At 31.6% G+C, this 144,179-nt stretch overlaps 1 protein-coding gene across 4 annotated transcripts; it reads left to right on the top strand.

Moving 5' to 3' along the window:
• The first annotated feature begins 80,045 nt into the window (after nt 1–80,045).
• LOC129960859 (uncharacterized) lies at nt 80,046–134,545 on the top strand. Of its 4 annotated transcripts, XM_056074564.1 has the most exons (9): nt 90,977–91,374; nt 93,607–93,944; nt 95,217–95,326; nt 95,420–95,454; nt 99,217–99,334; nt 102,457–102,530; nt 119,973–120,120; nt 124,719–124,809; nt 133,005–134,545. In XM_056074564.1, exons 4-9 carry the CDS (start codon nt 95,436–95,438, stop codon nt 133,191–133,193), a joined length of 639 nt encoding a protein of 212 aa, XP_055930539.1. In that variant the 5' UTR covers nt 90,977–91,374; nt 93,607–93,944; nt 95,217–95,326; nt 95,420–95,435; the 3' UTR covers nt 133,194–134,545. The 4 variants fall into 4 exon arrangements, with proteins under 4 accessions (XP_055930537.1, XP_055930539.1, XP_055930538.1 ...); XM_056074562.1 differs by lacking the exons at nt 90,977–91,374; nt 93,607–93,944 and adding an exon at nt 80,046–80,185; XM_056074563.1 differs by lacking the exon at nt 93,607–93,944.
• The last annotated feature ends 9,634 nt before the right edge of the window (nt 134,546–144,179 follow it).

Genomic DNA, 144,179 nt, shown 5'->3' with positions numbered 1-144,179 from the left:
GGGCCACAATTGTTACACGATTGTATTTAACAGTCACCTTCTACAAGGGTGGTGCAGTTTCATATGTCCAATCTATCTGCAATGACATTGCTGATTGTCATGAAGACTTTGTGTGAGGTGTAAATGAATAAGACGACGAGGTAAAACATATACATATTATCTAGATAAGAGCACGAATTTAAATATTTTCGCATATGATATCATCTTTTATGAAGGATTATAGCAGATTCCAGTCTGAAAGCGAAAAGAGGGAGTTATTGGTTTTTCTTTGAATAAGGAGGGGGATGAAAGGGCGAAGCTTGTTACATATTTGTGTTAAAAGAGCAAACCTGTAATAAGGTTTGTCTTTTTTCTACCTTCAAACACTTAACAGGTAATTGTAGATCTCGGTAGCAAATGAAGCAGATTAATTGCCTTGGATATATTGGACCCATAGAGAAACGCTCAAGTAAACGAGCCTCATTGCAGGTTTGTATTTGTTTCGCTATTGACTTCTATTTGACTAAAATTAAAATAATCAAACCGAAAGCTAAAGAAAATTTTTTATTGAACGTCAAGTTCCTAGTTAGCTTAGTAAAATGAACGAAGGTGACAGAATGCGTATGATTTTTCCACAGCTGTCATTTATCATATATTGTTTTATTTTCATAGGTTGCAGAATTCTGTAGCCGCTGAAGAGGAAACTTGACAGATTATTGATGGAAAGCAAGATATTTTTTGCACGTTATATTCAATAGGGGGCGGAAGAGAGGGCTGCACTTGTTACACGGTTGTGTTTAACAGTAACTTTGTACAAGTTCAGCCCTTGTTTTCTGTGTCCAATCTAACTGCAATGTCATTGCTGATTGAGTTTTGACGGTGGCGATCAAGTGTCATGAAGACTTTGTGCAAGATGTAAATGATTAAGACAACAAGGTAAAACGTATACATATTATGTAGATAAGAGAATGAATTAAGATATTTTCTGATATGATATCATCTTTTATGCAGGATTATGACATATTCCATTCTGAAAGCGAAAAGAGGGAGTTATTGATTTTTCTTTGAATAAGGAGGGGGATGAAAGGGCGAAGCTTGTTACATAGTTGTGTTAGAAGAGCCAACCTGTAATAAGTTTTGTCTTTTTTCTGCCTTCAAACACTCAACCGGTGATTGTAGATCTCGGAAGGAAATGAAGGAGACCAAATGCCTTGGATATATTCGACCCATAGAGAAACGCTCAAGTAAACGAGCCTCATTGCAGGTTTGTATTTGTTCGCTATTGATTTCTATTTCACTAAAATCAAAATAATCAAACCGAAAGCTAAAGAAATTTTTTTATTGAACGTCAAGTTCCTAGTTAGCTTAGTAAAATTAACGAAGGTGACAGAATGCGTATGATTTTTCCACAGCTGTCATTTATCATATATTGTTTTATTTTCATAGGTTGCAGAATTCTGTAGCCGCTGAAGAGGAAACTTGACAGATTATTGATGGAAATCAAGATATTTTTTGCACGTTATATTCAATAGGGGGCGGAAGAGAGGGCTGCACTTGTTACACGGTTGTGTTTAACAGTTACTTTGTACTAGTTCAGCCCTTGTTTTCTGTGTCCAATCTAACTGCAATGACATTGCTGATTGAGTTTTGACGGTGGCGATCAAGTGTCATTAAGACTTTGTGCAAGATGTAAATGATTAAGACAACAAGGTAAAACGTATACATATTATGTAGATAAGAGAATAAATTAATATATTTTCTGATATGATATCATCTTTTTTGCAGGATTATGACAGATTCCATTCTGAAAGCGAAAAGAGGGAGTTATTGAGTTTTCTTTGAATAAGGAGGGGGATGAAAGGGCGAAGCTTGTTACATAGTTGTGTTAGAAGAGCCAACCTGTAATAAGTTTTGTCTTTTTTCTGCCTTCAAACACTCAACCGGTGATTGTAGATCTCGGAAGGAAATGAAGGAGAAGAATTGCCTTGGATATATTCGACCCATAGAGAAAAGCTCAAGTAAACGAGCCTCATTGCAGGTTTGTATTTGTTCTCTATAGATTTCTATTTCACTAAAATCAAAATAATCAAACCGAAAGCTACAGAAAATTTTTTTATTGAACGTCAAGTTCCTAGTTAGCTTAGTAAAATTAACGAAGGTGACAGAATGCGTATGATTTTTCCACAGCTGTCATTTATCATATATTGTTTTATTTTCATAGGTTGCAGAATTCTGTAGCCGCTGAAGAGGAAACTTGACAGATTATTGATGGAAATCAAGATATTTTTTGCACGTTATATTCAATAGGGAGCGGAAGAGAGGGCTGCACTTGTTACACGGTTGTGTTTAACAGTATTTTTGTATTAGTTCAGCCCTGGTTTTCTGTGTCCAATCTAACTGCAATGACATTGCTGATTGAGTTTTGACGGTGGCGATCAAGTGTCATGAAGAATTTGTGCAAAATGTAAATGATTAAGACAACAAGGTAAAACATATTCATATTATGTAGATAAGAGAATGAATTAATATATTTTCTGATATGATATCATCTTTTATGCAGGATTATGACAGATTTCATTCTGAAAGCGAAAAGAGGGAGTTATTGATTTTTCTTTGAATAAGGAGGGGGATGAAAGGGCGAAGCTTGTTACATAGTTGTGTTAGAAGAGCCAACCTGTAATAAGTTTTGTCTTTTTTCTGCCTTCAAACACTCAACCGGTGATTGTAGATCTCGGAAGGAAATGAAGGAGACCAAATGCCTTGGATATATTCGACCCATAGAGAAACGCTCAAGTAAACGAGCCTCATTGCAGGTTTGTATTTGTTCGCTATTGATTTCTATTTCACTAAAATCAAAATAATCAAACCGAAAGCTAAAGAAATTTTTTTATTGAACGTCAAGTTCCTACTTAGCTTAATAAAATTAACGAAGGTGACAGAATGCGTATGATTTTTCCACAGCTGTCATTTATCATATATTGTTTTATTTTCATAGGTTGCAGAATTCTGTAGCCGCTGAAGAGGAAACTTGACAGATTATTGATGGAAATCAAGATATTTTTTGCACGTTATATTCAATAGTGAGCGGAAGAGAGGGCTGCACTTGTTACACGGTTGTGTTTAACAGTAACTTTGTATTAGTTCAGCCCTTGTTTTCTGTGTCCAATCTAACTGCAATGACATTGCTGATTGAGTTTTGACGGTGGCGATCAAGTGTCATGAAGACTTTGTGCAAGATGTAAATGATTAAGACAACAAGGTAAAACGTATACATATTATGTAGATAAGAGAATGAATTAATATATTTTCTGATATGATATCATCTTTTATGCAGGATTATGACAGATTCCATTCTGAAAGCGAAAAGAGGGAGTTATTGATTTTTCTTTGAATAAGGAGGGGGATGAAAGGGCGAAGCTTGTTACATAGTTGTATTAGAAGAGCCAACCTGTAATAAGTTTTGTCTTTTTTCTGCCTTCAAACACTCAACCGGTGATTGTAGATCTCGGAAGGAAATGAAGGAGACCAATTGCCTTGGATATATTCGACCCATAGAGAAACGCTCAAGTAAACGAGCCTCATTGCAGGTTTGTATTTGTTCGCTATTGATTTCTATTTCACTAAAATCAAAATAATCAAACCGAAAGCAAAAGAAATTTTTTTATTGAACGTCAAGTTCCTAGTTAGCTTAGTAAAATTAACGAAGGTGACAGAATGCGTATGATTTTTCCACAGCTGTCATTTATCATATATTGTTTTATTTTCATAGGTTGCAGAATTCTGTAGCCGCTGAAGAGGAAACTTGACAGATTATTGAGGGAAAGCAAGATATTTTTTGCACGTTCTATTCAATAGGGGGCGGAAGAGAGGGCTGCACTTGTTACACGGTTGTGTTTAATAGTAACTTTGTACAAGTCCAACCCTGGTTTTCTGTGTCCAATCTATCTGCAGTGACATTGCTGATTGAGTTTTGACGGTGGCGATCAAGTGTCATTAAGACTTTGTGCAAGATGTAAATGATTAAGACAACAAGGTAAAACGTATACATATTATGTAGATAAGAGAATGAATTAATATATTTTCTGATATGATATCATCTTTTAAGCAGGATTATGACAGATTCCATTCTGAAAGCGAAAAGAGGGAGTTATTGATTTTTCTTTGAATAAGGAGGGGGATGAAAGGGCGAAGCTTGTTACATAGTTGTGTTAGAAGAGCCAACCTGTAATAAGTTTTGTCTTTTTTCTGCCTTCAAACACTCAACCGGTGATTGTAGATCTCGGAAGGAAATGAAGGAGACCAATTGCCTTGGATATATTCGACCCATAGAGAAACGCTCAAGTAAACGAGCCTCATTGCAGGTTTGTATTTGTTCGCTATTGATTTCTATTTCACTAAAATTAAAATAATCAAACCGAAAGCTAAAGAAATTTTTTTATTGAACGTCAAGTTCCTAGTTAGCTTAGTAAAATTAACGAAGGTGACAGAATGCGTATGATTTTTCCACAGCTGTCATTTATCATATATTGTTTTATTTTCATAGGTTGCAGAATTCTGTAGCCGCTGAAGAGGAAACTTGACAGATTATTGATGGAAATCAAGATATTTTTTGCACGTTATATTCAATAGGGAGCGGAAGAGAGGGCTGCACTTGTTACACGGTTGTGTTTAACAGTATTTTTGTATTAGTTCAGCCCTTGTTTTCTGTGTCCAATCTAACTGCAATGACATTGCTGATTGAGTTTTGACGGTGGCGATCAAGTGTCATGAAGAATTTGTGCAAAATGTAAATGATTAAGACAACAAGGTAAAACATATTCATATTATGTAGATAAGAGAATGAATTAATATATTTTCTGATATGATATCATCTTTTATGCAGGATTATGACAGATTTCATTCTGAAAGCGAAAAGAGGGAGTTATTGATTTTTCTTTGAATAAGGAGGGGGATGAAAGGGCGAAGCTTGTTACATAGTTGTGTTAGAAGAGCCAACCTGTAATAAGTTTTGTCTTTTTTCTGCCTTCAAACACTCAACCGGTGATTGTAGATCTCGGAAGGAAATGAAGGAGACCAAATGCCTTGGATATATTCGACCCATAGAGAAACGCTCAAGTAAACGAGCCTCATTGCAGGTTTGTATTTGTTCGCTATTGATTTCTATTTCACTAAAATCAAAATAATCAAACCGAAAGCTAAAGAAATTTTTTTATTGAACGTCAAGTTCCTAGTTAGCTTAGTAAAATTAACGAAGGTGACAGAATGCGTATGATTTTTTCACAGCTGTCATTTATCATATATTGTTTTATTTTCATAGGTTGCAGAATTCTGTAGCCGCTGAAGAGGAAACTTGACAGATTATTGATGGAAATCAAGATATTTTTTGCACGTTATATTCAATAGGGAGCGGAAGAGAGGGCTGCACTTGTTACACGGTTGTGTTTAACAGTATTTTTGTATTAGTTCAGCCCTTGTTTTCTGTGTCCAATCTAACTGCAATGACATTGCTGATTGAGTTTTGACCATGGCGATCAAGTGTCATGAAGAATTTGTGCAAAATGTAAATGATTAAGACAACAAGGTAAAACATATTCATATTATGTAGATAAGAGAATGAATTAATATATTTTCTGATATGATATCATCTTTTATGCAGGATTATGACAGATTTCATTCTGAAAGCGAAAAGAGGGAGTTATTGATTTTTCTTTGAATAAGGAGGGGGATGAAAGGGCGAAGCTTGTTACATAGTTGTGTTAGAAGAGCCAACCTGTAATAAGTTTTGTCTTTTTTCTGCCTTCAAACACTCAACCGGTGATTGTAGATCTCGGAAGGAAATGAAGGAGACGAAATGCCTTGGATATATTCGACCCATAGAGAAACGCTCAAGTAAACGAGCCTCATTGCAGGTTTGTATTTGTTCGCTATTGATTTCTATTTCACTAAAATCAAAATAATCAAACCGAAAGCTAAAGAAATTTTTTTATTGAACGTCAAGTTCCTACTTAGCTTAATAAAATTAACGAAGGTGACAGAATGCGTATGATTTTTCCACAGCTGTCATTTATCATATATTGTTTTATTTTCATAGGTTGCAGAATTCTGTAGCCGCTGAAGAGGAAACTTGACAGATTATTGATAGAAATCAAGATATTTTTTGCACGTTATATTCAATAGGGAGCGGAAGAGAGGGCTGCACTTGTTACACGGTTGTGTTTAACAGTAACTTTGTATTAGTTCAGCCCTTGTTTTCTGTGTCCAATCTAACTGCAATGACATTGCTGATTGAGTTTTGACCATGGCGATCAAGTGTCATGAAGAATTTGTGCAAAATGTAAATGATTAAGACAACAAGGTAAAACATATTCATATTATGTAGATAAGAGAATGAATTAATATATTTTCTGATATGATATCATCTTTTATGCAGGATTATGACAGATTTCATTCTGAAAGCGAAAAGAGGGAGTTATTGATTTTTCTTTGAATAAGGAGGGGGATGAAAGGGCGAAGCTTGTTACATAGTTGTGTTAGAAGAGCCAACCTGTAATAAGTTTTGTCTTTTTTCTGCCTTCAAACACTCAACCGGTGATTGTAGATCTCGGAAGGAAATGAAGGAGACCAAATGCCTTGGATATATTCGACCCATAGAGAAACGCTGAAGTAAACGAGCCTCATTGCAGGTTTGTATTTGTGCGCTATTGATTTCTATTTCACTAAAATCAAAATAATCAAACGTAAAGCTAAAGAAATTTTTTTATTGAACGTCAAGTTCCTAGTTAGCTTAGTAAAATTAACGAAGATGACAGAATGCGTATGATTTTTTCACAGCTGTCATTTATCATATATTGTTTTATTTTCATAGGTTGCAGAATTCTGTAGCCGCTGAAGAGGAAACTTGACAGATTATTGATGGAAATCAAGATATTTTTTGCACGTTATATTCAATTAGGAGCGGAAGAGAGGGCTGCACTTGTTACACGGTTGTGTTTAACAGTATTTTTGTATTAGTTCAGCCCTGTTTTTCTGTGTCCAATCTAACTGCAATGACATTGCTGATTGAGTTTTGACGGTGGCGATCCAGTGTCATGAAGACTTTGTGAAAGATGTAAATGATTAAGACAACAAGGTAAAACATATACATATTATGTAGATAAGAGAATGAATTAATATATTTTCTGATATGATATCATCTTTTATGCAGGATTATGACAGATTCCATTCTGAAAGCGAAAAGAGGGAGTTATTGATTTTTCTTTGAATAAGGAGGGGGATGAAAGGGCGAAGCTTGTTACATAGTTGTGTTAGAAGAGCCAACCTGTAATAAGTTTTGTCTTTTTTCTGCCTTCAAACACTCAACCGGTGATTGTAGATCTCGGAAGGAAATGAAGGAGACCAATTGCCTTGGATATATTCGACCCATAGAGAAACGCTCAAGTAAACGAGCCTCATTGCAGGTTTGTATTTGTTCGCTATTGATTTCTATTTCACTAAAATCAAAATAATCAAACCGAAAGCAAAAGAAATTTTTTTATTCAACGTCAAGTTCCTAGTTAGCTTAGTAAAATTAACGAAGGTGACAGAATGCGTATGATTTTTCCACAGCTGTCATTTATCATATATTGTTTTATTTTCATAGGTTGCAGAATTCTGTAGCCGCTGAAGAGGAAACTTGACAGATTATTGAGGGAAAGCAAAATATTTTTTGCACATTCTATTCAATAGGGGGCGGAAGAGAGGGCTGCACTTGTTACACGGTTGTGTTTAACAGTATTTTTGTATTAGTTCAGCCCTTGTTTTCTGTGTCCAATCTAACTGCAATGACATTGCTGATTGAGTTTTGACGGTGGCGAGCAAGTGTCATGAAGACTTTGTGCAAGATGTAAATGATTAAGACAACAAGGTAAAACGTATACATATTATGTAGATAAGAGAATGAATTAATATATTTTCTGATATGATATCATCTTTTATGCAGGATTATGACAGATTCCATTCTGAAAGCGAAAAGAGGGAGTTATTGATTTTTCTTTGAATAAGGAGGGGGATGAAAGGGTGAAGCTTGTTACATAGTTGTGTTAGAAGAGCCAACCTGTAATAAGTTTTGTCTTTTTTCTGCCTTCAAACACTCAACCGGTGATTGTAGATCTCGGAAGGAAATGAAGGAGATCAATTGCCTTTTATATATTCGACCCATAGAGAAACGCGGAAGTAAACGAGCCTCATTGCAGGTTTGTATTTGTTCTCTATAGATTTCTATTTCACTAAAATCAAAATAATCAAACCGAAAGCTACAGAAAATTTTTTATTGAACGTCAAGTTCCTAGTTAGCTTAGTAAAATTAACGAAGGTGACAGAATGCTTATGATTTTTCCACAGCTGTCATTTATCATATATTGTTTTATTTTCATAGGTTGCAGAAATCTGTAGCCGCAGAAGAGGAAACGTGACAGATTATTGATGGAAAGCAAGATATTTGTTGCACGTTCTATTCAATAGGGGGCGGAAGAGAGGGCTGCACTTGTTACACGGTTGTGTTTAACAGTAACTTTGTACAAGTCCAACCCTGGTTTTCTGTGTCCAATCTATCTGCAGTGACATTGCTGATTGAGTTTTGACGGTGGCGATCAAGTGTCATGAAGACTTTGTGCAAAATGTAAATGATTAAGACAACAAGGTAAAACATATTCATATTATGTAGATAAGAGAATGAATTAATATATTTTCTGATATGATAGCATCTTTTATGCAGGATTATGACAGATTTCATTCTGAAAGCGAAAAGAGGGAGTTATTGATTTTTCTTTGAATAAGGAGGGGGATGAAAGGGCGAAGCTTGTTACATAGTTGTGTTAGAAGAGCCAACCTGTAATAAGTTTTGTCTTTTTTCTGCCTTCAAACACTCAACCGGTGATTGTAGATCTCGGAAGGAAATGAAGGAGACCAAATGCCTTGGATATATTCGACCCATAGAGAAACGCTGAAGTAAACGAGCCTCATTGCAGGTTTGTATTTGTGCGCTATTGATTTCTATTTCACTAAAATCAAAATAATCAAACGTAAAGCTAAAGAAATTTTTTTATTGAACGTCAAGTTCCTAGTTAGCTTAGTAAAATTAACGAAGATGACAGAATGCGTATGATTTTTTCACAGCTGTCATTTATCATATATTGTTTTATTTTCATAGGTTGCAGAATTCTGTAGCCGCTGAAGAGGAAACTTGACAGATTATTGATGGAAATCAAGATATTTTTTGCACGTTATATTCAATTAGGAGCGGAAGAGAGGGCTGCACTTGTTACACGGTTGTGTTTAACAGTATTTTTGTATTAGTTCAGCCCTGTTTTTCTGTGTCCAATCTAACTGCAATGACATTGCTGATTGAGTTTTGACGGTGGCGATCAAGTGTCATGAAGACTTTGTGCAAGATGTAAATGATTAAGACAACAAGGTAAAACATATACATATTATGTAGATAAGAGAATGAATTAATATATTTTCTGATATGATATCATCTTTTATGCAGGATTATGACAGATTCCATTCTGAAAGCGAAAAGAGGGAGTTATTGATTTTTCTTTGAATAAGGAGGGGGATGAAAGGGCGAAGCTTGTTACATAGTTGTGTTAGAAGAGCCAACCTGTAATAAGTTTTGTCTTTTTTCTGCCTTCAAACACTCAACCGGTGATTGTAGATCTCGGAAGGAAATGAAGGAGACCAATTGCCTTGGACATATTCGACCCATAGAGAAACGCTCAAGTAAACGAGCCTCATTGCAGGTTTGTATTTGTTCGCTATTGATTTCTATTTCACTAAAATCAAAATAATCAAACCGAAAGCAAAAGAAATTTTTTTATTGAACGTCAAGTTCCTAGTTAGCTTAGTAAAATTAACGAAGGTGACAGAATGCGTATGATTTTTCCACAGCTGTCATTTATCATATATTGTTTTATTTTCATAGGTTGCAGAATTCTGTAGCCGCTGAAGAGGAAACTTGACAGATTATTGAGGGAAAGCAAAATATTTTTTGCACGTTCTATTCAATAGGGGTCGGAAGAGAGGGCTGCACTTGTTACACGGTTGTGTTTAATAGTAACTTTGTACAAGTCCAACCCTGGTTTTCTGTGTCCAATCTATCTGCAGTGACATTGCTGATTGAGTTTTGACGGTGGCGATCAAGTGTCATTAAGACTTTGTGAAAGATGTAAATGATTAAGACAACAAGGTAAAACGTATACATATTATGTAGATAAGAGAATGAATTAATATATTTTCTGATATGATATCATCTTTTAAGCAGGATTATGACAGATTTCATTCTGAAAGCGAAAAGAGGGAGTTATTGATTTTTCTTTGAATAAGGAGGGGGATGAAAGGGCGAAGCTTGTTACATAGTTGTGTTAGAAGAGCCAACCTGTAATAAGTTTTGTCTTTTTTCTGCCTTCAAACACTCAACCGGTGATTGTAGATCTCGGAAGGAAATGAAGGAGACCAATTGCCTTGGATATATTCGACCCATAGAGAAACGCTCAAGTAAACGAGCCTCATTGCAGATTGTATTTGTTCTCTATAGATTTCTATTTCACTAAAATCAAAATAATCAAACCGAAAGCTAAAGAAATTTTTTTATTGAACGTCAAGTTCCTAGTTAGCTTAGTAAAATTAACGAAGGTGACAGAATGCGTATGATTTTTCACAGCTGTCATTTATCATATATTGTTTTATTTTCATAGGTTGCAGAATTCTGTAGCCGCTGAAGAGGAAACTTGACAGATTATTGATGGAAATCAAGATATTTTTTGCACGTTCTATTCAATAGGGGGCGGAAGAGAGGGCTGCACTTGTTACACGGTTGTGTTTAACAGTAACTTTGTTCAAGTCCAACCCTGGTTTTCTGTGTCCAATCTATCTGCAGTGACATTGCTGATTGAGTTTTGACGGTGGCGATCAAGTGTCATGAAGACTTTGTGCAAAATGTAAATGATTAAGACAACAAGGTAAAACTTATTCATATTATGTAGATAAGAGAATGAATTAATATATTTTCTGATATGATATCATCTTTTATGCAGGATTATGACAGATTCCATTCTGAAAGCGAAAAGAGGGAGTTATTGATTTTTCTTTGAATAAGGAGGAGGATGAAAGGGCGAAGCTTGTTACATAGTTGTGTTAGAAGAGCCAACCTGTAATAAGTTTTGTCTTTTTTCTGCCTTCAAACACTCAACCGGTGATTGTAGATCTCGGAAGGAAATGAAGGAGACCAATTGCCTTGGATATATTCGACCCATAGAGAAACGCTCAAGTAAACGAGATTCATTGCAGGTTTGTATTTGTTCTCTATAGATTTCTATTTCACTAAAATCAAAATAATCAAACCGAAAGCTAAAGAAATTTTTTTATTGAACGTCAAGTTCCTAAGTAGCTTAGTAAAATTAACGAAGGTGACAGAATGCTTATGATTTTTCCACAGCTGTCATTTATCATATATTGTTTTATTTTCATAGGTTGCAGAATTCTGTAGCCGCTGAAGAGGAAACTTGACAGATTATTGATGGAAATCAAGATATTTTTTGCACGTTATATTCAATAGGGAGCGGAAGAGAGGGCTGCACTTGTTACACGGTTGTGTTTAACAGTATTTTTGTATTAGTTCAGCCCTTGTTTTCTGTGTCCAATCTAACTGCAATGACATTGCTGATTGAGTTTTGACGGTGGCGAGCAAGTGTCATGAAGACTTTGTGCAAAATGTAAATGATTAAGACAACAAGGTAAAACGTATACATATTATGTAGATAAGAGAATGAATTAATATATTTTCTGATATGATATCATCTTTTATGCAGGATTATGACAGATTCCATTCTGAAAGCGAAAAGAGGGAGTTATTGATTTTTCTTTGAATAAGGAGGGGGATGAAAGGGCGAAGCTTGTTACATAGTTGTGTTAGAAGAGCCAACCTGTAATAAGTTTTGTCTTTTTTCTGCCTTCAAACACTCAACCGGTGATTGTAGATCTCGGAAGGAAATGAAGGAGATCAATTGTCTTGGATATATTCGACCCATAGAGAAACGCTGAAGTAAACGAGCCTCATTGCAGGTTTGTATTTGTTCTCTATAGATTTCTATTTCACTAAAATCAAAATAATCAAATTGAAAGCTACAGAAAATTTTTTATTGAACGTCAAGTTCCTAGTTAGCTTAGTAAAATTAACGAAGGTGACAGAATGCTTATGATTTTTCCACAGCTGTCATTTATCATATATTGTTTTATTTTCATAGGTTGCAGAAATCTGTAGCCGCAGAAGAGGAAACGTGACAGATTATTGATGGAAAGCAAGATATTTGTTGCACGTTCTATTCAATAGGGGGCGGAAGAGAGGGCTGCACTTGTTACACGGTTGTGTTTAACAGTAACTTTGTACAAGTCCAACCCTGGTTTTCTGTGTCCAATCTATCTGCAGTGACATTGCTGATTGAGTTTTGACGGTGGCGATCAAGTGTCATGAAGACTTTGTGCAAAATGTAAATGATTAAGACAAAAAGGTAAAACATATTCATATTATGTAGATAAGAGAATGAATTAATATATTTTCTGATATGATATCATCTTTTATGCAGGATTATGACAGATTTCATTCTGAAAGCGAAAAGAGGGAGTTATTGATTTTTCTTTGAATAAGGAGGGGGATGAAAGGGCGAAGCTTGTTACATAGTTGTGTTAGAAGAGCCAACCTGTAATAAGTATTGTCTTTTTTCTGCCTTCAAACACTCAACCGGTGATTGTAGATCTCGGAAGGAAATGAAGGAGACCAAATGCCTTGGACATATTCGACCCATAGAGAAACGCTCAAGTAAACGAGCCTCATTGCAGGTTTGTATTTGTTCGCTATTGATTTCTATTTCAATAAAATCAAAATAATCAAACCGAAAGCTAAAGAAATTTTTTTATTGAACGTCAAGTTCCTACTTAGCTTAGTAAAATTAACGAAGGTGACAGAATGCGTATGATTTTTCCACAGCTGTCATTTATCATATATTGTTTTATTTTCATAGGTTGCAGAATTCTGTAGCCGCTGAAGAGGAAACTTGACAGATTATTGATGGAAATCAAGATATTTTTTGCACGTTATATTCAATAGGGAGCGGAAGAGAGGGCTGCACTTGTTACACGGTTGTGTTTAACAGTATTTTTGTATTAGTTCAGCCCTTGTTTTCTGTGTCCAATCTAACTGCAATGACATTGCTGATTGAGTTTTGACGGTGGCGAGCAAGTGTCATGAAGACTTTGTGCAAGATGTAAATGATTAAGACAACAAGGTAAAACGTATACATATTATGTAGATAAGAGAATGAATTAATATATTTTCTGATATGATATCATCTTTTATGCAGGATTATGACAGATTCCATTCTGAAAGCGAAAAGAGGGAGTTATTGATTTTTCTTTGAATAAGGAGGGGGATGAAAGGGCGAAGCTTGTTACATAGTTGTGTTAGAAGAGCCAACCTGTAATAAGTTTTGTCTTTTTTCTGCCTTCAAACACTCAACCGGTGATTGTAGATCTCGGAAGGAAATGAAGGAGATCAATTGCCTTGGATATATTCGACCCATAGAGAAACGCTGAAGTAAACGAGCCTCATTGCAGGTTTGTATTTGTTCTCTATAGATTTCTATTTCACTAAAATCAAAATAATCAAACCGAAAGCTACAGAAAATTTTTTATTGAACGTCAAGTTCCTAGTTAGCTTAGTAAAATTAACGAAGGTGACAGAATGCTTATGATTTTTCCACAGCTGTCATTTATCATATATTGTTTTATTTTCATAGATTGCGGAATTCTGTAGCCGCTGAAGAGGGAACTTGACAGATTATTGATGGAAAGCAAGATATTTTTTGCACGTTCTATTCAATAGGGGGCGGAAGAGAGGGCTGCACTTGTTACACGGTTGTGTTTAACAGTAAGTTTGTACAAGTCCAACCCTGGTTTTCTGTGTCCAATCTATCTGTAGTGACATTGCTGATTGAGTTTTGACGGTGGCGATCAAGTGTCATTAAGACTTTGTGCAAGATGTAAATGATTAAGACAACAAGGTAAAACGTATGCATATTATGTAGATAAGAGAATGAATTAAGATATTTTCTGATATGATATCATCTTTTATGCAGGATTATGACAGATTTCATTCTGAAAGCGAAAAGAGGGAGTTATTGATTTTTCTTTGAATAAGGAGGGGGATGAAAGGGCGAAGCTTGTTACATAGTTGTGTTAGAAGAGCCAACCTGTAATAAGTATTGTCTTTTTTCTGCCTTCAAACACTCAACCGGTGATTGTAGATCTCGGAAGGAAATGAAGGAGACCAAATGCCTTGGACATATTCGACCCATAGAGAAACGCTCAAGTAAACGAGCCTCATTGCAGGTTTGTATTTGTTCGCTATTGATTTCTATTTCAATAAAATCAAAATAATCAAACCGAAAGCTAAAGAAATTTTTTTATTGAACGTCAAGTTCCTACTTAGCTTAGTAAAATTAACGAAGGTGACAGAATGCGTATGATTTTTCCACAGCTGTCATTTATCATATATTGTTTTATTTTCATAGGTTGCAGAATTCTGTAGCCGCTGAAGAGGAAACTTGACAGATTATTGATGGAAATCAAGATATTTTTTGCACGTTATATTCAATAGGGAGCGGAAGAGAGGGCTGCACTTGTTACACGATTGTGTTTAACAGTATTTTTGTATTAGTTCAGCCCTTGTTTTCTGTGTCCAATCTAACTGCAATGACATTGCTGATTGAGTTTTGACGGTGGCGAGCAAGTGTCATGAAGACTTTGTGCAAGATGTAAATGATTAAGACAACAAGGTAAAACGTATACATATTATGTAGATAAGAGAATGAATTAATATATTTTCTGATATGATATCATCTTTTATGCAGGATTATGACAGATTCCATTCTGAAAGCGAAAAGAGGGAGTTATTGATTTTTCTTTGAATAAGGAGGGGGATTAAAGGGCGAAGCTTGTTACATAGTTGTGTTAGAAGAGCCAACCTGTAATAAGTTTTGTCTTTTTTCTGCCTTCAAACACTCAACCGGTGATTGTAGATCTCGGAAGGAAATGAAGGAGATCAATTGCCTTGGATATATTCGACCCATAGAGAAACGCTGAAGTAAACGAGCCTCATTGCAGGTTTGTATTTGTTCTCTATAGATTTCTATTTCACTAAAATCAAAATAATCAAACCGAAAGCTACAGAAAATTTTTTATTGAACGTCAAGTTCCTAGTTAGCTTAGTAAAATTAACGAAGGTGACAGAATGCTTATGATTTTTCCACAGCTGTCATTTATCATATATTGTTTTATTTTCATAGGTTGCGGAATTCTGTAGCCGCTGAAGAGGGAACTTGACAGATTATTGATGGAAAGCAAGATATTTTTTGCACGTTCTATTCAATAGGGGGCGGAAGAGAGGGCTGCACTTGTTACACGGTTGTGTTTAACAGTAACTTTGTACAAGTCCAACCCTGGTTTTCTGTGTCCAATCTATCTGTAGTGACATTGCTGATTGAGTTTTGACGGTGGCGATCAAGTGTCATTAAGACTTTGTGCAAGATGTAAATGATTAAGACAACAAGGTAAAACGTATGCATATTATGTAGATAAGAGAATGAATTAAGATATTTTCTGATATGATATCATCTTTTATGCAGGATTATGACAGATTTCATTCTGAAAGCGAAAAGAGGGAGTTATTGATTTTTCTTTGAATAAGGAGGGGGATGAAAGGGCGAAGCTTGTTACATAGTTGTGTTAGAAGAGCCAACCTGTAATAAGTATTGTCTTTTTTCTGCCTTCAAACACTCAACCGGTGATTGTAGATCTCGGAAGGAAATGAAGGAGACCAAATGCCTTGGACATATTCGACCCATAGAGAAACGCTCAAGTAAACGAGCCTCATTGCAGGTTTGTATTTGTTCGCTATTGATTTCTATTTCAATATAATCAAAATAATCAAACCGAAAGCTAAAGAAATTTTTTTATTGAACGTCAAGTTCCTACTTAGCTTAGTAAAATTAACGAAGGTGACAGAATGCGTATGATTTTTCCACAGCTGTCATTTATCATATATTGTTTTATTTTCATAGGTTGCAGAATTCTGTAGCCGCTGAAGAGGAAACTTGACAGATTATTGATGGAAATCAAGATATTTTTTGCACGTTATATTCAATAGGGAGCGGAAGAGAGGGCTGCACTTGTTACACGGTTGTGTTTAACAGTATTTTTGTATTAGTTCAGCCGTTGTTTTCTGTGTCCAATCTAAGTGCAATGACATTGCTGATTGAGTTTTGACGGTGGCGAGCAAGTGTCATGAAGACTTTGTGCAAGATGTAAATGATTAAGACAACAAGGTAAAACGTATACATATTATGTAGATAAGAGAATGAATTAATATATTTTCTGATATGATATCATCTTTTATGCAGGATAATGACAGATTCCATTCTGAAAGCGAAAAGAGGGAGTTATTGATTTTTCTTTGAATAAGGAGGGGGATGAAAGGGCGAAGCTTGTTACATAGTTGTGTTAGAAGAGCCAACCTGTAATACGTTTTGTCTTTTTTCTGCCTTCAAACACTCAACCGGTGATTGTAGATCTCGGAAGGAAATGAAGGAGATCAATTGCCTTGGATATATTCGACCCATAGAGAAACGCTGAAGTAAACGAGCCTCATTGCAGGTTTGTATTTGTTCTCTATAGATTTCTATTTCACTAAAATCAAAATAATCAAACCGAAAGCTACAGAAAATTTTTTATTGAACGTCAAGTTCCTAGTTAGCTTAGTAAAATTAACGAAGGTGACAGAATGCTTATGATTTTTCCACAGCTGTCATTTATCATATATTGTTTTATTTTCATAGGTTGCAGAATTCTGTAGCCGCAGAAGAGGAAACGTGACAGATTATTGATGGAAAGCAAGATATTTGTTGCACGTTCTATTCAATAGGGGGCGGAAGAGAGGGCTGCACTTGTTACACGGTTGTGTTTAACAGTAACTTTGTACAAGTCGAACCCTGGTTTTCTGTGTCCAATCTAACTGCAATGACATTGCTGATTGAGTTTTGACGGTGGCGATCAAGTGTCATGAAGACTTTGTGCAAGATGTAAATGATTAAGACAACAAGGTAAAACGTATACATATTATGTAGATAAGAGAATGAATTAAGATATTTTCTGATATGATATCATCTTTTATGCAGGATTATGACAGATTTCATTCTGAAAGCGAAAAGAGGGAGTTATTGATTTTTCTTTGAATAAGGAGGGGGATGAAAGGGCGAAGCTTGTTACATAGTTGTGTTAGAAGAGCCAACCTGTAATAAGTTTTGTCTTTTTTCTGCCTTCAAACACTCAACCGGTGATTGTAGATCTCGGAAGGAAATGAAGGAGACCAAATGCCTTGGATATATTCGACCCATAGAGAAACGCTCAAGTAAACGAGCCTCATTGCAGGTTTGTATTTGTTCGCTATTGATTTCTATTTCACTAAAATCAAAATAATCAAACCGAAAGCTAAAGAAATTTTTTTATTGAACGTCAAGTTCCTAGTTAGCTTAGTAAAATTAACGAAGGTGACAGAATGCGTATGATTTTTCCACAGCTGTCATTTATCATATATCTTTTTATTTTCATAGGTTGCAGAATTCTGTAGCCGCTGAAGAGGAAACTTGACAGATTATTGAGGGAAAGCAAGATATTTTTTGCACGTTATATTCAATAGGGGGCGGAAGAGAGGGCTGCACTTGTTACACGGTTGTGTTTAACAGTAACTTTGTACAAGTCCAACCCTGGTTTTCTGTGTCCAATCTATCTGCAGTGACATTGCTGATTGAGTTTTGCCGGTGGCGATCAAGTGTCATGATGACTTTGTGCAAGATGTAAATGATTAAGACAACAAGGTAAAACGTATACATATTATGTAGATAAGAGAATGAATTAAGATATTTTCTGATATGATATCATCTTTTATGCAGGATTATGATAGATTCCATTCTGAAAGCGAAAAGAGGGAGTTATTGATTTTTCTTTGAATAAGGAGGGGGATGAAAGGGCGAAGCTTGTTACATAGTTGTGTTAGAAGAGCCAACCTGTAATAAGTTTTGTCTTTTTTCTGCCTTCAAACACTCAACCGGTGATTGTAGATCTCGGAAGGAAATGAAGGAGACCAAATGCCTCGGATATATTCGACCCATAGAGAAACGCTCAAGTAAACGAGCCTCATTGCAGGTTTGTATTTGTTCGCTATTGATTTCTATTTCACTAAAATCAAAATAATCAAACCGAAAGCTAAAGAAATTTTTTTATTGAACGTCAAGTTCCTAGTTAGCTTAGTAAAAGTAACGAAGGTGACAGAATGCGTATGATTTTTCCACAGCTGTCATTTATCATATATTGTTTTATTTTCATAGGTTGCAGAATTCTGTAGCCGCTGAAGAGGAAACTTGACAGATTATTGAGGGAAAGCAAGATATTTTTTGCACGTTATATTCAATAGGGGGCGGAAGAGAGGGCTGCACTTGTTACACGGTTGTGTTTAACAGTAACTTTGTACAAGTCCAACCCTGGTTTTCTGTGTCCAATCTATCTGCAGTGACATTGCTGATTGAGTTTTGACGGTGGCGATCAAGTGTCATGATGACTTTGTGCAAGATGTAAATGATTAAGACAACAAGGTAAAACGTATACATATTATGTAGATAAGAGAATGAATTAAGATATTTTCTGATATGATATCATCTTTTATGCAGGATTATGATAGATTCCATTCTGAAAGCGAAAAGAGGGAGTTATTGATTTTTCTTTGAATAAGGAGGGGGATGAAAGGGCGAAGCTTGTTACATAGTTGTGTTAGAAGAGCCAACCTGTAATAAGTTTTGTCTTTTTTCTGCCTTCAAACACTCAACAGGTGATTGTAGATCTCGGTAGCAATTAAAGGAGAGCAATTGCCTTGGATATATTCGACCGATAGGAATACGTTCTAGTAAACAAGCCTGATTGCAGTTTTCTATTTATTTCGATATTGACTTCTATTTGACTAAAATCAAAATAATCAAGCCAACAGCTACAGAAAATTTTTTATTGAACGTCAAGTTCCTAGTTAGCTTAGTAAAATTAACGAAGGTGACAGAATGCGTATGATTTATCCACAGCTGTCATTTATCATATATTGTTTTATTTTCATAGGTTGCAGAATTCTGTAGCCGCTGAAGAGGAAACTTGACAGATTATTGATGGAAATCAAGATATTTTTTGCACGTTATATTCAATAGGGAGCGGAAGAGAGGGCTGCACTTGTTACACGGTTGTGTTTAATAGTAACTTTGTACAAGTCCAACCCTGGTTTTCTGTGTCCAATCTATCTGCAGTGACATTGCTGATTGAGTTTTGACGGTGGCGATCAAGTGTCATTAAGACTTTGTGCAAGATGTAAATGATTAAGACAACAAGGTAAAACGTATACATATTGTGTAGATAAGAGAATGAATTAAGATATTTTCTGATATGATATCATCTTTTATGCAGGATTATGACAGATTCCATTCTGAAAGCGAAAAGAGGGAGTTATTGATTTTTCTTTGAATAAGGAGGGGGATGAAAGGGCGAAGCTTGTTACATAGTGGTGTTAGAAGAGCCAACCTGTAATAAGTTTTGTCTTTTTTCTGCCTTCAAACACTCAACCGGTGATTGTAGATCTCGGAAGGAAATGAAGGAGAACAATTGCCTTGGATATATTCGACCCATAGAGAAACGCTCAAGTAAACGAGCCTCATTGCAGGTTTGTATTTGTTCGCTATTGATTTCTAATTCACTAAAATCAAAATAATCAAACCGAAAGCTAAAGAAATTTTTTTATTGAACGTCAAGTTCCTAGTTAGCTTAGTAAAATTAACGAAGGTGACAGAATGCGTATGATTTTTCCACAGCTGTCATTTATCATATATTGTTTTATTTTCATAGGTTGCAGAATTCTGTAGCCGCTGAAGAGGAAACTTGACAGATTATTGAGGGAAAGCAAGATATTTTTTGCACGTTATATTCAATAGGGGGCGGAAGAGAGGGCTGCACTTGTTACACGGTTGTGTTTAACAGTAACTTTGTACAAGTCCAACCCTGGTTTTCTGTGTCCAATCTATCTGCAGTGACATTGCTGATTGAGTTTTGACGGTGGCGATCAAGTGTCATTAAGACTTTGTGCAAGATGTAAATGATTAAGACAACAAGGTAAAACGTATACATATTGTGTAGATAAGAGAATGAATTAAGATATTTTCTGATATGATATCATCTTTTATGCAGGATTATGACAGATTCCATTCTGAAAGCGAAAAGAGGAAGTTATTGATTTTTCTTTGAATAAGGAGGGGGCTGAAAGTGCGAAGCTTGTTACATAGTGGTGTTAGAAGAGCCAACCTGTAATAAGTTTTGTCTTTTTTCTGCCTTCAAACACTCAACCGGTGATTGTAGATCTCGGAAGGAAATGAAGGAGAACAATTGCCTTGGATATATTCGACCCATAGAGAAACGCTCAAGTAAACGAGCCTCATTGCAGGTTTGTATTTGTTCGCTATTGATTTCTAATTCAATAAAATCAAAATAATCAAACCGAAAGCTAAAGAAATTTTTTTATTGAACGTCAAGTTCCTAGTTAGCTTAGTAAAATTAACGAAGGTGACAGAATGCGTATGATTTTTCCACAGCTGTCATTTATCATATATTGTTTTATTTTCATTGGTTGCAGAATTCTGTAGCCGCTGAAGAGGAAACTTGACAGATTATTGAGGGAAAGCAAGATATTTTTTGCACGTTCTATTCAATAGGGGTCGGAAGAGAGGGCTGCACTTGTTACACGGTTGTGTTTAACAGTAACTTTGTACAAGTCGAACCCTGGTTTTCTGTGTCCAATCTATCTGTAGTGACATTGCTGATTGAGTTTTGACGGTGGCGATCAAGTGTCATTAAGACTTTGTGCAAGATGTAAATGATTAAGACAACAAGGTAAAACGTATACATATTATGTAGATAAGAGAATGAATTAAGATATTTTCTGATATGATATCATCTTTTATGCAGGATTATGACAGATTTCATTCTGAAAGCGAAAAGAGGGAGTTATTGATTTTTCTTTGAATAAGGAGGGGGATGAAAGGGCGAAGCTTGTTACATAGTTGTGTTAGAAGAGCCAACCTGTAATAAGTTTTGTCTTTTTTCTGCCTTCAAACACTCAACCGGTGATTGTAGATCTCGGAAGGAAATGAAGGAGACCAAATGCCTTCGATATATTCGACCCATAGAGAAACGCTCAAGTAAACGAGCCTCATTGCAGGTTTGTATTTGTTCGCTATTGATTTCTATTTCACTAAAATTAAAATAATCAAACCGAAAGCTAAAGAAATTTTTTTATTGAACGTCAAGTTCCTAGTTAGCTTAGTAAAATTAACGAAGGTGACAGAATGCGTATGATTTTTCCACAGCTGTCATTTATCATATATTGTTTTATTTTCATAGGTTGCAGAATTCTGTAGCCGCTGAAGAGGAAACTTGACAGATTATTGAGGGAAAGCAAGATATTTTTTGCACGTTATATTCAATAGGGGGCAGAAGAGAGGGGTGAACTTGTTACACGGTTGTGTTTAACAGTAACTTTGTATTAGTTCAGCCCTTGTTTTCTGTGTCCAATCTAACTGCAATGACATTGCTGATTGAGTTTTGACGGTGGCGATCAAGTGTCATGAAGACTTTGTGCAAGATGTAAATGATTAAGACAACAAGGTAAAACGTATACATATTATGTAGATAAGAGAATGAATTAAGATATTTTCTGATATGATATCATCTTTTATGCAGGATTATGACAGATTCGAGTCTGAAAGCGAAAAGAGGGAGTTATTGATTTTTCTTTGAATAAGGAAGCGGATGAAAGGGCGAAGCTTGTTACATAGTTGTGTTAGAAGAGCCAACCTGTAATAAGTTTTGTCTTTTTTCTGCCTTCAAACACTCAACAGGTGATTGTAGATCTCGGTAGCAAATAAAGGAGAGCAATTGCCTTGGATATATTCGACCTATAGGAATACGTTCTAGTAAACAAGCCTCATTGCAGGTTTCTATTTATTTCGATATTGATTTCTATTTGACTAAAAACAAAATAATCAAACCAACAGCTACAGAAAAATTTTTATTGAACGTCAAGTTCCTTGTTAGATTATTGAGTTTTGAAAGTGGAGATCAAGTATCATGAAGGCTTTCTGCAAATGAATAAGTCGACAAGGTAAAACGTATGCATATTATATAGATAAGAGCATGAATTAAGATATTTTCTCATATGATATCATCTTTTATGCAGGACTATAGCAGATTCGAGTCTGAAAGCGAAAAGAGGGAGTTATTGATTTTTCTTTGAATAAGGAAGCGGATGAAAGGGCGAAGCTTGTTACATAGTTGTGTTAGAAGAGCCAACCTGTAATAAGTTTTGTCTTTTTTCTGCCTTCAAACACTCAACAGGTGATTGTAGATCTCGGTAGCAAATAAAGGAGAGCAATTGCCTTGGATATATTCGACCTATAGGAATACGTTCTAGTAAACAAGCCTCATTGCAGTTTCTATTTATTTCGATATTGATTTCTATTTGACTAAAAACAAAATAATCAAACCAACAGCTACAGAAAATTTTTTATTGAACGTCAAGTTCGTTTTTAGCTTAGTAAAATAAAGAAGGTGACAGAATGCGTATGATTTTTTCACAGCTGTCATTTATCATATATTGTTTTATTTTCATAGGTTGTAGAATTCTGTAGTCGCTGAAGAGGAAACTTGATAGATCATTGATGAAAAGAAAGATATTTTTCGCACATTATTTTCAATAGGGGGGCGGAAGAGAGGGCCGCACTTGATACACGGTTTTGTTTAATAGTAACTTTGTATCTGTGTGGGTCTTTCTTCTGTGTCCAATCTATCTGCAATGACATTGCTAATTGAGTTCCGACGGTGGAAATCAAGTATCATGAAGACTTTCTGCAACGTGTAAATGAATAAGACGACAAGGTAAAACGTATTCATATTATCTAGGTAAGAGCATGAATTAAAATATTTTCTGATATGATGTCATCGTTTATGCATGATTATAGCAGATTCCAGTCTGAAAGCGGAAAGAGGGAGTTATTGATTTTTCTTTGAATAAGGAGGGGGATGAAAGGGCGAAGCTTGTTACATAGTTGTGTTAAAAGAGCCAACCTGTAATAAGTTTTGTCTTTTTTTCTGCCTTCAAACACTCAACAGATGACTGTAGATCTCGGTAGCAAATGAAGGAGAAGAATTGTCTTATATATATTCCAACCAAAGGATATGCTGGAGTAAAAGAGCCTCATTGCCGTTTTGTATTTTATTCGCTATTGACATCTATTTGACTTAAATTAGAATAATCAACCACCAGCTACAGAAAAATTTTCATTGAACGACAAATTTCTAGTTAGCTAAGTAAAATAACGAAGTGGCAGGATGCCTATGATTTTCTCTGAGCTGTCATTTTGATATATTGTTTTATTTTCTTAGATTGTGGAATTCTTTAATCGCTGAAGAGGAAACTTGAAAGATTTTTGATGGATAGCAAGGTATTTTTTGCACGTTACATTCAATAGGGGGCGGAAGAGAGCGCCACACTTCTTACACGGTTGTGTTTAACAGTAACTCTGTACTAGTGCGGCTCCTGTTTTCTGTGTCCAATCTATCTGCAATGACATTGCTGATTGAGTTTTGAAAGTGGAGATCAAGTATCATGAAGGCTTTCTGCAAATGAATAAGACGACAAGGTAAAACGTATGCATATTATATAGATAAGAGCATGAATTAAGATATTTTCTCATATGATATCATCTTTTATGCAGGACTATAGCAGATTCGAGTCTGAAAGCGAAAAGAGGGAGTTATTGATTTTTCTTTGAATAAGGAAGCGGATGAAAGGGCGAAGGTTGTTACATAGTTGTGTTAGAAGAGCCAACCTGTAATAAGTTTTGTCTTTTTTCTGCCTTCAAACACTCAACAGGTGATTGTAGATCTCGGTAGCAAATAAAGGAGAGCAATTGCCTTGGATATATTCGACCTATAGGAATACGTTCTAGTAAACAAGCCTCATTGCAGTTTCTATTTATTTCGATATTGATTTCTATTTGACTAAAAACAAAATAATCAAACCAACAGCTACAGAAAATTTTTTATTGAACGTCAAGTTCGTTTTTAGCTTAGTAAAATAAAGAAGGTGACAGAATGCGTATGATTTTTTCACAGCTGTCATTTATCATATATTGTTTTATTTTCATAGGTTGTAGAATTCTGTAGTCGCTGAAGAGGAAACTTGATAGATCATTGATGAAAAGAAAGATATTTTTCGCACATTATTTTCAATAGGGGGGCGGAAGAGAGGGCCGCACTTGATACACGGTTTTGTTTAATAGTAACTTTGTATCTGTGTGGGTCTTTCTTCTGTGTCCAATCTATCTGCAATGACATTGCTAATTGAGTTCCGACGGTGGAAATCAAGTATCATGAAGACTTTCTGCAACGTGTAAATGAATAAGACGACAAGGTAAAACGTATTCATATTATCTAGGTAAGAGCATGAATTAAAATATTTTCTGATATGATGTCATCGTTTATGCATGATTATAGCAGATTCCAGTCTGAAAGCGGAAAGAGGGAGTTATTGATTTTTCTTTGAATAAGGAGGGGGATGAAAGGGCGAAGCTTGTTACATAGTTGTGTTAAAAGAGCCAACCTGTAATAAGTTTTGTCTTTTTTTCTGCCTTCAAACACTCAACAGATGACTGTAGATCTCGGTAGCAAATGAAGGAGAAGAATTGTCTTATATATATTCCAACCAAAGGATATGCTGGAGTAAAAGAGCCTCATTGCCGTTTTGTATTTTATTCGCTATTGACATCTATTTGACTTAAATTAGAATAATCAACCACCAGCTACAGAAAAATTTTCATTGAACGACAAATTTCTAGTTAGCTAAGTAAAATAACGAAGTGGCAGGATGCCTATGATTTTCTCTGAGCTGTCATTTTGATATATTGTTTTATTTTCTTAGATTGTGGAATTCTTTAATCGCTGAAGAGGAAACTTGAAAGATTTTTGATGGATAGCAAGGTATTTTTTGCACGTTACATTCAATAGGGGGCGGAAGAGAGCGCCACACTTCTTACACGGTTGTGTTTAACAGTAACTCTGTACTAGTGCGGCTCCTGTTTTCTGTGTCCAATCTATCTGCAATGACATTGCTGATTGAGTTTTGAAAGTGGAGATCAAGTATCATGAAGGCTTTCTGCAAATGAATAAGACGACAAGGTAAAACGTATGCATATTATATAGATAAGAGCATGAATTAAGATATTTTCTCATATGATATCATCTTTTATGCAGGACTATAGCAGATTCGAGTCTGAAAGCGAAAAGAGGGAGTTATTGATTTTTCTTTGAATAAGGAAGCGGATGAAAGGGCGAAGGTTGTTACATAGTTGTGTTAGAAGAGCCAACCTGTAATAAGTTTTGTCTTTTTTCTGCCTTCAAACACTCAACAGGTGATTGTAGATCTCGGTAGCAAATAAAGGAGAGCAATTGCCTTGGATATATTCGACCTATAGGAATACGTTCTAGTAAACAAGCCTCATTGCAGGTTTCTATTTATTTCGATATTGATTTCTATTTGACTAAAAACAAAATAATCAAACCAACAGCTACAGAAAATTTTTTATTGAACGTCAAGTTCCTTGTTAGATTAGTAAAATAAAGAAGGTGACAGAATGCGTATGATTTTTTCACAGCTGTCATTTATCATATATTGTTTTATTTTCATAGGTTGTAGAATTCTGTAGTCGCTGAAGAGGAAACTTGATAGATCATTGATGAAAAGAAAGATATTTTTCGCACATTATTTTCAATAGGGGGGCTTAAGAGAGGGCCACACTTGATGCACGGTTTTGTTTAATAGTAACTTTGTATCTGTGTGGGTCTTTTTTCTGTGTCCAATCTATCTGCAATGACATTGCTAATTGAGTTCCGACGGTGGAGATCAAGTATCATGAAGACTTTCTGCAACGTGTAAATGAATAAGAGGACAAGGTAAAACGTATTCATATTATCTAGGTAAGAGCATGAATTAAGATATTTTCTGATATGATGTCATCGTTTATGCATGATTATAGCAGATTCCAGTCTGAAAGCGGAAAGAGGGAGTTATTGATTTTTCTTTTAATAAGGAGGGGGATGAAAGGGCGAATCTTGTTACATAGTTGTGTTAAAAGAGCCAACCTGTAATACGTTTTGTCTTTTTTTTCTGCCTTCAAACACTCAACAGGTGACTGTAGATCTCGGTAGCAAATGAAGGAGAAGAATTGTCTTATATATATTCCAACCAAAGGATATGCTGGAGTAAAAGAGCCTCATTGCCGTTTTGTATTTTATTCACTATTGACATCTATTTGACTTAAATTAGAATAATCAACCAACAGCTACAGAAAAATTTTCATTGAACGACAAATTTCTAGTTAGCTAAGTAAAATTACGAAGTGACAGGATGCCTATGATTTTCTCTCAGCTGTCATTTATGATATATTGTTTTATTTTCTTAGGTTGTGGAATTCTTTAATCGCTGAAGAGGAAACTTGAAAGATTATTGATGGATAGCAAGGTATTTTTTGCACGTTACATTCAATAGGGGGCGGAAGAGAGGGCCACACTTGTTACACGGTTGTGTTTAACAGTAACTCTGTACTAGTGCGGCTCCTGTTTTCTGTGTCCAATCTATCTGCAATGACATTGCTGATTGAGTTTTGAAAGTGGAGATCAAGTATCATGAAGGCTTTCTGCAAATGAATAAGACGACAATGTAAAACGTATGCATATTATATAGATAAGAGCATGAATTAAGATATTTTCTCATATGATATCATCTTTTATGTAGGACTATAGCAGATTCGAGTCTGAAAGCGAAAAGAGGGAGTTATTGATTTTTCTTTGAATAAGGAGGCGGATGAAAGGGCGAAGCTTGTTACATAGTTGTGTTAGAAGAGCCAACCTGTAATAAGTTTTGTCTTTTTTCTGCCTTCAAACACTCAACAGGTGCTTGTAGATCTCGGTAGCAAATAAAGGAGAGCAATTGCCTTGGATATATTCGACCGATAGGAATACGTTCTAGTAAACACGCCTCATTGCAGGTTTCTATTTATTTTGATATTGATTTCTATTTGACTAAAAACAAAATAATCAAACCAACAGCTACAGAAAATTTTTTATTGAACGTCAAGTTCGTTTTTAGCTTAGTAAAATAAAGAAGGTGACAGAATGCGTATGATTTTTTCACAGCTGTCATTTATCATATATTGTTTTATTTTCATAGGTTGTAGAATTCTGTAGTCGCTGAAGAGGAAACTTGATAGATCATTGATGAAAAGAAAGATATTTTTCGCACATTATTTTCAATAGGGGGGCGGAAGAGAGGGCCACACTTGATACACGGTTTTGTTTAATAGTAACTTTGTATCTGTGTGGGTCTTTCTTCTGTGTCCAATCTATCTGCAATGACATTGCTAATTGAGTTCCGACGGTGGAAATCAAGTATCATGAAGACTTTCTGCAACGTGTAAATGAATAAGACGACAAGGTAAAACGTATTCATATTATCTAGGTAAGAACATGAATTAAAATATTTTCTGATATGATGTCATCGTTTATGCATGATTATAGCAGATTCCAATCTGAAAGCGGAAAGAGGGAGTTATTGATTTTTCTTTGAATAAGGAGGGGGATGAAAGGGCGAAGCTTGTTACATAGTTGTGTTAAAAGAGCCAACCTGTAATAAGTTTTGTCTTTTTTTCTGCCTTCAAACACTCAACAGATGACTGTAGATCTCGGTAGCAAATGAAGGAGAAGAATTGTCTTATATATATTCCAACCAAAGGATATGCTGGAGTAAAAGAGCCTCATTGCCGTTTTGTATTTTATTCGCTATTGACATCTATTTGACTTAAATTAGAATAATCAACCACCAGCTACAGAAAAATTTTCATTGAACGACAAATTTCTAGTTAGCTAAGTAAAATAACGAAGTGACAGGATGTCTATGATATTCTCTCAGCTGTCATTTATGATATATTGTTTTATTTTCTTAGGTTGTGGAATTCTTTAATCGCTGAAGAGGAAACTTGAAAGATTATTGATGGATAGCAAGGTATTTTTTGCACGTTACACTCAATAGGGGGCGGAAGAGAGGGCCACACTTGTTACACGGTTGTGTTTAACAGTAACTCTGTACAAGTGCGGCTCCTGTTTTCTGTGTCCAATCTATCTGCAATGACATTGCTGATTGAGTTTGAAAGTGGAGATCAAGTATCATGAAGGCTTTCTGCAAATGAATAACACGACAAGGTAAAACGTATTCATATTATATAGATAAAAGCATGAATTAATATATTTTCTCATGTGATATCATCTTTTATGCAGGATTATAGCAGATTCCAGTCTAAAAGCGAAAAGAGGGAGTTATTGATTTTTCTTTGAATAAGGAAGGGGGATGAAAGGGCGAAGCTTGTTACATAGTTGTTTTAGAAGAGCCAACCTGTAATAAGTTTTGTCTTTTTTCTGCCTTCAAACACTCAATAAGTGACTGTAGATCTCGGTAGCAAATGAAGGAGAAGAATTACCTTATATATCTGTGGTAAATTAACTTCACGAGAGGGCGCTCTGCGTTCTTCCGGTGATAGCCAGCAGTCGGAGGGCAGAGTTCAGAGTTCACTAGACGAGGGGAGAGAACGGACGTCCGCCGAGAAGGGTGCGACCGGAAACCGAGAAGACGTGATACTCTGAAAAAGGGCCGAAACTGGAATTCTTGCGTTGAAGAATCCCTATGAAAATGCCAGTGCACCACGCGTAGGTGGGAAAGATCCTTTGAACGACATCAACTGTCCATCTTCATGTAATATAAATTCCTTCTTCATCATTGAATTCCATTTGTAAAAACCATCCGAATCATCATTTGTTAATCAAGAAATAAAAGATTAAGCTAATTCAAGTGGACTGATGCATTAAAACCCATCACACCCACAACCATGGGGGCTCGAAGCCGGTGAACAGCAAATTTTAAAAGGTACTGTGCTACTTCTGTTTTATATTTAGTCTTTCATATTTCTTCAAAATGAGTATCTTGAATAATTTAAAGAAGTGTGATTTAAAAATACTTGCCGAAGAACTCGGTGAAACTGTGTCAGAAAATGCTAAAATTTTGGAACTTAAGAAATTAATTGAGAATTCTGATGTTTTTAAAATGGATCAAGAATTTGTCCGTGGCGTCATCAAATCGATCGTTGAGGATCGTACGGCTAAGGCAGTTACTGAACAATCCAAGTTAGAGATTGAAAGAATGAAATTGGCCCGACTCGAGAAGGAGATTGAGCTAGAAAAATTGAAAAAACAATCATTGCCTAGTGAGCGATCAAACGTGCCTTTTAGTGTTGAAAATTTAATAAGAAGTATTAAAACACTAACAATTTCTGTTCCTGATAAACCCGAGGCAATGCATTTGTTTTTTACTTCCTTAGAAAAGGCATTTATTATTAAAGAAGTTCCTAAAGACTTCCAAGCTGAGATATTAATTAATTTGCTAGGGGTTAAAGCTAATAATGTTTTAACGTATGCAACTGAGCAGGATTTGTCGGATTATGAGAAATTAAAAGAGTTATTTTTAGCTGAATTTCAGCCGACACCTCGAGAATGTCTTAGTAATTTTAAAAATGCTCAACGTTTACCAAGCGAATCGCACGTACAATTCGCATCGCGATTAACTGCAACATTTGATTACTATTGTCAGGTAAGAGAAGTGAAAAGAGATTTTAAAAAATTATGTGATTTAATTGTTGCAGATAAGTTGTAAGAAACTTTAAATTTCCGAACTAAAGAATACATAGGTATTCGCGAAGGAAAAACATGGTTTCCGCCAACTCAGTTAGGTCGCGAATGTGATTTATTTTTTTCATCTCGGGGTAAATCGTTATCTGAAGTCAGTAATTCTAATGTACATAGTAATGAAACGAAAGTATCAGGGTTTCAGAAACAGGCAATGAAAAGTGAATCATTCCGTCGAAACAAAAATCAAAATGTTAAAGTGGAAAGGGTTTGTTATGTATGCGGGGGAAAGGGAGAAAGCTTTCATTTCGCTCGTAATTGTCCAAAACGATTAGACAAATCTACAAATGAAAGTGAAACAGGAAATAAATTGGTTATATCGAGAATTGGAACTAAGTCAAAAAATATGCTAGAATATATTGATATTTTTGTGGATGGGAAAAAAATAAAATTTCTAAAAGATTCAGGAAGTGAACTTATAATTGTGAACAAATCATTTTTTCCTGTCAAAAAAACAACGGGAAATATACAAGTTGAAACTTGTTTCGGAAATGAAATTTCTGCTCAAACTGCAACCTTTTCATTTGCTTTTAATGAGGAATGTAAACCCGTTGAGATTGAGGCAGTTATAAGTGATCAATTAGTAATGGAGGGAATTTTCTCGCCAAAATGTCTGAGTCTTATTCAGAATAATGAATTGGTAAGCACCGAAAATAAACAGGTAGATGCATTGAGCAGGAATGCAGTGTGCATGGTCACCCGTTCCCAAAGCCAAATTATATCTAAGATCGCAACTGCACAAGAAGCTGACGAACGTATGCAATTGCTGAAAACTCTGGTCGAGAAAGAACTCAAAGATGATTACCATATAAAAGAAGATGTCTTGTACATACAGGTGGATGGACGTGAACTCATCGCTGTACCGGAAACGATGGAACTAGAGGTCATTCGCGGGACAGGTGTGAAGATGCGAAACAAAACGGACCTAAGAATCAAAGAAATCCTAGATCAAGAATTCTTGCACTCCATGATTCAAGAAAAAGAAACAATTCGTGAGGAGGCCAAAGCAAATATCTTCAAAATTCAAGAAGAGAACCGACGGCAATATAACAAACATCGTAGAATTGCCCCACTCTATAAAATAAACGACTTGGCAGCAATTAAAAGAACACAGTTAGGAGGAGGTCTGAAGCTAAGACCTAAGTTTCTTGGACCTTACAAAGTAGTCAAGATAAAGCCACATGATCGTTACGACGTAGCAAAAGTAGGATCTCATGAAGGGCCTGAGGCAACTTCCACTTCAGCTGATCACATGAAGCCCTGGACTGTTGCAATTGCAAATTGAGATCAATACATTTCTTTTTTTCATCATCACCCGTTTTTTTTATTTTTTATTTCTATCCTTTGTCTTCAATGTCCTCTCTGTTTTTTTTTCTCCTTCATTTGTGTGTTTCAGAGTTCGGAGGACCTCACATGTCGATGGCCGAGCGATGTGGTAAATTAACTTCACGAGAGGGCGCTCTGCGTTCTTCCGGTGATAGCCAGCAGTCGGAGGGCAGAGTTCAGAGTTCACTAGACGAGGGGAGAGAACGGACGTCCGCCGAGAAGGGTGCGACCGGAAACCGAGAAGACGCGATACTCTGAAAAAGGGCCGAAACTGGAATTCTTGCGTTGAAGAATCCCTCTGAAAATGCCAGTGCTCCACGCGTAGGTGGGAAAGATCCTTTGAACGACATCAACTGTCCATCTTCATGTAATATAAATTCCTTCTTCATCATTGAATTCCATTTGTAAAAACCATCCGAATCATCATTTGTTAATCAAGAAATAAAAGATTAAGCTAATTCAAGTGGACTGATGCATTAAAACCCATCACACCCACATATCTTCCACCCAACGGATATGCTGGAGTAAAAGAGCCTCATTGCCGTTTTGTATATTATTCGCTATTGACATCTATTTGACTTAAATTAGAATAATCAACCAACAGCTACAGAAAAATTTTCATTGAACGACAAATTTCTAGTTAGCTAAGTAAAATAACGAAGGTGATAGAATGCCTATGATTTTCTCTCAGCTGTCATTTATGATATATTGTTTTATTTTCTTAGGTTGTGGAATTCTTTAATCGCTGAAGAGGAAACGTGAAAGATTATTGATGGATAGCAAGGTATTTTTTGCACGTTACGCTCCTGTTTCCTGTGTCCAATCTATCTACGATGACATTGCTGATTGAGTTTTGAAAGTGGAGATCTAGTATCATGAAGGCTTTCTGCAAATGAATAAGACGACAAGGTAAAACGTATGCATATTATCTAGATAAGAGCATGAATTAATATAATTTCCGATATGATATCATCTGTTATGCAGGATTATAGCAGATTCGAGTCTGAAAGCGAAAAGAGGGAGTTATTGATTTTTCTCTTTGAATAAGGAGGGGGATGAAAGGGCGACGCTTGTTACATAGTTGTGTTAAAAGAGCCAACCTGTAATAATTTTTTTTTTTTTTCTGCCTTCAAACACTCAACCGGTGACTGTAGATCTCGGTAGCAAATGAAGGAGAAGAATTGCCTTATATATCTTCCACCCAAAGGATATGCTGGAGTTAAAGAGCCTCATTGCCGTTTTGTATTTTATTCGCTATTGACATCTATTTGACTTAAATTAGAATAATCAACCAACAGCTACAGAAAAATTTTCATTGAACGACAAATTTCTAGTTAGCTAAGTAAAATAACGAAGGTGATAGAATGCCTATGATTTTCTCTCAGCTGTCATTTATGATATATTGTTTTATTTTCTTAGGTTGTGGAATTCTTTAATCGCTGAAGAGGAAACGTGAAAGATTATTGATGGATAGCAAGGTATTTTTTGCACGTTACGCTCCTGTTTTCTGTGTCCAATCTATCTACGATGACATTGCTGATTGAGTTTTGAAAGTGGAGATCTAGTATCATGAAGGCTTTCTGCAAATGAATAAGACGACAAGGTAAAACATATGCATATTATCTAGATAAGAGCATGAATTAATATAATTTCCGATATGATATCATCTGTTATGCAGGATTATAGCAGATTCGAGTCTGAAAGCGAAAAGACGGAGTTATTGACTTTTCTTTGAATAAGGAGGGTGATGAAAGGGCGAAGCTTGTTACATAGTTGTGTTAGAAGAGCCAACCTGTAATAAGTTTTGTCTTTTTTCTGCCTTCAAACACTCAACAGGTGATTGTAGATCTCGGTAGCAATTAAAGGAGAGCAATTGCCTTGGATATATTCGACCGATAGGAATACGTTGTAGTATACAAGCCTCATTGCAGGTTTCTATTTGTTTCGATATTAACGTATATTTGAATAAAATCAAAATAATCAAACAAACAGCTACAGAAAATTTTTTATTGAACGTCAAGTTCCTAGTTAGCTTAGTAAAATAAAGAAGGTGACAGAATGCGAATGATTTTTCAACAGCTGTCATTTATCATATATTGTTTTATTTTCATAGGTTGTAGAATTCTATAGTCGCTGAAGAGGAAACTTGATAGATTATTGATGAAAAGAAAGATATTTTTCACACGTTATTTTCAATAGGGGGCGGAAGAGAGGGCCACAATTGTTACACGGTTTTGTTTAATAGTAACTTTGTATCAGTGTGGGTCTGTTTTCTGTGTCCAATCTATCTGCAATGACATTGCTAATTGAGTTCCGACGGTGGAGATCAAGTATCACGACGACTTTCGGCAACGTGTAAATGAATAAGACGACTAGGTAAAACGTATTCATATTATCTAGGTAAGAGCATGAATTAAGATATTTTCTGATATGATGTCATCGTTTATGCATGATTATAGCAGATTCCAGTCTGGAAGCGAAAAGAGGGAGTTATTGATTTTTCTTTGAATAAGGAGGGGGAGGAAAGGGCGAAGCTTGTTACATAGTTGTGTTAAAAGAGCCAACCTGTAATAAGTTTTGTCTTTTTTTCTGCCTTCAAACACTCAACAGGTGACTGTAGATCTCGGTAGCAAATGAAGGAGAAGAATTGCCTTATATATCTTCCACCCAAAGGATATGCTGGATTAAAAGAGCCTCATTGCCGTTTTGTATTTTATTCGCTATTGACATCTATTTGACTTAAATTAGAATAATCAACCAACAGCTACAGAAAAATTTTCATTGAAGGACAAATTTCTAGTTAGCTAAGTAAAAAAACGAAAGTGACAGAATGCCTATGATTTTCTCTCAGCTGTCATTTATGATATATTGTTTTATTTTCTTAGGTTGTGGAATTCTTTAATAGCTGAAGAGGAAACGTGAAAGATTATTCATGTATATCAAGGTATTTTTTGCACGTTACATTCAATAGGTTGCGGAAGAGAGGGCCGCAGTTGTTACACGGTTGTGTTTAACAGTAACTAAGTACTAGTGCGGCTCCTGTTTTCTGTGTCCAATCTATCAGCAATGGCATTCCTGATTCAGTTTTGACAGTGGAGATCAAGTATCATGAACGCTTTCTGCAAATGAATAAAACGACAAGGTAAAACGTATACATATTATCTAGATAAGAGCATGAATTAATATAATTTCCTATATGATATCATCTGTTATGCAGGATTATAGCAGATTCGAGTCTGAAAGCGAAAAGAGGGAGATATTGATTTTTCTTTGAATAAGGAGGGTGATGAAAGGGCGAAGCTTGTTACATAGTTGTGTTAGAAGAGCCAACCTGAAAAGAGTTTTGTCTTTTTTCTGCCTTCAAACACTCAACAGGTGATTGTAGATCTCGGTAGCAATTAAAGGAGAGCAATTGCCTTGGATATATTCGACCGATAGGGATACGTTCTAGTAAACAAGCCTCATTGCAGGTTTCTATTTGTTCCGATATTGACTTCTATTTGACTAAAATCAAAATAATCAAACCAACAGCTACAGAAAATTTTTTATTGAACATCAAGTTCCTAGTTAGCTTAGTAAAATAAAGAAGGTGACAGAATGCGTAAGACTTTCTCTCAGCTGTCATTTATCATATATTGTTTTATTTTCATAGGTTGTGGAATTCTGTAGTCGCTGAAGAGGAAACTTGATAGATTATTGATGAAAAGAAAGATATTTTTCGCACATTATTTTCAATAGGGGTCGGAAGAGAGGGCCACACTTGTTACACGGTTTGGTTTAATAGTAACTTTGTATCAGTGTGGGTCTATTTTCTGTGTCCAATCTATCTGCAATGACATTACTAATTGGGTTCCGACGGTGGAGATCAAGTATCATGAAGATTTTCTGCAACGTGTAAATTAATTAGACGACAAGGTAAAACGTATACATTTTTCCTAGAAGAGCATGAACTAATATAATTTCTGTAAGGATATCATCTGTTTTGCAGCATTATAGCAGATTCCAGTCTGAAAACGAAAAGAGGGAGTTATTGATTTTTCTTTGAATAAGTAGGGGGATGAAAAGGCGAAGCTTGTTACATAGTTGTGTTAGAAGAGCCAATATGTCATAAGTTTTGTCTTTTTTCTGCCTTCAAACACTCAACTGGGAATTGTAGATCTCGGTAGCAAATGAAGGAGACCAATTGCCTTGTATATCTTCGACCCATAGGGATACGCTTAAGTAAACAAGCTTCATTGCAGGTTTGTTTTTGTTTCGCTATTGACTTCTATTTGACAAAAATCAAAATAATCAATCCAACAGCTACAGAAAATTTTTTATTGATCGTTAAGTTCCTAGTTAGCTTAGTAAAATAATGAAGGTTTCAGAATGCGTATGATTTTTTAAACAGCTGTCATTTCTCATATATTGCTTTAATTTCATAGGTTGTAGAATTCTGTAGTCGCTGAGGAGGAAACTTGACAGATCATTGATGGAAAGCAAGATATTTATTGCACGTTATTTTAAATAGAGGGCGGAAGAGAGGGCCACACTTGTTACACGGTTGTGTTTAACAGTAACTAAGTACTCGTGCGGCTCCTTTTTTCTGTGTCCAATCTATCTGCAATGACATTGCTGATTGAGTTTTGAAAGTGGAGATCATAGTTGTGTTAAAAGAGCAAACCTGTAATAAATTTTCTCTTTTTTCTGCCTTCAAACACTTAACTGGTGACTGTAGATCTCGGTAGCAAATGAAGGAGACCAATTGCGTTGGATATCATCCACCCAAAGGGATACGCTGGAGTAAACGAGCCTCATTTCAGATTTGTATTTTATTTGCTATTGACTTCTATTTCACTTAAATCAGAGTAATCAACCAACAGCTACAGAAAATTTTTTATTGAACGTCAATTTCCTAGTTTGCTAAGTAAAATAACGAAGGTGACAGAATGCCTATGACTTTCTCTCAGCTGCCATTTATCATATAATGTTTTATTTTCATAGGTTGTAGAATTCTGTAGTCGCTGAAGAGGAAACTTGACATATTTTTGATTGAAAGCAAGGTATTTTTCGCCCCTTATTTTCAATAGGGTACGGAAGAGAGGGCCACACTTTTACTCGGTTGTATTTAAGAGACACTTAGTCACAAGTAACGCCTTGTTTTCTGTGTCCAATCTATCTGCAATGACATTGCTGATTGAGTTTTGACGGTGGCGATCAAGTGTCAGGAAGACTTTCTGCAACGTGTAAATGATTAAGACGACAAGGTAAAACGTATACATATTATCTAGATAACAGCATGAATTAAGATATTTTCTGATATGATATTATCTTTTATGCATGATTATAGCAGATTCCTGTCTGAAAGCGAAAAGAAGAGGTTATTGATTTTTTTTTGAATAGGGAGGGGGATGGAAGGGCAAAGCTTGTTACATTGTTACATTAAAAGAACTAACATGTAATAAGGTTTTTCTTTTTTCTGCTTTCACACTTTAAAAAGGGGAGAGTAGATTAAGGAGCAAATCGAGGAAACCAATTGTCTTTGATATCTTCTTGCCGTAAGGATTCGGTCGAGTAAACAAGCCTGGTTGCAGTTTTTATATAATTCGTTATTAGCGTTGTATTTGACTATTATCAGAATAATAAAACCAAAAGCTACAGAAAATTCTTTATTGAACGTTAAATTCCTAGATAGTATAGTAAAAGAAAGCATGTGACAGAATACCTATGTTATTCCCTCAGCTTTGATTTATCATATATCGTTTTATTTTCTTCGGTTGCAAAATTTTTAATCACTGAAGGGAAAATGAGAGAGATTATTGATATAAAGCAAGATTTTCCACGCATTCACGTTTCACTGGGGGATTGTTAAATACAACTAGTTACACTGTTGTATTTAACAATCATCCTGTACACGTGTGACTCTCTTTTCTGAGTCGAATCTTTCTACAATGAAATTGCTGAGTGAGCTCTGACGGTGGAGATCAAGTTTCATGAACGCCATTCTATAAAGTGTAAATGGATAAGACGAGAAGGTAAAACTTACTGATTTTCTAGATAAGAGCATGAATTAAGATATTTTTTTGATATGATATCATCTTTTATGTAGGATCGAAGCAGACTTTAGTCTGAAAGCGGAAACTGATATTTTTTTATTATTATTATTTAAAGATAGCAATGCCGTCTTTCTTCTATGTACCAGTTTGCAAATAGAATTATCCTCCTAGTATAGAAAATATAAGAGTACTTAAATTCCCTAATAATTCAGATATGAAGGGAGAATGACTCCGAAAAATACCTAGAAAAATTTTTTCGCCTGCTGTGAGATCGATTGTTTATATCTTTCAATTCAAAAATAATAATGCAATTAAAGAATATACCAGTACACTGCCTGATAGTAGTGCGGAAGTAAAACAACGTAAAAGATTCTAATTGAAGCCCAAATTCATTTCTTGTATTTTTCTAAACTTGCCTCTATATCTCTCCGCTTTTCAAGCAAATTCATTATCTTCAAGAAATGATCCTGAAGTGCGGCATGACATTCAGTGTCAGAGATTTGTTAAAAAAAAAAAAACAGAATTTTTAAACTCTGGTGTTACGCCTTGTTTTCATGATTTATATAAACGCACAGATATAATCAAAAGTTTTTTGAATGCACTTATTGAATATTAAAGAATTAGTCACTACACATTAAAATCCAATTCTCTTTCTTTCGAAATTAGTTTCACATTTGATTCTAAAATTAATATAAATATTTTCTTCAATAATAAAAAATTTGACTATAACAGTATGACTCGGCTATTATCCATAAATGAAGACAAACATTTAAAAGTAACTCTGTATTCTCAAATTGAAAATTTATTTGCATATCTCGAAAATAAGTAAAATATGAATGAAAATGCTGTCCTTGGAAATATTTTGCTTGATATAAAATTACTCCTAACTGATTCAAAAGAAAATGAAGATCCTCTTAATTTTGATATTAAGTTTTGTTTACGAGCAATTGAAATTATTCTCTGCCTCACCACCTTTAAGATATTCTCCTTTTATGCTTTCGTGGGCATTTTCAATTTTCATAAAATCTTCGGTAGTTTATAATGAATTACGTTCCAGTCACAGCTTTGTCTTGCCTAGCGAAAGGTACCTTCGAAAAATATCTTCTGTATAATCTTTAAAGGCAAGTAAAGTTGGTACAAAATACAAATTTTTTTTATCAGAAAACTGTTTGAAGCTGAGTGTACTTGAAAGGACAGTAAACCTGCTTCTAGATGAAATAATAATCAGACCACACATTAGCTACCATTCAAACTCACTAACTGGATTGAGTGTGAATAAAAAGTTTAGAACAAGATTCAGTTGTACAAACATTTATGATTTCATCTGTTAATTCTAAAAACAAAGATGTTGTTCTTTATTTCCAGTGAAAAATGTGAATGCTGATCAATTTTTAGATTTGGCAAAAAGTTATTTTATTTATACAAGAATGTGGATAAAAAATAATATCAATTATTTCAGATAATAACAGAATAAACAGAAATATGTTCACTAGTCTATGTGGAGAAGAATTAAAATCTTGGATATCAAATTCATATCTTGAGAATGAAATTTTTTTTATTTGATTTGATTTTGTGCATATTATCAAGTGCATTCGAAATAACTGGCTAAACCATCAAATAACAAATAATACCTTTCAGTTTCCCTCATTTATAATTTTGGTAAAATTATGCATGTATCTTTTGGGCATCTAAGAGAAATATACAGAAAAGAGTCAAAATCCGTTATAAAATATGCTCAAAAATTAACCTTTAATCCTTAATCTTATATCAAAGTAACATTGAGAGGCAAAATGTCAGTTTATTTTTTAAAATATTTGATTTAATAAATTCAAAAACTTTAAAGAGATTGAATGACTCTGCTTACAATGGAACGACTGAGAACGGAAGTAATCAACAAATGGTGGAGCATAAGAAAAGTGAAAAGCCCTCGAAAAGGTTATGAGAAATTAGAAGAAAATAGTAAACCTTTCGAAAAAATTTCTGACGATAGTTTTTGGAAGAAATGCATTAAAATGGATAAATGGAAAACAATTTCTATTTCAGATCAAAAAAAGTTACTAGGAAAATTGACGGCGGTTTGTTCATTTGAACATACCACCAAAACAATCAGAGATATAATTATTTATCAGCGGCAAATTTCTCCTAATAGCTACGTCTTAACTGGCAAATACCAAACCGATCCTCTTGAAGGCAGATTTGGTTAATACAGGCAGCTAGCTGTGTTGTGGTAACTTTAGTGTTTCTGTTGAATAAATTTTACAGGCAGAAAAAAAAATAAGAATTAATACCATGTTAAAACTACATTAAAAATTTTTTTTCTTTTTTTTTAATTTTCTCTTTTCATTTGAAAGAATTTTTTTGTGATTTTTCAGAAAAAGAAACACCTTTCCGAATTTCGGAATTCGAAATAAATGTTGTAGATTTCTATAATTTTACTGAAGAAGAAGAAGACTTGATTCCTTTGTATATTTATCTTACGATATGCGGTTTACAAGTTAAAACCTTATTTGCAATGTTCCGACTGTATAAAATTATTATCAGAGGAAAAAGAATTGAGTTTTGAAATGACAAACTCTGTTGCTAAAGAATATCTACTTGACATTGATAAAGGAAAGTTGACATATCAAGTCGAAGACATCGTTAAAATTTTTGTAGCAAGCTTCAAAATTTTTAAATTTATTTTGACTGACAACGAAAATCTTCACCACTCAGAAAATATATGATCAGCATTAAAAAAATAATATTAAGTGAAATTCCAGATTTAAATATTGAAGCGTGACCTCCGAGAGACAAGGCCTGCTGGCTTTACTACTCGCTCCTGCATGAGTCATCACTGCTAGGCGATCGAGAAGCCGGTTAACAATCGTCTTAAGTATTTTTAATCATGACAGTGAATTTTATTTTTAAAGTTACAATGCAGATTAATATCACTATGAATATCTATAAACAAAGAAATTTACATTACTTTATTTGAACTTTTATTTTAATTAAATCATTTATTTTTTGATAAATAAACTTTACCTTTTCTTTCTTTTAAAAAAAAGATGCTATATAAATGCTCAGTTCCAGCTTGCCGTGGAAATTATGATGAAGAAAATAAAGTCGCTGTTTTTGGATATCCCACTGATGAGGCTTTAAGAGAGAAATGGCTGCATGCAATTCCAAGAAAAAATGTTACCATTACAAAGAATTCTAAGGTTGGCAAAAATTAACATTGATAATTAATACGTTTTAATATTTTGAAATAATTTCAATTATTTTTAGGTATAAAATATTATAAATTAATTATTAAAAATTACCTGTTATATTATTTATTAAAATTAATTAATTATTAAATTATTAAAAATTATTAATAAATGTAATGTGTAATTATTAAAAAATTGATGAATTGGAAAGGGAAAAAGTACCTGTTATAATATAAGTATAGAAGGGGAAAAAATTTGTTTTGAAAGAATAAAGTGAAAATTATTTTTAAAAATTTAATTGAATGTAACTGTGAAATTAAATGTATTTATATTGTTTAAGATTAATAAAATTATAACCTGTGCAGCTTAAGACTATTACAATTTAAATTGTCATTGTTATTTTGTTAGAAATCATATTTGAAGTGATATTTCTATTTTGTATATGCGTTCTAAATAATTGTATTTTTTATATAGTACATAAAAATAATTATTGTTTATTAATCACATTTTAGTAGTATTTCTATTTTGTATATATGTATTCTAAATAATTGTATTTTTTCGTATAGTACATAAAAATAATTGTTTATTAATCACATTTTAATAGTATTTCTATTTTGTATATGTACGAGTTCTGAATAATTGTATTTTTTTCTTGCTATTTATGTTGAAATAAATAAATGTTTACTAATATATTTCTATTTTGTATATATGTATTCTAAATAATTGTATTTTTATATAGTACATAAAAATAATTGTTTATTAATCACATTTTAATAGTAATTCTATTTTGTATATGTACGAGTTCTGAATAATTGTATTTTTTTTTCTTGCTATTATGCTGAAATAAATAAATGTTTATTAAAATGTGTCTTCATCTGGTTCATATTTTATAATTTCTTAATTCATTCATATTTATTAACTTAAATATGTTATTTCTTTATACAAGTACAGCTCATAGATTTGCTATATTTTTTTAAACAAACATTTCTAGTAAAAAATTTTAAATCCAATATTTAAAAAGCATACACAAAATGAATAATCTCATTATGTTACTAATCAAATTTTTTGTTTACAGCAATTTTTATTTTCTACATGTAAATCTTTTACTATTAATTAGCTTCCTTTTTTAAAAAATAAAATTCCTGAGAACTAAAAAGCTTCCATTTCAAAGAAAATTTAATGTAAACATCTATTTTACACAAACAGATAATAAATAATTCGTAAATTAGCAATTATTATTCATCTATTTAATAATTCGGTGAATGTGTTTTTAATAACGAAAGTTGTCAAGAAATTGTGATATTCAATATCGGAAATTATCAAACCGCGATTGTAATTATTTAAATGTCAATTTTTTAAATACAAAGTAATATTTTTTAATTAGTATCTATGCAATCATTTGATAATTTAGAGAATTGGCGAGGAAGCATAACGCTATACATCGCAAGTTACGCGTTATGTTAATCTCAGTAATTCTCGGAGCGTCCGCCTAGCCGTGATGACTCATTACAACAGCCAGTAGGCCTTATCTCTCGGAGGTCACGATTGAAGGCACACGCTGTGCATGTCAACGAACAAAAGAAAAGCACAGTCAAAGATTTATATCTGTTTTTATTAATATGTTTTTAAATAATTATTCCAAACTCAAAAACAAAAATGCAAAATTAAGTATAGACAAAAAAAAAAAAAAAAAAACTGGATATCATCAGTGCATCTTAATTGTATTCATGGAAAAAGGTATTAATAGTAATAATAGAAGAATGGAAATAATTAATAATAATATAATTAAATTACTGAAGGATAAAAAAAAATTTTTGATAGGCGAAATCTGGATTTTAAAAAATTAGATGGCTGATCTGGCTCTGGCAATTTCATGTTAAAGATCAATAACTTTTACAAATTTTTTACTTTCAAATAGTGTTAAAAATTACCCATTAAAATATTTTAAATAAAGAAAAAATACTATCTTGAATCGTTTAATAATTATTTTCTGAAATTAGTTTTTTTATGCCAGATACAAGCGCTTCAAATCAATATCCAAATATATATATATATATATATAAGCATTTAAAATTTTGGAAGCAGGTGACAGGTTCGACAAGCATTGAAGAGACTTGGCATTTTTAAATTCGATTTAATCCCTCCCCGGAAAGCATAATTTATTTACAAGAAGGCGCGGACAAGGCACGTCCATCACAGCGCAGTACAAAAGCAGAAGTTGGAAAGAAGCGAGAAATAAATTATCCCTCGTCTTATATAACATGAGATATTGATAGGGAAAATATTTTTTTACAGTGCTAATATATTATTAAGATTCTGATAGGAATTTCTGACTCATTTCAATCACAAATAAGGGAAACACAGGGATGTTTTAGAAAGAATGTGCTTATTGGACTTTTTCTAGCCCTTCACGCCGATTCAGCTATTTTATAAAGCTTCTCTTGAATTAATTAAGTATAGAAAGTGGAATTGGATCAGAAAATAAGAGAATGAAATTTCTATGGCTAAATTAAAATTTTAAAATAGCATTACTCATATATATATATATATATATATATATATATATATTTCAAATCTTTTATGTGTTTATTCTGTTTTATGTATAATTAAATTTAATATCTCTATATAAAATTATCAACAACTAAGAAAGGATAACGATGCTGTCAATTACTCCTAAATTTCTTTAAGGAATAGAAGAAAAAAACTGACTGAAAAAGGGTGTAAACAATACGCTTAGGTGAAAAACAGCCATCGGTTAGTCATCTCTTCTTTTCTGCTGTTCAAGGCCCATAGAAGATAAAGCACTCTTCTCGAAGACCCCGGTCTGATATTGTCATATAGCAAGGAAACTCCAGATGCCAGAAGACCAAATCGCGTGTTTTGTATTTCGACGTTTAGTCAGCATAACGCAGTAAGCGGTTACATTTATTGCTGTCCCTTGCTTCGTAAACTCCACTAACAAGATTCCATGTCTATCTGAAAACATGGTTGCCATAACCTTACGTATTGAGATTGTTTGTTTGGCTTTGACTCGGACTGGTGATGTCGTATTACGGCATTCCATTGACTGACATTTAGACTGGGGTCATGTGAGAAACCCATGTCTCTTTCACTGTGACAATGTTCTTTAAAAATTGATCACTTTTTTAATATCTGTAAAAAAATCAAGATCACAGGTCATTCTTTTTATTTGGTGTTCCTTAGTAAGTATCCTAGGAAACCAAAGTGCACGCACTTTGCGGAACTTCAAATTTCCAGAGAAAATTTTGTGCAAAATTGTTTTAATAAGATTCGGAAATTCCGATGTTAAAGTTGAAACTGTAATTCGCCGTCTTCACGAATCTCTTCGTCCACGGCATTGATCAAATCTTCTGTGATCACTGATGGTCGGCCTGATCGCGGTTCATCATAAACATTTTCCCGTTCCTCTTTGAAAGCTGTTACCCATTTATGCAGTTTGCTTTCACTCATCTCATTAGGGCCATACATCTCATTTATCTGTCGATGAATTTCCGCTACTGAAACGCTCTTTGCTATCAAAAATTAAATCACTGACCGTATTTCACAGCCCGCAAACTTACCAATCGTTTTAAACATTTTGAAACGGCACTGTAAACAGCACAGTGCAACAATACCAATTAAATGGCATCGTTTGACTTGCAAGGCATGCCTGGAGTTGCTGCTCGTGCGCGTTTCAATGTTCACGCGACATCCGATTAGCTACAGAAATTCAGACCTTACTTCCTGATTAATCCTCATAATAGAATATTTTATGCACATCGGCTGAGTAAGTAAAAAAAATAAAAATATATATACTATTTGCAGTACACTTTAAATGTAAATATATAGTGACAATAAAAGTTTTATTTCCTTTTGTAGGATCTTTTCTACCCATAAAGCTCTTGAATTCTCAAATCATAATTAATCAGGTTTAGAACAAAAAAAAAAAAAAAAAAAAAAAAAACTTTATAAGATAAGAAATTTTGGCGAACATGAACACTGAGAAAAAATATATCTGATTAAATTAACAATAAATGAATAAATTTACACAAAAAGTGCTTGAGATAAAAATATTGTCGAATCAATGCATAAAAAGAAATTAAGTAATATCAGGAACAATAAAATTCGATTACGAAAACGCTGAAATCCGCATTTCTACGGAAATGCAATGCCAAATACAAACTGAAAATAATGCTGAAAGAAAATTAGCCACTAATCATTTAATCAGATTAACTTCCAACGAATCATTAAAATAGAATTGAAACAAAAGGTAATTTACTAACAGAAAAAAAAAATTGCATTACTAAATACAAAAAAAAAAAAAAAAAAATGCTGATAAATGAATGAAATAAATAATAGATACATAATAAAAACTAATAACATAATAAAAACTAATAACATAATAAAAACTAATTATTATTTATACTCGCTTAAAACAAGAATTCGCAATACGAAAAAAAAAAAAAAAAAAAAAACCTTGACAGACATCACTTTAAAACTCTATAAAGAAATTACAATCTTTCATTTAAGATGATAAGTGTCTTAAACTTATGTTTAATCAAATTAACATTTCTCTGTGTATGTAAGCCTCACAGTGCTATAAGCCAATAGTTATGATACAGAGGATGCATGTGGATAATTTTTACGTGGTAGAATTATCGGAATGATAGAAACGATTCATATTCAGATGGAAGTATCGGAGGAACTTGGAAGCGGCGAAAATGCCATCTTTGGAAACGATTCTAAAATGATAGAAATGTCAGTAGACGTTACAGCACAGTCACCCCCGAGTTACAACGCCGAATGAAGACGGGTATTTAGCAGTAACTGCCAAAAGAAGCAGACGGAGCACAGCATCAGACCTCATCTTGTCAGCTGTCTTCAGCCACGAATACGAGTTCAAGGCAAACCGTGTGTAGACGTTTGGGACATATTGGTCTATATGCTCTCGGGTCTGTCGAAGGAAGGGGAAAAAAGCAGAAAGCAGCAGACTGAGGGAAGGTTAATCTGGAAGGCTGACAAGATCATTAGGGTTCCTCGAGATCATGAAGCCTGTCACATCTGAAGAAGATGGGCTTCTGAGGGGCAAGAATGATTTGGTTTGTTGCCAAATCACAATCCAAAAAACCAAGAACCATGAAAATTTATATAAAAACCAATTTATATGTAACCATATGGACACAAAATCTTGCCGAATGTGTTAATTGTTGTTTGAACAGCTGGCAAGTTTGGATTGTTTGCTAGTTTTAATCGGTGGAAAGGCTGGGGCAATGATTTTTTTTGTTGTTGTTAAGTAGTTTGAAAAAAATGAGTTTAATTTAAGAAAGTTTCAATTGAAATTGAATTTAAAATGAAGATTCATTAATATGTTATTGCAAAATTTAGCTCCAACAAAGAGTCTTTGCAAAGGAACTCACTTAACTGTAAACAAATTACAACGCAACATTATAGAGTAAAAAGAAAAAAAAAATGGTCCCGCAAATAGTAAAATATATTTTATACCACCCATATTTATCATGCAAAAGGTGGTAGAACCGTAATAACATATTAGGGGATCATCAGCATTGATATAAAACAATGAATTCCTGAATCGGTACAATGGCTATGCGGGAATTCTGTCGATGATTTTCCGCCTAGAAATAGAGAATTTTTCGATTTCTTTGGAAAATATAAGAGTGGTAAAGCGTAGTTGATCACTAATCTAAACTTTCGTGAACTTGAAGTTAAAATTTTTAAAATAGATCCAGTGTTTGTTGCTGGCGAATTTGTCAATTGTTTCCCCATAGGCAATGCACAGAGAGGCTGTGCTTCTTTTATTTCTTTCAAAAATGGATAGGCGAGGGAACAGGCGACGATTGATGACATATCTAGAAGACATGAATTTACTAAATTGTACTAGTGGTTGTGTGGGGGACTGGATCATCGGTTTTGATAATTATTTTAACTACAGATAGCTTAAGTTTTTCTAAGTTTGAATTTACTAACTTTCATCATATCGATGGGTACTGCTAGTGTACAATATAGTATAAATTAATATTTCAGTTTCGATCATATTTCTGTTCCGTTTATTTGGAATACTATAGAATTTTTACAACCAGGATCTATTTAAGGTGTAACGTTTTGTCAAGGGGGATTTTCTAAATTTCAACTGTATTTTAGGATATTAAATAGAATTTAGGTGTTTCTTTTTGTAGTATTATAACTTCAGAATATTTTGAAAATATCAAATTCGATGCACTTATTTCTCTAGCTTTTAAAGTTCATTTAAAGTAATTATTAAGTTTATTCAATTAAAAACGTAATCAAAGAATTAATCAATTACTAAGCAAAATCATTTCATTTGTTTTGAGTCTTTTTATTGAGTATTTTAATTCATAATAAAATAAGAATTATTTTCGAAGATTCATTACATCTTAAAATATTCTGTAAAACGAGACTTCAATTTTTTAATTGCTTATAACTTACCAACAATTAATTCAGAATTACAAAATATTACATGCGTTTGGGTTATTTTAATCTGAAGAATTCTGATATGTATTCAAAATCGGATGCTGATATTTAAAAAAAATGAGTTTGAGTAAATCTAAATATGGAGATAACCTTTTACATGAAGAAGCATTTCACACACTTATATAGAACATCTTTCTATAGTGACAGTCATTTACAATTTTAGTGTGCAGTATTTAGTTTCGAAATAAAGAGCAGAGTCCGGATATTTATTCTGTTATTATTATTATTATTATGAACTGTACGAAACAAAATTCTAAAGTTTAACTGAAATGCTGAATGGGGAGTTTTCTTAATGCGGATTCTAGCATTTTAATTAAAGTATCGCTTGAATTAAGAAAGAGAAGCCGTCATATTTTGCTTTCTCTGATAGAAATATAATCTTATAGATCTTAATACTTGTTGCATTAGATAGAAAAATAACAAATGGACAATCATTAAAATAGTCCATATTTGTTTAAATAAACAAAATTTCAGTTATAAAGACATTTTTTTTAAATTTTTATTGCAAAATATTTGTAAATTATACTGTAAGGTTAGATTCACTAGAAACATTACTCGCATCGAAGGAAATAAACTAAATTTGAATGATGTTTTTCATTTTTTCATTATGATTCATCATTATATGTTCAACAGGTAAAAGAATTTTTCAATACTGATTCATTAAATTTCTATACTTGTAATTGAAAGCACCATTCACAGACAGTTCCATTTTATTATTTAACAACTCTCTAAAAATGCAATTAAATAATAAGTGATGTTATTGAAAAGTATTTATTTAAACAACAGGGGTGTTTTTTTTTTTTTTTTTTTTTTTTTTGTAATACACAAGATTTTTTTTACCTAATACACCTGTTTACCTGCCACTTTCTTAGAAGATAAATTTAGTGATAACATCCTGTAGGTGCAAAATATTTTTTTTTTATCTACAAGATGCTGTGGTTTTCTCATTGCCATCTCTCAACTTCAATTAATTTTTTAATGTTTCTTGCCATAAAAAGAAATGTTTTGGAACTTTTTTTTTTCATTCATTCAAATTATAGTGCTATTTATTAAGTAATAAAAAATTGTCTGATCTAATAAAGTTTTTGATCATTTAAAAAGAAAAATTTAATAAATATATAACTTCTAAAATTACATGGATAGTAACTAAAAGTAACATTAGCGAGATTATGCTTACATTAAGTTTCAAAAGATACATTCTAAAATTCACATTCATTCTAAATCCAATCGAAATACATTTCGCTTTCATTTTGCAATCCTAAATAAGTCCTGTAAAAGCCTTCACAGCTATACAGGGTGGTTATAATTACATTTCCCCTATAAACAACATCATACAACACAAATGGGTGAACAGATTGCGACGAAATTTAGTATATAGACTATACACGAGATACGCTCACGGAATTTCGATAAAAAATTTGCAGTTCCAAAATGTTCACCAGAAGAAGCCTTTCCCGGAAAAACATTAATTTTAACACAATAAACGACCAAAATGGAATACAGAAACAATATCAACATTTATTGACTAGTTTCTGATCACCTTGTCATCGAAAAAATAACAGTATGCTGTTTGTGAGGGAAAAAAACAAACAAAAAAAAACAGTTCGTCTGCGGAAACAAGAACAGATTAGGCCGAAAACGCACAAGAGGAGCTGTTGTTAATCGTGTCCAGGACGATGTAGGGAAAGACGCTCCATGCGATTACCCTCATTCACCTGCAAAATTTCAAGTCAATGGACAGTGTGCTCAACAGTAGATCGTAACTATCAGTTGTGATGCTTCGCACATGAAGCGTTATGAAGTTCTTTAAGTCATTCAACGTCGCAACAAGATATCATCATGATTACAGCCGGAAACATCGACATAAAACATGACAATGAAGGCACACGTTTCTTATACTAACCTGTTTTGCATAAAGCTTCCTCTTCACAGGCATGCAAATCTCGACATTTTTTTCTTAGAACTAACAACTTTTACGGGTTTTACATTTTATTACCCATAATTCTTGTTCTGGATTGTTAATATTGTTTCTGTATTCCTTTTTGGTCGTTTACTGTGTTAAATTTAATGTTTTTCTGGAAAAAGCGCCCTCTGGTGAATATTTTGGAACTAAAAATTTTTTTCGAAATCACGCTAGCGCATCTCGTGTATAGTCTATATACCATATTTTGTTGTAATCCGTTCACCCGTTTGCGTTGTAGGATGCTGTTTATAGGGGAAGTTTAATTATAACTACCATGTACAACAATTCATAATTTGAATAAAATATACTGTTCAAAAATACTAACGATAATAATAATAATAAATGATGCAATTGTGCTTATTTTCTTATTATGTTAGTCTCAAAAATAAATGATTGAAACTATAATTCTTTTTGTTTGTTTGTTTGTTTTAACATGCATGAAAAATATTTCGTCAATCTAATATTCCCATGGCAGGAAAAATAATTCTTAATGGATTTACTTTCGGAGTTCTCCGTGACGGAGCATGTACAGAAGCGAGTCTGTTTCTTCATCTATACTTATAATAAAGCTCAATGTGTGTGTGTGTGTGTGTGTGTTGGCGCTCTACAGGCCAGGTCATTTGACATACAGCTATCAAATTTGGTACATGTATACCTTAGAGGTCGGGAATGTGCACCTGGGGTCCCTTTTTTTGAAATTTTAATTATTAATTAAAAACTAACTTTCCCGCCAAAAAAATCTTCCATTTCCCCCACCGCCAAATGAGTAAGGCTTCAGTTTTTTTTCTCCCAACAGTAATGAGGCTAGGGTTAATATTTTTAGACGGATTATTTCAAACGATTCTGTTTATTTTCTTAATGTTTTATGCATTTAAAATTAAACATTGTTAATTAATCCATGTTTCAGATTCATTCTGAAGTACTTTTGAATTAAAATAACACAGAATAAAGGAAATTAAAAATGTATAATCTGCATAGCGTTACCCCAACTGGCGTAGAAAAATTCACGCATTTGCGTTACCTAACTGGCGAAGAAAATTCACGCATGCGCATTCTGATTGTTGCCATGACAACCGTTATCAACGGACGATTTAAATTATTTTTAGGTTAGTTGCATGCTTTTGTAAGTAAATTGTATTTATGTTAGTTATATATTTTTTGTATATGCTTATAGTTTTAAGTACATCGTTTTTAAGTAGATTTTTTTAACCTGTTTTCAATTATTTAAATTATTTTTAGGTTAGTTGCATGCTTTTGTAATTAAATTGTATTTATGTTAGTTATATATTTTTTTGTATATGCTTATAGTTTTAAGTACATCGTTTTTTAAGTAGTTTTTTAAACCTGTTTTCGACCGATTATTTTAAACGATTCATTTTATTTTCTTAAAGTTTGATGCATTTAAAATGAAACATTGTTAATGAATCGATCTGTTCATGATGAATCTGAGAAAATTTTGTTGACAAATTCTTGAGATATTACATAACTTAAGAAAGATATTTTTTAGTGCCCATAAAGTTTAAACGCTCAGTGACTCTATTATCAGTAATCATATTATTAAAAAAAATGCTTTGTTTCAGTAAAAAATATTATTATATTAATTGCAGTTTAGTCATTTCCATTTTAATTTTAAGCATAAATTCTACCGGAACTAACAGAAAATTAGAGAGATACATATTATGTTATGGCTGAAGGACTTTATATTATTATGAGTGAATTACATGACTATCAAAATTTGAATCTTTAAAATATTTGATGAAGAAGCTATTAAAGTAGGAATTACATAAAATATTTAATTATTAAAATTTTAACGAGCATTAAGATTGGCGAACCGGCTGGTCGCCAAAGGCGGCTAGTGTATAATAAAATAAAAGTTGGAATTGTATAAAATTATTTCGCTACTTCTAAGTATTATAAATAAAAATACGGGGAAAGGCAGCGACCAGCATTAATACTTGACATATATTTATTAAGAAATGACATATAAGTTAATACGGGGACAAAACATTACTTAACATAAAAACATATAAAAAGGTAAATGAATGCGAGTGGCGCGTCTTGCCGTCTCAGAGTCAAACTTTCGTCTGCCCATTTAGGCGCGAAACAATCATGTGATTATCATGACGCAATCAGAGACGCAAAATGGCCCCATACAGAATATGAGAATTATTAGATTGGCAGTTCCCACAATAATTATAAATTTTATCTTTTTTTTTCTTTTTGGTAATTTTTCAGATGTAAAATTATGATCTGATGATAATTGATCAATTTGATAATGGTGTATGATGCTTTGGGTTTTCATTGTTCTTTAAGGATTAGTAGGACTATTTATTTCCAGTATCACATAGCTCTGTCCTGATTAATTTGACTATCAGATGACGCTGAATAAAGATTTTTCATAGCACTAGTGTAATATTTAATTACATATAAATAATAAAACAAGACAAGCTAATGTTGAAAAAAATAATAAATTTGAATAATTAATAAAACAAATATTTATAAATAATTCCTAATAATTAAATATGTATGCAATATCCATAAAATATTTATGTAATTCAGATTACACAAACTCGAATTATGTAAAGGAATAAAAAAAAAAATGGATTCTGCTGAGAGCACGATTTTATTTCTACTTTATTTTTAGGTCATTCGAAAATGATTAAAAGTAAAATAGAAATCAATATTTCTAAACTAAAGGTTCAAAATTAATGAAAAAATACAAATCAAATTGTTCTCATAAGATATAGGATACAACAATATAACTATATCAATTGTACCCTTCACAGCGGCATCGGAACCGTAGTAAGGTAACTAAAACTTACCATTACGAGAGATAATCAAGTGTGGGCAGAAATATTACGCGCGTGGTATAGGACCTACACTATAGATAATTGCCACGTGAGCCTGAATTGATCTTTTTGCCTGTTTTAAAAATTAATGCTGAATACATTTTTACATATTTTAAATAATAGGTATTATTACGATACTTATAATTTTTAATTAGATCTTTACAAATTGTTTAAATCACATCTTTGAAAATTTCAAATGCTGGATTTTCCATTTGTTATATTTGAAGGAAGCAGTCATCAGCCGAGGCTCGGAACGGATTAATTAAAAACATTATTTAATGGCATTAAACATTATTTATTAATTTACACGTACATTGCTTCATTAAAATGATTATTATATGAAATTATTAATAATAATTTTTTTATTCTGGTATCTAGATATTAATCTTGCTTGTTTAATATAAATGCCATGCCACTTTAAAGAGCTGATTTATGAATAGAAATGTATCATTTTACTTGAAAAACATTCATGCAGATATTTTAATACTGTATGTTCCAGGAAAAGATATTTCCAAAAAACAGTATATACAAATGTTTGAACTTATAAAGATCAATCGCAGAACTACACATTGACTGTCGAAGGATAATTTAAAAAAAATTTGAACCCAGATCGCATTCTGAGAACGGCAACTGAGCTAATACCATACTCTCTAGTCTACAGCCCTCTCCACCCGTGGTTGCGGTGATCTCGTACAGATTCTAATTTTCAGGCCAAATGATTGAGGGTTCAAACCTTCATTCGAAAAAAGATCTGCCAAGTACATGGGCTTGATGAACATTACTTTCGTCTAGATCAAGTATCCTTCTTTTAGCATGTTGAAGTTTTAACTCAGGTTTAGTCGTTCGAACAGAATTCAAAGTTACTATGCTTGCCCCAAAACAGTCCTCATATTTCTTCACATGGAGCGTTACTGTAGCTAGAATATACTTCCAATTACATACCCCAGAGATCCTTTCAAACAAAATAAAATTAATTTGAACCATTTTACATGCGGCAAATCTTTGTTGAAATCGATATTCATATTATCATCTTTCAACAAGTTCTTAAATTGCCACTTTCCAGTAATAATCTTTAGCTTGAAAATGGGTTATTAATTTTAGGTCAAATGAAGTATTCGATATAAAATATGGAAAGCGTGTCCATTACATCGTTTGCTCTCCTCGAAAGAGAAACAAATCTTCACAATAACACCTGTTTTCTTTGAGTTATTCTTATTACAATATTAGAAAATTTTCTGGAAAGTTAAAGGCGACAGCTTTCATTATACTTCCGACGGACTATGAACTGGGCAGCACTCCAAATTAGTGAAATATGGTGTTTGTAAAATTAGCTAAAATATTAAAAGAAAAGTGTAATTAAATTAGATATTTTCCAATATTATGTTGCTCATGTAGGACATCGGTTTCAGCCACTAAAATCAACATGTAGTCCCTCCATCCATCTTATTATCAGAAAGTAATTGCTGAAGCATTTCTACACTAACACTACAAGTCTTTTTGTTGATATTATTCAGTTGAAAAATATCTGAAATAAATTCTTGTGATTAAAATAAATGCAATAGTGTTATTGGATAAAATTTCTGAAAGATTAACTCGATATTTTGAGGTATTAATTTGATATTTAAATTCTGAAGATGAAATCCATTTTGAAGTGATCTGAGAATAGTAATTTTGAATATTTAATGCGAATCTTCTCAATGAATTCAGTTTTAACGGTATCTTTATGGAATTAAATTGAACAACTTTTTTTTTAAATTTCTGTTCTGATCTAAATCAGTTTTTGAAACTGAGAATTGTTGAAATGGCTGAAGATAATTTTCTATCAGTTATAACTAATAATGAGCGACTATTGGATGGACATAAAATAGTTCATTTATTTAAAGTTAATCGCCTCGATGTTACAGAAAAATCGTTTAATCCACTAGAATACGATACACAATGCCCAATCATACCATCTTCATGGCTACTTGAAATGGATTGCGAACGAATGGAGGTGGATGGTGATTCTTTTATCTTTTCAATTAAGTTAAAAAGAAAGGATTCTTCGAATCATCGTGTGAAAGCATCTTTTTCTGTGCTATTTTGTGATGCCAATGGCGGGGCTCTTCTACATCCAATATCTTCTACTAAAGGTAGAATGATATGCGAGGATGAATTGCAAAGTTCCTTGGATAATATTCTGCCGTCAGCACTTGTTGAAGTAGCTTGTGTTGAAGTTACCATAATAATTCAGAATTGTCATGCAGGAAGCGATTGGCAACTCTGTGCACCATATCTTAATATTGATAAAAATAGAATAAATTTATCAAAGCTATAATAATTTTCTTTTTAATTGGCAAGTATCCTTTGAAGTTTTCGGAAGAATGTTGTTTAATTCGTCTATCTTTATTCATAATTCCTGTCACCAGTTCTGGACTTGCTTGAGAAATGATTTCTTCACTCAATAAAAATTAAAATAAAATGCTCTATCATGCAAGTTTAAATTTGCTCTTTGTATTCTGGAATATTTTATCGCTACTCTTGGATAAACTTTTATGTATTAAATTGGGATCAGTATTCTAATTTTTATTTCCATTTGTATTTATTAACAAGAGTATTGCCTAATAAAGTTTCTTGAAATGAAATTATAATCTTATTTGTTTTTGTTTTTATTGGTGTTTATACATGTTCAGTTTGAGTTTTGGGAGTAACTAAAATTTTCACATGCATAATTAGATTTACAGTAATGTTTGTAACCCGGAAACGCTATAAAGTAATCTAAAAACATTTTTATGAGTCGATGATATGATAGAATTCCGTAGCAGTAATAGATCTTCATTGTAATGGAAATGCAATCAAAACAAATATATTGAGTAAACTAGGTCCAAAACATGAGAATCATTGAAGTGTATGTATAAATCGATACCCGAGTTTAGAATCTCCAGTGACGAACTAGAAACAAGGCATCGCTTTCATTGCAATCCTACAATTTGAATTTCATTTTAAAAGTTTGCATAATAATTTAGGGCGTTTCATTGTGAGCAGGAATAAGAACAGCAAATAAAGCAAGAAGTGGAGATGTAGAGGTTTTTCTCCTAAGATAGAATTTTAAATATCTCTTCAGTTATCAAATTCTATACGCTATTAACATCTAATCTCCGTTGTTAAATTCGTTATTTTAATGGCCATTTGAATTACCACTAAATTCAACGATTTTTAAAAGTCATTAAGCCATTTTAGAAACTTTGATCAAACAGTATTAATAATGGAATTAAACAAATAATGAACAATCCGATTTCATGACATGGTTTTAACAATCAAATTATGAACATTTATTATGTTGAGATTGTAATGAGTCAACACTTAACATTTTTTTCCGGCGTTGTTTCGATATTTTTTTGATGAAACGGCAGCCTAAATGTTCTCATTTTTCTTCTCGTAACATATTGAAATTTTTCAATTTGTCAATTATTAACTAATTAAAATGATTTGACCTAAAAAACTAAATGAATTTCTTAGCTTTCAAACTGGAAATTAAACTGTAATCTGTGCTTCGATTAAATGATGCACAAACTATTATTTATTCTTTGTTTGATATCTTACTCTAGAGTTCCATTTATAATTCTTAGACAAATATAATTAGGAATTCTCTTCCCATCAATAATAGTTAAAATATTTGAAATTTCAGAAAAATTCAGATTGAAACTTGCGCCAACTTTAACAAATGTTGATATTACAGATAAAAAGTAAGTCCGGAACTCCAATTTTAATGATTTTGTAAATCAGTCCAATAGTCCACGTCTTGTCAAAAGCTTTTGCCACATCTAGGAAAATCGCACCTTTGTCCATTCCCTCAGACCATCCATGTCTAATTATTTCTGTCATACGTAGAAGTTGTGCAGTTGTGGAATGTTTATTTTTGAATCCAAATTGATATGGGATTAGTTGATCTACTAGTGGTTTGAATCTATTTAATATTATTTTTTCTGCTATTTTGTTTATTGATGAGAGGAGGTTAATTGGTCGGTAGTTTGTAGGATTAAGTGGGTATTTGCCTGGTTTATGGATAGGGATGATGACGGCTCTCTTCCAGCAGTATAGGAAATATTGATGTTTCAGTATTGCATTGATCAATTTAGCGATTCTAAATAGTATTTTTTGAGAGATTTTTAAGCATTTCGTTTGTGATTCCGTCTTCACCCGGTCTTTTCTTTTTCTTGGTGCCTTTGATGGCGTCAGCTACTTCTTCTGGGTTGCATGAGTCTATTGATGATGTTGGCTTATTTTTTAGGAACTGTCGAACAGTTTTTCTTACAATTTTGTCATTAGTTTTGTCAGAGATATTGTGAATTGTAAATTAGTCATGTAGGTTTATGGCTATTTTTTCTGCTTTCTCTGCATCACTGTATGCTATGGTGTTGATTCCCCATAGGGGAAGCATTTTGAATTTGTTATTAGTGTAGCATCTGGTCATCTGCTAAATTGATTGACCTTCGGTGGATGCATTTTCGATTTTATGTGTCCAAATTTCATCTGAATAGATCTCTCCCATTTTCGAAGTATTTAGTTTTTTCTTGTCTTAGAGGTTTCTTGAGTTCTTCCAGGTTCTTCTAAGTCTATTTTTGAGGGTGGTTTGATTTCTTATTTCAAGAGGGATTTGGATATTATTTATTTTTGTTTTACTGTTTTTTGAAAAGATGTTATTATGTCTTCTGCCAATTCTTTGGTTTCTATTTCAATCTCTATAGCTAAATTTATTTCCCGGGAGTGTCTACTATTGTCAATAAGATTATCTCTAAATTTTTGCCAGTTAGGGAGCAGTCTATAAATTTCTTGTTTGTCTATTTGATTGATATTAATTTGCAGCATTATTGGGACATTATCACTTTATAAATCAGTGGGGGATTCTATTTTTGTAGTGAAGTTCATATTTCGAGTTACGGCTGAGTATATTGTGGTTTCACTGAGAGTTCTGGCAGACTGGTGTATCTGGTTGGTCTATCAGGTGCTATTATTTTCCTTTTTTAATTTTCTGGTGAAAGAGAGTAGATTCATCCTTTGTGGATTGGCTCTTTCACAGTTCCAGTGACGATGTTAGGCATTCAGATTACCTATTATTATTGTGGTGTAATTAGTCTGAACCAGAGCTTCAATGTCAAGAGTGAATGCAGAGTTGCAGACAGGTGGGATATAAGTCGATATAATATTAAAAGAGTCTTGCGTTCCCGGGACTTTGATTTTTACTATTGTGGCTTCGATGTGTCTGAGGGTAGGTGTGGGATAGTGGGTGTAAAAGGAAAAACGAATTACCATTTCATTTAGTAAATTATATATAAAGATATTTTAATTACTTTTTGTGGTTATATGATTAATGTATAAAATGCATCATATTATGAAAGTTAAGATGAATAAGTTTTAATGTTTCACACCCATACAAATGTATTTTATACACCGACTCAATATCTTGTGTCTTCACATATTTTAAGCAATCATACTTACCTTGATTGCTTCATGTTTACCTCCAACTAAAACAGACCGGAGTATTCTGAGGATTAAGAACTAGCAGGAAGTTGCGGGGGATAGAAAGCGCTGGAAAGTACGCGTGGTTGAGGCAGCCAAGGTTTGCAAGGGAATATTGGCTCATGAAGAAGAAGATACTTACCTTGATGAAATTCGATATTCTCATCTTAATTTTGAACCTGTTTCATCCATGCATTCAAAAATATTCTGGCTTGAATATTGTTGAAAGATTATTTCTTTTTATATTGTAACTTTTTATGAAATATTGCAAAAGAAATTCAAAATTATAGATTAGCCTTTTTTTCCCCCGTCATCGGCGATTGTAGTACATATGAAAATATAATTTTTCATTTAAAATTTCCGGTGGTATGGCGGCCCTGCATAACCTTTAACGAAGTGAATCTCCTATCAGCAGATTATGACAGTAAAGTTAATATTATAGATAAAAATTCTTTATTCCGCTCATTAAAAAAAGGAAGGAAAAAAACACCCCTATAACTTAGAAAAGGATGGAATGGTTAAATACTCACAATAGGACTGCCAAATAAATCACTATACTCCACAAGTATTGAAAAATTTGCTCTACATTTTATTGTTTTTAATTTAAATGTATATGAAAGTTTGGAACTTGTTAGTTTAAATAATAATATTGTAAATATTGGTTTCCTGTATGCAAATCCATTTTTTCCGCAAGTTAGTAGGATATGAGATTGCGTAAAATGCAAAGTGAGAAAAACGGGTTTACATGCAGAAATAATACTAAAAAACCATCTTATATTAATACAGTTATTTTTAACATCAGTAATAAATCATATATAGGTGAGAAATTGACAATAAAATAATTTTTTTCATTTCCATGGTTAATAGTAACTCTAGTTTAATTCAACCATAATTAGAAAACACAGAAAAAAAAATTTAAAAGATAGTTTTTAGATTTATTAATGATTTTACTATCAATATAATTCGGAAATCCTTGTTAATTCTTTTAATCAGATGCTTATTTATACTCAGAATTAATTTTACACCTTTTAAATCGAAATGTGTGAGGTTCCTAGAAAAATGAATTGCATCAAAATTTGGTTTAAATATATAAACAAACTCTAAATCACGATTAATTTATAAGAAACAAAACTATATGACATAAGGCAGTTGTAAATTTCGTGTTAAAACTGAAATGTTCTAGAAAGCAAATACAGATACATAAATTTTAGTCTTGCTAACAAGTTTGAAAATCAAATTCAAAATCATTTTATTTGAAAATGTGATTTTCAAGCCCTAAATCTCTTCATAATAAAACCATTCGTGATAAACCAATATGTCGTCTTCCTGTTCACTCGCAGCATTCCAAATCTTTCATAATCAAAATAGGTAATTAATTGCGTTGGGATTTTTTTAAATATCTTTTTTTTAATTAATGGAAAGAATACAGAAAGACTGATAAAATAATCAAAATGAAAAAAAATAATGAATAAACAATAATACTTTCAGAACAGTATTTTGTTTACTTCAAGATAAAAAATTTGGCGGCTTACTAGTAAAAAAAGAAAAAACTATTGAAAAGGGCGGGGATTTGATAATGTGTCTATCAATATGACTTCATATCTGAACATAATATTTGTCTTATTCTTTTGAAATATTAAGAGAATTTAACCAAAGGTCGAGAGATAATTCCAAACTCGAAATTCAAATATCACTATTTTCATTTATATTAGAGTAAGTTCTGGAATTAAAACCACAAATAAATGTAATTCAAAAATTTTAATTACATTCGTTCTTTTTAAAAGCAAATAATTCTTCTGATAAAGGAAAAAATTCACATTTTGCAGTAGTTTGATACGGAGTTACATTTCGGTATTAGTGCGGCATTTTCAAGATTTTTCTAGCTCTTAGAATTCGCTAAAAGAATCCATTCTTACATTCGATAACATCAGCTTCAACTACGTGAATAAGTAGAAACTGCTTTTATTCATTTAAAATAAGCCAACGAAATATCAATACTTTACTATTTTTTTTTATAAAATAAGTTAACGAAATATCAATACTTTACTATTTTTTTTATAAAATAAGCTAACGAAATATCAATACTTTACTGTTTTTTATTAGCTTTCCTCTGTAATTATAAGGGTAATCAAATTTAAATATTCTATTTTATTTTTAATCTTTTTGAATTGATATTTGTAGAGTTTTGCATGACAATAGAAGCATATTGATCACATTTGAAAGCAAAAATTAATATATTGTTCCTTTCATACATCTTTATGAAATGCCTAAAATATTTTTTAAATCTTGTTTGATGATATTGCGTGTATCAGTCTTTAAAAGTGCTCAATATATAAGGAAAGAATATATTTATTTTCTGTTTCCAAATGTTTTAACTGAATAAGTTCCCTTTTTTAAACCTAAATTAATAAAAATAAAAATGATGTATTTGTCAAGAATAATTTTTCAATTTTTATTCCGTTTTAAATCGAAATTTGAATGCTTGGGTACTGTAATGCCCACCCTATTTAGGAAATAAATAGAGAGAAAAAAGAGATCACTGTCACTTGCTCCTTTCTACAGCATAATTAATTTCACAGAGTTTATATGTAAAAGTATTCTGAATTTCAAAATAATTCAAGTGTTCATTCAGGCACATACCAGATGCCTTGGACTTAAAGGAAATGCCAATTGCGCAAAATATAATGCTCATTTTCTTTTATTATACTGTCAATTTTATATATGATTTCCTTAGGGCGATTGCTATCAATTAGCGAATACAGTTCCACTTTTCGCATTTTCATGTCGCAGGCTATTCCATTATTAATCAGCCAAACGGTCATTTCTTTCTTTGTTCTGTATTTGGTAGGTGTCAGATTTGAAACTTTTCTGTGATATGGCCATGCACACGACATTTTTTTTGGTTGTTAATTTGGAATGAGTTTTTCCAACAACCGTTTCTCAAAATTTTCATAATTCATTTGGCCATGATAATCTCCCTTTTAATTGACGCTTTGTAAATTAATTGAGTACCAGGAATAAATCCCTTGGAAGAGCCAGCAAGCACAACAATCAATCGATTTTTTTTAATTAACATTTATTTTGGCCCCTGAAATTGCATCATTCTGCCAGAATTTTCTGAATGTTGCTTTTGACCAATGTTTCATCAATAAAAACTATCTGTCATTGACTTTTTCTGTACTGCCTCATTTTTCGCAAGTAGTCATACCTCCAAAACAAAATATCAGGTCTTTCGATGAGAAATTTTCTTTTATTCTCCAATTTCTTCCAGCGAAAGTTCATGGCTTGAAAAACTTTTCTCAGGGATTCCTTTTTCCAATAAAAATTTAACTTCTCTCTCAATACGGGAAGTAATTTTCTTAAAGAAAACACTTTCTTTTGTTGGGCGTAAAAATCTTTAATTGTTTGCCGAATTTGTCAAAGTCGTCAGTTTCACAATTTCGGTGAATAGGCCTTTTACGGTGCTTTCCAGGTGTTCTCAAAACTTCCGTTTCGTCCAGTGTCGAAACTTCATTTTTAATTTCCCTAATAAAAAATTCCGACACTCCAGTCGCTTGAGAAGCTCTTTTCATAGTTTATGAAAAAGGAACTTTCAAAGATTTTGCTGCAGCTTCTTCGGAGCAAAACTCCGCACAATTTTACGCGCTTGCTATTTTAAGACGAGCTATTGCATAGATTAAGTATAAATACCCCTAAAGCTTACAGATTGATTTTGCAGGATTTTCAGGTTAATCAGATATATTAAGTTTTCATTTTAGTTGTGATGGTCATGCACTCGAATGTAATCAAATTAAGATCATATATATAAAAAGGAGGGCAGGGTCAAAATTTGTATTGTTTAAGGGCCCCTACATAATGTAATGCGTTCCTGCAAATATGTAATATTATTTTGAAAGATAAAGTTATTTTCTATTTTATTTTGAGAAACCTAGCTCGAATTGGCTCCCAGGTTATGAAAAGGATCGTCCTTTGTATGTTCTCCGACACTTCAATAGGGAAAATAGAAATTTTTGAAAACTGGGAAATAAAAGTGCGTCACTTTTCTCCTGAATGCAGTTAATTGATTCTTGAACTCTCTGCCTTCTGGTATTAACATTCAAGGCATTTACTTTCTGGCTCCATTCTTGTTACACCACTGCCTATATGAAGATGACGGAACCCCAACGGATGACAAGCGCATTTAATCCAGTTCCTATTCAAACTTTTAATATGATAAAATAAAAATTAAAATTAAAGAAGTGAAATCTGACCAGGAAATAAAGAAATTTCAGCTTCTTTCATGTCTAAAAGGCGAAGGTTTGATGATGAAAAGGCAGTTTCTTTTGACGGACAAGCGCCTCACCATTGTAGTACTCACAGGCAGCCGATTTTTCAATTATCCTTAAAATATATGGTTGTTTGGAAGTACCTGGGATTGGCTGGGAAGCACCTGGGATTTCATTTTCCGTTCGATTGAAATAAATGGGTTGGTAGCAAACAATATATGTTGAGAATAATTTCTAAATTATAACAACTATATTGATAGTAAGTATTGGGAGGAAATACATTTCATTCCACTAGAATTATCATTAAGGAGAAAAAAAACTATAAGGAGAGAGAGGCATATTTTAGTGATTCAATTATAAGTACACTTTAATTTTATATTTCTCATCCTTATAAGTGCTTGGCCATTATTAATTTAAAATTTAATACTAGTAGGATCAGAGAGTCTTTAACCCCCCCCCCAAAAAAAAAATTAATAAGAATATGTTACATTTTACGGTATACAAAGCATCTAGATTATTATCAGGCAATTGTCTTAATGGTTGTTTTTGATTTTATCTAATATCATTCATAAAAGCTAGATTTCAGAAATTTTCATAAAGATTCGGAATTCCAGTTACATCCAAAAAATCAATTCTGGTGTAGCAATGGATTCAATTCAAGATATCGAGGCAGCATGATTTAAATTAATAGCTAATGCTATGAAATTTTAGAATGTGGATATAAATTTAAAGCAAGATAACGCATTTGATATAGTAGATTGCGTAGGACGTTGCAGAGCTAAAGTTATTGCATTAAATTTCCAAGTAAGACGTAAGTGTTTTAAACCCTTTTTTTAAGCCACAATTAAAATAATAAGGAATAAAAAAACTAGAAATTAGAAAATAATAATTATAAAAAACGCTTTTATTAGAATAATAAAAAAAGAAAAATAGTTTTTTTGATTTAAAATCTGGAAATCAATAAACACTACAGTACAGAAAATAAAGACAGAAGGAAATAAAGCCATAATAAATTTCATAAGAAACAAGAAATCCCAAACATTCAATATAAAAAAATTAAAATAAATCTTTAATGGGATGACAATTGTAATTTATTTGAAATTTTCTAATCTGAGCCTCAAGCTTTTACAAATTTTATTTTATCGTCCAGATTTTTGGTTCGAATTTTTTTTCTTCGTTTTGAAACACTTATAAAAACATTTCTTATTTAGGCTTTTTATATATATATTTATTATTCTGAAGCTCTATCTCAAAAACTGTAATTAAATCTAAATAATATTAATATATAAAGTGTTTCGTACTAATATGATTTACACATTACAAATGACTTTACAATAAGTATTATATGAATATTTCAAAAAAGTGTTTAAAAATCAAATTTTATAAAATCCCTTTGGAAGTTTTTAATAAAACTGAGCAAAAATTTTAAGTATTTTTTTTTTTTTTTTGCATTCTAATTTTAATTTCTGAACCGCACATTATATGATTAAGAAATGCATTCCTCTATTTACTTCAACTTTACCATTTTAAATAACAATCAAGTGAAGCACAAATGTTATATTTCAATTAAAAAATCGTGAAATACATAAATATGTCAAGTTTTCTGTGGATTCTCATTTAAACCAAAACGACGAAACATTCTTGAAACAAGTGGTTTTAACTAAATAGATACTAGAGAAAATAATCAGGAATTAATCAAATAGGGTTAAAAAACAGTTTGTTTTAAAATTTTGATATATTATAAAAACATAATACTACGATGAATTTTTCAAAGAGGCATATTTCGTTCTTAAAAAAATAAATAAATAAAAAATTAATATTTCCGCATTGAAAACAGGCAGTCGACTCACCATGGTCGAATGGTCATAGCACTGGTCTCTTAATTAAGAGATCATAAGTTCGAATCACGCTAGAAACAATGCGATTCACAATCTGTATAAGCATTTAATTCCTTGATTTTATGTTTTCCTTTATTTCATATTCCAAAAGATTCTGGACATTTCTTTAGTTTACGAGACAAGTGTTCTGGAACTTTCTCTGCTAGTATAAAAGCAGAAGATCTGTCAGTCACTGAGTTCAAAGTTGAGTTAATAAATTGGTTTAGCTCTACTTCTTGTGTGTGTCATTGAGTTCCACACAAAAGAACCTACGTGACATTCTTTGGTGGAGGCGCCGGGTACGATTTCAGTCAGCGTGGAAACGGATTTACGAAGAAGCGATCGCCTTAAAGGCCTTGAACCAGAATTTGGACATTATAATCCACCAGCCAGAAAAAAAAGGAAAATGCCTGTGGAACAGGAAACTAAACCGGTCATCCTGACACCAAGACAGTAACAATACAAGAATCCTTCTGTATTTAAAAGAGACGTGGGACAGGACCCAAAAAAATGGCTTTAAGAATATGACAGAGTGTCAAAATTCAACAGATGGAATGACATGACTTATCTCGCAAATGTGTTCTTCTTCCTGGGTGGCACAGCGAAACAATGGTTCGAAAATAATGAAGATAAATTGACTTCTTGGGATGTTTTCAAATCAATGTTAAAAGAGGCAGTAGTCGATCCCGAATTCCTAGACAAAAGCATTGAAGCTGTTGTTCGAGAGGAGGAAAATGCTTTGGCTCCTTTGTCACAGACAACACCAGAGTGGACAAAGGTCAAACCAAGACGCCAACCTTATAATAAACCACCCAGAAAGTCAAGGAAAATGCTTGTGGAACTGGAAAATAAACCGGTTATCCTGACACCAGCACAGCCACAATACAAGAATCCATCTGTATTTAAAGGAGACGTGGGACAAAACCCAAGCAAATGGCTGAAGGAATATGACAGAGTATCAAAATTCAACAGATGGGATGACATGACTTGTCTCGCAAATGTGTTCTTTTTGCTGGACGGCACAGCGAAGCAATGGTTCGAAAATAATGAATATATATTGACTTGCTGGGTTGTTTTCAAATCAAAATTAAAAGAGGCATTTGGGGAACACAGTATTATGTAAAGAAGGCAGAAGATGAGCTAAAGTATAGAGCTCAAAAATCTGGCGAAAGCACGCAGTCATACATCCAAAGCGTGTTGGGATTATGCCATCAAGTCAAACCAGATATGTCAGAAGAGAAAGTGTCTCATTTGATGAAAGGAGTCGCCGAAGATGTTTACCAGGCACTACTGACGAAAGAGATAACCACTACAGAGGACTTTATTAAATGGTGTAGAAAAATCAAAGAGATGCAGCAAAAGAGGATCCGGGGTAGGAAATTTGAAAGGCTCCCAAATGTCGTACCAATGGCTGCAATTGACCAACAACTGGATCTGGTATCACTAGTACGTCAAATAGTGCGAGAAGAGGTCCAGCGCCTCATATCTCCGGTAGTAGATGCCGAAAAAGACCAAGGCATTGAAGCCATTGTTTGAGAAGAGGTGGAAAATGCTTTGGCTCCTTTGTCACAGACAACACCAGAATGGACAAAGGTCAAACCAAGACGCCAACCTTCCTATGCTGACACTGCCAGACGACTTACGCCCATAGCATAGCAACCACAGAGGAAGACAGATGTCTGGCGCACTCCTGATAGAAGACCCGTCTGTTTCCATTGTGACTGCCTTAGCCAAGTAGTTCGATACTGCCAAGATCGCAAAGCTATTTTTGAGGCATATCGGGCTAATAGGAGAGATTTCGGCCGTCCGCCGTCAAATGAGGGACGCTACGCCACCGAATACAGCCGACCAGCAGTCCGAAGTTTGTCGTCCTGCCCATCACGAGGACGATCGTCGACACGCCGGTATAGATTTCCGTCGCCACATAGAAGATGCAGTCAATCTCCTAGCCTTAGTAATGAGAAAAACTAAGCTGTGCGACCTTCCTTGGGGTGAGGCCGCTAGTGACAAAAATCCTCCGATTGCCGTAAAGATATCCGGAAACAATATTGAAGTAATCGTCGACAATGAGCCAGTACATACCCTTCTGGACTCTGGAGCCTCATTTTCTGTAATCTCGGGGAAGTATCGTCACCTACTGAATAAAGTTATGTTTCCAACAACTAACAATGTTCTTTTAAAAGTCTCCGATGGAAATTACGTGAAACCAGTGGGAAAATGTACGCTTCGTCTCAAAATAAAGGGCCGACCTCAAGCTTTTTAATTTATTGTTTTGTCGTAATGCAGTCACAATATCATCCTTGGTTGGGACGTTTTGGGCGCTTCTCAAGCTGTTATAGATTGTGACCGTTCGGAGCTTTTGTTTCAGGACGTCTTTCGAGAATTCCAGACTCCAGCTGTTTATTCATGTTGGAAGATTATACGGTACCTGCTCGTTCTATCAGAAAGATCACCGTCTTTGGCCGTAAGAACCTTCGAGCTATCGACGTAATACTAGAAGGAAATAGGATGCTCCTCTTGAACAAGGAAGTTGCTATTCCGTCTACTATAGTAACGCTCCTTAATGGTAAAGCCGAACTATGGGTTGCCAGCGGACAAGTGGAACCTCAGATCATCCCTAAAGGCATGTGCATCGGATATGCCGAACGCTTACGCAAAGACTGCGTAAATACCATAGATGAAGGATCGCCTTATTCCACGACCACTTCAAAGGCAAATTTGGGTGTCGTTGACTATACCATGATGATAACTCCGGATTTGAGGATCGACCAAAAAGAAAGAATATTTCATCTACTCCAGAGGTTTTCAGAAATTTTCGATCAAGAAAGGACGTTCAAGAACGGAGGTCAACTCATTGTTAAACACCGAATAAACACAAGCTACCACTTACCTATCAATCAGAGAGCTTACAGAGTGTCCCCATCTGAACGCCGCATTATCAGTGAGGGGGTAACTAAAATGTTAGAGATATCATTCAACCATCAGAAAGTCCATGGTCATCTCCAGTCGTCTTGGTCAGGAAAAAAGATGGCAGCTGGCATTTTTGTGTTGATTATCGCCGACTCAACAAAATTACCAAGAACGACTTGTATCCATTGCCGCGTATTGACGACGCCTTGGATTGCCTGAAGGGGACAAAATATTTTTCGTCTATGGATCTCTACTCCGGTTACTGGCAAATAGAAGTTGATGAAACCGACCTTGAGGAAACAGCTTTTATAAGGAAAACAGCCTGAGGGATTATACGAGTTTAAAGTAATGCTATTTGGCTTATGCAACGCTCCTGCAACTTTTGAAAGGATGATAGATAATCTTCTGCGACATTTAAAATGGAGTATGTGCCTTTACTATTTAGATGACATTGTGGTGTTCTCAGAAACATTAGATGAATATCTTCAGAGGTTGAATACCATCCTTCAGTGTATGCAGAACGCAGTTCTTACCCTCAATTCAAAAAAATGTCAGTTTGGAGCACAAGAGATAAAGATCTTGGAACACCTAGTATCCAGTGATGGTGTACGACCGGACCCAGAAAAAGTAAAGGCCATGAGTGACTTTCCCATGCCTAGGAATATCCATGACATCAGAAGCTTTCTGGGACTTTTCTCTTATTATCGCCGATTTATAAAGGACTTTTGCCATAAAGCCGAACCTCTACTACAGTTGCTACTGAAGGGGGAACAAAATTCTGTTGGGGACCTGAACAAGTGGAAGTTTTTAATAACTTAAAGAAAGATCTTACCTCCGATCCTGTCTTAGGCCTTTATGACGAAAATGCACCAACGGAACATCACACCGACGCTAGTGGATACGGAATCGGAGCAGTATTAGTCCAAATTCAAGATGGGAAGGAAAAAGTAATAGTTTATGCCTCGCGTACTCTGACGAAGGCTGAGAGAAACTATTCCATAACTGAAAGAGAGTGCCTTGCGGCTGTATGGGCTATAACTAAGTTTCGGCCATATCTCTTTGGAAAAGCTTTCAATATCGTCACTGACCATCATTTTCTGTGTTGGCTGACAGGACTGAAGGATCCCTCTGGAAGACTCGCTAGATGGGCGCTTCGACTCCAAGAATACGACGTATCAGTGGTGTACAAAAGTGGAAGAAAACACAAAGATGCTGATAGTCTGTCCAGAAACCCATTAAAAGTCGATGCTTCATGGTATGGGGACTCCATACGTGCCATTTTATTCACTAATCTTTCAGAAGAACAGAGGAAAGATCCGAAATTGTAGAAAGATCCGAATTGTAAAAATAATAAGATACCAACAAAGTACCGAAGCAAGCAGGCTGGGAAACTTTGAATTAGTCGAAGGAGTCCTCTACAAGAAGAATTTTGATCCGTCCGGAAGGAAATTTCTACCAGTGATCCCGAAGCATTTACGGCTCAGTATTCTAAAATGTCTCCATGACGACCCTACTGCCGGACATCTAGGATTCACCAGGACGTATGATAGAATAAGAAAGCGATTTCATTGGCCAGGCTTGTACAGAAATGTTCGATGATATGGGATGCACTGCCAAGAATGTCAAAGGAGAAAATCTATTCCTCAGAAGCCACCAGGTCGTCTCGTGGCTATTCCACCAGCTGCCGCTCCTTTCCATCGCATCGGAATCGACCTTCTAGGACGATTTACAAAATCTGACGACGGCAACCAATGGATTGTAGTATGCACCGATTATTTGACACGGTACGCAGTCACCAGAGTTTTGTCAACGGTGGAAGCTAGGCAAATCGCCAAATTCTTACTAGAGGACATAATCCTGAAGCATGAAGCTCCACGAGTTATCATTACAGACCGTGGACAAGTTTTCCAGTCCAAGCTGGTGTCCGATATTAATCGACTGTGCAATATCATTCATCGAATGACTACAGCCTATCATCCGCAAACAAATGGCCTCACAGAGCGATTCAACAAAACGCTAGCAGATATGCTTTTTATGTATGTTGATGTCGAACAGAAGAACTGGGACCAGATATTGCCGTTCGTCACATTCGCCTACAACACTGCCGAGGACGACACGGCAGGTTTTACGCCCTTCTACCTACTACATGGGTAAGAAGCTAAAACGCCGTTGGATGCGATGTTTCTCCTCTGCCCCAACGAGTTCAGCCAAGAAGACGATTACGTTAGTCATCTGATCAATAAAGCAGAAGAATCGAGGCAATTAGCTCGTGCATGAACTTTCGAGGCTCAGCAGAAAGATCGCCGGCGTTATGATTCCGAACATCGGATGGTGGCATACGAACCAGGGGATTTGGTGTGGATTTTTATACCAGTTCGTAAAATAGGGCTTTCCGAGAAGCTCCTCAAGAGGTACTGCAGCCCTTATCAAGTTTTGAGGCGGTTGTCCGACGTCACCTACGAAGTAGCCGAATTCGATCCTAATTCTAGAAGGCGGAAACCGAAGGAATTTGTCCACGTTTTACGCATGAAGCTGTACCATGACCCAGACGAACAAGACGACCAGCCTTCTTATGAAAGTATGGAGGTTCCGGAAAGAGACATTTCTCAAGAGATTACTCCCCGTAAAGACGTAACGACTTATACTGGCCCTGCGACTCGATCAAGAACTAGAGCCACAAAATTAAATTACATAACATCGAGACGCTGTTCTTCTAAGGAGGGAGCAATGCCTGTATTGAAAAGCGACAGTCGACTATCCATGGCCGAATGGTCATAGCACTGGTCTCTTAATTAAGAAATTGTAGGTTCAAATCCCGCTAGAGACAATGCGATTAACAGTCTGTGTAAATATTTAATTCTTTGATTTTATGTTTTCCTTTATTTCATGTTCTTGAAGATTCTGGACATTTCTTTAGTTTACGAGACAAGTGTTCTTGACTTTTCTTACTGTCTCCAGAAAAGTATTCTGAAACTTTCCCTGCTAGTATAAAAGCAGAAGATCTGTCAGTCACTGTATTCTGAGTTGCGTTAATAAATTGGTTTAGCTCTACTTCTTGTGTGTGTCATTGAGTTCCACGCTAAAGAACCTACGTGACAGTGTGTACAAATTATTTAATCTATCAAAAAATACCTCTTCATAAAAAAAATGAAAGAATTATATGTATTACATTTTTAACCATAGATATCATGTAAAAATCTATGTGCTGAAATAAATATTTTGATAATACAGATAAAATGTATAAATGTAAAATTATGGTTACAAAAGCCTTAGTAATGAAGCTAATATATATTATAAATATATATAATAATATTTAACAGTTTTTTAAGAAGTATTTTAAGGCTGATTTTAAATTCATTGCTTGAAAGAATCTCAGAAAATGTCAAAATGCTGATTGAAATATGCATTAAAACTGTAACCTAATAAGTTTGACCATAATGTGTAAAACAATATTTCTTTTATTTTTTTTTTTATTTTTTATTTTAATACAGTTTATTTAGGCTTGTAAAAAAGGACATGTTACCAATGAAAGATTTTGAAGTATTAAAGACTCTAAAAATTCAGGACTATTAAATTTATTTTTCTGGCTTTTCATAAAATTAACCAATTTCACTAAAGTCACATTTTTCAGTTTTTACTTTCTATACATTCCAAAGGGTACAGAGTCTTTTTTTTGTCCATTTGAAGTTATGAGGTTGCTTTGTTGTTACTTTTTATAAAATCGATTTAACGGAAGAAAAATCTCCTGTAAGAATAGAAGAAAGTTTAAGATCTACTTTGAATTTTAAAATTTATTTACTTAAATAAATCTCTCAAATTTTAAATGTATATATTTATAGAAAAATATTACTGATTTAAGAAAATTAACTAAAAGATTTAGAACCAGTTTAGTTTCTAAGGCCTCAATGCTCCAAAAACTGGTTTCAGCTAGATAGCATTTCTAATTTTTTCCAAAATAACCTCATTCCAAAATGCATAGGGTACTTTAGTACTAAAACGTTTATACATAAATTAAATGTAAGAATTGCATGCAAAGAAGAAGCAGCGAATTTCAAATAATTTAACGTTTTGAGAAAAAAGGTAAATAACTAAGCATAACTAAATAAGCGTAGAGGGAAAAAAACTATGAATATTAATTAATTATATTTTTATATTAATCATGTGAAAAATCACTTCCATCTATCTTAAACTTAATGGTAGTATCGACTTTTAAATTTTATTCGCATCTATTTACTAATATTTATGCAGTATCGCCTGGTCTTTCACCATTTTTTATTATGTGTTTAGCAATGAAATTGCACTTTGGTGTTTAACGAAATAAAATAAAAAATAAAAAATTATATTATCAGCATGCAAATTACGTTGTTACGCTCAAATGTTTAGTGCTAGAAATAATGTAACAATAGCGAAATAGTGGACATAAAAATATGTTGTTGTTTTTTTCACTCTGACTGAAATAAACATAATACTTTTTAGTTGAATATTTGCCACGAACTTCAAAGGAAGCAGCAGATATCTAGTCATTACAACAACATTTTGTCAACAGACACAAGACAACAACATTTTGTCAACAGGTGTAATGTGGGAGAGAAAACTTGCGAATCTTTATGGAATTAATCGATTCCAACGAATCGTCCTAATTTCTTCCCCACCCCCATCTCCATCTTAGTGGATAACAGATCGATACCGACCGGCACGTGCCAGCGAAGCGGGGGGGGGGGGTGTTGGGTGGGAGAACATGTGACTTCTTTTAGATGAGACGGAAGAGTAATGGCCGTTGCGTCTTCTCCATTCAACTGCCATATTGTTTGCCGACAAATCTTTTGGTGAGGAGGGGAAATTGAGTTTTTGAATGAAAGCAATTTGATGATACGGCAAAGATCCAAGAAATAAAAACAGGTAATGTTTAGTGAATTTAGGTAGAATAATGATTTTTTTTTGTGACAAACAAAGTTTAAAGCTTTTGATACAGCCGGAGTAAGATGCTATAACAATAATAAAACTTGAGCAATTTCTTGTTATATGCCTATATTCTGCTATCGTCGTATTTTAATTTGTAAAAACATTTTAATGTGTTCACTTGAATTTGGAAGCTAATTACCATAGTTATATTTGTAATTTTTCAACTAAAAAATAACACTAATGCAGTTTTTTTTTTCCATTATCATAAAATCTATCTCTCTGGTTGGTTTAGGTAAACATTAAAAAAAATTGAGACTTTTAGCTTATTCTTTAAAATTTCTAAACTTTCTTCAGTTGTTTTATTTATTTATTTAATTATTTTGGTGCTTAGACAATGACAAAAAAGTAGGCATTGCTGAGCACACTGAGACTTCTAATTTCGAAGTAATTCCGATGTTCCAACTTGTTATTTGTCGCTCCCTTTTCACCCTGTTTGATCTAATAGCATCTACATTTTTTTTCAGCTTTATAGCACCATATAAAATTATCCATAAAACCATGTCCTGTCTCAACTAATTGAGGGGCGAGGGTGGACATGAAATAAGAAAAATAGGTAATTCCCTATTTTGCCTATTTCATCCACCCCTAATTAATTTTCATTCGAAATTATGACATATTATTTTGCAATATTTTCTGATTATTTTAATTTTATACTTCCCTTTCATTTACAAGGTCAATGCACTTCTACTAAATCAGGTATCAAATAAAGTCTAAAATATCATTCTAGTATTCTTAATTAATTATATTTAATAAATGTTACGTTATGTTGTTGAAAAATTTTGAAAATAATATATTGCTTTATATTTCAAACAAGGCCCGTTTCTATAATTAAATCGTTTTAAAACTTAAAATAATCTGCTTATTAAATGGCTCAAATTTCTTTTAAAAAATTCAAAAAATGATTTGCTTTGTTCTTAAATATTATTATTAGTTTTAATTTTCCCGTATATTCCCCGAGCAAGGGAAAAAAAGTATAAACTTTAATAGTAACTAAAAAAAATAAAAATTATGAAGCTCATGGCAATATTAGAAAAGACAGGATATGAAATGCATATGAAAATACAATCATTAAATAAATAAGCAGCAGAGTTGTAACAACAAAAAATAAAGAAATAATTTTATTTATCCTAAACAAAGTATTTGGAAGAAAAAAAAAAAGGTAACAGAAAATTCAATAAAAATTGAAGTTTTATGAGATAAAATCTGTACAGTAATAATCTATTAGCAATGCACTTTCCTACAAAAAAAAAAAAAAAGAAAGAAAGAAAGAAAGTATAAGACACGAATTCATCAATATTAATTTTCTGAAGTTATAATTCAAGTTGATCAACGATATCTGGGCCATTATTTAATTAAATAGAAAGCTAGCAGTTTTTAGCCATTGTTTATAGTTTCTAAGTTTGAAAACAGATTTTAAAAGGATGAAATGGTGAAAATATATGAAAAAAGAGATCCATGTTTTGTTACCATGACGCGTGTTTACCCGAGGTCAAAATCTAAGTATGCATGCGTTTCTCTATCCAAAATAGAAATTTTATATAAGAATAAAGAAACGGCCAAACACGTGCCATCTATGATTGGTTGACTGGGATTCGAGGGCGTGCGCACTATAAAATTTTGTGTTTATGACGTAGAAGAAATACCCGATTTTATTGATTAGCTATTCTCAGAAACGAGCTAGGTACTAATAAAATTGTTGGATGTCAGGATGCAGAGGCCCACTCAAAGAATAGATAAAATTTTCAAAAGATACATGTATTGAAATGGAAAGATGCTAACGCAATTTTTGAGATTATATATGAACTGAAAATCTAATTATATAAATAAAAGTAATGCTTACAAATAGTTTTCATGATTTAGAAATCCATATATTTTTCAGAAACTTTAGTCACAAATACTATTAAGTATAAGAAAGGTTTTATTTAAGGTTTCGTAACAATAAATTGAAATGGCTGGTTTTTTATTAATTAAAGACTATATTTCCATAAATTGATTTGATTAATTTATCTTCCATGATATATTCCAGATGAATGAAAATGTTGTAGATATTTTAAATAATTTTCATTTAATCGTCTCAAAGATACTACTCGCAGTGCTCAGTTTAATTTTGTATTATTCTTTTAATATCATAAAAAAACTGATGGAAAAAAAATTGTGTGTTACTGTCTATAATTTTTCTTCAAGTCGACAAGATGTAAAAAAATGTTTTTTTTTTTTTTTTTTTTTTTTGCAAATAATATTCGTATTTTAATTAATACAATAAGAGGATTTTGTGTAATATAATTATAATTTTATTTGAAATCGTTATTCTGCACAATAAATTTTTTCAGATAAAAATATTATATATATAATATTTTCAAAAAGAAATTTATTTATTTGTCATCTTGCATTCCAACCGGTTTTTATTAATAAATATATTTTTTATTTGCTTGCATAACTCATTCGCACCATGTACTCATTCAGCAGCAATTAATCTGATGTAATGACTATAGCTTTGATAATGTTACAAATACTTAAAATTTTGCTTACAAATATTGAAAAATTAGAGAGTTGTGAAATTCTTAGGATAATTGTTGCTTGGTTAATTTTGTATTAACAAACTTGGTTTGCCGGAATCATTTGTTGTGGCGAATTGCAATTTAATCTCTTATACTTATTACTCTTAATGAAGTATGATGCTTTGCAAGTGAAACAAGAGTGTTTCGATTTGCATTGAGAGATTTTATGAAAAGTGAAACAATTTCAACACAAGTGTTTTTCTCGTACTGTTTCGTATCGTTTTTGAGGGGAGAATTGCAAATTTGATTACATTTATGCAATGGATGATATGCATTTCTACACAGTATACAAAACTCCGAATTATCAAATGATTTAACTTTGCCTTGCGCTTTATTTGTCTGTTCCCGAGCATCCGAATATTTAGATTTGTAAGGAATATTCTGTCCAATGGCATTTCAGATTTGACATCTTCTTTCTAAGAATTCCATGAAGTCATCAATCAATTTCGCGGTCTAATTTTTGAAGAATTATATTTATTAAAATAACATTTGAAAATTCAGTGAGTTCAAATTTTAAAACTTTTAATGCTCTCAAATTTTTAAGAACACGATCTATTAAATTGCATAAATCCTTCGCGGATTCGTGAACAATCTTTTCTTGATTTATGATGTTTTTTATACGAGTATCTACAATTATATGTTTATTTTCAAATCTTTCTTCTAAAGCTTTAAGAAGGGATTCCTAGGTATCTTCAGAAGTTTCTATTAATTTTGCTTCGTTTCTTAAACATGAACGTAAATAGTAGCACTTTTGGTTTTCATCTAAATTGGAATTATCATTTATTAAATTTAGAAATTTTTGCTTAAAGAAATTCCATTCTTCTATTTTGACATTAAACAACCGATGAGGTATTTCCAGTAGCTTAACTGAAATCGTTATATCTATGAAATCTTTAGCAATTGTATCATTCGTAGAAGAGTTAGAAACAGAAATATTTAATTTGAGTTCATGCAATTTAGATTTGAGGCTTGCCTCTGTTTTGAAAATTTCATCTTCGAGTTCAGATAAACTGGATTCCACTTGATCAAAGTCATTATCCGACACAGTCCTTTAAAATTCGTTTCCGAGTTCTTCAAACCTTGTACTTGTTCTTGACAGAATATTAAGTTGAGTAATCACTGTCGCTTCAGCTAAATTTTCTCTTTTTTCTATGAATGTACGAAGTTTTGTCGATTGTCCTCTGATGCTACCTGTTTTTCTGTTTAAGACAACTAAATCACTTGCCATATCTTACTAATTTGGATGGATATCAAATCGAAATCTAGTATGTTCCAGCTTCGACGGACCAAAAAATGTGAAGAGGCCGTAGATGAATGATGTGAAATGAGAAATGAACTACAAATGATAATGAGAAATGAACTAATAATTTCTGTGTAGTTAATGAAAATAAAGTAAGGAATTGCGGTGTACCTAAAATTATGAAACAATGCTTCTATAAAATGCGGTTTATTTAACTATAAGAAGGGGCATGGAGTCACCCCGCTACCAAAGGTAAGCATCGCGTTTGGAGTTCAAATCCAATTCTGGCGGGTCATGACCCGCGCAGTTACAAAGAGGAGCAACCCTAGAATGGGAGCCCGCCAACTTAGCGCGTTGGTAGCAAAGTACTGAACAAGAAGTTTCAGATTTTTTTGCTGGCCGTGACGATTTCTTTTTATTAGTACGGTCTTCAAGAAATTTATTTAATGGGGATAAAATGTGAGCAGCCTTGGAAAGAAATCTTCGATTAAAATTTACCATACCTAAAAATATATGAAGTTGAGTAAGCGTAGTAAGTCTTGGAAATTCTTGAATTGCACTGGCTCGATCAGGGGAGAAATACCCTCTTTGAAAACTTTAAAACCTAAGAAATCTGAGGTAGGAACTCCAAATGCACACTTTGATGATTTTATAATCAGTCTATAATTATCTGATCTTGAAAAAAGAGCTCGAAGATGTTGAATATGCTCTTTGTCAGATTTGGAAGATATTAATATATCATCAATGAAAGCATAAATACCACGTAATCTTCTAGTTACGCCATCAATAAATCTATGGTAGGTATTAGATGCATTGCACAAACCAAATTTCATCCGTGTGCTCTTGACGAGTCCAAAAGAAGTACAAATAGCAGTTTTATAGGCATCTTCAGGAACAATCGGAATTTGATGAAAGGCTTTGACTAAATCAACATGTGAAGAAATTTTCGTTCCATGAAGTTCGCTATCAAAATCTAAAACACGAGAAATGGGAAATTTGTCCTTCTTGGCCTGAGCATTAAGGGCTCTAAAATTGCCAACTGGACACCAGTCGTCAGTTACTTTCTTGGGAACCATATGCAAAGGTGAAGGATAATTACTGTTGGATGGTCGTATATGACCTAAATCCAACATATGCTGGAATTCCATCTTAACAATTTTAAGACGATCGGGTGCTAATTAATGTGGTTCTCATAAACAAGAGAACCAAAAGTTTCAATGTGATGCATAAAAGAGTGTTTCACAATTTGGTCTGCACAAGGAGCTTTAACAATATTAGGAAATTTATTCAGTAATTTTGAAAAATTATCAACACAAATATAGATTTTACAGAATAAATATCAACATTTTTAACAATACCATGAGCATTTAAATTAGCGCAAATGTCATTCGAACGACAATTTCTAAGATTATGTTGTAAGTTAAAATGATATAGAAAATCTGCACCAATAATTGCTGTTTTAATATTACATACATAAAAAGGATAAACAAATTTTTTTCTCAAACCCAAATCTATAGATAACAATTTTTGTTTATAAACATTAATAGTTGTACCATTAGCTGCAAAGAAATTTTGGATGGGAACAGACAATTTATCATGTTTGAAAGCAGAAATTAAACTGCAATCACTTCCAGTATCAACTAGAAAATTTACATTTGTTTTGCGATCTAGAACAAAAAGGCGATGCGAACTAGAAGGAGAGGAATATGTCGCTGCTACTCCTTGCCGTTTAAGTTTTCCTAGAAAGTGCAAAGCGTATTACACTTTGATACTTTAGAACCAAATTTTCGATGGTACCAACATAAGTTTTCTTTGACTCTTCTCTGCCGAAAAAGAGGCTGACGATTTCTAGAATGACTTCTCGAACGACGGAGCAGTTCAACTTCTTTTCGAAGCAATTTTATTTCCATTAACAGTTCAGAATTAGACGTAATACAATCAGGCCTCAAACAAGAATCAGAAACTGCAGAAAACTGAGCTGGTGAGATATCAAAAATTTTATCTGCAATTTCTGCAGTTTTCTGTGCTGTTAATGGTGTAATAGATGCCAAAATAGATTGCACGTTGGACAGTAACTGCTGTAAAATCAGTTCTAGAAGAAGCGAATCGGCAATGCTATGGTTTTCAGCGCGACATTACATCACTATTAATAGCTTCGAAGGCTTACGATCATTGAGCTGTTCACCCGCAAGTATTCGGCGAATTTCCTGAGATCTACTCTCCCCACATCTGGAAATTATTTCAGCTTTCAGTTAAGCATATGGGTCATCCTTGTTAGGCGAACTAATTATATCTCGAACAGTCATGGCAATTTCCGGCGGCAGCTTAGCTACGCAATAATTGAATTTAGTTCGGGATACCGTAATTGGCTTTGGAACTGCCAATTCAGGAGTAGATTCCACCATAGTGAACCAAAGCGATGGATCGGATGGGATGAAATGACCCATTTTACCGCAGACACTTTCTCCATGACGAAAATATCCAAAAAGCTACACGAATCCAAAATCCAAAACGAAACTGGAATGCGAATTCTATAAAGAATAGCTACTGATGTTCTACTGTCGTTTTCCGTGAAAAAATAAAATTTTCAGAAAAGTATCCAAATAGTTCCAAAGATCGCCATTTATAGCTGTTTAGAGATTATTTTTGTATAAATATTGAACAGCCGTTAGAAAAATAAATCTTTTATTAACGCGCAACCATCATCACATTCGCTCGTTCATTGAAGCGAGCTCTTTCACAATCCTTGCTCTTTTCATGACTACATATGCTTTAAAAGAAATAACTAAATATTGTCAAGACGAATTCGGAATGAAGTACATTCTCCCAGGAAAATTTCAGACCGACAATTTAGAGGCACGATTTGGTTTATATAGACAAATGGCAGGAACACAATATCATGTTTCACTCCGACAGGTATTTGAAAGTGAAAACAAACTAAGAATGCATAGTATTTTAAATATTTGTTTAAAATCAAACAGACATGGAAATCTCGAACTTTTTCAGGAAGCAGTTGGCGAAAACTGGGAAGAATTTGAAAAATCTATTTCTGAAAAATTACCTGTACTTAGCATTTTGCTTACAGAAGAAGATTTTAAAAAATCAGAAGATGTTTTACCAGTGTTAGTTTATTTAGGAGGTTACTGTGTACACACAGTCCTTAAAAAGTTGAAATGCAGAATTTGCAAAATTTTTTTAATAAATGAAAAAGAACTGGAATGTTCAACTTCTTTAATTCAGAATTTAAGTCGAGGAAAACTTTTATACCCCAAAAAATGCATTGTAAATGTAATTTTATATTCTTACATTAATGATAAAATATATAGTTAAATAAGAAAGCTCTTCTAATGTTTCAAAGATTTATTGGATATTTTTTAAGTGTCAATAGAATAGAATACTGTTTCGTGAAATATTGTTTTTATTGCTTTCTTGGAGTTGACGCCACGGCAAATATTTATAAAACCATTTTTGTATGGAATTGTTTTGAAATTAATCAACAATTTTTTTTTTCATTCAGTTTTTACTAAATAAATAGTTTTAAATCTAGGGGAGATACACCTACTGGGAAACCTGCCCTGCACATAATGCAAAAAAGGTAATGCATACCAAGCACCGTACCTCCAGGGTGATGTGGAAAGCGGCTGCATTTTAATTATTAATGAATTCTGCAATATATGTGTGTTGAATTGCATGATATGGAAGTATATGAAATGATATTAATAAATGAAAAGTAATTTCTCCTGACTCTCTAGCGCGCAGAGACTTAACGTTAAGGGAATGAAGTGTATCGTCTCGTTGTGACGTCACGGAAGACCGCAGAGGCCTTGTCTATCGGGGGTTGTGGCTCTTTCGTATGATTACATCACGGGGAGGAATACCATGGCCCCCGGCAGAGTATAAATACAGAGTAGTAAGAGCCCTTTTTGATTAATTGATTGATTGACATGAAATACAGATGTCGCTACGATCACTACAAGGATAAATAGGAATATTTTCTCTCAACAGTTCTCGGTCTATAATAAAACTCGTTAAAGTTAATAAAAAAAATTGGAGATTTAAAAACTCAAATCATTTTTTAATTGAATAAATTGCTTTTTATTTAAAAAAGTTGCAAACCATTAAAAAATAAATAAATAAAAACTAAACTGATGTATTTGTCAAGAACAATTTTTCAGTTTCAAAAATTTGAATGTTTGGACACTGTAATATTCATTCTAAAGTAATGTAAATATACAAAGTCAGAAATAAATCATTGTCAGAATATCACTTTATATTATCAAATAAATAAATAAATAAATAAATTAGAATAAAAAATAAAGATAAATGATAGCAAATATATATGTAATGATATTTTAAACTCTTAGTTTAATCCAAATTAATTTCCAAAGCTTTATCTTAATTTAGCCCATAGTAATTTCATTCTCTTATTTCCTGATCCAATTTCTCTACTTAATTAATTCAAGAGAAGCTTTGTAAAAATGCTTACGTTTGCACTTTCACCCACTCGGCGTGAGCGAGACGAGATAGAAGAATGTCCAGTAAGCACATTCTTTTTTAAAGATCCCTGTTTTTCCCTTACTTGTGACTGACATGCGTCGGAAATCCCTATCAGAATCTTAATAATATATTAGCACTGTAAATATATATATATATATATATTCCCTATCAATATCTCATGTTATATAAGATGAGGGATAAGGTAAATGATACAATAACCGACCATTAATTGGGTATTTTCGTTGTTCCTACTGCAACTGAAATAAATTTATTATCTCTTTTAATTCAAAACAGCGTTTGAAGGCGAAAAATCTGTCTCAGATCGACGTAATGCGCAGAAAAACTTCTGCGCATCGAGTTTGTGCAGAAAGAGAGAGACGATTTGTGCAATACCCTCCTTTGTGTTGTATGTTTTATGCTAGTGGCATCTGACGGAAAGGAAGGAATTTTGTTCTCTTTGCCGGTTAAGTGTAGCGTCGGCGAGTGTGAGAATATTGCTATTTGTGATATCAATGGTATGTGATTATTGATTTGACTCCCGATAGTTTCATTGTTCAATATTTAGCTGTAATTTTGAGTTAAAAGTTGTAATTTTAATGAAAGGAAGCAGTTTTTGAGTAATAATATGATCTTATGTTAGTAAAACTGAAAAAAGCGTTATAGATTTTTCATTAATCTGTTCGAAATTATGTTTGTTATAAACTCGCCGAATGTTAAGTAAAGAAGGAAAATATGAAGTATGAAAATTTTTTTATTTCATATTGTGTTTGAATTATGAATTTGAATGTTTGAATTAAGAAAATTAGGCCCTACAGGAGAATCTTCATACATTTTTCATAAACTACTGGATTTAACTATCGGGCCATTTAATTTGTAATGAGTGGTAATGTTTCTGCTGTTTGCTTAAATAATTTCAACTAAATAAAAAAATTTGTTGAGTTTGTTTTTAAAACGATTAATAACTACGAGATTATAAGTAATAGAAACTAAAGATATAATTGTGTATAATTAATTTTGTTTGAATGTTTAGGTTATGCCTTAAACATAATCTAAATCTGATCAGATATTGCGAGAGTCCAACTCGGAGTTAAAATTCGCTGATGAATTGTACAATCTGTTTATTTCTATGTCATCTTAACTTGATCATTGTACACATTCTTGTACTTTGTTTTTATTTCTTGCGTTATTCATGTTTTGATTTTGTGAACCGGCACAAATAAGAACCCGTTAAGGAGCATACTCCGGATACCGATCCTTCATCCTTCCTTTGTTTTTATGTGTGGTATGCCTTCCTTCAATAAACCTAGTTTTTGTTTCTTTCACTTTGTGTCTTCTTCATACAGTTGAAGTCTCCCGCTTTTATGATAGACAAATGGCTTAGCTAATCTTTTAGTTGTCAATCTCTTTCTCTCTCTTCCTCGTGTAACCAAATGAGTGTTAAAAATTCTTTCAGTTGCAACAGGTGCACTTCAAGAGCACAAAGCGCCATCAGTTATAATGCTAGTGTTATGCATGAAAATCGCGGAACTAAAGAGGCCGTTTCTTTAAATGACATATTTCAGTAAAAGTAGCATTTTATTCTGATATAATTTTTTGGGAAGTAATTAGCAGTAACATTATAATATAAATATATTTTTTGGCTGTAGAATTATAAAAATTTTTTAACAAATTTCTTACTACATTTTGAACACAATTCTATTTTAAAAGCTTGTATCTGTGATCATTATCACATTGAACTTGGAAAATATTAATGGATTAATTTTGATGAACATCTGTTTTAATTTTCAGATTGAATGTCAGAAATATTGTGTAATCTAAATAAATATTCTGCTTTAGAAGATTTTAGAATTGCATCATGCTGTTGGGATATAATATTCTTTATTAGTAGATTATAGATAATTCTTCATAATTTTTGTAAACAGCCATACTATTGTGTGTTGAAATTTACTGTGCAAATACTTATAATGTTAAAAAAAAAGTATTGTATTTAAAATTATATGTCTAAAACATTTAAACATTTTCTTTATTGCAAAATGATAAATGTTTTTCTCTTGTTAAATTAAAAGTGAATTAGAGAGTTGAAAGTAATAAAAAAAACATGTTTTCTCCCATCTTCATAAAATAGGGCAATATTTATACAGTTTCCTTTTGAAATGATTAAAATCATTTCTGTTAATAACAAACACACAAGACGCTGTTCAGTTAGGCATTAAAATTTTATTATAATTGTGAAGATGAATTAACCTTTGAGATGGTACTGAATTTTATGCATGTTTTTTTTTTTTTTTTTTCCTTTACAACATTTAATTCATTATTTCTAATAATGTGGATACTTCCAAAATAGAGGGGGATCACCAAAAGGCTATCACCAAGTAATAAGTTTAGTTAGCCACTTGTTTCATCTGTGGGCGTGTTGTGACTTGTTGATCTCTTAGATTTTAAATGTTTCTTATGTATCTGCTTCAGCAAATAGTTGTTTGTTGTTATTATATGTAATGCTTTTGTGCTTTTGCTTTAATATAAAGTTCCATTTAGTAATATTAAAAATATTAATAAAATTGAGTAATAAAAGTTAAGTAATATAAAAACCTTGAATTAAAAAAAATCATTTACTTTTAATTTTCATTTACTTAACAGTTCAAAGTAATGAGAAAATTAGTAATTTAATTTACTCCTATAGTAATAATTTCTTATTTTAAAAATATTTGTTGCAAATCATTTTTTTTATAAACAAGGTAACAGTTCTGTTTAAAAAATGTTTACTTTCACACAGGTTTTACAATGTTCTTTGTTCTATGATGTTTGCTTTGTTTTATAATGTTCTAAAGCATAATTGAAGGTTTTAATATTTTTAAATGTCTGCAAAATCTATTACATTTTTTTTTTTTACTTAATGTAGTTAGAAATTTTTGTAATATAAATATATAATAGTGTTTCTCACTATATTGCTAATGTTTAGAATGCATATTGGAAAATTTAATTTTTCCTGGAAATTTCGATTATTTATTACACATGTCGTATTTTTGAAAAATGTTTTTTTTTATATATATATAATTGGTCACTGAAATATAATAAGCATATATATATATCCCTAAATTTTCTAAAATGTTAATTTTTAAATTTAAAATTGTAATGTAAAAAAGTAAAATTAGATATGATTTATTTAGAATTTGATATGCAGTATTAATTATCATTTATGTTAATTCATGTTTATAAGTTGGCATAATCAATAATTTATTTATAACTTATTGCTGAAAAGTAGTAGTTGCAATAATATTGTGCTGAGAAATAATTCTTCTGTCTTTGAAAGATTTTTAATTTTTCCTGAAAATCTCTTTATGAAATTCTTGACATAAGTGTCTTCAATATTAATGATTAGTATTATTGATGTGGATAATTGATATCACAAAAATAAGGAATGGGTAAAGAAAATATTCGATTCGGCCCGGTATAACTTATGAATGAAATTATGTTTACTCATTCCATTCATCCTGGACTGCTTCTTTTGAGAAAAATGTTACCAAAGCATGGCTCATTATTGCTAACACAGTTTTTAACATCTGCTGGTTGAAATCTCCTGATACTATGGGATATAATTCAATAGGGAAAGGATTTTATGGGGCAATTAGAGTACTGCTGAAAAGCTTACTTGGGGGAGTGAAATCTTGATTCATTATCTGTATTATAGTTGTATTGGCCTGTAAGCAAAGAGATTAAATATCATCTTAACATTTCTTTCTTTAATCATATCTAAGATTATACATGTGGGAATATAAGAAATTTCGTAATGAATTTAAATTTGAGAAAAACATTTAATTTAAATATCTATAAACAGATATCATATAGTTTTCCCAAAATCCATTGTAATGTGAAAACTCGTTAGAAATCCAGACAACTTTTTGATGATTACAGTATCTTCTCTTTGTATACAAGAAAGTAAAAAGTACCTTTAAATTACAATTAATATGAAATTACAAAATGGACATAGCCACAAATAGGCAAACTTTTTATGTTTTATTGGAGAAATATGATATACTAATTTAGTGCAATAGTAGGTCCTAATGATACAAATGCAACTGAAATAGCCTTTTTGAATGCATTTTACAAAGCTTTTTTACAGTGCAATGAAAATCTTATTTTCTTGATGCAGAATATAAAGATTGCTATATCAAAAAAAAAATTATTTTATATTTAAAAATAATTTTTCACTATTACATTTTGAAGAGACATTTTAATTTCCATTTTAAATGTTATTATTCTAATATTATTATTCTATTGTTGCCATACATTCCACATAATATTATAAATACAAAGCTTATGAATGATTTGTAGTGGTTACACTACTTTCCTTTCAAGTAACATACTGTTCATTTCAATATTAAAAGCTTTTCACTTTCCGGGCAATTTTTCTCGCTAAGGGGTGAGATGTAGAAAAATGAGAGAAATTCTGGTGTTCTTCATTCTTTGATTTTGATTTTCTTCATCCTTTATTCTTGATATTTTTTCGTTCTGTTTTATTCCATGTGTATGCAAGTGTTATGTCATTTCTGTTCATACTATTTTATTATAACTTGAAATTGCATATTGATTGTGTATACGGCTGGTTCAAATGACAAACTCTCAGAGCTGGAATAAAAAATATTTTATAGTAAATCATTAAATGTGACTGAGACTATCTACCATTATTAATATCAAAATGTTATAAAAAAATTCAGTAACAAATAAAAAAGAGAATTATCAAATTTTAAGAACACATAATTCACCAATTTAATATTTAGACATCTCATAGTAAATAAAATTGTTCTAAAGTGTATTTTATTGTGAATTAGTATCTTTTTCTGACAATATTGCGAGTAACCTGCAATTTTTACGCCTTCTAATTCTATTTATAATCCGAGTTCACTTTATTGTTAAATGTAAACATCTCTTACTTTCATGTTTCTTCTCTCCAATATTTTGACTAATAAACACATCCTGGTACATGTGCAAAAGCACGGAGGGTTTTAGAATCCTAAAATGAACTGTAGTTGCGATACAAGGAAGAAAAATTTTAGTTTTATTAACTAATATTTGAGATAACCACCTTTAAGATATGAGTAAATTTGAGTTTATTTTTGAAATAGTAAAAATATAAAATAAAAAAAACTTTTATATTTTTTGCTTAAATTTTAAAATTGCAGTGAAAGTGTTAGCATTATCTTCTGATGCTGGTTGTTTTTTGAACTAATATAATTTATAGTTGATTATGGGTTTTTTTTCCATAACTTACAAAGTTATTTGAAAAGAAATTAATTTTTTAATGCATTTTTATCAAAGATATCTCCATTTCACTGATTATATAATTGTTCAACATTTGTAATATTGTTCTTGTATAAATATTCATTCTAATCAATACCTCATAAATCAGAACTTCCAGTTCTTGCATCAATTTTTTTTAAATGTTGACATTTTGAATGCGCAATGATGCTTGATTTTACCTCTAAACAAGGCTAGGAACATTTTTAGAATTTTCCTTATCATATTGGAATATTTTGATCAATGTATAAAAAGTTATTTTTCTGTGTTAGTTTTTTTTTTTTTTTTTTTTCAAAGATTGCTTCTACAATCAATTGATTAGCTTTCATTAGTTAATCCTGTGTTTGCTATTTAAAAACAATATTAATTAAAATAAAAATATGAATTGTATTTTCTTAAAACACTTTTAATACAGAATGACATATTGATTTTTTTTTAAGTGTGTCACCTAATATTTGTTTGATTTGATGGAAACATAAGATTTTTTGCCCCTTCCCCCTTCTAAAATGTTTTGGTTATGCTATAATTTTACATCAGCATTTTTAAAACTGATGCATGCATCCAATATGGCAGTTTTTTAATTTTAAATGTTAAAAAGGTCACAAATTAGTTTTTTTTTTTTGTAATGTCAATTTGCATTAATTTTATATATATATATATAATATATAACTTGTTTTAAAATTAAAGGCATTAAATACTGAAGTATTAAGAATTTGTAATACTGAATTATTGAATTTTTTTTAAAAAATTACTTTTGAAATTTTAAAAAGATCAATAAACAATTATTTGCTATAAACTAGCAGACATCCTGTGCTTAAAAAAATAATGGGTCTGTTTATGTGCAAAAGTTTTAATTTTATTTTAATTCTTTAGGCTTCTGTGCTTAAAAATGCTTCATTTTTACAAAAATTTCTCGTTTCCACAACCTAATAATATAAAAAGATAAACATTTTTGTTAAGTTTCATTTTTTGGGAATTTTGGAAATACTGTTACATTAATAAATTCCTACAGGACTTATGCTTTTAGTGGTATTGTTAAAACATAACGCTAAGGTCATTAATAACATTATTGGTAGCATTAATTTCTGGCAAATGCACTAGTGTTCTTCCATGGAAGTTATGACTACATAGCATTAAATATAAGTTTTAACTCTCATATTTAACTTGCATTCTTGAATCAAGTTTCGCAGATATTATAGGCATTTTTAAATTAAGTAGGAATGTAAAGTATGAAAGAGTAATTACTTTTCATAGAATTCAGTTAAGTACTGAACAGTTTGACAATCTTTTGTATGACTTATTTTTAATTAAATTTTTCAATACTTAGATTAACTGATTTGGAGAAACCAACATTTGATTCTTTTTGAGTATATGCAATCTCTATGGGACATATTAAGACATTTTTGTGACCTTTAATTGAAAAATCATGTCTGCCTAAAAGGCTGTTGTGTATTTCATCTAATTTCTGAAAATTCATGCTGCTTCTGCACTTCTGTAGAGGTTAGGAAAATTTTCACATATTATAAAGACTAATCCTTAAAAATAGAGATTTTCGAAGTCTCTATTTTTAAGGATTAGTCTTTAATAGTTGATTACTATTCATGCATTATATATTTTATTTTCATTGTGAACATTTGAAATTAACAGGACCATTACATTGGTGAATATAGTTGTTTTGCTTATATTAGAAAATGTTTAATATTCTATTAAAAGTAAATATATATATTGTTAATTTTGTCCTATACTTATAGCTGTTTTTCTGACATCTATATATTTTCCAGCTAAATTATAGATTGATATTATTATAGAAGTTTCTCTGCCAGCGTTTTATTAGAAATTTTAAATTCAATAGAAATATAATTTATTGAAATTTAGATTTTTTATCATAGCTAATTATTTAAGTGTAATTTTTTTTGCCTTAAAAATTAACACATTTCAATGAATCTTTTGTCTTCCATATTTTTTCTTGTGTCATCTTGCATATTCTTTTTATTAAAATAAATGGAATTTTCTGTGCTGATTATCTTCTTTTCCAATATATTCCTTCCATATTTTGGTTGATTTTTGTTTGCATGAAGATTAATAAAAATGAAATTAGCTATTTTTTTGGAAACTTTCTCAAAATCATATCCTTTATTTTGCTAAGCATTTAGATATTTCTTTGATTGCATTTCTGAATTCTTCTTTCCCTCAGGGGCACATATTCTTTTGATGTGATGGGCTTCACGACCCCAAGGTACCCCGGTGTCTGCCCTAATTTCAATTTACCTTTACCTCAGTCTTCTGCTTTTCGACTTTTGTTTTTTCTTCCTTTGAGGTTAGACGAAGGATGAGAACCCTTTGCTGCTCTGTTTGCTTCCTGCTTCTCATGGACAGCGAATACTCCCTCATGGTGGCCGTGTCTGGCGACCTGTAAGACGGATTGTACATTTCGGTCCCCTGTCTGTTAATGGACCAGTATCACTGCTAATAGGCTGGTCTGCTCAAGGGATTAAAAGAAGGGATTTCTTCTTGGGTTTGGTGTTAAGGGTGGTCGCTGTCTGAAGGGAATGACTCCTAGCATATAGGTTTTGACTAGCATTATGGCAAGTACTGAAGCTATCAATTTTTAGAGCCAGTAACTACCGTCCGTTGTTGAGCTCCATGGTGGGTGTTGCCGTCGGCCCCCAAATATTCACAATATTGTATGCGTCTTTTTACTAATCAACAAATATATATATATATATTTTTATTACTAGTTCGAAAGTAAAAAAAGGAAACGAGTTGAAATTTTAGATCAACTTTAATACATAAGACATTTATAGCAATAATTGGAAAAGTAAAATCAGTTATAAAAATAATAATCTACTGATTAGGATAATGATTTCTAAACAAGCTGGAAATTTAATAAAACTAGAGATATTAGAAAATATCCAAGTTAAAGCCGGTCCACATCATACACTCAACCATTCAAAAAATGTATCTGAAAGCCAATTCTAGAGATCTTGAAGATCTCCTGGACTGTTAATCAAAATATTATAGCAGTGAAAATATTCTTAATTAAACGAAATGTGCAAATGTTTCCAACTAAACATTTAATCTTACTTTCGCAGGGTTGTCACGCTACCGGAAAAACACAGGAAATTTAAAAATCGACAGAAAAAAAACCCCGCGAAAATGCAGTGAAGTTTGAAAATTTTCATAGAAACTGGGAAAATATAGGACATTTTAAATTTCTTTTTTTTTCCATCTAAAAAATGCTGATATCTATAAAGATTGCAAGAATAAAAGATCATAGTTATAACTTCCGAAAATAAAACAATACCACTCGCGATTGTGTAATGCGAAAATTCGCCTCTTCTCTACTCTCGTCCCTTTTTCTATGTTTAGATAGATCAGTTCAGTTTCGATTTGCGAGATGGTTGTTCTTTTGTCATTAGATTCCCGAACTGTAGCTAATGTTCTGGCTTCAAGGAATGCTTAAAAAAAAATGCTTTCTTGCATTAACGAGGAAGTAAAAAGGCATTTTTATTTTTTCATATACAAAATTTTGAGGAAATATTGCAATAGTAAAAAATAATAATAATAATAAATAAAGCGAATTCGAGTTTTTGATGAATCTCCACGTTTCAAACCTCCTTGAAATCGAAAAAAACATTTTTGGAAAATATCCGTCTGTGACAAAGACAACACAAAAAGAATTTGAGCTAGAAGGATAAAATTTTGTATACAATCTTCACCTCAAATCTGCAGATTTCTGTCAAATTTTTAGCAATATCCGTTTAAAGGAAGTTTGTTTGTTTGGCCGGCTGTTCGAATATAAGTTATCATGATAACTACAAAACGAAGAGTGCTAGTTAGATAAAATTCGGTACACAGATTTAATATCTATCAGATTTTGAGCCTAATCCAACAAGGAATTCACTGTACGTCGTTCTGTACTTTCAGAAACATGTAAACATGGTAACTCAAAAATGCAGTAACTTAAATGTATCAATTTGTGTATATAATTTTGTGACTACGAAGAGTGCTAGTTTTGAGTCACATTTTTGTTTTTATCAATTGAGAAGAATGCGTCTGAAACCCAAATTTGCTTTTCGGATACTTTCAGTCGCTATACTGCCAGAGATTAATCGCCAAAACACTTGCCAAGGATCACACATTAGTATCAGTAAAAATGTTTAAATCACGCCTAAGGTTAATATTTCGTAACTATTATACGCGAATGCCACGCAAGGCATTTTCTGGCATTATGTGAGAAAGTTTTGGGGAGACACTCCCGCTTATTTATTTTCGTTTTATTTCTAACTAAAGAGCTTTTTTTTTTTTTTTTTGACTTTATGAATTTGTTTCCATTATTTATGAACAATAGGGATTGTTAAAACTCTCATTTATTCGTAGAAAATATATAGCATTTCTTCTGTAAATTTTTGTTTATAAATTAAAAAGCTAGTTTTCATGAAATTGTAGGAACGTTAAATGTTCATAGAAAGTTTCTTTACTAAACTTTAGAAGTAAGAGGCGATGTGACAATTTCTTTTTAGTTTGATCATTTGTGAACACTGCTATTATTTACTATTACAAAATGATCTAAAAAACTCATTTAGAACATGGCATTGTTCTATAATCAATTTCTTGGCAATTTTGCCAGTCGTTATGATAGAAATAGGAATGCTTTAGTTCTTAGGTTTATAAGTTTGCAAATAAAATTAATGAATAAAATGAGTTAGTGCAGGAAAAAATTAAATTTTTCCATCCGAGCCATGTTGAATCTTATTTGTTATTGCTTACATAAAAACCAAATAAAAAATTTTGGGTCATGCTGTGCTTCTACATCACTATCGATAATTTCAGAAATTTTAAAGATTTTTATTTGTGATCACATAAAAAGTTGACTTATTTTTTTGGGATTGGAAGTTTTTTCATTTTTATGATCATTTCCATGTTTTTGTCAAATCTAAAATTTTACAATAGAAGACATTGTGCAAATACAGAAATAAATATTAAAATTTAAAGAATAAACATTTAAAATTAATCAAAAAATTTCAATAAAAACTATGCATTATTATAAAACAAAAAAAATCCTATGCTTAGAAAATACACAGTTTACATATGCACATTTATACAAAAGTGCTCAATTTTTTTGGATAAAGTGCTAAAAGTACTTAATTTTTGCAGCAGTTTCTCACTAAGCACTCTGTTGGAGGTTAAAGAATCCATGTACTGGCTAGGTATTTCTAAATTATTTTTATCAAAACCAATTACATTTATAAATCTTGAACCCGATAATTTTTTTTTTAAATATTAGAACGACATATTAAAGCAAAATGATTTTTACATTTACAAATATTATGCCGGCGTCCTGGCATAGGGGTAGCGCGTCTTCCCCGTGACCTGGGCGTCCTGGGTTCGAGTCCCGGTTCGGGCATGGTTGTTCTTCATCTGTTCTATCTGTGAGATGAGTGAATGTGCCCTCCTGTAAAAAGGGGTTGTCCAAGCGAATGTGATGTGTGAGTAGCTAAGACGTACTCTTGGCCCTAGTTGGCGCTACTAAAACAAGAGACGCTCCCTTGGCTTAAAATCACTGACTTCGTCAGCGAGCTTGTCTATGGCAAGTGCCATTATAAACAACAACAACAAATATTATTTTATTAAAGGCCAGACGTTAAATCATTCTATGATACCTTTCATATTTTTTTTAACGTTTTAAAACAATACCATTTGAAGAATTTATAAATGCACTGTTAGAAGAGTTAGAATCATTGTTCCTCACCTGATATACTACATCCACATCAGCTTTTTAGCACTGGTAGTCTCATTAATAGCTTTCAGTTGATCTTTACTTACTTCCGCTGAGGGAATAAATTCTGTTTCTTTTTTTTAATGTTGGGAGGTGGGATTAAGTGATTGCTCACTATTGCTGTAAAAGCGATTATATCATCTGCCATAAAATCGGTTAATTTCAACTTAAGATATAATCATCTTGAGCATAATATAATAAAAATAACATTATTCTCTCTATTCATTCCTTCTTCCTCCACTGCTTCTGCTTCACATAAATTTACTTTTCTACTTATATTCAATAAGAACATGTAGTTAAACCTGATTGGTCATGTCATAGTCAGTTCTTATTGACCATAGCATCACAGCTATGAAATTTACATAATACAAGGTGCGTCTAAAAAGTACGGGGAGTTGGAATATGAAACAAATCATGGGAACAAAATATCTTTATTCTCCTTCAAAGTAACATCCATTGACCACAATACACTTTGACATAGTTGATAAAGCTGTTAGAATGAGTCAACGAAGGCCTTTTTCAGAATAGAGTGAAGCTTAGATGTCCCACGTTGTTGGATGTCTGCAAAACGTGTGCCTTCAGGATCCCCTTGAGGCGAGGAAACAAAGAAGTCCGCAGGCGCCAGATCAGGTGAGTATGGTGGATGTGCGAGGACAGTTACACGGCGTTTGACCAAGAAATTGAGTACACGGATCGCGTACTGAACTTCTTGAGCGAGTCATGCAACAGACTGCACTTACCAGTTCTGTAGAACTGTGAGCTAACACATTGAATGCGTAGCAGTAACCTTTTCCCCACTTTTTAAGAAGATTTCATGTTAAACCATTGTTCCATTTCAATTTGATGCGAGTTTTCGCCCACATGTCTTTCGATTGCCCGTAGTAAAGTAATTTGCGTCAATTTCTGGTACTCCTTGATACAAGGCGTCTGTTCATAGGTCCCTCCTATAAATATTCATATGTTTAGAAAATAAATTCATTTGTTAAGAAATAGTAATGCTTTATAGCTTCCTCTTTTATTTTCTGTCCTATTATACAGATGTGACACATTTTTGCAGAAACTGATTCCAGCGTTTTCGACATTGAATTTTAACACTTGAAATTTAATTTATGTAGTAATTCTATTGTATTTTTAATATCTCGAGCATTTTTGTATAATTTTTTTCAAATTATTGTTCAATTAATGGTACTTATTTTTACTTCATATTGCTTGTTTGGCACAATTCATTTTATGAAGTTACACTTTTTTTATTCCAAGCTGTGTATGCCTCTATATATTTCCAGGTTAAATGGTGTCTTTTTTTTTTAAGAGACTACAGATTTGTGTATTTGTTTGCAATAATATTGTTTTTATTAACATACAAAAAAAAATCTACTAATCTATGCGTATTAAGAAACATTTCATTACATAAAGCAGAAAAGGAAGAAATGCCTTATTTTAACCCTTTAAAGGGCCATTTTTTCTAGTCATATTATGTTAAAATATTTTTAGACTTGAAATTAGAATAATAAAAGAGATTCATTTAGCTTATTAGATAAATTTAATTTGATTTATTAATTAATTTGGTTAATTAATAATTAAGTAACAAATCAAGACACATCATTTTGATTGAGATAAAGAACTGAAGCATCTAAATTTCTGTCTTTCTAAAATAATTTGTCAGAACTTATGCCAACCTACAACATTTCATACAAAGATTGATAAATAAATCAATGGTGGGAAGCATACTTCCCACGGCCCTAAAAAGGGTTAATAAAGATATGCGATTAAACTTGTGTGTATAAGTTAAGCCAATGTTTAAAAAAAATTTAATTTTACTTATGCCGTATCAAAAATAATTCATTTTTAGCATTGCTTTTGATCATCTGTAAACTGACTGAAATACCTAATGCATATATTATTTAGCGACTGTAAATGTTATATATTTTCAGAAGCAAGCCAAATTATAGATTTGTATATTTATGATAACAAGTATTATATTTTTATAATATTGGTGACTTATTATACCTTTGTTATCATTCAATCATACATCATTAATTAATATTAATTTTATTCACTACGCCAGTCATTCCATTTTCCCTGATTATATAATTTTGGTGAAAGTTCAGTATTGTAATCTTCCAAATTTTGTTAACAATAGTTAATTCAAAAATTGTTTATTGTCACCTTTTTCCTTTTTAATATACCATTAACATTCTTGTTTGTACAAGCTATCAAAAAGTTTTCAAAACTTATATTTTAATAACTTAAAAGAAATTGCTCATCCTTAAAAATAATAAGACTTTGATTAAAAAATTCCATTATTTGCTTTTGCGTTTTCAATATTTACCCATTCGTTCAAATGGGTTATAAGATTTGCATTATGAGAGATCGTATTTCTTCCATACTTTTGTTATATAAAAATATACAAGTAAAAAAAAAGCATTACTTTATCATTTTATTAGAGATGTCAACTAGATTTCAGCTTCTTTACATAATGGAAACTATATCCAAAAGGACAGAATTCTGCCCATAACAAGGGAACAAACATAGAAAATAATAATTATAATGTAGTGTGATAGTGATTCCTATTTATTAAGTCAGAATTTTCAGATAGGTCAACAATAAATTTAGAATACTGTTAGTCAAAACTATTTTTAAAAATTCAAATCGTCTTTACAAGATTGCACTAGAAAAATCGGGAAATCACAGAGAATTTTAAATTTCTTGGTTTTTTTCCGTCTAAAAAAATGTTTTTCCTGTCTTTAAACATTGCAAGAGTAAAAGATCATCACTATAGATAAAAAAACTAAACATCATTCACTATTGTTTAAGCACAGAAGCTGATTCTTTTTCTTCTTGCTCTCTTTTTCCTCTGCACAGATCAGTCAAATTTCCAAGATTGATCAATAATGCCTATATTGGAATAGTGACGACAGATACTTGACTGCTAGTAGGGCTAATGAAACTGAAAAAAGGAACTTTTTAGCCGAGTGTTTTATGTTTGTGAAGAATACTGCGCAAAAAATATTTAAATGCATCTCAAATTTTGCTATTTTAATAGTTTTCACTTGTTTAAATCTGCTTTTATGGAAAAAAACAATACAGTGTTATATAAAAAGCAAGTAGTTTGCTTTCAACTTCTTTATTCAAAGCCACAAATTTCCACTGTTCAGAAAGTGCAAAGATACAATTTGGAATTTTCCTGAAAGAACTAAAAAGTGAATATGAAGAACTGTTTGATTCATTTTATGAAGAATTTAGTCTATTCTAATGTTTTAAGATCCAAAGAATTTCTGGGCATTGTAAAAATAATTTTTGTATTGTCATGTATCGATGCAGCTGTGGAAAGTAATTTAGTATCATCAAGGATGTATTTATTGAAACTTTGGAAGAACATTCTTTAATTGTTCATAGAACTGTGTATGGTGGCATAAACTTTTATTCAGGTGTCTTAATTGTACCGATCTCACGAGATTTTTACAGTATGCGAAATCAGCACATATTTTAAAGCTTTAGAAAAGCAAAGTTCAGGGGGAAAAAAAAAAGTCCAGCAAACTCAAAGTACTTTTGCAAATTGAATTGTTGGAAAAAAAAAAAACATGGTAAATCTGCAGAAGTTAATGAATTTTATGCTCAAATATGTTGGGAGGGGGATGCTTTTTAACATTTTTTGTTAGTGATCATTAAATAAGGAGGAAATTAAGGAGTATTGTTATTCTGTTATAACTAGCACATGCTGTTCAGACATTTTCACTTATGCATGCAGGGAAAAACACATGGATTTTTTTTTCCGGATTTGCATTGCAATCCTAAAATAGCGGCGTGAGAAAATATTTTTATCAGAAAGTCTTTTACTAAAGGAAATAGTCGCTTGTTTAAAATATATTCAAATGGTTTTTTTTGTTTAGGTTTACTTCAAAAGTGTTAACTAAAAGTTAACCATGAAAGATCTTATTAGCTTGAGAATTTCTCATTGAATGAATTTTTCATACTGAACATGAATTTCATCCAGTCTTTCTGTCAGTAACATTGCATGATTTATTGGGCTTTTTACTTTTTTTATTCCTTTTCGGCAGAATCATGCTTTACTGACAAATCATTTAATTATCAATAAATAGGTTCTCCTGAAATATTAATTCTTTAATTGGCATGTAAAGTGTTAATTGTGAGTCTGCATGCTTATCATTGATGATTTATTTTTTCTTTTGTACACTATTATATTTATGATAGAAAAGAATAAGAAACAAAATTCCTACTTATTAAATTTTTAAAAGAGTAAGTAATATTGGTTTTAAAATATACTGAATTGAAAATTATTGCATTTTACATAATGAGAGAAATTTCCAAGCATTGGCTAAATTTTTATATGCCAGAAATTGTAAAAATATTAATTTATGAAAGTATTATGAATTAGAATTCGTTTATTGTATATCATATGGATGTAATTTTTTGTTAGTTTTTTTAATTTTATGAAATTGCCTAATTTTCAGAGTACTAGAGACTAACTTTGGTGCAGTAACCAAAAAGAAAAGTCAAATCTAGCACTAACAGTTTTATAAAAACATGATAAAAAAAAAGTGTTAAATCAGCAGAAAAATGGGTGAGAAAACATTTAAAACTTATACTTAAGTTTTCTATTGGAAGCTGGGTTTTTTTTGGTGTTTTTTATCAATTGTTTTTCCTGTTTATTTAGATGCAAAGAAGATAAAATGCTGCATCTCCTTAAAAGTATGTATAATTTTTATTTAAACTATTATTATAGTAAAATCTCACAAGGATAGGGTATGGGTTGGTAAATTGAGCCTGGGATGAGATTTAATATAATGATAGCATGCGTTTAGGATGCTCATACATTAAAACATTAAAGCGCAATAACCACTAATTTCGAAAAAATGGTCCTCAAGGTCTCAATATAGCTTATATAATAATGAGTACTGTCGCCGAGGGCCCAAACAGTGCAGTCGATAAAGCTTTGGCTTATCATTCACGAGACCTGAGTACGGTCCTGGGCTAGGGTTTTTTAATTTTTCTTTCTAAATTATTTCAAATTAATTTAACAATTCATGAATACTTTTAATTAATGTTTTTCATTTTTTATGCAAAAAATAAAGGTTTATTTTCCTAATTTCTGAATTTTAATTTAATTTTTACACGAAAAATAATTAAAGATATAAATGCATTTTTTCTTTAAAAAAATTATAAAAATTAATTAAATAAAATAACTTACAGACAGTATTAATATGTAACTCTTTTATAATGCCAAAGTAAATATTCATTCATCTAATACTTGAATAATAATTTTATTTTTAAAATGGAAAAATAATTAAAAATATAACTTAAATGATGATAAATATTAATTACAATTGCTATTATCATAAAGATATTTCATTAATTTTATGTTACATGCAAAAACTAGAATAATTAACCGTAAAAGCATTGGAAACAAAATAGATATATTTTAACATCTTGCACAATTCATAAATAATGATTGTCCTTAAGACAAATCTTAGTGATTGATTGGAAAACAAATTTCATTTACCTTTAAAAAAAATAATTGTCCTTATTCAGAAAAACGGGCAGTGCTGCGACCTTCGTAAAACGAACGTGTTTTATGAAGGTCGTGGCAGCGTGCAAAGCATACCGTTATATATACATCATGTTACTAAAATTTTTGAACTATTTGCCTATGCTTTCTATAATTTAACACATTTTTTCTACTTTTTCTATTCAATTATTAATATTGAGAACGTGAGTTGATATTTTTATTAATTTTAGCCGCTCTCTTTCATTTCCGATATAAACACAGCTTCATTGAGTTATAACAAATAATTTATTATATTAAAATTCAAAAAAATTAAATATTTTTAAGGATTTTAAGATGAAAAAAGATTTAAAAAATTTTATCATTGAAATTATATTTATAATTATTTTTACACTTAAAAATTAAATTATAATTCAAGTACTGTATGAATGAACATAATTATTTTTATTAAAAATTATTATTAATAATAATTATTTTATTTAAAAATTAAATTAAAACTTGCATATTAAGAGAAAACATTTATTTTTGAATACAAAATCAAATAACATATCAATTGAAACCATCTTTAAATTGTTAATTTAATTTGAGTAATTTTGATTATTTTGTAAACACATTCATATCTTATTATTAATTATTTATTTTCTAAATTTATTTTTCTTCTAAAAATGAGATTCTAATTCAAGAATCATAAAAATAAACACTTATATTTGCATAAAAAAATGAGAAATATATGAATTAAAACTGTTTGTAAATTGTTAAATTAATTTGTAATAACTATGAAAAGAAAGCAAACAAAAATTAAACACTAGCCCACGACTGAACTCTGGTCACATGAAAGATAAGCCAGCGTTTTACTGACTACTCTGTTTGGGCGCTCAATGACGCTGATACATTATTAGTACATAAGCTAGACTGAAAATCTGAGGGCCATTTGTCGAAATTGGCTGGCTATTGCACATTAATATTTTAATATATGAACATCCTAAAGGCATACAATTACACTAAATATAATCTGGAACTAATTTTTCCAACCCGAGGATTGTAAACCTAGATTTTTGTTATCCAAGCCAGTTACATTAAATCAGACTGTTTACTTTTAATAGTCAGTGATTTTTTTTTTTCAAATTAAGTTTTTATTGGACCTAATTTTCATGATGCGAAGATTTAAAAAAAGTTAAAGTGAGATGGACAAGAATTTATTTTGTTTGGAGGGATATAAAAACACTGTTCTTCTAAACATTTCAATAGTGATTTAATCAAATTTCATAAATTTTCATTCAAAAAACGACTTTGCAAATGTGTTTTGCATTATTGAGTTTGGGAATGTATTCTTAACCGCTTCCAGTAAAATGATGAGTATATTGAATTTGTCATTGCTTGTCATTGAATTTTCATGCCATACAGCACGATGACGAGCTACACTCGTCATGCGACTAAAATTACTGTTGAGTATGATAATAAATTAGGTTTAAAATTCTAGTGTTCTGAATTTGGCAGCACTTTTATTACTTTTGTTGATATCATAGATTTCTATCACATTGTTTATTGTTAGGATTTCTTGGTACAAGTTACGGCCAAATTGTTGTTGGGATGATTTCATTCTTATAAACATTTAGTGAAAACATCGGTCAGGCCGATATATATTTTTACTAAAGGAAAAAAAAAATTGTTGTGAAATAAACACCGTAGTGGGCAGTGAAGACTATGAATATCAAGGTGATTGGAGGAATTTTGAAGAATCAGAAAAATATTTACGCCATACTGATAATGAAACTCATGATAGTGAAATATTACCAATTAGATGAAAACACACTAGCCGACTATTAAGTAATTCTAGTGAATATTCCGGAATCGCAGACACATCATCAGAAGAATGGAAGGAAATAGATAATGTGTCTGAAATAAAGAAATTTCCTGAAGTGCCTGATGTAAACGCTCTGATATTGGAAAAACTAGGTGCTAATCCGAAGTCATTTAAAGATTTTTGACGAAGTATCGAATATGAATTTATGAATTGCAATTCTTTCCATATCAATAATATAATTTTAATTAACACTATGTAAGAATTATAAAATGAAACGTTTTTTGAATAAAAATTAAATGGTTATTTCGTGCACAATTTTTTATTATTAATTCTTACTGGAAGGGGTTAAAGAATCATTCGGAAAATGCAAACTAAACATCAAAAGGCAATAATGTTTGTAAACTCTCTTATAAAAAATTTGATGACGTAGAAAGAATTTCTTAAAATCTAAAAACATGGCAATATTTGCAGACTTATTTTTATAATTTAAAATAAACAACTTTAATAAATCTGTTCAGAAAAGAGATCTTGATTTGAAATTTGATTGATATTAGTGAAATTTTTGATTATTTGAGATGATTACAGTTCTAATCAATGCAGACTTAATGGCTTTATGTATGTAGCCAATTATTTCACTTGGATAAATTTTAATTTTGAGAGATAAAATTTAAAATTGGATGCATGGTTATTTTGGTGTCTGTAAAATTTTTAGAATTATGGAATCTGTAAGATTTTCATTGAAAAGATGCAAATAAATGCAATGTAAAACTGAGTCCGAGTAGTTGAAAAATTATTCCTGCCATTTGAAGAATTTACAATAATGAAAAGAATACATCCTTTAAACTCTTATTTTATAAAAAAAAATTTTATTTCGTGTATTATATAAACATGTAAAGTAATATGGGATTTGTAAAAAATGTGTAAATGTTTAAAATTTAGTGCCTCCCCCTCTTTTCCCATCCTCAGTCTAGCCTAGAAAACTTTTTTCTCTCTTTTTCCATCTTGTAATTTTTATTATATTATCTGTATTAGACAGTTATTAATGTTAAATTAGAAGCACATGAAGTTTACAATTTCTTCCAAGTATATATGATTGTAAAAATATTTACATGCATTTCAATAAATAGTTTATTATTCTCTTCAGAATCGAGTGCTACAAAAGTAGGTACCATCGTATCGGCTCCTAATTCAACAAATGCAAATGGCAATGAAAAGAGAAAAGATTTACCTATTCAGAAATTCCCTTCTGTTCATTCATTAAGGTATGTATAACTTTAAAATGTATGCTTCTTTCTTACCTGGCTTTAAATAATATTAATTATTCAAGATATAAAAATGTTTTAATTTGGTAATGTGAAATACCTTAAATTGTTCACATTTAACCTTTTTTTTTTTTTATCAGGGATTGGAAAAATATTTTTTTTTAATCTTAAATCAGTTTCTTAAAGCTTGCACATACATACAAAATTATGGAAGTTTTATTTGATCAAAAAGATTGTCTTAGAAATAGGACAATGGTACAAACCACTTCTATTCATTCTTATATTGGAATGGATGAAAGATGGAGGCAATTCCATTGTTGAAGATATTTGAGAATTTCATCATTTTACAGAAATTTTATTTGATAAAGTTTTTACCTTGATGAATGGTCCATCCATAAATTGGAAGATTTTTTTTAGCATTGTTAATAAATGTGGGCAGCTATAGTTTTCATGTTATTATCAAAAATTCATTTAGACATGGTGAAATAGTATCCACCTGGAACATTGATATTTTATCAAGTGTGTGGGTTCGTTAAGGGGTTCAGTAAAAAGTCCGAATTAGTTTAACAGTTATATATTTACAGGTTACGTTACGTTTATACACAGTATACGTACAAAAATTTGGAATAATTTTAAGATATATATTTAGCATGTATTAATTTATGCAACACATGCTATTGTTAGATCTGAACTGAGTCATTGAGCCACAAGACGTCAGAGGATCTCTGACGTCATCATAAGTCATTTTTGGTTAATATTACAAAAGCAGCTACAAGCGTATCCCGCGATTTCCGCGGTTTGGCAGTCAGTTCATTTTTTATTGCATTCCGTATTTTTTGCAGTTTTGTGTGTGTTTTACGATTACGGATTTTTATTATATCCTATTATTATCGTGTAGGATATAGTATCATTTCACTTTGTTTGAAAAATATTTGAACTTATTTGCAAACAACGCATCTAAATGGTGATTTTAATAAATTACGTAGTCAAAGGGTTAATATTTTAAATTTCCAGTTCTCAATTGAAGCCATAACAATTTTCCAACAGAAAGAAGTTCAAACAAAAATGGCAAAATTCATTTACGGCTATAAACATGCTTTGCTACAATTTGTTGAGAAATGGGATTAAGTGGTGGACCACTATTGCGTTAAAATGACCATCTACCGTTATAGCAATTTATTTCTACTAGAAATAAGTAAAACTATATAAAAAACAAAACTATCTAAATTCATTCTGCTGTAAAAAATTAGCATGCTGCTTATATACAGTAGTTACAAATGTGGCTCATCCCGACTAAGCATGATGTTATAGACAATTCTTACTGGCCATGGCATCATAGCTGTAAAATTTACACAAAACAAACTTGTCGATTCAGTGTTTAAAAATTGAAATTAAACTGCATCTAACTAGACTTGATTTGAACAAATGACGACGATTCCCTCCCACACATTAATATCAAACCTGTATTGTGTAGCATCTAGTCTGGTCCCATGCGAATTGTTTATGGCCCATATGTGCATGTTGTAAGTATTGACAAAGATGCTTCATCAGCGAAAAAACCAGAATATGGAGATGCCGGTTGGATATACTTTTTTGAAAGAAAAAAAAAACTGATGTCTTTTTTGTAAATTTTTATGACTTAAAATTATTTATTTGAAGTCTTAATTTGATGCATTGCTTGTTTTCATTTTTGAGTTTTTATGTAAATTTTATAACTGTGATGTCATGGCCAATAAGATTTGTGTATGACATCATGACCAATCAGGTTTAGCCACATGCATTTATTATTATTGTATAGAACTTTCATGTTAACTTATGTGTACTGAAGAATAATGAATAGTTATTTTTATTGTATTATGTTTTGTTTATTTCAAGTTCAAATAAATAGTTTTCAATGGCAGATGCATTTTTGCAGCAATAGTGAGCCACCACTTAATCCCACTTCCCAACAAACCACTGTGCAAAACAGCACATCGTGGATAATATTCTTCCTGCTGTACTTATCCTTTTCTAAGATGAGAAGGATGTAAGCCTTCAGAACATATCATTCAACTGTGAAGGCATTTGTTCTAGCAGCAGGTGCCTGTATACTGGTGCTAGAATCTCAGTCCACAGCATTCAGCAGACCTTCTTAATTGCATCTGCCCAGTGTCCTGCAGCGGTACTCTGAAGGATCCACATTCACAAAGGTTCTAATATACAAGAGTTAGCATTAGGCAATTTGGTATTCGTCTCATTGAAAATCTTCCTCAATACAGCGTTGTGTCCAGTTCCATTAACTTGGCCTCAAAACAATGTGAATATCTGCTAACTTGGTGTTAGTGAAACGCTTCATGGTCACTTCACTTAAATGCCGGCTACATAGGCTGACTTCGAGTTAGCTTACAGTGCCACTTGTCCTTTTGTGATCCTCCTTTCCTATACAATTCTGATTCCTATTGTTTTTTACCTCCCTAAGATTGTACATCATATGCATACATTAGTATTCATATTTAAAGTTCTTTTCATTACATTTACATGAAATTTATACTAGAATATTTGCAACTATTATATATCTATTAAAACTATTTTTCTTCAATACTCTTTCAAATTTAAGTGTGCCTATTTAAATAAAAATACTTTTTTTTATTGAACTTATATATGCAAGTTTGAGCAAGGCGTGTGCAGAATTTTCTTTTTCTAATGTATCGATTTTTGATTATGAATTTAGAAATTATTACATCACAATACATTTTCTGTTTAATACATATATAATATATTATTTTGTGGTAGAAACAGTTTATTCTTTCTATATGTGCTAAATTTTATATCAGATACAATAAATGAGAAAACCTTTTATTTACAATTCAAATTCCATTGATTTTCCTTATCAAGTATATTTCTGTTTCCTTAAGCAGAAATTGATTGTACTTTTTTATTGGTGATATTGTTTAGTTGCTATTACTTTTTTTTTTTTTTTTTTTTTTTTTACTGAAATGGATATTATTGCATTACAATTGAAATATGTATTAATAATATAAGAATCCTTTTCATAATTCATATTTATATATTTTGTTGAATGGGTCATTATATCTCACAATTATAACTTCTAATACCTCTATTTTATAATTATTTTTTAATAGAAAATGGATTATTCAAAAATTAGCCGTAAGACCTTATGAGAAATCAGAAATTGAACAACACTTTTGTATAAAAGGTATGTTGAAATAAAGTGTATTTGATTTTATATATTTTAATTCTTAGGTAAAGTTACGAAGCCACAGAAAAATATAATTTTTGCCTTTATTCATGATGGAAACTGTAAGGTTATGTTACATTCATTATGCGATTTTATTCCTGTTAGAAATTTCATGCTATAACTCATACCTACTATATTAATATTAGTTGTTGTTTCTCACCAAGAAATATTAGTACTTGTATAAGATGCATGATTATGAAACTTGCAAGTAAACAGTCCATATTATGGAGATTACTTACTTTATTTTATTGACTTTTATGTGATAGTTTTATTTGTCATTGCTTTGTATTTGAAATTAGAGTAAATCTTGGCATTGTATTGATTTTGTTATTTTCAGCTTATTGAAATTTGTATGTTAAAATTTCTTCCATTTCTAACTTTTTGATTAAATTATATAAAGATTCATTTTTTAAATCTGCTATTTTAAAGAATTTAAAAATATGTTGCATATATTAAATGAATGTTTAACATGGGGTGTTTAGCATCATGAAGTTCTTGAAAAGTGCTTAGTTTTTTTAGAAGCACAAAGAAAACTTTTCTGTTTTTGTTTCCGCAGACATTGAATACAATAAAATGAAAGCATGATCATAAAAATTTGTTTAGCAGATGTATCTAGAAAAAGTAGCAAAAGAGAAGAAATTCGATAAAGGAATGTAAAGTGAAATAGAGACAGGAGTGCCATCATATATTAAGACAACGTTTAATGACCCCCCTCCCCTGTTCTTACTCTCTCCAACAATGTGCATCATCATTTATTGAAATACTGGGATGGTTATCCTGAAGGGGTAGTATGAAATTCTGCAGTGTCATATTTGGTGCGACTCGGAAAACATTTGAATTTCAATTTTTAGTGCTTTAAATGGTGAAGAATTTTATATTTATGCCCGATGAATGTATCCTTAATCTTTTATGTGTTGCTGAAGAAGAATATGGGTATTAGTTCGATCAAAGGAAAATAAATGTAAAGCCAGATTAACTTGATGTCCAAATGTATCAAATATGGGAGCTACTGCTCTAAAAACATTTACAATGAAGCCGTTGTGGTACATTACACATTCAATCATCATTCTTGTTAATAAGGAATTTCGGAGCAATCCCTTAAACAATTCTATTAAAGGGCTTTTATTGTATTATACAGTATTGAAATATAATTCATTGCAATGTGTAATTATGTTAGTTGATTGCATAAAATGTTCCTTAAAAATTGATTACTTTTGATGGCCCTTATATAAAGGCCTTTAAAAAAATATTTTATTCAGGTACTTCTACTTTCCTACAGATGAGAAGGGGGAAAATAACGTTTTCATCAGCTGAATTTGCCTGCTTATAGGTTGTATTTTCTTTGTGATGTACCTTTAGTGATTAACAGCTTTATTGAATCCTCAACTCAGTGTAAAAGCTTTTATCTCAATTTAGGGAAATACTGATAAAACAATATACTTTCCACATTTTGTAGTACTCGACTCTTCTTTTACCTGTTCAGATAGGGGGGGGGATCCTTTCTTTAGAGATAATTTCATGTAAAATCATGAGTGTTGTTTTTTAACAATAACTTTAACTGATCGTTGCTCTTCTACCCAATATTACTTGTTTGAAGATCATTTTTTAGTTTTATTTCAACATCATTTAGTGACTTGCCATTAGTTAATTAATTGAATATTTTTACTACGTTTAATTTTTGTGCGAAAATTTAAAACTTTGAATAATATGTTAGAGAAAGTGCATTTCATTCATTGTGGGCTTCCATCAGTGAATACATTGAATGCTTCAAGGTTTCTGAAAATAAAAATAAAACAATGTGTAAGATACTCCAGAGTGACTTTGTAAGTCATTTGGTATTCTTGCGAAAAGGTACCAAAAATAAATTAATGCCAATAAAATTCTTTTTTTACTTTTTTGGACATAAAGTATTCTCAAAGAGAAAGAACTGTAATTGGCAAAGTAATTCGAATTCAAGATTTTATCCAATATACTTGATCCAAACCTCCAAATAACATATTTTTGGAATAATGTCTGTCTTTGAACATAACTAAAACATATTTTGAGCTGGAATGTCTTAATATCAGATTTTGAAAAAATCCTAATCTGTGAAGTTTTTTGCCTGAATACAAGTAGGCAAGATAATTCCAACAGGTTTACCCCTGTTAGCACAGAGATACCGCCAAACGTCTGTAGTATATCTACAAATATTTGAATCTTGGAATCTGACCTTCCAGGTTTTTCATTTTTCAGATAATGCGATTTTACTTAAAAACAAGCTAGAACTTTAATTTTATTGGTGTAAATCAATTAACTTGTCTTTTGAAAGTACTTTTGCTCTTTTTAAAGAGCAATAATTAGTTATTATTAGCAAGAATTAATAACTTAAGTCTGGTGTCATTATTTTTTTAAGCCCCCTGTTTCAAAATTTTCCACTGTTATGATATCCTTTCTATTCTTCGAAATGACCTCAGCGGTCTCTCATTCTGTGATTGGTTCTCAGAGTTACAATGATATATGAATGCAACGATTTTTAAAAAAATGCGGAAGATAAAAAATTTAATTGCCTATTAGTACAAAACTTGTTGCAATGTTTCTTAGTTATAAAGTTAAAAAAAAAAAAATTATCAGTGGTAATGCATTTAGAATAAAATCTTTATACTATCACACTTTTCTCACAGTATTGAAATAGTGATTTATTTTAAAATGGGATTTTTAAAAAATACGTGTGAAATTTATTGAATGCTGAATAAATAAAATGAAATAAACGTATTTTTCATTATCAGACTTTGTGCAAAAAAAGTTAATTTTGATATTTTTTCGAGAACTAATTAACTTATTGCATTTAAAACAACTGCCCAGCTAATTATTCAAAATTATCTCGCATACTTTTTGAAAAATGAAATGATTCTTGTAATTATTAAATAAGAATTTTTAGTAAAAAATATTTGATAATTTATTAATTAGGAATCCATCAGGAGATTACGTAGTGACCAAATTCAGAATTTAAATAAAAAATCTGATGGCAATAGTCCCGTCTTAGTAAATGTTAAGAAAATAAATAAATAAATAAAAATCGTGAAAGTTTTAGAAAATATTGCACTGTAACAGGGGTGTTTGTGCTCCGGGGAAACCCCGGAATTCCGGGGATTTTGAACTTCGATACCCGGAAATTCCGGGGATCGTCGTTCAAAAGGAAGTAGGAATAATAATGAATGATTTATTTTGATCTGGGTAATTTTGTTTGCTTTGAAAGCAGAAAACGCAAGGTCAGTGTGTATGGTGAAAACTTTTCCTTTTTTTCTCCAAAGGCAGTGATAATGCGTGAAAAGGGGGGAAAAACTTCTTTTTTGTTCTTTCCTTATTGCGAGTTATGACTCATTCCCCCGGTTCTCGGACATTCTCTTCTGGATTCTTTTCGGCAAGTAGGCGCGGCAGAAAAAAAAGGGAGAGACTTCGTTCGACCAGATGTGCGATCACGTGACCTGGGTTCAAAGGTCTTAATTTTGCAAAATTAATGGTTATTAATTTTGCAAAAAAAAAAAAAGTAATTCATTGAACTTTTATAATTAGGTCATTCAATACTTCATAATCGTAATTTTTCATTTCTCCCCCCCCTCCTTCTCGAAACTTCAAAATGTCGGTAGTAAGTCCGTAAAAGTTTCAGGGGATTTTTTTAGGTCCCACAAACACCCCTGCTGTAATTTTGTTACCATTAAAAAGGTAGTTTTTGAATTTTAAAAGGATGAAAAAATTATCCTTTTGTAATAACATTTAAGGAACATTAAGGAATTTATCTCAGGTTACATCCAAAATCAAACGTCATTATTAATTACATTTTTTAAAAAAATCATTCCGATGTACACATTTTTTCTCTGTATATTCCACTGCGAATTAACTTTAAGAATAAAAGTATTTGACAATTTCGAAATCAGTGTCTCTGGCATAATGTAAAAATAAATATTGAATTTTGTAATATTTTTTTTATATAGCCTAACTTGTTACATAATTTGGTGCATTCGTAACATATTGTGTTGTTAAAATAGGTTTTGATGTGAAATTTGTGGCGGTTTGAATTGAGCAAGGATAGAACCTGGGACCTTGTGGTTTGCAGTCCAGTAACATGACCATGATACAAAAGAAATTGCTCGGGTAGCGTAGCTGTTAACTGGCTTATAAGCTTTCACCACAGACTCTCCCTCCAGTGAGTCGGAGGTGAGACGAACGATATGGCTGTTGAGTGGTGATGTATTATTTATTAGCTGTTGATTCTAATGCGCCGGTACCCATTTGAGTAGCGATAAGCGTTATGGCGAGCGTGTGTGGGTTAGTGTGTCAAATGAGTCTGACGACTTTGGTTTGCTGTGGGTAGATGGCGCCACAACAGCTGTACGAAGGTTGAAGGTTCATCGTCCGAGGTCACCAATGTGGCGAATTGGTTATGAGCGGGGATAGAGCCTGGGACCTTGTGGTTCGCAGTCCAGTAACATGACCATGATACAAAAGCAATTGTTCGCGCAGCGTAACTGTTAACTGGCTTATAAGCTTTCACTACAAATTCTGCAGATTTTTTTATCTAATATCTCGCAAATTATTGAGATTACTGTATTCATATAAATTTTTGAATGTGATGATACTTCAAGAGTTGCTGAAACCAATAATCTTGTAAATTTGAAAATATGTTGCACTTTTTATTTTTTAGTTAAATATCAATATGAATTTATAGTTTGGTATTTAAATGTCAATATTAAAAAATAAGAATGATATATACACAGTCTTTCTGAATTAAGTGAAAGAATACATGCAAAATATATTTCTATAGAACTGCAGAACTGATTAAAGTTCGAATATCAATTTGAATATTAATATTTGAATGAGTGAAAACTTATTCCACTGAATATTCAGTGTGTATGTGGGCCAGGCATGCAATATAACTGATATCATGAGTCATATGTATTTACATTGGTATTGCATGGAATTCTGGAAGAAGAAATGTCAGTTCTTGTATCTTTCTTGTCATCTGATACCAGAACAGAATTATCAATTGGAAAGCAAGCTAGGGGCCAGGAAATTTTGACATATTCTTTTGCGATATTTTCTGAACATATTAATTATATGCTTTCATTTAACCTCATGCACTCGAACTGATTCATATTCAAATCAATTGCCGACTGAAACATAATATATAATTTATCTTTTATATATTATTGTTTAAGATCTTTTAAAAAAGTACTTTCCCTATTAGTACAAAATGTCCAACAACATTGCTACATGCTTTATATCCTATAAAAAAGGTCAGCTTGTTTAATTAAATAGTATTTAGATTGTGCACAAAAGTTTCTTATTTACTATTTTATATTTACATTTTACTTAAACTGCTTACATAAAGAATAATACTCAATAAAAATTTCAGGTGTAGAGAAATTAGAAATTGAAAAAGGGAACACCGGGAATTAAATTGCTTAAAGGCTCTGAGAAAGCTTAATTTGACCTTATCTAACATTGTTCAAAATCAGAAATTCCATCTCAAAAAAGCCTTTTTATAGCTTTATAATAAAATATTCATTTAATTAAACTGAGCTTTATCAATATACATTAATTTTTACTGCTCGCCATAATAATTTAAATTACTTTAAGCTAGGTAAAAAGAACAAACTTGATTTTATCCTAATAATTTTTAACTAAGGCTTAAATTAAAATTTTCATTAAAGCTCTGTTGTTAGATGACTAAGCATGTTCTTAAAACATAATAATATATTTTGCACTTTGTATTATTACTATTAAATTTAAATATGTATATAAAACAACAAATTTTTGAATGTCCAATGAAATCTAGAAAAATTTCATAAAAATGAATTCCAAGACTTTTAAATAATACTTCTCGAAGCGTTTTTAAAGAGAAATTAAGAGTGGTTTCAGGTCATGAAAGAAATTAGAGAATATGTGATACAATTAAAATGGTACAAAACTGTTATGACAAAATGTTAAAATTGTAATTAAAACTTTGAAATTCATAATTAAAGATATAACTAAATTGAATTACTCTTTTATACAAATAGGGATAAACCACTGCATTTGAAGATGAAAAAAATTAAAAGAAACAGAACAATATGTTATGGAACATTTAGCATATTGATCAAACTTCAATAAAAATATCTCAATTTAAAGCAATGTTATTCTAATTTGTTTAAAATTAAACTTGTTTTTGAAATAATTATGCAAGTCTTTCTTACAAGGAACATCTCCGATTTTCGTTAGGTGTTTATTAAAAAACTTCCAATTTCCTAAAAGTATAAACTATTTTCTATGTGTCCCAGGAAAGATCTGGTCCTTTGATTATAGCAGAAGGCAAAAATTTGTTACGGGGGCCTTGTTGTGATGGGGCTATAAATTACCACAAGCTATTAGACTTCACAGTAGTTGAAGAATCATTCTCGAGAGTTAATATCCCTTCAAGTGGGAGTGACAAATCTTGTACATTGTAGAAAGTTCTCAGAATGGGAGACAGGAAATCTGAACTTGCACAACAAGAAAATGATCTCTCTATGGAACAGGATTAAATGCGTATAAAGGCTAACCCAGATCTTGATGGTGTTTAATTCATAAACATGTTAGTATTGCTAATTGGAAGTTGTAAAATAAAATATTAGACCTACATATATCAATTTTTAGAGACTAAATTAGACATTTGGTAATTGTAATTTTGATACTTTCAGTAACGTTCAGTTTCGTTGTATACTTCATGGGATATAACTACCATTAAGATAATATTTTTGACTTACGGTAACGAAGTTTCAAATGTAAAAATTCGGATATCTATATGTGAGCTATATACATATATATATAATAAAATATAATATAATATAAACATTTATTTAATCAAGATCCTTTTGGATTCTGTACAAAATTTAAGAAATTAAGTAAATGACTTTAGAGAAAGTTTGCACCCTCGACTCTTACATAAATTTAAATTAATAAGGTGCACTTTTTCTTCAGCTTTGTTGTATGGTAAGTATAATAGAATGTGTATTTAAGATGTCATCCTACTTTCAAAAAGAATAAGAATTTCTTTCTAAAGAATAAGAACTGCATTCTTTCTAACTTGCTCGTTTTCATGTTTTGTAATAAATAATTTGAAATTTTCATAATTACTATGCTTTTATTATTAAAAACTGGATTTCATAATTGTTGTATTGTTTAATTTTAATTATGTGCAGGGCAGTTATCAATAAACAATATAATTTTTTTTCGAGATAAAACAATTCTTTAATCAGTTTTTTGAATCCAAGATTTGAATAGTTCGATGATATCAAAGCTTTATTACTGGTATAATCCATAAAGATTTATATTGTAGTCCATTGTAAAAATTTACACACAGGGATGCATGCCACCAATTGTTGCCTTGAGACAGACACTAATCTTGAAAAGGAAAAAGAAGTTCTTGGAGGGGGGTGGGGGATATTTTGTAAATATTTTTACTATGACTGGGGAAGAAAAAGATATTTCGACGTATGGAGTTAGTATGCAAGGAAAAATTACCAAAGGTCATGAAAAAAAACTTGGATTGTTGAATATTTCGACATAACAAAATTTGACTTGCTGTAAGTAATAACATTACAATCTTTATACAATTAGACTGGCAGAAATCATCCTTCAGCTTATCGAAGTTCCACTGCGTATATCCACTTTCCACTTTTTATTTGAAATATTCTATTATCAAAAATTATATTTATAACATGCAACATCCTCTTACTGTATGTATTATTTTTAATCAAAATATTAATATTATTTATATCAAGCAGGCTTTTAAATTTCGTAACTTCTTAGAAAAACTGTCAGTAAGCAGCAAATGATTTTAAACACTGCCAAAAATTTAGTTCCATAACTTATTAATAATTTTTATAGAATGATGCATATTGTAAATATACATTGAAAATGGCTGTCATCTGTTTTGTTACGGAAAAATAGTTTTTAATTAATAAAATTTTAAACACCTCATTGTCACTAAACACACTTACATCACAGGATTTCTGAGCTAAATTTGAAGACAATCTTTGAATTTTTATAACATACAAACTGTTTATCGATTTTACTTTTATTTGTATAGTCATATTTTTATTTCATACATAATCCCAAAAACTATATTAGAACATTTGTATTTCAGGAACTTCTTGAAAATTTCATCTATATTTTATAAAATCTGAATGATAGCAATAAGTGCGAGTAGCTCCACAGTGCCTCATAGTAACCAATATTGAAACATCCAGTTTGCCAATTTAGAGGACTTCATTCATCTTAATGCTTGTGCTTATACATGATTATAAAGATTTATTAGATTTTCTGCAGAAATGCATATATCAGGTGCTAGAGAATTTAATTTGAGTAATGAATTTTCCTTTTATCTTTTAGGCCATGGTTTATAATTTGAGAGGAAAAAAAATTAATGGCATAATGTTATTTGGCACGGTAAAAACAGACAATATTAATCATTTTTTGTTCAAATTAATTAAGTATGGCTATATAATTAACTATCCACAGAAGGAACCATGTTTCTTTTTCGTTTTATTATACATTTATCAAAATAACGTACGAACTTCTTACAGTTTATGGACATCTATTTATTTTTTTATTAAAATTCTAATCAATTGAGAGCGATTTCTCAAACTTGAAGAAACTTGAATGTTTAATTTTTTATATCACATGGAATTTTAATTTCTTCTTATCTATCATATTCACATACACGGCAACCGTGATTCGGTCTTTATTATGTTTTTATATAAAGCATTTAGTGTTTCTAAAAGTAAGAATTTTTTTTGGGCAGACATTAGGATATACCTTTAGTTTTATTCATTTAAAACCATGGGAGCATATAAGCCAGAATTTTAGTCCTGTAATTTGATATATCAATCTCTGACGACATGTATTAAAGAGAAGTGTTACCCCTTCCCCCCTTAGAATTGATTTTCATATCCTATGGTAAGCGCCTGGTGAATGTCTCATTGCTCGAAGAGGAGTGAAATACTAGAAAGGTCGAGTAGTGTTCAATGTTCCAGATTTAATTTGATACGTTATATTTGGTATTTCTAATATTTAAACGTGCTTATACTGCAAAGTATATTATTTTCAATTAAATTTATTTTTATTTTAAAATGCAAAATTATATTGAGAGTAAAAGCTGTTGCTGTTCCGTGTACCATCACAAATGATATTAATAATGTAAAAAGGATGAATTCCATTGAGCCGAGTTGCTACATCACCGGGAGAACAGGGAAAACACAAGGAATTTAAAAATCGTTTTTTAAAAAAAACCAGGAAATGCGTAGAAATTTGAAAATATTCATAAAATCAAGGAAATTTTAAGTTTCTTAGTTATCTCCCCTCCCCGTCTAAAAAATGTCGATATCTAAAGATTGCAAGAGTAAAAGATTGTAGTCACAGCTTCCAAAGGCGAAATAATGCCATTCGCGATTGTGTAATGCAGAAACTCGCACCTTTTCTACCCCCACACTCCTTTTTTGTATAGATCATTCCAGTTTCGATTTGCGAGACAGTTGTTCTTTTTCCATGAGATTCCTGAATTGCAGCCTGTGAGCATACGCGAGACTTCTGTAACTGTGTGAAAGAATAGAATACATTTCTCTGGCTGGAACATTCAATTTGCGGAAGCAGCGCGGTGGTGTCTAATGTACCGTACTTGAGTTTATTGAATGGTTTGTTTATTATTTGAGAAGCTACCAGCTTATTCAAAGTAGATTAGAGAATTTTTTTAAAATCAATGAGTTGCTCAAAATCCGTATTTAATATGAACTGTTCAGATTTAAAAAAAAAAAAAAAAATCTTGATATTGCTGAATGGGTACGAAAAGTTTCGAAAAATCCATTTGTAGAGTGCTGATCGCTTTGTAAGAAGATAATAAGCCTAAGTAATATGAAATAACAGATACTTACTAGTCATGCTAAAAGAGGAAAACATACAGCATTGCCAGCATGCAACATACAGCATGCCAGTTCAAAAAAATCATCATAAATGCTGGACTTAGTATCTAATAGAATACAGGAAAAGATGACATGTTAAACCCGAAATAGTTAAATTTAATGTTCGAAAATATATCGATGTCGAACTTTTTTTAGTTCAAGAACAATAATTTAATGCTGAATTTTATTGGCATTAAAACTTGTTGTATCACATTCGTCCTTTAATGCATTCAATGAATATCGAAAATATTTTCACATATGTTCATTGAAAGTGAAATAGTTATTAAAAAAAATAGAAGAAGGTACGTCAAGCCGTACAAAAATATTGTAACTTATTTGTTAAGAATTGAAACTGATGACTCAAAAATCTGCAGAAATTGATGCCCAAATACATAAATTGGCAAAAGTAAATAAATAAAAAAGAAAAATTAATTTTTAAAAAATTTTATTTTGCTAAGTGACCATTAAATGATTTGTATCATGATAACAAAAATATTTTGTGTGACTTAAAATTAAAGAGTATTAGAAGTAATGTAACTCTAGATAATAATAAAAAAAGGCTATATTCTAAATGATAAATAAGAAAAAAAAATTTGTATGTAAATATAAACTTTCTTTTAATATCCTATTATTTCGATTGTGTGAAATTGTTTCTTCCTTTCATTGTATTTTCTTCTCTTTAAAATTATATTACATTATAACTACTTGCACATGAGTGCTATTCGTGCATTTCCCCGTATCTTGTAATCTGATTGCTGTTTAAAATTACTAGGTCCAAAATAGCTCTAGTGTTGCTTTAAAATGGGGCGTTAATGTAGCTAAACTAAACTCCCCGTATCTTGTATATACGTACAGGGAATTATTTTATCGATATGAGTAGCATCCTTGTTTCAAAATATAAAGCCCTACATCAATAAAATTGGCACTGTTTTAGCATCTAAAGTATAGATCCATTTCAAAATTTTGAACTAAATCCGTCAATAAGTTGACCATCTCTTTGACTATATGTTCTTATACATGTAGACGCTTTAACAAGAAAAATATAACGACTTAGATAAATGAAATTTAAGTTATCTTGTTTCTAAAATTGTAGGTCTGTCATAAATTTTGGCATCAATTACACGACCAAACAATTTCGAATTCTTACTCTGGTCCTCCCCCCCCCCCCGCTCTTGCTATGCTGTGATTTTGAAAATGAAAATCTTTGTACTTATGGCCTCAGCAGCCTTGCCCAAGGCTCCTAATATTTATGCCAGAAGGTAGAGGGATAATACCTATACGTTTCACATGTTGTAGACTATATGAAGACCTTTCTTCAAACATATCTGAGTGATGAGTTTTGCCTTTTAATACATCTGATTTATGGAAGTTAGTAAAACAATTGTGGTTTCGAAAGAAAATTTCTCAGTTGAAATTATTTCTACAATAAATTTGATTTTTCTAACAGTGTATTTGTTCTGCAATTAATAAAGTGTGTACAGGCATAAAAAAAGATGAATTATTGAAAAACTTACATTTTACAAATGCAGTGTCTTGTAAAAATATATGCATTTCAAGCATGATTGCCATTAGCTCACTTTTAAAATGTTGGAATGCATTGTGAAGTGGGAAATTTGAATGAAAAATATGTTTCACAGCAAGTATAATATGATTGCTTAAAACAGTTCAGCAAAATCTACACAGTAAATAATATTAAAGAACTGAGAATGTTAGCAACATTAGCCTATTAAAAATATGGCCTATTTTGGGGGAGACAGAAACAGAAAGTTGTTAGTGACATAAAGAAAGTTAGACGCTGATTTCTGGATCTCTTTACGGTAAAGGAAATTTCTTGTAGAAAAGGAATTTGCTGAAATTGAATATAAAGCAAATTCACTTGTTCAACAAGCCAGGAACTTTTCATTATTTACAAAATATAATGTGTTGGGAAAGGCTATTAGTGAAGAAATTGAAAGTATTTAGAAGGATCTCTAAAAAGAAACAACTTTTACATATTTAATAAAATTAACATGATTTTTATGTTCTGTCTGCTTAAGCTCTTAACCTTTTTTCTGGGAATTGAAATGTTTGTTAAGTAACAGTATAACTGCAGTGTGATTAAATAATTTAAGATAAGCAACGAGAGTCTTTTAATAATATTTTTCAAATGAAACACAATTTTTTTTAATAACTTAGCTTAAAGTTTATTGAAAAGTATTCGTAATTCCCGATAGTGTTTTGTGTTTATATTTGTATAAAATTAGGCACTTAATTAATACCCAGCTTAATTTATTTCATTTAACTCACTATATAACTATAATAAAAAATACAACCGTAAGGTTGGTTCTTTTTTTTTCTCTTATTTTTTTAGATAAAATTTGTCTATGCATCCTGCAGATAATTTGGGATTCACTTAAGAGCTGTCTCGTACCTTTATATTGGTTTTTGATGGCAAAATTCTGGAATCATCATAGTTATCTCAATTGGTTTTCATTCTGTTATCATATTAAATGTTTCTAATATTTTTTTTTTTTTTTTTTTGCATAATTTTTCTAAGATAAAGTGATGCCTTCTTACGGTTTTCACTTCTATTCCTAAACATGTTAGAATCTGTTGTTTAGCTTATTTCTTTCTTCTTTCTGTCAATTTTGTTTATCATTTCTGCTGTCTTGAGATAACAACAAAAAAAATCTTTATATATCCCTATGGGAAGAAATTCTGTATCTTTCTTTTTGGTGTTTATGGAAGGGTCATATGTTAATTTTTTCAATCTAGCTTGTATTAGAATTTCACTGAACTTATTGCACCAGCATTTCCCAGATGATGTCAAGCAATAGGTACTTCTTTTAATTTTAAATATAATGAGAATATCAATATGTAACGTACATAATTTCAAACACAATTATAAAAAATGCTCTTTGTGACAATATGAAACTGAAATATAAGTGTTACCAGCTTATTACTGTTTTGCAAACTGCCATTCATGTTGAGACATTTGTCCCACTGCTGGATCAGTTAAAAATCTGTTATGTAGAACAACATTGGCTGATATGAAGTCATTATCAGTGTCAAACTTTTGACCAAAGACAGATTTATTCATAGATTCAAACAGTTGAAAATTTGCGGGGGCTGTATGTTAAGTACTCCAAAATTTCCGGACTGAATCCTTGTAATGTGGTATGAATGGGCCAACAGTGTTCTATGAGACCGGAATTTTCAAACTGATCCTGCTCTGGGGCAAGTACCTTAACATTACCATTTCAAAGTGTCATGCATATAATTTTTTATTATTATTCAAAATTATGTGCGTCATTTATGAATATCACTCGTTCTGTGTTGCTTTTTAGCTTGCTGCCTTTTGGTGGTTCAATATATAATTCATCGAGGGTTCCATTCAACTAAGCAGTTTTAACATTAAAGAATTTTGCTAATTATTTTTTTTTATTGCTGCTATTTTCTTAAAGATTCTTAGTAAGTCTGATTTCATGCTAAATAATTTTTCAAAATCTGTGTCTTGTCTCTATCCACATACTACTGCAAAAATTCTTACCTTGTAAAACTTTTCATCTTCTAAATCTTTTATTTTGTATACCCAACGACTTTTGATGACTTTCTTGTTTGGGGATCTCTTTGCTTACCATTAGGTATCTCAAATGAATTGATGTCTTAGTTCAGCACCTCTCTCCATTTCTCTTTATCTTTTGAAATAATTGCATTTTCATATTATTTCTGGATTAATATCATTAATGGAATATACTGTATATTTTAAAGATATCCGTTTCTCTAACAGGTCTATTTAAGTCACTTTGATTCTTTTCTTCATCCCTTTGTGCATTATTTTCTGTAGAAACTGTACTGTCTATTTGTTCTTGAATAAGCAGACTACTGAATTGTTGTTACTTTCAGGATTATTCCATTTATACTCAATATATATAATTATATTTTAATATCTAATTTAATCGAAATTGATTTCCTAAATTTTTGCCAAATTCAGCCCATGTCAAAGTCATTCTAAAATATTCTCTTATTTCCTGATCTCATTCCACTTTTTAATTCAACTGAAGCTGTGTAAAAATTACTACGCCATCAGTTTCCATTGCCAGGTCAACACGAGTATGGAATTGACACGTGGTCGGAAATCCCATGTTATATAAGACTAGTGATCTTTTGTTTCGTCCCTTCTGCTTTTGTTCCGTGTTGTTGTTGACGTATTCTGTCCGCGCCTGCTTGTAAATAAATTACCTTCCCGGGATGGATGAATGAATTTTAAAATGTTTCTTCTATGTCTTCGAACCTGCATGCTGCTTCAAACAAAATAAACTTACATTACATATATAAGCATTGATATTTTAATATCTAATTTAATCAAAATTAATTTCCTAAATTTTTGCCTAATTCGACCCATGCCAGGGTCATTCTAAAAGGTTCTCTTGTTTCCTGATCCTATTCCACATATGAACCTGTGTAAAAATTGCTACGCCATCAGTTCCACGTGTCAATTGAAAATGATCCCTCCGTTGCCCTTGTCCAAGGTGAACACGAGTATTGGATTGACACGTGGCCGGAAATCCCATGTTATATAAGACTAGTGATCATTTATTTCGTCCATTCCTTACTTATGCTTTTGTATCGCGCTGTTGTGGACGTATTCTGTCCGCGTCTGCTTGCAAATAAAATTGCCTTTCCGGGATGGATTAAAATGAATTTTAAAATGTGAAATGTCTCTTCTATGTCTTCGAACCTGCATTCTGCTTCAACCAAAATAAGCTTACATATATATATATATATATAATAAAATATACACACACTACTGGCCAAAAATATTGCTAGTTTGGGAAACTTCACGTTTTTTCAAAAATAAGCCCCCCCCCAAAAAAAACATTTTTTTCATTTAAAATGATATTTTTTTTATGTCAATATGTTCAATTTGTCTAAAGGCAAGATATAAATAAGTTATTGAACAAAAAAATTATTTTATTTCAAAAAGAATAGAATACAATCAAAATGTACTGATTATCAGTATCGGAATCCATTTTGGCTCCGATAAAAAGATAATAAAACAGTAAAAAAAGTTTTATAAAAGACTGTTTTATAAAAGATAATAAAACAGTCAAGTTAATTGAAAAGCATTTAATATTTGGTTGGACCGCCTCTGGCTTCGAGCAACCCCTCTGTTAGACAAGGAATCCACAAGGTTTGCAACACTTCTTTCGGTATTTTATGGTGCCAAACTTTAATTATTGTTTCCTGAAGTTTTCGTTTTCTTCTGAGATAATTCTCAGTTATTTTCTTTTCCATTATAATCCATAAATTCTCAATAAGGTTTTTATCTGGCGAGTTACCTGGCCATGCGAGAGCATTAATACCATGTTTTGCAAATGCAGCCTTAACCTAAAATAACGAATATTTCGATATGGAGGTCAGAACTGAACTGAACTGAAATTTAAAATTAATTGTAAAGTTTGTCTTGCCTTTTTCGATGTATGGCAGAGTGCTAGATCTTGGTTCCCTGTACAAAATGAAGTCATCCAGTTGACTGATATGACATGTACCCCCACACCATTACGCTTTCTGGGGTTTTTGATGTACGAACCAGACATTCTGGCCTCATGCTCTCCTTTGCTTTATGTCAAACGTGGCCAGGCTTGCCAGACATTAAAAAAAGCGACTTTCGTCGCTGAATATAACTTGTCCCCATTCCGAAATATTCCAATTTTTATGCACCTTGGCCCACTCCAATCGTTTTTTCCGAATTGCTTTTATCAGTAGTGGCTTTTTTCTTCGTACTTGTGCCTTTTAACCAGCTTCACAGAGCCTCTTGCGAACTGTTCTGGGACTGGCAATGACAGACGTGGGCTCATTCCATTCTTTTGCAAGGGTAGCAGAACTTGCAAATCTATTTTTACGGCATAATCGTGTAGATGTAGCATCAGCACGTTTTGAAGATAACCTTGGACGACCATTTCTGTGTCTTTATCTAAGGTTCTTTCGATTTTGAATCTCCTTATGAGGCGTGAAACAGTCGACTCACTGCAGTCGTACTGATAAGCAATCCTAACAAATCTTTTCTTGATGCATTAAAATAACAGCCTGGCGCTTCTCACGAATTAATTCACACATTTTAAAAAGGAATGAATAGTTTAAGTTGAAAAGCAATGCACAGCGAATGCACTTTGAAAGCGCAACAAACGAGAATAAATCCTTCGCAGTCGGAGCGATTTTATAATAAACTACCGGGACAACGCAATCATTGCAGATTATTGCTTCACAACGGATGACACAATAGCTTGAAACTTCTTCACCACATTTATAGTAGTAAATATCACTTTAAATGAAAGAAAATATTACTTTTGGGGGGATTATTCTTGAAAAATCGTGAAATTTCTCAAACGCAATACTTTTGACCTGTAGTGTGTATATATATGTAATGATATTTTAAAATTTTATTTAATCATAATTAATTTCCTAAATTTTTATCCTAATTCAGCACATGTCAAAGTCATTCTAAAATATTCTCTTATTTCCTGATCCCATTCCACTTTTTCTGTTTAATTAATTCAACTGAAGCTTTGTAAAAATGATGCGCCATCAGTTCTACGTGCCGAGTGAAAGGTCAACACATGTATTGAATCGACACGTGGCGGAAATTTTATGTTATATAAGATCAGGGATAAAATGTTCAGTTGGCCTTCATTCTTCTCTTTTCGCTCTGTGTCGTTGTTCTATATTGTGTGTATTCTTCGCCCCTGCTTGCAAATAATGCGTGCTTCTCCTGGATAAAGTAAAACGTCAAGAAATCGAAAGTCTCTTCAATGTCTTCGACCCTGCCTTCTACTTGTAAGAATTATGAGCTTACACATATATAAATATTTGCAATACTTTTGATTTATATCCAATTCTCTCATTGCATATCAGATATGTTTCATTAACTTGTTTTTCTTCAGAATCATATATCCATTAATGTTTTCTTTTTCTGGAAAGCCAGCAAATACTCCTTACCTTGATTCTGACCAGTTTGTCTTCTGCTATTAAATACTTTGTAGGATGCAAAACAACCAATTTGTTTTACATGTCATACAGAGGGTTTATTCCCATTCCATAGCTCCATGGTTGTTTTAACTTTACTTTTAGTTAGTATTTATTGTGTATGTACTCTGCTGGTAAAGCAGTTACGACCCAAAATGTAAGTAAATATCTGCTGTCTATCCGGAGAGCTTTTGCTATATCCAATAAAGTAATTATATATAATTCTTTTTATATCCAATTTATTAATTTTATAATTAAAAAAATTATTTTATCTAATATATATATAACATATAATAATTCTGAAAGGAAAATCTTGCATATTCAAGAATGGCATGTTTGGGACCGAATAGAAATCCAAATTGTAGTGGGTTTGTTCACAGTGAAATCCAGATTGTATATTAATTAGTACCTTGTATATTAATTATAACATTGTTTCTTTTAGATGATGATGGGAAGCGGACATTGAATATCATATGGAATGAAGTCACATACATGAGGGACGGAATAACTTCTCTGAAATCCGATTTATGGAAGGAAGTTGAAGCTAACTGGTTCTTTTATTCACCAGAAGATGCTGCAATTGTTCAAAAGTATGTCCCTCATCCTTTCAGGGGCTTTAATTTTCTTTTTTTGGAATGATCTCTAGAGCATTTTCTGAGCCAACATTTTACTAAGAGTTTTCAAACATTGTACTTCTTACTTATTGTTTTTCTTTTTTACTAATGAGTATTCTTGAAGTGATATATAAGTAATGATTTTTTTAATAGTTGAAAAATTTCTCAGACTGCATATTTCTGTAGGAAACATGAAGTAAACTTTTTCACGTAATTCTGATAAAATACTAGCTTTAAAATTATATTTTTTACTTAAAAAATTTCCTCAGGGCGTATGTTGGTCATAATTTCGTTAAAAGAATTAACTTTAACTTCTTAACTGTGATGCTCAAGCATCATTTATGCATTGAATTATATTGTTACGGATTTTTCTCCACCGGGTTCTTTTGATAGTGGGTGTATGGTGTGAAAACACAATCAGCAGGCGACAGTAGAAAACAGCGACGACGTTTGTTTACACGAAGACACGAGTACACAAAGACGACGAATACACAGACGACAAATATTTATAGCCGAGACGAACACAGGTCAGCACACTACAACAGATAGTAGCCAACAAATAGTAATCGTCCACAGCACACGAAGCAACCAGACAGAATCCTGCAGGAGAGGGGATCCTCGGAACTTCGCTCTACAGCACAGGTTCCCAAAGTGGTCCAGGTGGACCCCCAGGGTTCCATAGGAGACCACACAGGGGTCCACGTAGACGTGAAAAGAAAACAGGGGTTCACAAATTGTAAGTGGGGGTCCACGAAAAATTTTCTGGTTTTCATAATAAATAACAAAAATTTTGGCTTGGATTTACCTATCAACGTAGGCAGGTAGCATCGGTAGGTACTCAAAAATATTCGAGACTCAGTTCAAACACAAAATTGAATAGAACAATAGATAATAATACAAGTGTACACCACATGTCGAGACTTGCAAAGTGCCGCCCGCTCGTCCGGGATGCTTGTTTAGACCTGCAAAGGGATGAAATGCGACTTGCGCTGTGCTTGCAATCTACATTAGTATAAATACGAATGCCAAGAACAAAACGTTACTCATTTGTTTCCTGATATATTTAATGTCCTGAGTGATTTTTTTTACAGAAAAATCTATTCCATTTACAAACATTATTTCGGTGGCAGCAGATGGAGCTCCAGCCATGTTCAGGCGATATCGTGGGTTTATAAGCCATTTTAAAAGAATAATACCAGGACTAATTGCAATTCACTGTGTCATCCTCCGACAACACCTTGTAGCGAAAAATTTGAGCGATAGATTGCACCAATCGCTTCAATTTATGATTAACGCAGTTAATAAAATAAGAAGCAATGCTTTGAATACCCGTTTATTTGCACTATTGTGCGATGAAAATGACGGAAGATTTCCAACGACTGCTCTTACATACTGAAGTACGCTGGTTGTCGAAAGGTGCATGCTTATCGAGATTTTTCTCACTTTTGAATCAGTGATAAGGTGTCTGGAAATTAAAGCATCAGATTTAAAAGAAAATCTGATCAAATATAAAGCGGAAAGATTTGTTCATAAAATTCAGTGACGTTAACTTGCAGTTACAAGGGGACAGCCTTTATTGAATAAAAACAAAGGGTGTAATTTCGGCTTTTCTTGGTAAATTGAAATTAATGAAGCAAAATATTAGTAGGCGCAAATTCTCCCAGTTTCCGCACTTGTCACAGATAGAATGTCTTGATGAGGATATTCAGACATACGCTCAACATTTAAATACCCTGCATGATGACTTCAAAAATAGATTTGAATATATTCTGACGATGGATCATAACCCCATTTGATGAAACGGAAGAGGCGAATGTGTATTACAAGAGGAGCTACTTGAGCTCAGCACCAACGAGGAACTGAAGGTGAAATTTAAAAAAGGCTATCAAACATTTTGGCTGCAGGCAGAAATCCCCGAAAAATATCCTGGGCTGTGGGAAATTGCGAGGAAATTTTGGATAGCGTTTCCCTCGTCATATCTTGTCGAAAGAAGTTTTAGTGCCGTTACCAACCTGTTGACAAAAAAAAAAAAAAAAGAAGAAGAAGAACAGATTGAACATCACAGAACGGGTAGATTTGAGATTACTTCTTACAAAACTGAAGCCAAATATTGATAATTTGCTGTCAATTGATCAAGTACATCCGCCTCATTAAAAGTATGACTATTTTTTATTGTTGATTTCTATTTCAGAGTTCATTGTTGATTTTTTGTCAATTGTTGATTGTTTGTATTAATAAATGTTTATTATTTTGTATAACCACAAGTATAATTTTTATAAATAGGACACAAGAAAATGTGCTGCTTTTTTTTCTTCTTAACACCCCCAATTTAGGGTGATATTTTTTAGGAGTTTTGGGAATACAGTAGAAATGTAGCAGCAGGGGGTCTACCGAAAATAGTAAAACTTTGAAAGTGGTCCACGAGAAAAAAAAGTTTGGGAACCTCTGCTCTACAGTTTCTCCAACGGCTGAACTTCTTACTGTCTCTTCTCGCGTTTGCTGCCGACTCACTACTTCTCACAATTGGCTACTAAAAAAAAGATACGACGCTGCTTTCACAGTAGACAACAGAATTCGGCACACAGCAGTTGAGCACTCGTTCCACGCAACGTTGGCACTCCGCTGTTTCTTCGCTATCCTCTCGAAGATTCGTTACTCGTCGGTGACTCCGACTACAATTACTGGCAGCTTGAAACTGCCGTCCTTTTATAGTTCCTGGGATGCGGGGCTAGAAGCTTCTAGGCCAAGCAGGCGTATCTTGGGTCCTAATGGGCGGATCGACAAAATTCTCGAAGTTTCGAGCATTATCCATTTTGTCACCAAGCTCTGGGATCACCGGTTCGGCATCCAGCAGCATCCAATAGGGATGACTGTAAATCAGTCTTTCTTATGATGACACTATTAGTGCTGGAAAGCAAAATCACACGTTTGTAAAAATATGTAACCTCAAATGTTCTCCGAACTGTTAATGGGATCATTACAACAACAACAACACATTCCAAAAATAGAATGTATCATGAAATAGCTAAAGAAAAAAGCTTACTTAAGATATTTCAATTCTCTAGCTGAATTTTTGTTATAAATAAAAAGTTGATTGCATATGTTTACCAAGACAAATGTGGTATTGTTGCATTTTAAGAATTGTATTATTTATTAACTTTAATAATTTTCATAATTATAAATGTCAATTCTTATCATTTGATGTAATACTTGTTAGTACATATGTTATCTATTGCGGTTGTAAATTTTATCCTCAATATTTATTTTGGTAAACTTATATTTTATTTGGGTATAGAATATTTGAAGTTTTGAAAATTTATTTTTTACTATTTCTCTCTATATATTTTTTAATAGAAAAAATCTGGCTATCCATGTAAACCAGGCTGATGTAACTCTGGTGTCCAGAAATCTGCTAAATTATTCTGAAGCAAGAAAGTTATAATTCTTGTTATTAAAGAATCATTTGAGATCTAGATATGTTCATTAGACAGGTTGCCAAAATCAACTTTAAAAAAATCGAGTATTTCCGTTTATATTGTTGCAAATTCCGATGACCGGTTCATGGATTGAATGGACTTAGTTAGAAAAGTGCAAAAAAAAAAAAAAAAAAAAAAAAAAGGATTTATTTACTACTGTTTATGAATATAATTTACAGTAGATACAATTATAGCCATTCAGTTTTCATTTGTTATTGAAAGTTCAAATTACTTCAGTTATTGAAACTTCAAATTTACTTCAGTTAACTCATAAGCACAAAAAAATGGGAAACCATCGATCTGTGAATGGGCTTACGGATTGATGGTTGAAACCTTGGTGAAGTAACATCTCTCGACACAGTCCAGTGCTAATATACAAAAGATCACCTTGTTCAGTCTGAGCAAAATCTCGACTAACTCTACAAGATGGCCACTGGCATTTTATACTTTTAGCAAAATTTCATAATTTTCTTGAAGTGTGTAGGGGATTCCATTTGCTTTTTTTGCCAAAAAGTTAATCTAGAAACTTTCTTATCTACAGTTTACAGAGTTCATAGCGATATTTGGAAAATTTAATCATAATATATTAAAGTGTATTTGCTGCTTTCAAATGCTAAAAGTATTCAGTTTTTAAAAGTGGTATCGATTAGCTTATTTATTGCTGCATTTTGTATATTTATACTTAATCATATAAATCAGTATTTCAAGTTTTACTTACTACATTGTTTTCTGACTTTCCATTTAAACCATATCGGTTATCATGCCAACGTTGTTATTAAGAAACAATGTTGGCATGACAACCGATGTCTACTTATACTGTTTAAACAAAGCATTATTTAAATAGTATAAGTAGAATCTTTAAAATTATTATTAGTTTCCAACTATTAAATTGCTAATTAATTCAAAAGTTTGATATTCCTGAATAGAAATATGCCATTCTTAAGGTACATCATTGATTTTTTATTTTAAGAATATTTTGAAGTGAATTGAATATTACTTTTTAAGTTTTTTAAATTCCGTTTTTAAGTAAATTAACAAGCAATTTTGTTTCAATATTTGTAATACCATTATTTAAGTTAAAAATAATTTTTTTTGCAGAAGCATTCTCTTGTGGATGATGAGGTCATTGCCAGTTCTATGCCTATTCAAAAGAAGCAGAAGAAAATTAACACTAAAGAAGAAAAACAAGGTATGTTCTTTTTTCATTTTATACTTCCATTTTTTTCACAGTTATAAAATCTTATTTTTCTTTCTTTTCACTTTCTCATTATAACAATACCAGGGTGTGTAACATCAGGAAAAGTCCTAAAAAACTGCTTATATTTAATGGTCCTTATATAATGATCCGAAAGGGCTTTATTTTCGTCCAGTTACTTGTTTTTTTGTGTGGAGAAAACAAGATAAAACCTTTACAACATTACAGAAACATTCTTGTTCAGCCCAATTATATGATTGCATTTTGGGTGGTATCTGATCTTTGGCCTTTCTATGAGTCTCAATGAATAAATAAGTTTGTTGTAAAGGTTTTATCTTGGTTTAAGGAAATATGGATAATATGGCGAAAATATATTTCTTTTGTTTATTTAGCTTTTGCTTATTTAGAGAGGAATTTTTTTTTTCTTTTTAAAGATAATTTTATGTATTCACTTAAAATAACGTAAATTAGTTCTTAACAATGTTGTTGTTAACAGTAACTATGTGTTGTTCAAATTGTCATTGTGTAGTTTTCTACATTATTTTTTTATAGAGATCATTGTTTTTTAGTTAGATTTTATCATTTGATAAATCACCAGTAATTATTTTAATATTTTTATGGCAAAGAAACTTGTGCACAAAAAAAAAGTTTAAATTGTCAGGAAAATTATGCAATTAACTTCCAATGGATTTTCAGAAATGCATTCATTGAATGGTTCAAGGCTTCTAAAATAAAAAATTAAGCATAATATTCATGGTGCTCCAAAGCTACTTGAAGGTCATTTGTTATTTTTACTCAGAATATCAATAATAAATTGGTACCGATAAAATGCCTTCCCCCCCCCCCCCCATGAAGTAAAGAGAAAGAATTGTAATAATGAAAAAGTTCGAGCTTCAGTTTTTGTCCAGTTTGCATAATTGAGGTCTTCAAAAAACTAAATTCTGGAATAGTGCAATTTTGACTGTGATCACTAATTCAAAGAGTTAGATGGATGAAATTTGCTATGTTTTTTTAACACCGAATTTGCAAAATTCTATTAAATTTTGAATGAAATCCATATTTTTCTCTTTGAGTGCAGGTGAAGACGATTACTTCAAATGCAAAGATCTGTAAGTAAAATCCAGTACACAGTTTTAGCATGTGAAATTTAGATCAGTATCAACTTTTGAACTAATTCATCAAAAATTTACCATCTGTCATTTTCTGCATTTGCATGCATGTAAATCTGATCACTCATAAATGCATCAATTTAGATAAATGGAATTTGGTATGTACTTTTATAACTGAAATTGTAGTTCTTTATCAAATTTTGATTTCAATTGGCTAGCTAAATAAAACTCTTGTGGAACTCAGAAAATAAAATCTGAATTTTGTGGCTTTTTCAATCTTTGCAACTTTTTATGCAGGAGGAAGGGGTAATAACATTTTTACTGGAGAGTGAGTGCTAAAGTTTAATGTTTTGGATAAAAATTCTCAGGTAAAATTTCTTCTGCTTTTTAATTTTTTTAACAATGCATCATGTTCAGCAAATGATAAATTGAATGCAGATTTTAAAACAGAAAAATGACTGGAAGATTAACATTTTATAATAGCAATATCTAATAAAGTTATATGCTTTACAACATGATTAACTGCTTGTTTCCAAAATTTGGAAATGCATACTGAATTGATCTCTAGTAAATTATGAGTCAATAAGAAAAATTTATTTGGCCAAGAAAATTAATGTGAAAAAGTTAAATATGTTTTGTGTGGTTGCACATCTGAAAGGATAAAAAGATGATTGTGATTTTGAATCCATGGAGTATGTAAATTTATTTCATGAAGTATATAGATATTAAATCACATTGACTCAGTTTCAATAATTTTAATGTCTGAGATGAGATTGACATAACTGCTGAAAGCTTTGAAAATTATTTTCAAATAAAAGATTTAAATAATCTCATGCAATCTCATCTGAAGATACTTCAAGACTAGCAATTTTCTTTATCTGGGAAGAAGGTTTACTTCTTAGTAGTAGTTAAATTACTACTTTATTTCACCAGATTATCATCAAGAGGCAATGAATGCCAAATAAAATTTTCCCGACTTGGACATTCGGCAGTAGCAAGTACTAATAAAGGGCCTGACAACAGTTGCTTTAGTACTTTGCAAAAATACTTCAACAACATATGTAGTTTCACTTTTTTTCCCTTCTATCATTTGGAAAAATAACTCTCAGTTTAGGAATATCTCCTATTTTAAGATTTCCACTTCAACACTTCTTTTCATTATAAACATCTTTTAATAAATTTTTGTTAACCTTATGCACAACTCTTACGAAGCCATTTGCGGAAGCTGTGAGTTCAAGCTGTTATTTCATTTCATATCTTTACCTCTGGAAAGTCATTTATTTTGATATGATAATAATCACAAGTTTGCATAATAAGCTTTTAAATGCAATTGAATCTTTAATTAGAAATTTTTTTAATTGCTCAGTTTTAAAGAAAGTATGATTTTGCTAATTATTAAATTTATTATTGCAGCTGATAAATAACTAAATTTATGTGTTGCATTCCTGTTTGGCCACTTGTAAAATTTATATAGTTTTCTTCTTATTATAATGGTTTTTAATATAGAGGAGAGGAATGGAACAGCCATATCCTTGTCTAGATAAAACATTTGAATCTGTTTCTAGTTTCTCTATTAGAGCAGCTATAGCCTCTTGCTTCATTCTAATTATTAAACTAGCAGTTGTGATGTTTGTGTTTAAACACAGAACCTTATTTTTATGCCTTAATTTATTCAATCATTCATTACAAATGCCTAGAAGATTGGCTATGATGCCATTAGATCTCTAGCTTTCCAATATGTCAGACACAAGAAAGGAGGCAAACTTTGTGTTAACCAGCGTGCACCGCGTGGAGGCCTTCTACATTACACCCCTTTTTTGCCTCAGTAGTAAATACATTTTTTTTATTTTTTCGATGAATCTTTCAGTCTTACTTTTATTCTTAAAATAAAAATACTATAAATATATAAGGAACTTAAAAATGTAATATTTGTGAAATAATAGTAAAATTAAACCTGAATGTTGCATGTTTTATATGGAAAAAAAAGTTTAAGAATATTCCGTAGTGGGGGGGGGTCGATTACATTTCAAATAGCTAATGATTAAATTCTTAAATTTTTCTTAATGTTGTTTCATAAAATTAGTTGTTTGGGTGTTATAATGCAATAATAAGTTACTGATTTTAAACTTTTGAAAATATATGTTAGTATGCATTATTATGCTATATAAAATATTAATTTTTCTAAATAATATAGGGTAATAACATATAACTATAAAAAAAAACATCTATTAACCAAAACAAAAGCCATAAAATAAAATTCCACTATTTTTCAAAAATTTACTTAAGAATACCTGTGTCTCTAAACTTGTTTTTTTATACTCTATATTTATTAATAATTGTCCATAAAATATAAAAACATACTATAAATCATTCTGTATCATTTCATATAAAACAATTTTCTGCATGTTTACCACTTAATTTCACTTAAGAGATATTCTACTGTAAATATGGTAAAGTGGTAAATGTGAAAAAAAAATGAAATTTTATTTCAGCCAAAATTCTGTTACTCTAAATGAAAAAGAATTACCAGTTTTATCTTTTCTATATGAAAGTGCCTAAATAATGGGGGGGAAAGCACCCAGAAAGAGAAAAGTATATTAAATAACATATTGTTATCAGTGGAAATGATTGTAAAAGAAATTTTTTGAGATGCGGCTGCACCAATGTAGATTTCTGGATCAGCTCTTGTTTGGCATGTCCAAAAACAAAAACATAAATAATTGGAGGAAAAGGATTATCAAAATACATAGTTTATTAATTTTAATTTTTTCAAACCTTGTTCCATTTCTCCCTCAGGCAGAGAAGTATGGGACAAAAATATTACAGTTTTTAAATATGCAAATAAAAACCAGTTGTTTATATTTTTCTGTTTTTGTATTTTTTGAAATAAATTAAAGACCTTATTATATGTTTATAAGCTGCACTCTCGGTAAATCTAAATTAGTGAAATAAAAAAAAAATTGAAGTCTGTCCCATTCCTCCTAACTCTCCCTTACTAATTTTCACTTTTTCTTAGGCGAAGCATTGTAGTCAATGAAAAAGTGTTTATGTCAATTTATTGATGAATTTACTAGTTTTGACTTCTTTTGGCTGAGCCTAAAGATTTTAGTTGGAATTATTTATACGAAATGAAGCCAAACTAACTTTAGAGAAGTGAAATTTGATATGTGATCTTTACACCAAAGTTATAGATCCATTTATCATTCTGAACTAAATGTGTTAACAGATTAACTGCCTGCCTGTACTTATGTAAATAGAATAATATAAAGATGCAATCAGCTAGGTAAATAAAATTTGAGTGTTTACTTGTCATTAGCCCATTAATTGCCTTAAAAGTTGTCCGGATAAGTATATGCAAATGTCCCAAAAGTTGTATAAAGTAAAATTATATTCAAATTATGTTTTCTTTTGAAAATATTTGATATTTTTTTAAAAAAAGATATCATTGTCAAATGATCAATAAAAAAACAAGATTGAGTAATTAGCAGATCATTAATATAATGTCTTAATAGCAATTTAGGTATGGTATTTTATTATATTATAAAAACTTAACAAAAAAATATAATGGTATTTGAAATGTTACGTATTTGCTTGTTCTAAAGAAACGAAATAGAATACACACTTTCTGTTATACACATTATTGACTGATATATAGAATGAAACTAAACTATCAGGCATACCCTGAATGGTGTGCATAAAATTCCCAAATGGGGATCATGGCAGCTAATGTGTTAAAATTACAGATCTGTTTCAAACTTTGGATCCAAAAAGTAAACTCTTCACTTCACTATCCTTAGAATCACAAAATGTACCATCTTTTATTAGTATTTGAGAAGAGCAAGGGAATAATACTGCCACTGGTTTCAATTTAAAGATCTGGTTTTATAAAATTTGATTTGAAGTTGAATTATGTGCAAGTATTGAGTTTACGATGGCATTTTTAATTTCTGTTCCCAAAAGTAGGAAAAGTTGTAACAGATTCTTTACATCAAATTATGTCCCATTCTTCAGAATAACTGCTTGAAAAAGTCCACCCCTATCAACGATTCATTCTCTGGGCAACATTCTTTCTTTCTTTCTACTCCTTTTCCCTGATTCCTTTCTTGATTTAAGTTATTTTTCTGCCAATATCTGGCTGACCAATGACTTGGGCATCACAAGAAAATTCAGTACTTGAATTCTTGTTATTTCATATAGTCTGTGTTCTTGGTTTTGCAATATAGATCCACCAAAAACTGAATGCATAACAGTTTTAATTTCAGTGGGTTTCAAATTCATTTCCTTAATTGTTTTCTTTAACAATAGAAACCGCTTTGAGCCATCGTCCAATAAGTGCTTGGATTTTGAGTATTTTATATTTTGCTTCGAAATTAACTAGAAAAGTTTGAAAACAAACTACTTCAGAAACGCAATGAGTAGATGAATGAACAATCTGCATGTTTAAAGAATTTGTTTTTATTTTTATTTATATTTTTTTAATTTATTTTTTTACTGTAATATGAATAAAATGGGCTGTATCATATACTTGGTTTTTGAAATTTAAAAAAAAAAAAAGGCGTACAAAAAGAAATCTCTGGAATGAAAGAATGAACTAGTGGACTCTTGCAAAAAGCTAATGGAGCAAAGGGTTTTTCATTCTTGGCAAAATGCAACAACATTTAAAGAATTTTTTTTACGCAATGTAAAATCTGAAATTGCCAATAAGAAAATTTTAAAAAACTAAAATTACAGTCAGATGTAATGATAATTTTTGGTACCTCTTTCTTGCTTCTACGTTTATTATTTCTGTTTTTTAATATTAATACAATCTAGTTTGTTATAAAAATGAAGGCAAAACAAAAGCTGCATATATTAGTTCATTCAGTTTAATTTATCAATACCAGAATGCTGTCAGATTTTTTTCAGTTAAATTTTAAAATTTGGGCTGAAGATTTTAAAACTTATAGAAAAAAAATAGTGTAATTTTTTTATGTTACTTTGCTTGTGTAAGTTTTTAAAATTATGCACATAAGAACATAAAAATTACTCAGATATAAAACTTATTTAATTATATTTTTCTGATTTTTAAAAAAAAATCTGAATTCGATTATTAATTATAGTGATAAAAATTTGTAAGTTTTCTAAACTAATATGTACGGTTCTTCGGTGTAATTGTTATAGACGTTTCAGTTGGAAAATGGCAGAAGTTGCCTCCCCCATTGTCCCGTGCAATTAATTTTTTAGCCCTGTTTTATCCATGTTTATCCCATCCAGTTGTATCCCAATTTACCTATTATTTGAATCGTTAATGTTTGTAACATTTATGATTCTGTTCAATTTGCTCATAACTTAAATTTTTAGAATTTTCTTGCATTATTTATTATTTAAAAGTAATACAGCTGAATTCAACCTGTAAACAAAGTTATAACCATTTTTAGAATTTGCCTTATCATATTAAAAAATGTGATAAGTTTTTAGAAAAAAATTAATATATATATATATATATATATATATATATATATATATATATATATATATATATATATTAAAAATTTCTATGAATACTTTATTATGAAACAAAAGGAGGAAAAAACTCCTGTGCTTAGAAAATACAGATTTATGTATTCATGCGTGTATTAATGTGTTAATTTTTGCATCTGTTTCTCACTGTGCACCCTGTAAATTTAATTACTCGCTCAGTACTAACACTCAGTAAGTAACACATATTTTCCGAAACTTGATTTTAAACTTTATCCCATATGAATAATTTTTATTTATCTGTGGGTAATTGTCTATAATTTCATGTGTTCTTATTTATTCACTTACAGATTTAATAAAATACTGGAGCGTTTTCTAATTTATTATAATGATGACTTTTTAAATTGGCTAAAAAAAGACTGAGCTAATTCTTAATTTCACTTTGAATATTAACAAGTTTTGTTTTTGGTAGCTTCAGTTTTTGTTTAATTTCAAAGAATCCAGGTCAGCGCTTTCCCATTTTTAGTCAGAAAATTTATTAAAATACAGTTCGTTCTAACTTTGGTATCAGTCATTTTTGAGTAAATTCTTCTCAAATTGATAAAGGATGTTTTTTTTTTTTTTTTTTTTTTTTTTGTTTGTTTGTTTTTTCCCCATAAGAATCATCAGCATTTATATTTTGAATCAAAACATGAGAGCTAATTTCTTAATAGGACTTTGTTTCTTAAAGAATTCTTACTTCAATAAAAATGCACTTGCCTTATATTTAAAAATAAAATGGTCACTTCCAGATTCACCATAGTGATGAAACTGTCTGAATATTGTTTCTTTCAGGCAATTCTCCATTTAAAATGCTTTTATGATGTTGTTTCAGTTTACTGATTTTGACTTGCCTCAAAGAACTCTCATGGCATGCCTATTCTACCGAAGATCTGCCATACGTGCATTAAATTTTGTTTTGTGAATTTAATATCTTTAAATAAACATAGTGTAGATGTTCGGCAAATAGAGTATGAGTGTGGATGATAATCTTGGCATTCGACCACATTTCAAAATTCCATGATCCATCTCAAAATAACTCATTTATAGGTATCAAATAAGAGATTTTTTTAAAAAATTGATAACCAGTCTTTTTAAAAAAATTCATGTATTATCATAAAATTTTCAAAACAAAAATAGCTTGCATGTTTCACATGGGATGTATGAACATTTGAAGTAGTTGCAACACATCTTTGTTTAAATTGTAATCCTTGAATAAATAACTATATGGTAAATCCTTGAATAAATAACTACGGAATTTTAAAGAAGCAAATATAAAGAGTGAATAAGATTAAAATTACTGCATTGCAACACACACAAAAAAAAAATCGAATTTTATAAAAAGCTTTGTGTGTAACGACTGTATATATCTCTTAGTTTTAAGGAAATGCAATCGATACAATCTAAGAAATTGTTCTTATGTTTATTGAAGTTTATTTTCAAAATGGTAAGGTTCTTTTATATCTATGTCTTTACATCTAGGTTTACATTAATATTTAAATGTCTGTAAAATTATAGAATTTATATTTCACTGATTGTTTTAGTATTTTACTTTTATAATATAAATTAAATTTTATTTTTCAGCAACCTCCAAGACCATTTTGTGTTGATTTGGGAAGAAAAGTTAAGCGGGGAATATGTCTTTTGGAAGAATATACAAAACAGTGGGGTGATTGTCATGCGAAATTAAAACACTTAAAATCTCATATTCTTGACTTTGACCTGGAACAACTATTGGGTTGGCAACTAAGTAATTGCGGATTTCACCCATAGATGGCTTCAGTTGAATTTTTAGGTTTGCAGACATAGTACAAATGTAATCTGAATGATCCTTGCTAATTTCCTTATCGAAGGAATATGGATTGCCATGTTCTCTTTTCTTTGAACATTCTTCATGCCATCTGTAATTTGGTGTTTTTTCTTGCACCAAACTTTTTCCTGTTGTTTTTATTTTGTAATAGAACTTACGTTCTAAATGAAAATCATCATTACTGCTTCATTTGTAATTATTACACTTTTCCATTAATGATGAGTGCTGCTTGCTAAAACAGTATTTTTTCCTCCATAATCATCATGAATTACATTTTCCATGCCTCTTATATATAAAACATATGCTAACAAGATGTAATAATTTTCTTTGTGAATTCTTCCATATACTTGGAAGCTAAATATCATTTCTACAACTTCAATTTCTTTATAAAATTGAGCTTAGAATGACTCGAGTGGAATATTTTTTATCTTAATTTTTTTCTTCTTTTTTTTTGCAAATGATTCTTAATATATATATATATATATATTTCAATAATAATTGTCATACTACAATCGAAGTTTCTTTTTACCCTACCTTGAATGAAGTACGAAATGAAAAAACATTCTTTAATATGTTATGTATTATATTTTGATCAAATTACTGTTGTTTTAGCAATGCATATTAACTCTAGAAATGTAAATCATAATTTTCCTTTTTGATTTGTAGCATAGAAAAATATGAATAAATAAAGTATCTAATTGTCTTTTCCATAGTTAGTAAATTTTCATTGTGATTGTGATGTATTGGTTTTTGTTTGCGTGCTTAGTTAGTTTTAGTTATGTTTTCTGAAACTTGTACGCATTGTCGTCATTTTTGTGAACCAGCCTGAGTGTTTGTTGAAATTGTTAAATTTCATGTGGTGATGTAGTTAGAGTAAATTGTGCTCAGGATGTGATATTATTTTTTCTCTCTTCATTGTATTTAAGTTTATAACAGGCATATTGATGCTAATATTTTATCTTCATGGTGTCTTATAAAACTGGGACCTGCTTCATGTATACCTTCGTTTCCCCTCTCCCATTCGCTACACCACGGACTTCATTATGTCTATTTGCAAAATGGGGTTTATGCACATTTGTTTGTATTTTGAATATATCTGTGTCAATTCTAATTGATAGGCTATTGTTTTAAGATGATATTGTCATACTAACTTACATTATATATATTGTCTATAAAGGACTTATATTATTGACTATGTTCTGCCCTGAATGTAGTATGAACTATTTTGTTATCTGTTAGTTTTGTAATTTTTTTGTCTCAAAGAATTTGTTAAAAAAATGCATTTATATATTTTTTGATTTACTTGCTTCTGTGCTTTTCTTAAACTACAGACGAAAGAATTCCTGTGAATATTTTAACATAATATGCTTCAACTTCCTGCATTTTCAGATAATAATAGAACAATTCAAATAAATGTGGAAAATAATATTTTCTTTTTATAAATGTTACATGTGTAAAAATTCTCTTTTCCATTGGCGAAATGTATTTAAAGTGCATTTTCTAAAGTAACAAGTATAACATCAGGCTTAAATTTATATATAGAACTTTTTGCATTAACTTTTTCTCGAAATTGTTTACTTTTAAAAATGTGTATGTATCCTATGATATCTGTTGTTACTTTTCAATAATCTCAGCATGTTTTTTGAAGACAGCACATTTATTGGACATAGAAAACGAAAAGAAAAGAACACAGGTATTTACAATTAAGCACACAGCATCTAGTTCGCGGGAGGAATGGTGCCGGAACGAAGCGCCAGAAGCGGAGTCGCACAGATATTCCTACGCGAGAAAAATAGTCCGCTCGCTTCATCCCAACACACCCCTCCTGCGAGTGACATTTTTCGAGCATTTATAATACACATAAAAATTAAATGCACACAACAATACAAAAAATTATATGTACATACAAAAATTAAGAAATTAACGAAATATTTTTCACAGAATACCTCAGTTTTTCTTCACTAACAGCTTTTGTAAGAAAATCTGCAATTAAACATTCTGTTTGAACATATTCTAATTTAATTACATTATCTTTCAACAAATCTTTCACAAAATGAAAACGTAAATTCATATGTCTTGATTTATTTGAAGACCTGGTGCACTTAATCCACTGAATTGCTGCTTGACTATCTGAATTTAAGGTTACAGCATTATTTATAAATTGTTTACAGTTTAACTCAGTTAATAAGTTTACAGTCCAAATAATGTCTTTACATATTTCAGAAATAGCAAATAACTCAGCTTCACATGTTGACAGACTGACACTTTTTTGTTTATGACATTTCCATGAAATTAATGAATTACCTAATTTAATTACATCACCAGAAAATGATTTGCCATTTTCTGCATTCCCCCAACTAGCATCAGAACTTGCATTAAGAAAACCAAACTTACTGTCATAAAACAATTTTTTATCTTTTGAACCCATTAAATATCTTAGAACTCTTTTAGCTAAATTATAGTGCCTTTTTTCTGGTTTATGATTAAATTGTGACAAATATGTTGTTACAAATGATAAATCAGGCCGCGTTCTATTAGCTAAATATAAAAGTTCACCAATTAATTCTTGATACATCGTGATGTCAACCAGTTCATTTGTGGAAGGGAAACTCTTATCTTCTCCTTTTACAATTGGAGTTTTAACACTTTTACATTTTTCTAGATTATGTTTAACCAATAATGATTCAATATATTCAAATTGACACAGACCAATACCATTTTCATGTTTTACAATTTCTATACCTAAAAATTTACCGGTTTTGTTCTCTTGTAATTCAAATATGCTTTTGATGCTATTTACAATCTCTTGATACATTTCATCATTATTAGAAAAAATTGCTAAATCATCTACATACATTCATAATATAAAAATATTTTTACCAACAGTTTTAATGAATACACAATTGTCAGAGGCCAGTTGCATCAATCCTAATTTTTCTAATTTACCTTTTATAGTCATATACCAGTTTCTACCAGATTGTGGTAAGCCATAGATACTCTTTTGCAACTTACAAACTTTTTCATCTCCAATTAATTTTTCATAACCAGGTGGAGGTAACATATAAACAGTTTCTTCAATATCACTATATAAATATGCAGTTTTAACATCAAAGAACTTAAAAAATAAATTTAATTTAGATGCAAGTGCCATTAACATTCTGAAAGATTCGATGTTCACAACGGGTGAATAAGACTCGGAAAAATCTTTATTTTTTATTTGATTAAAACCTGCTGCTACAAGTCTCGCTTTATATTTTGTTTCACCAGAGTTATCTTGTTTTAAAGAATATACCCATTTACTTTTTATTAATTTTGTTTTTGCAGGCTTATTTACTATTTCCCAAACTTCATGTTTATTTAACGAATCCAATTCATTTTTCATTGCTCTTTCCCAGTTCTTCCAATCAGCACTATTTTTTGCCTCTAAGTATGTATTCGGAATGTTATAAACTACATTAGCTGACATTTTAGATTTGAGCTTTCCGAACGTCTGACTGGAATCTGATTTACGATATTATTACTACTTGATTCAACATCTGGTGTTTCGTTTTCATCCCCTATAGCGGCGTCTGTCTGACGCGAAGTTCTACTATGGTATAGAATTGATGAATCACTATTCTCATCCTCTGCCGATTCATCAGGAATTTCTAAACTAGATATTTCACTTTTTGTTTTTTGATTTATCTCGCATGCCGCTGGAGAAGTTTCAAGAAGTGAATTAATATCCCAAGTTTCTGCTTTCGTTTTCCCCAAATACGTACTACCTTTTAAAGATTCATTGAATTTAACTGATCTCTCTTCTATTATTTTTCGGCTTTTGATGTCATAAATTCGATAACCCTTTCTTTCTCTAGCGTATCCTAGCATTATACCACGTTTCCCTGGAACTTCAAATTTATTTCTCATTACTTTCGGAAAGTGAAAATAAGCCACACAGCCAAATTTTTTAAGATAATTTAATTTCGGTTTTCTACCTGTCCAAATTTCAAGGGGTATTTTTTCTTTTCCTTTACGTGGGGTTACATTAGACACTTGGGTGCTACAATTAATGGCCTCGGCCCAAAATTTTAATGGAAGCTCACTTTCATATAACAAAGATCTAGCCCTTTCTAACAGAATGCGGTTCGCCCTTTCAGATTTACCGTTACTTTCATTATTGTATGGGATAGTTTTTTCTAAAATATTCCTGAATTAACAAGATAAGTATCAAGTTGTTCATTTACAAATTCTAAGCCATTGTCAGTTCTTAATTTTTTAATTCTTTTATCGGTTAAATTTTCATATTTGGCTTTAAATTGTGAAAATATATTAAACACTTCATTTTTATTTTTTAAGAAATAAGTAAAATACATGCCAGAAAAATCATCCACCAATATCATGAAATATTTTGCGCCACCAAATGATTCAGGTTGAATAGGACCACACAGATCAGCATGAATCAACTCAAGAATTTCAGAACTTTGATTTACGGTAATATTAGGATGAGTTTTTCTGGTTATCTTACTTATATCACAAGTTTCACATCTGAAATCATTTATATCATTAATATCAATATAATCTTTCATTTTAAGCATATATTTAGGGTTTAAATGACATAATCTGTAATGCCAAATTTCATAATTACTAGAGGATTGCTTAGAAAAATAACACTCTGAATTATACGATGGTTCCAAATATAATTCTAATCTATTGTTATTTTTAAATGCTTTAGTAACTAAATTATTATCTTTATCAAAAATTAACATACAATTATTATTGGATTTAATTTTACAACCCTTATTCATCAAACAAGTTACTGACAATAAATTATATCTTAGTTCAGGAACATAGCTAACATTAGTAATTGTTAAATTTCTAGGATTATTACTTACAGTTTTTGTTTTAACTGTTCCGACTCCCACACACAAAACTTTAAAGTCTTTACCAGCTAAATAAATATCCCTTGTTTCAGGGATTATTTTTTCAAACCACATACTGTCTTTGGCCATATGACAAGAAGCTCCACTGTCCAGCAACCATATTTTATCACTTAGGCTTTCTTCTTAATGAGAAGTAGTAAACACATCACTAACACTTCGTCGTTTTGTTGATTGATTGGCACGATGTTGTGCATTTCTCCTTTGATTATTTTCATTACATGGAGCACTTCTACTAGCATTTTTATTCATGTAAAAACAGTCCTTGGCGATATGATTTGGGCGTCTGCAGATGTAACAGAGCCTTACACCAGAACTTTTGTTTTCTCTAGAATAAAACACTTCCGCACTGATTCCTTCAGCTCGAGTACTCGTCGGCGAATAACAGGTATTTTCTTCTTCACGTAAAATTTCTAATATTTCGTCCATTGACTTGTCACGTTGGGTTTTGAGAATTTCTCGCACTTTAGAGAATTTTCCTTTCAGCCCACGCACTGTATAATAAACGAGCTCCCTAGGTGAGACATCCAGTCCTAAAGAATGACATTTTGTAGCAATTCCTCTTGCTCTGGCAACATAATCGTTTGCCGATTCATTATTTTTCATTTGAAGATTTTTCAATTCATTGCCGGCATCTATTTTGCGGTCTTCTGCTTGACCCGTAAATGTTGACTTTATTTTATCCCAAAGAATTTTTGCATTTTCTTCTGCTGCGAACTGTAGGGCCTGTTCGTCTGACAATGATAACTTAATGTAAGCAACGGCGTCAGAATTTTTCTGGTTCCATTCTGCTGCATCTTTTTCACTTAGATTATCTGGTTTCACCGCGGATATAACAGAGTTCAATCTTTTCAAACTCAGCGCTGCCTGTATTTTCAATGCCCAAATGAAATAATTAGTTCCATTCAGCTCAGGGACATTTACTTTATCCATGCTTGCAATTTCGTTTTTGACAGTTTCGTTTCAGTCACACAGTTCACTTAGAAATTTTAACGAAACATTTACCACCAACCAGAACCACGGACCTCTGCTACCAATTTGTTGTTACTTTTCAATAATCTCAGCATGGTTTTTGAAGACAGCACATTTATTGGACATAGAAAACGAAAAGAAAAGAACACAGGTATTTACAATTAAGCACACAGCATCTAGTTCGCGGGAGGAATGGTGCCGGAACGAAGCGCCAGAAGCGGAGTCACACAGATATTCCTACGCGAGAAAAATAGTCCGCTCGCTTCATTCCAACAATATCCTTTAAATTTAGGTTGATATAATAGGCTCAATCTTCGCTAACAAGCTGTTGATTTAAATTTTAGATTACAGTTGAAAAAAAGAATCCTACAAGTGTTTTGAAAAAGGTCATCAAAAGATAAAAATTATAAGTTACATTTAAGGGTGAATTTTTTTATATCTTTCTGTATCCATACCTAGTTATACATTTAAATGGTGTCATCTGATTAAATGTTTTGTTTCTGATAACAAGGAAATAATACAGATTATTTTACAGAACGCCAGTCCATGTCCTTTGCTTAGTTCTCAATTACTCAAATCGGATAAATGGACGAGGTTTGAGTATGTGGGCTCCAAGCCGTAACATCTAACATTAATATAAATTTTGCTTAGATGCCAAATAACACGATTCAACAGAAAAATGAATTTTGTCTTATGATCAGATATTCGGAATTTATTTGTTTTATAAATAATTAATAGTTAAGGGAGAGAAAGAAAATAATCTGAAAGGAAAACAGATGATTAATAACATTTTGTTGACATGCACTCTATTTACCTAGCTGTGATTGAACGCGTCGTACATCCTTCACTTCATTCTTCTGTGGCTCATGCCATGGTCAAAGATGAAGTAGGATCCCGGTTTCTGTCAGCCCTGTTCCCGTTTCCGGTACTTGGTAAAATAATCCGACTTCAGAGGGCAGCGGATGGACTGGTCGTGTGTTTCCATCCCTACCCCATTTCGAATATGGGAAAAAAATCGGCAGTTTGACAAATATAATTATTTTATAATTAAACGTCTAACTAGAAAGATGTTAGCCCGTATCATAGCAAGTTATTAATAGCTATTATATTGTTAAAATATGTGCCCTCGCTTTAAAAAAAGTGAATGCATGAGTGAAGTAAGTGTTTTCGTCGACTTAAGTTGTATCTAATTTCAGCTTATTACAAACAGGATTTCGATTTATCGTTCCTTGTTATACTGTATTTATTATTTTTTTAATGTATACATCTTTTGTCCATTTATAGGTAAAACCGTAGTCATAAATCGTGGATGATTACAATACCTTCAATTTAATTACAATCATATGTCATTTTTTAAAATTGTTAAGAGTGAAGATCTCAAAAGTCTCGTAAATATTCATCTCAGAGTATAAAGATTGCAGGAATCAACTGAGGAATCAGTTTTTAAAACGTTAATTGAATTTCTCTATCACTGAACTTTCCTTCTTCCAGTAAACGATTATACAAATTAGTTTATTAAACAATTTAAATGATAAAAAAAATTGAAAAATGTTAGTGATGCAAATATGAGTTGCTATATAAAGTAATGGTAACAGTTAACTTACCTTTATTATTATTATTACCAGAGTGAATTTTTCCATGTTTTCAGATTAAATTATCTGACAGTTTGTTATTATTTAACCATTCTAATAAATGTACTACATTTTTCACTGAAATAATTAAATACTATTGTGAAATGTTAATGCTCTTAACTAAAATCTAAAAGTAATAAATAGAAAATACGAATTAAAAAAATTGGAGAAGTATCGCCACAATACGAAAAATATAATTTAATATAAATGGTGAATTTTTATTACTTGTAATGGGTGTCAAGATAAAAATATAAATTTGATTATACCTATGTTCATGTTCAATTTGCCATTGTTCAAAAAATCGTATTAATATCCCAACTGAGAAAAATTAGAATTTTTTAAACTTTTGATTTAAATTCGGACATGAATAATGTTTCATTTTAATTAAAATATTTATGATGGCCCTTTTGTTTCTCAGTTGGGATAAGCTAAAATGCTTATTTTATTCACAATTGACACCCAGAGAAAAAAAAATCTTTCTAAAATTTCCAAATAAAAAATAAATATCGCAAAATTAAAGAATTGATGTAATGAAAGAACAATACCCTTGAATTAAATTTAAAATGAATGGTCCAAACTCTATTAGCACAAGATATTTTGTGATATCTCCAAGATGCTGTGCGATATTCCGAATGCTGGGTAATATCTTGAAGATATTATAAACTCCTTAATGACTTTTTTATGATAATAGGAAATATATAGTTAGTTTTAAATATATCGTTTCAATTAAAAACAGCTACAATAAAATTTAAAAAAAATGATAGTATTTTTTACCAATCTAGTAGATTTTAACAGAACAATAACCTGAAGTCAATGGAAAAGAAATGTTTGTATTTTTTATTACACAAATATGATAAAAGTTACAGTTTCTAACTTTTTGAAGATTTAAAATAAAACATCTATTTATAATTATTTGAGAACAAATATTATTGTCATGTATCTGTAGTATTTTTAGAATGTAATAAAACTTTTGTGTTTTTGTAGTTTGATTATAAGCAATAATAATTATCACAGTTTTTAATGATTACTAAGATGAAAATATTTATTAAAAATTGAAACTAAATTTTTTAATGAATGAAAAGAAGCAATCTTTTCAAATATACTTACAATATAAGATATATAAGCAAAATATATACTGCGAGAAATTTTTAAAAAAAGCCATTCTATCCTATACTAAATTCTAGAAATATTTCAATCAACTTGGATATTAACTACATTTTTTTTTTCAGCATTGATATTATTGTAAAAGAGAACAACTTACTTTCATGCGAAATTTTACAGTCCAAGCAGAGGGAATATATAAATAAATACTTTGATTAATTTAATTTTTTTAATTGTATACTAAACCTTAAATAATACATCATTACTTTGTGCAATTTCTCTTTCGGAATTCGAAGGTTTATATTTTACTATCATATTCTTTATAATCGTTTCCTTTTAATGATGAGTTAAAAGGAAAAATGATAAATCACTCAATTAATAGAAAAGAGAAGCTCGTTGTTCGGAAATTACAAATTGCGAAACCCAAGTAATAAGAACCTAAAGAGATAAACCTAACCCAAAGTTCGTCTATAATGACACCACTCTCTCTTTGCAAAGTACCCGGCGGTGTGAGGCAATGATATTGTCAGATTTTCTTCCATACTTTAATAGCATAGGAAATGAGAATATACGAATCGATCAGCGCTGCCTGTGTTTCCTTTCAGATGACCTATTATAAATTGTGAGAAGAGAAAGAATCGTGTACACGATACCGGTCATTTCTAATTGTTTTGTTTTAAATATTATTTTAGTTTACATTTTTAATCTCAGTTGGCGCTCTGTAGGCTTAACCGTTTGGCCTAAAGCTATCAAACTAGGTTCATGTATACAGTGGAGAGTAAAATTGTGCACCTCGGAGATTTTTTTTTCTAAGGTTCTAAATTAATGTAAATTATATATCTGTCAAAATATGAACTTTCAAAATATTTTGTTGAAGAAGCTATTAAGACCAAGTTACATAAAATATTCAATTAAAATTTTTAGCTACCATTTATCCCTGCGAACCTCGGATTAATGGTCGCTGATGGTCAAAAGAGGCTTGTATATTAATAAGATAAACTTCTTGCTGATATATTTCAAAAGTGAATGTTCAGTTAGTAAAACACTAAATGTAGTAATTGGTTTCAATCTAATTGAAATTTCCAGACTTTTCTTTTGCAGAGATTTATCGACCTGGGGGGGGGGCAAGAGCAGTTTCTATAATTTAGTTTCAAAATAACTCATAATAATTTATGGTGATTCGAAGTGAGCAGTGGACTGTACTTTTGCTTAAACTTCTTTATTTACACTATATACACTCCTTTTGCGGTGAGTAATTCATATAATACATGGCTGATTTCGGTATTGCATTGCGGTTGTCTTTGTTAAGCCTTACAAACTGAAGTTGTTTACAGCTTCTGCGGGGGCTGGGGAGTCGATGCGGGTCAACGTTCTAATGAACCCCTGAAAGACTCGACCGGAAGGGCGGGTAAAGGGGTTGCCGTAATTTTAAGATTGCCAAGTTTGGCCTTTAAGCGACATTCGCGTGAACAATTTATTTTAAATTTAATTAAGGCCAATTAAATATTTATTAACTCATTAAAAATTTTCACCCTCTTAATTTTAATTTTTATTCAGATAACTGACACTAATTTTTTTCTCTTTAAAAATTTTGATATTTGTTAAGGTGTCTCAGTTTATTTTACTGACTATCAAACGACTGTTAAAATTTGAGTTTTATTTATTTTTTATAAGATGCTTGAGATTTAATTGGCCTGGGATCAGCAGCATTGACAGCGGTACCCTGAAGAGTATTGACGCTTTTATCGTCTTCAAGCGAGGAACTTTTGATGCTATAATTTCCCATGGATTCTTCCTTCTTCACTCCCACTTCTAAGACTAGAACTAAAAGATATCACACTCGTGTGTCTTTAAGCGTAATCTGTGTCAAAGCAATCCTGACAAAGAGCGCATTCAACTTTGTATCCACTGCGCTCGAATGACATGTCGTGTTACAAATGAAAGCATGCTCTTATAATGGATTATTAAATGCTGTAATGGATTATTAAATGCTTATAATGCTGTATTAAATGAAATATTGAAACTCAATTCAAAATGTTTTATGAAGGAAACTTTTCAGAAACCAGAATAATTAATAAAAAATATTTGATATTTTCGATTTTTTTAGCGTAGTCACTAACCTAAAAGAATTTTCAAATAAAGATTGTAACAACGAGCAGGAATTCAGATATGTTTCGACTCTAAGGTGAATTTGCTCGCGTGTATGAGCAAACATTTGCAATAGTTAGGGACACGAACAATAGGGATGTAATAATGCTGTGCTACTATGATATTTTAAGAAGGCGTAAGTAAGTATTTTCTAAATATATGTACGGTTGCGCGGGGGGGG

This window comes from Argiope bruennichi, chromosome X2, assembly GCF_947563725.1.
Source record: "Argiope bruennichi chromosome X2, qqArgBrue1.1, whole genome shotgun sequence".
NCBI classification, from domain to species: Eukaryota; Metazoa; Arthropoda; class Arachnida; order Araneae; family Araneidae; genus Argiope; species Argiope bruennichi.
The sequence above is the reverse complement of the archived record's forward strand: the minus strand, read 5'-3'. Positions and strand labels throughout refer to the sequence as shown.

Bases quoted from the DNA above. Each gene is read 5' to 3' on its own strand.
- LOC129960859 (XM_056074562.1), top strand. The intron at 102,531-119,972 runs GTATGTTGAAAT...TGTTTCTTTTAG, and splicing joins ACAACACTTTTGTATAAAAG to ATGATGATGGGAAGCGGACA. The intron at 120,121-124,718 runs GTATGTCCCTCA...TTTTTTTTGCAG, and splicing joins GATGCTGCAATTGTTCAAAA to AAGCATTCTCTTGTGGATGA.